The 117892-nt window shown below is 44.0% G+C and overlaps 1 protein-coding gene across 5 annotated transcripts; it reads left to right on the top strand.

The window, feature by feature from the left end:
- The first annotated feature begins 13859 nt into the window (after positions 1-13859).
- Positions 13860-75300, top strand: LOC111838752 (protein NLRC3-like). Of its 5 annotated transcripts, none has more exons than XM_072711522.1 (14): positions 13860-13944; positions 23478-23607; positions 23952-24026; positions 30411-30684; positions 32383-32472; positions 34531-36238; positions 42092-42265; positions 42948-43121; positions 43562-43735; positions 45545-45718; positions 49392-49565; positions 67263-67436; positions 67551-67597; positions 74544-75300. In XM_072711522.1, exons 3-14 carry the CDS (start codon positions 24003-24005, stop codon positions 75059-75061), a joined length of 3705 nt encoding a protein of 1234 aa, XP_072567623.1. In that variant the 5' UTR covers positions 13860-13944; positions 23478-23607; positions 23952-24002; the 3' UTR covers positions 75062-75300. The 5 variants fall into 5 exon arrangements, with proteins under 5 accessions (XP_072567623.1, XP_072567627.1, XP_072567624.1 ...); XM_072711523.1 differs by having other exon boundaries at positions 13870-13944; positions 23492-23607; XM_072711524.1 differs by lacking the exon at positions 23478-23607 and having other exon boundaries at positions 13870-13944.
- The last annotated feature ends 42592 nt before the right edge of the window (positions 75301-117892 follow it).

Below are 117892 nucleotides of genomic sequence, written 5' to 3'. Positions count from 1 at the left end.
GCAGGGGGCGCCTTAGCAGGCACCACCAACTCGTGGCCAACAGGGGGCGCTGGCGAGGCAGGCAGGACGGGCGGAGCCGGCGAGACAGGCAGAACGGGCAGAGCGGTGGCAGCCGGCAGGCGGGCTGCGGGCGTAGCCGGGACCTTGGCCACAGGGGTCGGATCGTCCACCGCTGGGACAGGCAGGATGAGCGGAGCGGCGGCAGCAGGCACCGCCAACTCGTGGCCAGCAGGGGGTGCCGTAGCCGGAGGCACAGCAGGGGCCTCGCGAGCAGCCGGAGGCGCAGCCCAGACAGGCGAGCTTGGCAGGACGAGCAGGATGGGCGAGTCGGGCTGGATGGGCTGGCGGGCGTCGAGCGCAGGCGACACCGCAGGGGAGCCAGCCACAGTAGGCGGAGCACCGGGGGCCTCGTGCGTGGCAGCAGGGCGCGCCGCTGGAACTGGTGACTCTGGACCAACAGAGGGCGCTGTGGTGGCTGGAGCCTCGCTGGGCACCTCGGCGGCCGCCGGGACAGGCAAAACAAGTCGGTCAGAGATGGGAGCCAGGGTTGGCGCCTCACGTGCAGGCGGTGCCCCCTTAAGGGCCCGCGGGACATGCACGATAGCGTCCCAAACCACGCTGGCCCCTTTAAGAGCCAGCCACGTTCCCCAAAAGGGGGAAGTTGCCGGTGAAGGCACCTTCGCAGCGAGGGTGATGTCCGTGGTAATCTCGGATTTCCTCCGGTCACTGGTTGGGAGAGAAGCTGCCAAGAGAGAGCAAGTGCCCAAGGCGATCATCGGGACTTCCTCTGGTCTCTCCTTCGGCTTCTTCTTCTTCCTCCGGTGAGTGGCTGTTGGCAATGGTTGCGCCATTTCCGAGGGGACAGATGGCGGGTTTACCTTGGAGAGAGCGAGCAGCTAGAGCCGCCTCTCCATTACCCTCTGGAACAGCTGACGGAGGTTTTCGTGCACGTCCGCAATGATGTGCGCTTCCGTGAGCGGTGTCATCTCCTTTAGAAGGGTTCCGCTCTGGCTAGCTAGATCCAATATTCCGGGGTCCTCCTGAACCTCCGGCTGGTCAAGCCAATAAACCACCTCCTGCAGCAGACCGAAACGCAGATCCTCAGTCTGCTGCAGTGATTCGTTGCGGAGATCCGTCATTCTGTTGTGTTCGGCGTGCGAAGCGAGCGGGGAATAGGTGATCACAATCGGGGTAGCACACGTAGGTAATGAGGAGGCGTATTACACACGAGGATCGGACAAGCCGGGCGTGACACTTACCTGTAATTAAACCCCGTATTCCCCGATACCCTGACGTCTGTGCTTTTGTCTCCGTTCCGTCCCCGCTTGGCACGACAATATGATTATAATTAAATGTATTAATGGTTTATTATCAATATTAAAATAATTAATAAGAAATCTTTATTTTAAAATGTATTTTATTATATAATAATAATTACTGTTACTGTCTATCATTGTATAAATGTATTTTTACTGTCTAAATACACTGAACAAAAATATAAACGCAACACTCTTGTTTTTGCTACCATTTTTCATGAGCTGAACTCAAACATCGGAAAATTTTTCTACATACACAAAATACCCATTTCTCTCAAATATTGTTCACAAATCTGTCTAAATCTGTGTTAGTGAGCACTTCTCCTTTGCCAAGATAATCCATCCCACCTCACAGGTGTGGCATATCAAGGTGCTGGTTAGACAGCATCAATATTGCACAGGTGTGCCTTAGACTGCCCACAATAAAAGACCACCCTGAAATATGCAGTTTGATTAAACAGCACAATGCCACAGATGTCGCAACCTTTGAGGGAGCGTGCAATTGACATGCTGACTGCAGAAATGTCTACCAGAGCTGTTGCCCGTGAAATTAATGTTCATTTTTCTACCATAAGCTGTCTCCAAAAGCATTTCAGAGAATTTGGCAGTACATCCAACCAGCCTCACAACCGCAGACCACGTGTAACCACACCAGCCCAGGACATTCACATCCAGCATGTTCACCTCCAGGATCGCCTGAGACCAGCCACACGGACAGCTGCAGCAACAATCGGTTTGCATAACCAAAGAATTTCTGCACAAACTGTCAGAAACCGTCTCAGGGAAGCTCATCTGCATGCTCATCGTCCTCATCAGGGTCTGGACCTGACTGCAGTTCGTCGTCGTAACCGACTTGAGTGGGCAAACACTCACATTCGATGGTGTTTTGCACGTTGGAGAGGCGTTCTGTTCACAGATGAGTCCTGGTTTTCACTGTTTAGGGCAGATGGCAGACAGCGCATGTGGCGTCGTGTGGGTGAGCGGTTTGCTGATGTCAATGTTGTGGATCGAGTGGCCCATGGTGGCGGTGGGGTTCTGGTATGGGCAGGCGTATGTTATGGACAACGAACACAGATGAATTTTATTGATGGCATTTTGAATGCACAGAGGTACCGTGACGAGATCCTGAGGCCCATTGTTGTGCCATTCATCCACGACCATCACCTCATGTTGCAGCATGATAACGCACGGCCCCATATTGCAAGGATCTGTACACAATTACTGGAAGCTGAAAACATCCCAGTTCTTGCATGGCCAGCATACTCACCAGACATGTCACCCATTGAGCATGTTTGGGATGCTCTGGATCGGCGTATACGACAGCGTGTTCCAGTTCCTGCCAATATTCAGCAACTTCGCACAGCTATTAAAGAGGAGTGGACCAACATTCCACAGGCCACAATCAACAACCTGATCAACTCTATGCGACGGAGATGTGTTGCCCTGCGTGAGGCAAATGGTGGCCACAGCAGATACTGACTGGTTTTCTGCCCCACCCCATAAAGCGAAACTGTGCACATTTCAGAGTGGCCTTTTATTGTGGGCAGTCTAAGGCACACCTGTGCAATATTGATGCTGTCTAATCAGCACCTTGATATGCCACACCTGTGAGGTGGGATGGATTATCTTGGCAAAGGAGAAGTGCTCACTAACACAGATTTAGACAGATTTGTGAACAATATTTGAGAGAAATGGGTCTTTTGTGTATGTAGAAACATTTTCCGATGTTTGAGTTCAGCTCATGAAAAATGGGAGCAAAAACAAGAGTGTTGCATTTATATTTTTGTTCAGTGTATATGTATTCAGCTAGTGTAAGCATGCAATATGGTATCACAGCGAATACGAGGCTGAGACTGAAGCATTACCCTTTGTTTCTGCTGAGAGACGTGAGAGACTCATTTCCCCGTGCGTACAAGTTATCTTAGGTCGGTGTTCATGGTTTGACTTCTGAGATTCAGATCGAATTCTAGGTAATTTTTTTTCCGAACTGGTTGGTTTGACTTTTAAGAAATTCTAGTTCTAATAAGATTTTGAGAACCGAGGTACCACTATACTATATATACCAATACAAACTGCACATCAAATTGTGCATTAATAAGAATAAGGACAAGTGCTTAAAAGATTCTGACATCTTGATGTCTGCAGTGGCATGTGACTACACATTTAACTAACGTTTAACTAGCGCTACATTTATTTTGTGCATATAACGCGTATTTTGATTGGATGAGCACCAATGTCTTAATCACAACAAATTGCAAAATACATTGGTTGCATTTGAAAGGCACAAAAGGCGAAATAATAATAATGTTGCATTATCGAACATTACGTTTTGTGTCATGGATACTTTTCGCTCCAGCTCCAAATCTCCTGACCACTATGTCGATCTGAGACAGCAAGACCAAGACAGCGAGACCAAGACAAGACCGAGAGATCCGAGACCAAGACAAGACCAAAGACCATCGAGACTGTGACAAGACCAAGACCACGTAAAAGTGATCTCGAGACCGGTCTCGAGACATCCAACTCTAGGATACAGTAAGCGTCAAACTTCTCAAGTATTATATCCAACTTCATTTTGTCATCCTCTGCTTGAAACTGAAAGGTGTCATAGACTTCTAATGCTTCATCACCCACAGCATGCAAAAAACACTGACGCTTTGGTTTTAGCACTCTGCACAAGTGCCTTTTTTTGTCGATATGTCTCTTGCCTTGTTAGTTTGTCATATGTCTTGTTATCTGTCTTTTTATATGCACACCAGTGAGCGAGAAACGGCATTTCGGTTCTCATGTATGTCTTGCACATAAAATGTGAATTGACAATAAAATATCTTTGAATCTTTGAATTTTGTGTTTCGTACTCTGGCAGTAACATTAGGCGCTATCCAGTAAAATCCTTACCAGGATGGAAAAAGGATTGATTCAAAGTACATGTATAAAAGTTTATTCTCATATGGGAAGTGTGGTCTTTAAAACTTCCTCTATATAAAAAAAAAAGTAATTCAAAGAAAAAGGGAAATTGATCTAAAGACGAAATTGATCAGTTTCTTGATAGTATAAATTATCAGATAATCAAACGATGGCACTGGATTCTCTGCTGACACCAGGTGAACTCCAGGAAGCTTTGAACAGTATGCCCAATAATAAGGCTCCAGGCCCAGATGGATTTCCAGTAGAATTCTATAAAGAATTCTGGACAATTCTGTCACCAACATTCTACAGAATGTTGCAGGAAACCAAGGAAAATGGTAGACTACCACCAAATATGAATTCTGCCAACATTAGTCTCTTGCTAAAACCAGGCAAAGACCCTATATTGCCTACCAGCTATCGTCCAATATCACTTATTAATGTTGACCTTAAAATAATCTGCAAAGCTCTCTCAAAAAGAATAGAGAAGATAACCCCTCACATAATTCATCCTGACCAAACTGGTTTCATAAAAGGGAGGCACTCATCAACAAACACACGTAGATTACTCAATCTGATAGACTATTCGTGCAATAAAAACCTTCAAATCATAATATTGTCTCTAGATGCAGAAAAAGCATTCGATAGAGTTAGTTGGAGTTTTTTATTTGCAACATTACACAAATTTGGTTTTGGAACCTCTTTTATAAACTGGTTAAAAATATTATATAGTTCCCCAACAGCATGTGTTAGGACGAATGACCAAACATCCTCTAGCTTCTGTCTCAAGAGGGGCACCAGGCAGGGATGCCCTCTCTCCCCCTCACTGTTTGCAATTTTTATTGAACCACTAGCAGCAGCAATTAGACAGGCTATAGTGATTAAAGGCATCAAATGCAAGAATGTGGAACATAAGGTCAGTCTTTATGCGGATGATGTGTTACTTTTTCTCCAGCATTCACAAACCACTCTCTCTGAGGTAATTACATTAATAAACTCTTTCTCAAGAGTCTCAGATTATTCAATAAACTGGTTAAAATCTACAGTTCTTCCAATTAACTGCTCCTTTCAGAACTCTTCCTCCACTCCACTGCAATCTGGGGATATTAAATATTTAGGTATTAATGTTTCACCTAGGCTGGCAGACTTAACTAAATTAAACCACATCCCACTTTTAAAGAAGGTAGAGGATGAGCTGGTTAGATGGAAGTCCCTGCCCATATCACTCATGGGAAGGGTTGCATCAATAAAAATGATGGTGTTACCAAGAATTAATTATTTATTTGCAATGATTCCAAGTAAACCATCACCTGACTGGTTTAGATCTCTGGACTCCGCCATCTCTAAATTCCTTTGGAAAGAAACCACCGCGTATTAGCTTAAAAACGCTGCAAAGGACCAAGGACAAAGGAGGACTAGATCTGCCTAACTTTCACCACTACTTCTTAGCCAACAGGCTTCAAAACATCTCAAGATGGCTAAAACATACCCTCTTAGATGAACCTTGGCTAGACGTAGAACAGGCTCTATGCAATAACATAGACATTTCGGATCTACCATTCATTAGCTCAAACATTAAACGACATGAATGCTTCAAAAGCATCAGTATCAGCTCTTCTCTGACAGCATGGTGGGAGTTTCTTAAAATGACTGAGTCTTCATTAATCCCATCCAAACGTACTCCCATCTGGAACAACCCTGACATACTACTAAACAATAATATGATAAATTTCCCGGATTGGAGTTGTAAAGGTATTAAATACTTGGAACATATATTCGAAGAAATAGACTTTATGTCATGAAGCGTGGTCGGCGGACGGACAGAAAGGCAATGGGAGCCGGTCAGACGGGCAAACGGGGTTTAATGGGATAGACAGGGCTGACGATCACAGGCAGGGTAACACCACACTACACACGTCATTGACAGAACTGGGGACTACTGACTCAGACACGGACTAAATACAAGAGACAAGCTAGACTTAACAGGACACAGGCGATCACAATTAGGGCTGAACACGAGGTAACGAGGTGGGCGTGGCACACATCAGGAGCAGACGGAGCGGATCATGACAGAACCCCCCCCCCAAAGGCGCGCACACCGGGCGCGCCCGAGAGGAGGCGACGGACGGGACGAAACCGGGGAACAGGACCTGGAAGACAAAAGCAAAAACATCAACGAGACACTGGAAACAGGACAGAGACACAGAACAGGAACAAGGACCAACAGAAAGACAGGACCTGACAAAGAACAGGAAACGCAGACAGGCAGACAGAGAAAGGAGACACAGAGGGGACAGAAAACGGAGGAACAGGACGAGGAGTGAACACAGGAGACACTGAGGGACGAGGAGCAAAAACCGGAGGGACAAAGGGACCAGGAGGGAACGGAGGAGACACAGAGGGACGAGGAGCAAAAACAGGAGGGACGGAGGGAAAGGGAGGAGGAACCAGGGGAGCCCGAAGGAACCCAGGTGGGCGACGGGCAGCGGCCGGAGGGGCCGCAGGCGAGAGGGAGGAGGGAGCAGGAGGGGACCACCCAGGGGCCAAGGGAACGGGACGAGGGAGTGACGGAGGGGACACGGAGGGAGCAGGAGGGAACACCAGTGCAGGCAGGCAGGAGGGGGAAGCCGCGGCAGGCGGAGGCGCAGCCGGAGCCGGCGAAGGCGCCGTCCGACGCCAAGCCGGAGCAGGGGGGCCCGGAGGCGGCCGACACGGAGCCGGAGGCGGGACCGAGGACCGGCACCGAGGAACCAGGGGGGGACCCGGAGGCGACCGCCGACCCCGAGCCGGAGGACCCGCAGGCAGCCACCGAGCCACAGCCAGGGGCCGAACGGGCGAGCCAGGGGGCAGGGCGGGCGGGACCCGGGCCCGACGCCTGTGTCCCCGTCCCTTACGGGACACCGAAAGGCGGGGTCCTGGGGGGCGTCGGCTTTGCCGGGGTAAGGGTGATGGAGTCAAGGCCTCTAAAGAGGCAACAGGCGGGGCAGTCAGAGCCACGGGCGTGGCCGCAGGCGTGGCAGTCAGAGCCGCGGGCAGGACAGCCAGAGCGGCGGCCTCAGGCGGGGCCGCGGGCAGGACAGCCAGAGCGGCGGCCTCAGGCGGGGCCGCGGGCAGGACAGCCAGAGCGGCGGCCTCAGGCGGGGCCGCGGGCAGGACAGGAACGGCGGCCGGCTGGACAGGCGAGCAGGGCTGGGCTGGCTGGACAGGCGAGACGAGCAGGTCAGGCGAGACGGGCTCGGGCGTGCGGCCAGCAGGAGGTGCCGCAGGTAGAGCAGGCACCTCAGGCGTGCGGCCCGCAGGGGGCGCCTCAGCGAGTGCCGCCAGCACGCGGGCAGCAGGGGGCGCAACCGTGGCAACCTCAGGAGGGTCAGGCGCCGGCAGGACCGGCGAGACAGGCAGGACAGGAGCCGGCGATACAGGCAGTTCAGGTGCCGGCAGGACAGGCGAGACAGGCAGTTCAGGAACCGGCAGGACAGGCAAAACAGGAAGGAGCGCCTCTGCAGGCACCTTGGGCGCCTCAGTCCCTTGGCCAGCAGGGGACGCCTCGGCGGGCGCCTTGGGCGTTCGACCAGCAGGGGGTGGCGCAACGGGCGCCGCCGTCACGCGGCCAGTAGGGGGCGCCGCAGCGGGCGCGGGAGTCGCAGGGGGCGCCTCAGCGGGCGCGGGAGTCCCGGGGAGCACTGGAGTCACGGGGAGCATGGGAGTCACAGGGAACTGGGCAGGAAGTGTAGGAGCAGGAGACGACACGGGCGCCTCTGGGGGCGCTGCAGCCTCAGGAACCACAGGGGGCGCAGAAGCAGGGGCCACGGACGCGCGACCAGCAGGGGGCGCCTCGGCTGGCACCTTGGGCACGTGGCCAGCAGGGGGCGCCGCAGGCAGAACAGGCTGGACAGGCAGTGCAGCCGGCGTTGCCGCGGGCAGAGCGGCGGCGGCAGCAGCAGCAGGCGGTGCTGTGGGCAGGTCCGGAATCGGCACCAGGATGGGCGTCGGGCGAGCAGGCGTTGTCCCTTTAAGGGCTTTATGGACCCGGGGTATGGCGTCTCTGACGCCGCGTATGCCACCGTATCCCAGATACTCCGGCCGATAAAAGTATGCCTCTAATGGAGGCGGCTGCTCAGCCACTGTGACGGGGGCTTTGGGTACCTGCGGGGGCATCGCTGTGAGGGTGTCCATGGTGCTCGGGGATTCCTTCTGATCACCGACAAGGAGAGAAGCAGGGGAGAGAGAAGCGGCTCCCAGGCGGACGGTTAAGGCTTCCTCAGGTGTGTCTCCCTGTCCGCGTTTTTTCCGCTTCTTCTTTGGCCGCTTACCTGTCGTGGGCAGCGGCGTTTGGGCCACCTCCGGCAGCTCGGAAAAACGGACCAAAAGGCAGTCCGCTGGCGAGGGCTGCCCTCCGCATATTGGACTCTGCCACCCCTCGTCTCAGCTGCCGCAAGGCTTCGCGCACCTTTCCTGCAAGGTGTGCGTCTCCGGGGAGAGACGCCTCCAACATGTCCCTGCTCTGGCTGGCCGTAGCCAGGAGCAGGGGATCGTGCCGGACTTCGGGCTGACGAAGCCAGTACAGAACCTCGTCCATGAGAGCAAGGTATTCAGCTTCGTCCGGCTCCGGTCTTTCATTTGGGAGTTCTGTCATTCTGTCATGAAGCGTGGTCAGCAGACGGACAGAAAGGCAATGGGAGCCGGTCAGACGGGCAAACGGGGTTTAATGGGATAGACAGGGCTGACGATCACAGGCAGGGTAACACCACACTACACACGTCATTGACAGAACTGGGGACTACTGACTCAGACACGGACTAAATACAAGAGACAAGCTAGACTTAACAGGACACAGGCGATCACAATTAGGGCTGAACACGAGGTAACGAGGTGGGCGTGGCACACATCAGGAGCAGACGGAGCGGATCATGACACTTTATCCCCTTTGACTTATTAGTTAAAAGACATGGGATTAACAAGAATAGATTTTTAGAATATCAACAAGTTAAATCTATAGTAAAAAGGAAATTCAAGTCTAATCAAATCAAATTACAAATACCACCAAGTGTGGCAGAATTCCTTAATCTCAAAACCCCCAAATTACTGTCTAAAATATACAGGACACTTTCCAAAATGGATGATTCAATATCCCTTCCTGTTGCAAAATGGGAGGCAGATTTATCAATCAGCTGGAACCACAATTTCTGGTCTAAGACATGCTTAAAAACCTTTGAACTGATTAGAAGTCCCAATTTACAATTAATACAATACAAAATCCTGCATAGAGTGCACTATACAGGGCATCGGATGTTCAGGATGGGTTTTACATCTTCTAACAACTGCTCACACTGTCAAGGGGATACACCTGACAATTACATCCATGCTCTTTGGTTCTGTCCACCTGTTCAGATGTTTTGGCGCAGGATTTGTGAGGACTAATCAAAGTGTCTGAAATGTACCATTCCAGCCTCTCCTTCAGTCTGCTTGTTGGGTGACTTAGATGGTGTCACTACCGAGATTAACACAACCCACATGGCTTTCACCGCGTTATGCATTGCTAAGAATGTCCTCATGAACTGGAAAAATAAAAATAACCTTAATATCAACCAATATAGAGAGAGTTTGCTGGACCATATTAGTCTTGATACAGCTTCTGCCGCCACATTAGACCAATCTCTCTGGGCTCCTTTGATCAGTTCCATCACCTAGTGGCGGTGGGGGGTCGCAGGTTTGTCCCGCTTCGGTCTTTGTTGTTGGTGTGGGGGGGGCCTATGGGCTTGGGGTGTCTGGGGGTTCCCTGGGGGGCGGGGTTTCTGGGAGGGTTCGGCGCTGGGACTGCGGTCCTGGCCTGGATGGGGCTTTGGTGGCTCTTGGGTGGCGTCTTTCTGGCGGCTGCATGCAGCGCTGCTGGGGTAGCCTGTGCCGGCGGACGTAGGGTACCAGCCTGGCGGCCGTGCTGCTCCTGGGTGGGTCCGGGGCGGGCTTGGGGTTCTGGGGGCGCTCTGCCTCCGGGCTGGGGTTCCGGCTGGGCTGGGGGGGCTTGGGTCCTGGTGGGTGGGTCGCCGGGGTGTGGGCTGGAGCGTGCACTGGGGCCCGGCCCCGGCGCGGGGACCTTCGGCGCATTGGAGGGGCTGGGGGCCTCTTTAGCTGGTGGGGAGGTTGTTACCATCTGCCCGCAGGTGGTCCCTGCCTTAGGGGTATCCACTCTGCGGGGGTGGGGGGGAATCCAATAGAGTAGGAGAATGGACCCAACCTGGGTGTCTGTTGTCTTATGTAGTCTGGGAGTTGACTGAATGGTGGGGTGGGTGTAGTTTTTCCCTCTGTGGTGGGGTCTCGTTGGCTGCCCCGGGCTCTGGGGTGCCCGGTGGTGCCGCTGCTCTGGGCCCCTGGACTGGATGGGCCTCGGCTCTCCCGCCCTGGGTGGATTTCAGGGAACGGGGGTGCTTATGGGGGTCAGCGGGGGGGCTGGCTCCAGAGGGGGGGTACTTTGCCCCCCCGATCCTTTCCTCCCCATCCCTAAATGCTTCCCTCCTCCCGCTCTGTCACCCCAACACACATATAGGGCTTTGAGGTGCAGGTGCGTCGCTGGGATGCAGGGGAGGTATTCCTCCTCTGTCCCCCCGTGACCACCTGTGTCTCAATCACACATCACAACTTAGACACTCTCATTACTTACTCTCTCATGACACATACATTTAGGGCCTTGGGGGTGGGCACAAGGAATGGCGTCCAGAGGGCGGTCTGTTCATTCAGCCTTACCTCTGGTGCCAGTGCCCACTTCTCAATTTTAAGTTGCACATAGACATTGAGGTTTCTGGGGAGGGGCCGAGCTGACACCAGCTGCTGATTGGCAGAGGGTGGTTAGCACCATGCCCTTCCCCTGTTTTAAAGCACTTTAGAACAACACGCACCAACACCACATATGAGCGGGCGGAGGGAAGCATGGGGTCTTTTCACACCGCCGTTCTCTGTTCACCATCTGGGGCCGGGGGCTGGGAGGAGCTGGCCGTCCGGTCGGGGTCTGGGCTGGTGGGCTTCTCGGCTGCTGTGGGGTCCGGGGTGGTCTTCTTGTCCCCATGCCAGAGGAAAAAAGGGATCCATCTCCGAGGTCTGGTGGCGGATTGCCCCTCTGGGGGCGGTGGTGCCTAGATCTCGGAGTATAGAGTATATATGGGGAGTGTGAATGTGTGTGCGGCGTTCATTTCTGTGTCTTCATGTTGGGCGAATGGGTGAATATTTGTTTATGTGTGCATGCTGGGAACGTATGCTTGTGTATGTGTACGCCTGTTTGTCTATACGTATGTGTCAGGTTGGGTCTTAGACTCCACCTGAAATAACATCTCAGGCTCTATTCCCCCCCGCCACACTCCCTGCTGGTGGATGAGGCCCCCGGCCGCCGATGCGTTGGTGGTTCTCGATGTCCGGGGCTGGATGCTCTGGTGTGTGCTGGCTCACTCTCGGCGGTTGCCTGCCGGGGCCTGGCCCTTCTGGCTCTGTCGGGGCCCTGGCTGGGGGGTGGGGGGGCCCTTAGATCTCTGGGCACGGGGTCCGGTCTGCCCTGGTGTGGCCGGCCGCTGGCGGGGCCTGCGTGCTCGCTGCCACGGCCCCCTGGGGCTCCTGCGATGTGGCTGCCAGATGGCCCCCCTCCGGAGCACTCCTCTGCCCTTTTCTCGGTGGGGGCTGCAATTGTCCCTGCGGTGGTTCTCCTGGGGTTCCCGTGCCCTGGGGGGCCTCTGGATATCTGGGGCCCGGGTCTCCTCCGTGTCGACTTCATGTCCTGGGTGGGCGGGGCTATGGCTCCCCACACACACTACTAGACAATTACATGGAGAAACCTTAGGAACACCAGCGCGCTGACACACAGGTGCTCACGGACACATGCTCACGGACACACACTGTCTTGATCGGCTGTTGTTTCTGGGCATGGGTTGTAAGGCTGGTTGTGTGTGCTGTTCAACAACATTTAACGTTTGATGGTCGTTGTGATTAGTACAGATGTTGTATGTTGTCTTTCTCTTTTCAGCAGACATGGAAGCAGGTTATCTGTTTTGTTTTTTTCTTGTTTTTTTTTTTTTTTTTTCTCTTTTGTTTTTTTTTCTGTTTTCTTTCCATTCCTCTCTCTCCCTCTCTCTCTCTTCCCTCCTTCTTCTTTGTCCCCCCCCCCTCCCTCTCCTTCTTTTGAGGAAGTAAATAAAAATATAAAATAAAATAAAAAATAAAATAATAATAAAAATAAAATAAATAAATAAATAAATAAATAGATACAGATAAAGTAGTCCCCCGCAGAGGGGGGGTGGAGGAGGGAATATAATAAAAAAAAAAAAAAAGGGAAAGGAAAATCATACACGTCGCTGCAATTTTCCATAATCTATTAAGATAATTGATTTGCGAGACACATTTGTAGAGGTGATGGATTTGGTTCTTAAGCCATTTTAATGTAAATCCCTAATGAACCCGTATCAGTATCAGAATCAGCTTTATTTGCCAAGTGTGCTGGGGCACACAAGGAATTTGCTTCCAGCTGCTTGAGACTACCTAGTACACAGACAATAAGATAAGATAATCTTTATTGTCGTCACTTGACAACGAAATTACAAAAATGACACTATACAAGAAATAAAATTTGAAATATACACACATGGGTAACCCACTGTACAATGTATAAGGTGTGAGGTTGAGTGCAAATCAGTTTAAGGGGGGAAAATTTACAGAAGGCAAGTGACACAGCTTAGCTGTTTATGAGGGTGATGGCCTGAGAGAAGAAGCTGCTCCTGTGTCTGGTGGTTTATGTGTACAGAGTTCTGTAGCTCATGCCAGAGGAAAGGAACTGGAAAAGATTGTGTCCAGGGGTGTGATGGATCTGCAATGATTTTCTCTGCTTGTTTCCTAGTCCTTGAGTAGTAAAAGTCCTGGATGGAGGGCAGGGGGGCACCGATGATTTTTTTCCGCTGCACTCATCTGATTCTGAGTGGGTTTTTCTGGGCATCTAAATCCACAGCCCATAAAAGATACTGTCCTTTACCCCCCCCCCCCCCAAGCTCACTTTTATCGTCCACCTTGCCAGAAATATACACGGGAAAACTTTTTTGCTTTTTCAGTCTCTCTCTCTCTCTTTTTCCCCCCTTCATTTTATCCAGACAATTTCGATCTCCTTGTTGTGAATGTGGAGAGCTGGTGGGGAGGGGTTGGGGGCATGAGGGGGGGGCACTCATCTGCCACCAGCCAAGTTCCCCTTTCTCCTTTCGGACCCTGGACTCTTGGATCACGGACCTGGAGAAGAAGCTAATAACCCTCTCTAGCAGAGCCGTGCTAAAATCTCCCTGCGCTAAAATCATTCCATTTGGAATCAATGGGCTTATTCTTCTGTTGGCCGCTGTTTGCTCCACAGTTCTACACTCCATGTGAAACAGCAGACAGTCAGCAGACTTCGGGGGGCCGTATGCAGATATTGCCAATGAAAGAAAAATCAGTGGGAGATTTAGGAGTGACGACCCTCCACATCCAGACCGGATCTCCCGCGGGGGGCTCATTCAGATGCTGCGCGGAGTGGGGCTAAAATCCTACGGTGCGCCATTGAATCCACGTCCATTTCCGTTTTGACAGCTTCCGCGTTTCATACAAAGCTGATATAGCAACTTCCTGTCTGTAAATGAAAGTGAAAGCGATTTAAAACTGGAGTCGCCATTTTGTCAAGAAACACAAATTGGATTCTGGAAAAATAAAAAGATATTTTTATTGCCAGGTAAGATTATACTCGACAGATTAAACTAATAGTGAAAGATGCATGTTTAACTTGCTTAAATATTGGGTTTTAATAGTTCTCAACATAATTAGTTGTTAAATATATTGCAGTGCATTACAATAAGTAATTGTGTCACAGAATATTTTGAGCTTTCAAATGTAAAGCGATTTAACAACAATAATAATAATATTTAATTATTTACGCACAATCCTGATTTCGCCTAATATACAGCGTCGCTTAAACATGTACATGGGGCTAGATTATAATACTTTGAAGTTATATTAAGCTTGTTTTACGATGTTGGGGAATAACTGCTAGCGTGCCGAAGAACCCGGGTTAAACTCAAGGCTTAATCTTTTATGAAACAAGGCTATACCACAGCATTGCTGTATTTTTTTCCCAGTTCATAAAGTTTGATTTTTTTAAGTAAAGACCGGACGGTGCGTCATTTTGAATAAAGGCGCCTGCTAAATGAATTATTTTAAATGGTATGAAATTATATAGAGAAATGTATTTTACAGGGTGTCTATGCAGTACGGAAAAGTATAGACTTTGATTTTGGTGTTTTCCAGGTGTGGATAAGTACAGTCATGTGAAAAAATTAGGACACCCCATGGTATATTTTATTCTTTATTAAGAAATATCAAAATATCAATATTAAATCGTCTTTCTAATCTGTAGATAAAGGTGATGTAATTGCATCACCTATGCAAAAACAAAAAATAAACTGACTTATTTAACAAAGGAAATTAACTAAGATGCCAATTCCTACTGAGGAAAATGTTAGGACACCCTGTGCCCTAATAGCTAGTATTTCCCCCTTTGGCTGAAATAACCTCAGTGACACGTTTCCTATAACCATCTATCAATCTCTGACATCGACTGGCAGAAAGGCTTCCCCACTCTCCAATGCAGAATTCCTTAAACTGTGAGATGTTTGAAGGGTGTCTTGCATGTACTTCTGCTTCAAATCACCCCACAGCATCTCAATAGGATTCAGATCCAGGCTTTGACTTGACCATTCCAGAACTCTCCATGTCTTTCTTGTAAGCCATTCCTTGGCACAAGCACCCTCTGATATGATGAAGAATTCATAGTGGATCCTGTGACGGTGAGCTGGCCAGGTTCTGCTGCAGCAAAGCAGCCCCAAACCATGACATTTCTACCCCCAAGCTTCACAGCTGGTATGAGGTTCTTTTGCGCAAAAACTGTCTTTGGTTTATGCCAAACATGTCCTCTGTTACTGCACCCAAATAATTCAATTTCAGATTCATCTGTCCAAAGCACATTGTTCCAGAAGTCCCGGTCTTTGTCTAGGTGGGTCTCTGGCAAACTTCAGTGTTGCCCAGATGTTTTTTGACAGCAAGGTTTTCCTCCTTGCACAGCTCCCATGTAAATCAAACTTGTGCGTCTCTTTCTGATGATTGATGCATGTACCTTGACATCGACTGTGGCAGGAGCTTCCTGTATGACCCGTGATGACCTTTTAGGATTTTTGGAGATGTCTTTCAGCATCTTGCGGTCGACTCTCCGGCTGAACTTGCTAGGACAGTCTGTCCTGACCATGCTGGCAGTTGCTTTAAATGTGAATCATTGTGTAAATTACAGTGGAATGGCTGATTCCAAACTCCTTTGAGATCTTTTTATATCCTTCCCAGACTCATATGCATCTAAAAGCTTCTTTCTGAAGGCCTCAGAGAGCTCTTTGGATCTCACCATGGTGATATCATTCATTTCGACAATCAAAAGCAAACGAAATTAAATGTCTGTGGTTTAAATACGACAGGCTCCACCAAAAAACAATGTTCTAATCATCTTCACCTTATATGGTGCCACCTGAATCTTATTCTAGGCATTTTAAATAGTGATGAATGTGAAGGTTGTCACGTTCAGCTCCGAACGCTCCTCGTGTGTGCCACGCCCCCTCATTACCTCCTGTCGAACCTTGATTGTCGTCACCTGTTCCCTATTCCGTTTGCCTTGTCTTATGTAAGCCGATCGTGACAAGGGTGTCCTAACTTTTCCCTCAGTGGAAATTAGCATCTTAGTCAATTTCTTTTCATAAATAAGTGAATTTGTTTCTTGTTTTTGCATAGGTGATGTAATTATGTCACCTTTATCTACACGTAGCGCTCCCATGCTGTGGTAACATGCATGACTCCTAAATCCTATCCACTATCACTTCGGGGCGCCCTGAGATCTTTTATCTTATTTACAGTAATTTACAAGTGGAGGTTTCAGATGTTGTTTTCTCCCCTAATTGGTATGAGATTCTTTCGCTGTCAACTATACCAAAGGTACTCCCGGTTTAAATAATCACCGTCTTCCAGGGTAAAATGGAAACACATACCTTTACTTTTAAACTGTGATTATTACACAATAAAATAAATAACAATCGGCTAGGGAATCTTTCATTCAGGGCTTTACCAAAAATGTCATGTGGTTGAATTTCTTTTTTTTTTTAGAATTGGGTCTCTTTAGGAGAAATGATCTGGTTTATCATGACTGTCACGTTTCGCAAGCGGGCGAGCGGCGAAGCAGGCAAACGGAGCCGTAAATAAGGACAGACGGGGTTTATTACTGACGGGATGGCTGACAGGCACAAACTTCCACGAACAAACATAACAATACAATGACGGATCTGGGGAAGACTGACTGAGACTCGGACTAAATACATGAGACAAGGCAAAAGGAATAGGTAACAGGTGATGACAATCAGGAGTCGACATGAGGTAATGAGGGGGCGTGGCACACACGAGGATCATTCGGAGCTGAACGTGATAATGAAAGAATGACATTTGGGGTGTTTTCATCAAAGTTCCATTATTTTCAATTGTGGAATGCAAGTCCCCCAACAGGTGGTTGAGGTGTGGAAACAAGCATTTGAATTTTTCCTCTTGTAGTAAACTAGAGTCAAATTGGCGGCTTAGTCTGTGATATCATCAGATTCTGTTTAAATTTAGTAGCCTATACTTAAACAGAGCCACAGACCCCTTTTGGGGTATGTGGATACCAGGGCTGGACTGGGACAAAAAAAGGGCCCTGGCATTTTTGCTCAGACCGGCCCACCACAATCGGTCGGACACAACCAACAAGTACACCATCCTTGCGGTCCCTGTAGATATGCATATCTACTGTTCCATTTCCAAAAACCCCTACAAGAGCTCTCCTGCTCACTCTGTCCCTCCTTGACTTCACTGTCAGACACCTGCTCCTCTGCCTGGGTGCCGCCATGGCTAGTCACCTCTCCTCCATGTGCTATATTCACCTGTCTTTGCAAAGTGTCGTCAGGTACTGCACTCAAAAAAATATTTAGGCCTAATATTTAGGATTTATGTAATTTAATTGCATATAAAATTTCCATGCATTTGGATTACATAGTTTTAAAGAAAGCAAATTAATAAACGTAATATAATGTGTTTTCATCAGTTTAATATAAATAAAACAATTACGAATGAGATTTATGTAATTGTGTTAATATGTCCAATGTTTTTTAAATAGATAATAACTAAGCTTATGCATTTACAATATATACAATTTATTTTAAATTCATATGAACCAGATTTATGTATAAATTTTTAATAAAGATTACATAAAACTCATTAATAAATTCAAAATGTTTAAAATGCATTTATAGAATTTATTTTTAGTTCTTATTCTTATATCTGATATTCTTTTCTTTTATGTTCTTGTCCTGTGTCTATGTGTGACCGTCTGTAGTAACATGAGCAATTTCCTCCGGGATAAATAAAGTTTTTCTGATTCTGATTCTGATTCTGAAATTATATTTATGCAATTCTCCCAATGGATCAAATGTAAAAAAAGACAACTGTTTCACATTTTAACCATTTATTGATATTGAAATGCATGTAATACTACACAGCAAATGTGCCAGTGTTAAATTAGCACTGCATGGTGTCTATATGGGTCCACACCATTCAGTGTTACCTTTAACACTTTACAGTGTGCAGTGAGTGTTCTTTTTACAGTATTAATCTTTATTAACTGTAATAGTGTTCAATTTACACCATAGGGTAAATCAATGAGTCTCCACCTCCACATATCTGACCCATTTTAATATGCGCACAAGTCAGGAGGATCAGAAGAGACAGCCCAGATTCACCCACCATCATGAGAAAGACTTTGACCAACATAGCCTTTTCTCTTTTGATGCTAGTTTTATTTCAGTTCAGATTTTATACCCAAAGAACTGTGTTCATGTAAGTTAGAAGACATTAAAAAGTTGTTGTTATAAATGTATTTATTCAAGCATCAATGAGGTGTTTACAGTTATGGTAAGAAAGATAAATGGGCTGAGAAAAGGTGAGAGCATCTTAATGTGTGAAGGAGTGTATTTCTGCTAAAGCATATATAATGTGTGGTGGCCGAAATGCGTTTAGACCACAACTTGGGATAGAAGAACAAATCAAATCACTTTGCTCATTTAATATTCAGATTTTCATTAAGCTTAATTTTTAGAAACCCACCACGATTGAGGATGGTATGGCACTGATATTAGTCTTTAGCACATTTCTGTTATTAGTTCTTCTTGGTTGCCTGTGTATCTTTGTTTGTCTGAGTAGTGTATTTCTTGTTTATGTGCATCCCCACAGAAACCTCAACTGTAGAGGTACATATGTCCTTTCTAGAAAGCCTAGACTTAGAAGAGAAATAAAATAACTGGTTTTTCATAGTAACATGCCTTCTCTAGATAAGCCATAGAAGCTAAACTATATAGCCTAGTCGCACAAAAGCCATTTTTTGTTCTCTTGCCCTATTCATCACAATCACGGTGAATAATAAAAAAAAAAAACTCAAGTCAAAGACAGTACCGTATCATGTTATGCAAATACATCATCCAAGGGCAGGACCAGCCATCAAATACAACCATATTCTTACAAAACAAATGCCACTCAGGAGATGTGCCCAATACATCTACAAGAGTTCTTCTTCAGCCTTGATGTTAACATGTTACAAAAACACACATCTGGGGCAGAAAAAGCCATCAAGAGCATAGCTTGTGACTCTCCAACAACAGTCAGAAATGAGCCAGCAAAGTTTCAATACAAAATAAGAAAAAGTTGTAAGGTCCTTTTTGGTCAGAGTCTTTCTCATGATGGTGGGTAAATCTGGGATGGCTCTTCTGATCCTCATGACTTGTGCGCATATTAAAATGGGTCAGATATGTGGAGGTGGAGACTCATTGATTTACCCTATGGTGTAAATTGAACACTATTACAGTTAATAAAGATTAATATTGTAAAAAGAACACTCACTGCACACTGTAAAGTGTTAAAGGTAACTCTGAATGGTGTGGACCCATATAGACACCATGCAGTGCTAATTTAACACTGGCACATTTGCTGTGTAGTTTTACATGCATTTCAGTATCAATAAATGGTTAAAATGTGAAACAGTTGTCTTTTTTTACATTTGATCCATTGGGAGAATTGCATAAATATAATTTCAGAATCAGAATCAGAATCAGAAAAACTTTATTTATCCCGGAGGAAATTGCTCATGTTACTACAGACGGTCACACATAGACACAGGACAAGAACATAAAAGAAAAGAATATCAGATATAAGAATAAGAACTAAAAATAAATTCTATAAATGCATTTTAAACATTTTGAATTTATTAATGAGTTTTATGTAATCTTTATTAAAAATTTATACATAAATCTGGTTCATATGAATTTAAAATAAATTGTATATATTGTAAATGCATAAGCTTAGTTATTATCTATTTAAAAAACATTGGACATATTAACACAATTACATAAATCTCATTCGTAATTGTTTTATTTATATTAAACTGATGAAAACACATTATATTACGTTTATTAATTTGCTTTCTTTAAAACTATGTAATCCAAATGCATGGAAATTTTATATGCAATTAAATTACATAAATCCTAAATATTAGGCCTAAATATTTTTTTGAGTGTGTTGGCTTGGAAACTGAAGCTACAGCACTAAACATGTCGGTTATTTTTGCACATGTTGAGGCATCAACCTCTAGATTTTTTATTTTTTTGGCCCGCAACTTCTCCGCACCCCCCTTGCCCTTGCACTTTTGTTTCTCCATCCTAAATCCACTGATTTCTGGCTCTGAGCCACTGACTGCATCTGACACAAGAAACAGAGGAGGAGGGGTGGAGCCTGTTAAGAGATGATTAGGCCAGCCCAGTGTCAGTATGGAAAATGAACCAATGGGCCGCTGTCCCTGCTTTATGGGCCGGTCGTTGGCCAATTAAAAAAAAATAAAAAATCATATTATATCGACCAGCTCCCAAGTGCGTCGGCCCACCGGGCATTTGCCCGGTATGCCAGATTACCAGTCCAGCCCTGGTGGATACCCTACAGGTGGCTAGGTTCAGGTAGCGTGTTAATTACCGACAAGTTCCTTATTCATTTGTGTTCTCCGCTTTAAACAGTGCATCTAAACAGTTACAATATTGCTTGGTTTACAAAAAACACATACGATAAATATATCACATCACTTCATATAATTTTTTTCTGACAGTTTTCACCTAGAGCAGTGGTTCTCAACCGGTGGGGGGGCGCGGACACTCTCGCGGGGGGGCGCAAGTACTGTAGGCTACAGGATGGGAGGAAAAAAAACTGAGAAAAAAAATTGCAAATTTGTGATTTGTTTGGATTCATCGGATCTATTTTCGCTGCTAAAATAGACCAAAACGGTCATTATTTCATCAAAAATGTAAGTGACTTAATATTATTAACTTGTTTGTTGAACTGTTATATGAAATCAGTGTCACATTTTCAATCGTGAGGTGATGGTAAATTAAGTGATGGTCAATTGTCAGCTCTCTTGGTCGTCAGGTCGTGTGATGTATGTTGCTGAACTGTATTCAAATGTTATAAATATAAAAACACCACATTTTGAAATTTAACTGCAGTATGTCAATTTAGTTTATTTGTGTGTGCTGCGCTCATAGACTTTAGAAAACGGCGCTCATTTGTTTGATTTCTCCTCGAGAAGCTGCGCAAGCCTCAAAAGTTTAAGGTCCTTGCACTCTGACTGAGTCCGAAACTGTCGTATTCGTTTTTCATATTCGTCATTTGGTGGCTCTCAATTGTCAAAAACACCCCTCAAAATATTCGCTACGGATATGAAAATTGCAGAAAATCGAACCATCCGAATTAATTTTTATGACGCACGGAAGTTGCAGAGGCTGCAAACGTATAAAACGTGAGGTCGTATTTAGTTTTATATGTGTGTGTGTGTGTATATATAAAAAAAACGAATAAACTAGTCAGAATATAGGCTACAGTTAAAGCTTTCCTTTAGTTTTTGTGAAATACCCGCACGCACGCAGCCACGCACACACAAACATGTTTAAATACATTTATGTTAATAAATGAACAACAATAAATTGTTGTAACAGCAATATCTCCAAGTTTTGTTTTTCACTGTAAAAATGTAATGATTTGCCAATGCAAAGTGAGTACCGCCACCTTTTTCCCCCACTTCAAGCACTGATTATAGCACAAACAAATCGTCCTCCTGACCACTTTTTTTTTTTTGTCAAAAGCGACAAATCCAGTGACTTTTACTGGTGTTTTTGGAGACTTTTGTGGTGAAAACAATTTGCGACGTACTTTAAAGAGGATTATCGCTCTTTTGCGTGGGTTCGAGATCCGTTTGTGTGCACAGCAAACGAGCTATCAATTGATATGCAGGAACAGCTTATTGAGCTGAAGAGTGACAGTAGACTGAAGGAACTCTTTAGCTGCTGCCCTCTTTCGTCATTCTGGGCAGCATTGATGCAGGAATATCCTGAACTCTGTGACGTCGCCTTTAAGATTCTCCTTCCTTTCGCGTCGACATATTTGTGTGAGGCAGGATTCTCAAAAATGACTGCACTCAAAACTAAATACCGCAATCGTGCACAAATCGAGGATGATTTGAGGCTATGTTTATCAAACATTGAGCCAAGAATTGAGGATCTTTGCAAGGCAAAGCAGGCTCAGGTCTCACATTAACATCACCTACCTGCAAGCTTCTGTAAAAAATGCAGATGATGCCTACTATTAGGCCTAGTAATAATAACAATAATAAAGCATAAATTAATATCAGAGGTCTGGTGTCAATTCCCAATTATAGCAATAGCCTAGTAATGATAATAGGCCTATACTGATGATAATAATAATAATAATAATAATAATAACAACAACAATAAAGCATGTAACCTCATTATTATATAGCAATAGCCTAGTAATGATGATAGGCCTACTACTACTCATAATAATAATAATGTCTGCAAGCTCACGTTAGAAGTCTGGTGCTACTGCCAATTATAACAATAGCCTAGTAATGATAATAGGCCTACCTACCACTACTGATGATGATAATAATAAATAATAATAATAATAATGTGGGCCTAAAAATAATAGCCTAGGGCTATCTATCTTTCTATCTATCTATGCAAGGTGGTGTTTGGGGGGGGGGGCACTGGGGCCCCAACTGCAATGAGCCAGCTTTGGGGGGGACCAGCTTGCAAAAGGCTGAGAACCACTGACCTAGAGAACCCCTGCCCTATGCCTAACCTAGGCCACTGACAAGCTTCGGTTCAAACACACAAACTCTGTATCAAAGACAGTAAATACATATCTAGATAGTTCAACACCCACACAATTCAGTAACTTAACCGTCCCTGTAACATTGCTGGGCTTCAAGATGTCCCAGACATACTTCTGTAGTGTTAGCTTGGTTAATTAAAGTTATATCGGGGCATCTTCCCATAACATTAATGTCATTATAAGATAAATATAACGTTAGCAGAATTAACAAACCTCCTCATATTAAACATCTAGCTAATGTTATCAAAACCTAAACATATTGTGGCAAATTATAACATTTACGCAAATCATAACATTAACCTCAGGGTAAATGTAAAGTTAATGCATTAATAACTATTTTAGAATTTACAAGTCTCTACAGAGCCAGCTGGCTAACGTTATCAAAACAACATGTGACGGCAGATTATATCTTACTAAAGTAACACTGGGGAGTGGATCCATGACACTATAGGTAACATTATTGATTTCTCAAGTTTACTTGCTGATTATGTACCTAAATTTCTTACTTAATGCTGTCTTTCACTGCTGATTGTTCCTCCTTTAGTCTTCTTTTTACGTGCACTTTCTACACCACATCAAAGACAAACTCACAAGTGTCACACAGGATTCTGTCATGCTTGCATATTATTGATCGCACACATCTTAAGGTGGGTGTGGTGAATCGGTCTGAAATCTTTGCACACAGTTCTGTTGCCGGGCAGAATTTTGCAGGGCACCAAGGCACTGTGGCCTCAGAACATGGATTTTCAAAGGGGCATCAAAGCCAGAAAGAGGGACAATGACATCCATGACCGTCTGCGAAGTTCCTGCCCTGTCACCTGTGATCTATTAGGTTGTTTACGGTACAGGTTTATATTTGACACTGCGCACCATCACATGCCGGGTCTTCTGTTGGTTTTATCATGAACAATAACTTCCATGTCTCAGTTCCTGTTGTGCAGTGTGACAGTGACAGACAGAAGTGGCCAGGATCTGCAAAAGTTCCCGGTTCAGACAGCCCAAGAACCTGTAAACAAGGACCAGGTTCGGGAACTTCGGTGTGAAAGCGCCTAATAAGGTGAGTAATGAAACCAACAGGTGCAAACAATTCAAAGAAGGAGGTTATTCCAAACTGAGAACAGCTATGGGCCGCTGGGCTCTGGTCTGTGACAAATGCAGCCCTCCAGAGTACAGTATGTAGATGGAAAAGTGCTTTAAAGTCCTCAATTCAATGGCTACATGCTTTTTTCTTTTTTACTTAAGCACACAGTAGAATACAGCTCACAGTTGTTAGTCCAAATGATTAGTGCACATCTCTACCTGTAATTAAAAACTGACTGGTTTCCTTTGGTTGAAAGATATTATAGCCTGTAAACTGAATTTTGAATATAAAGCTAACATTACTTCTGCTTTTGATTACAGAGTCGGACTATACATGGGAACTGGTTCTTTACAACCATAATCATCTATGCGATGGCTGACCATTCCAATGAGGAGGTATGGATGTAACATCTTGGCATAAGATGCATGCCATTAGGGCTGTAAATACCAGACACTGAGAGACAAGAAAGCCTGATAACATGAATAACTATTTTCAGAAAGCTCACTCTGCAGTGCTCTTCCTCAAGCTACTTTCTTACTATATTGTGCTACATGAAATGTTATTGACATATTGTAACAGAACAGCAGAGACATTATGTGGTACCTTGGGAGGAGCCTAATGGGGGCTCCGTTTATGACGCCATAAGCGGGAGGGGGCGAATCCCTTATTCTGATTGGTCGAGGGGTTATGTCCATATATGGTATCATACATGCTTATGCTACGTGATAAGGGGTCATATGGTTTGGGTTGCCAATAAACCTTAATAAAATGAAAATACATTAAATATATTTATTAATGTGTTCTTTTTAATTACGTTTTAAGGAATAAAAAACATATAGCAGGATGACGTAATCTAGCGTATACTGTTAGACGCGTGCCGGTACTTTCCATATTTTTAAACACAAAAAGTGCCAAACTTTGCTTAACTTTTTAAAAGAAAGAAAAGCCAGAGCAGGCGGAATTTAACCAAATACAAACATGCCTGAACGAAACACTGTCAGAAGAGCAAATGCTGAGTTTAAACAAGCACAAGTCCAGGGCGAAACCAATTAACATACAGCACGTCGTTTTACAAGAAAGAAAGCACTTAAATATTTTAACACATTTTAAAAACGATGCAAAAGCCATGATCAGTTTAACAGTTTATTTCAATGGCCGTTCTGGGTTCCTACGACGCCGCACAAACAGCGGGGTCAAGGCAGCCATTATCCCGCAACGGCGCGAACCCGACACGCATCCTCCCAGTTCAAAATTTGCGCGTCAAATGATTTTCGGGGCTGACAATAATAGCGCATGCGCACTGTTAAATAGGCAAACAAAAATGTGTTATTTTAAATTAGTATAAAATATAACCTTAACTTTAGATGCAAGATGTACACCCTACACACACACACACACACACACACACACACACAGCAAAGCTCTATACATCTTGATATGTTACGAATTTAACAAATACATCTAAAGTTTTTATCTCGTGACATAATCATGTTGCGAGAATATGTTACCCCGTCTGCAGGCCTGAGTCACCATGAAATTACTATGTTCCGCGGCGCGTGTGGGGCAATATGCTTAAATTCTTTATTAATTCTCTGTGCTGTAAAACATTGCTTGACCATATAATTTTGCACCTAAAACATGATGGCAGGGCTTTTGCCGTTAGAAAATAACGCATTTGCTTAAAATAACACATTGGTAAACACGACAAATGTTTTATCGCTTAAATTATTAAAATAACTAAGGTATTATTCTACCAAAGTTTTAAAAATGTTTTTGAAGTACAGTATGTAGCTAAATACCGCTCACTATAGTTCCTATCTGAGACTACGGTGCCAGCTCTGGATCGAACGCCCTCCTTGCGGTGTCTTGTTTTATGAAATCTGCCTAACTTTGTCGGTTACCTTCCATATTGGAATCTTGAAGATGTTTTGATGTATGTTGCTAAATACCGCTCACTAGCTCCTACGGCTATTAAATGTAATTAAGTAAACCGGGACATCTTATTTAAAATAAAACTAACAAAATACACCTAAATTGTTTTATTCCTTAAATCTTATTGGTTTAAAAATTTATACTAATGTGTCATACAGCTTAAGTTATGGCACTTTGTTCCGCTGATTAAATAATTGTAGTTAGATACTTTATCAAACCCCGCAGCGGGGCGTCCGGTCCTATGCCACAGTCCTAGAGCTGTGGTGTTAGAGATTGACTTTTATTTAAATTAGAATTATATTATTTTATAATATTTACAAATAAGACAGATTAATAAATAGAGGTAATGTGCTTTCTGTCAGGATGGGGCTGCAGGCTGTGTGCTTCTCACACTCATGAGCCATCGCCCATCGGTTAAAACGGGGTGTTAGCCTCACGACAACAATCTGACCGCTGGTAGCCATCTTGTTTCCAATTTGACAGCCACGAGTCGGCTCTTTAAAGAAAATACAGTGGTACCTCAGAACTCGAATTTAATCCGTTCAGAACTCCAGATCGAATCCTAAAAAGTTCGAGTTGTGACCAAATTTTCCCCATAAGAAATAATGGAAAACCAATTAATTGGTTCCCAGCCCCAAAAAAATACACCTAAATATTTTTTTTTTAGCATTTAAACACAAAATGAACCGGATAAAACAAGAAAAGCATATACTGTACTAAACACATCTAAGCACATTTATCAAAACAGTAATTTGTAAAGTAAGAAAATAAATGTATCCAAACAATGTGTCCTGCTCCGATCGTCCGCTCCTTCCGTGTGCAACACCCCCTCGTTAACACCGTGTGGAATCCTTGTGTGATCAGCTGTTTCTAGTTGTTTTCATTAGCCCTCTGTATTTCGTCCGCGTTTCAGTTTGTTTCCCCAGTCTGGTCATTGTATTGTCCGTCTGCGTTTTGCCTGCCTTACCTGTTATTAAACCCCGTATTCCCCGATACCCTGACGTCTGTGCCTTTGTCTCCGTTCTGTCCCCGCTGGGCACAACAATATTTTTATAATTAAACGTATTTATGGTTTATTATTATTACTAATATAATTAATAATAAATCTTTATTTTAAATGTATTTTATTATATAATAATTATTGTTACTGTCTATCATTGTCTAAATGTATTTTTACTGTCTAAATATATGTATTCATTGTATTAGTGTAAACGTGCACGGTGCTATCACAACTAATGCAAGGCTGAGACTGAAGCGTTACCCTTTGTTTCCGCTGAGAGACGTGCCGCGTGACTCATTTCCCCGTGTGCACAAGTTATCTTAGGTCTGCATTCACGGTTTGACTTCTGAGATTCAGATCGAGCTCTAGGTAATTTTTTTTCGAACTGGTTGGTTTGACTTTTAAGAAATTCGAGTTTTATTGAGTTCGAGAACTGAAGTACCACTGTACTGTCTCTAGGCGCATGCGTTATAGGAGCGAGAGAGAGAGAGCGCATGCGCTCATTTTAATAAGGATTACCCGCGTTATTCCTTGATTCTTGTTGTCGAAATGCTTGGGGTGCTTTATTCACATTGGCAGAAAAGTGTTTCATTACTTAAAAACGTCATGGTTAAAGGGGTTTATTTGAAATAACAGGTGCACCGTTGGTGTCGCCATTTTGAAATGTGTGCCTGCGTGAGTGGGCGTGTTCTCAGTGCACATGTGCTATTGTTGTCGCCACCGAAAATCATTTGAGTGCGCAACTTTATAAGGGATGTCTTTAGACGTTCAAATTGACCGTGTTAACACATAGATTTAAGACGTGTTAAGACGTCCAAACGGCTTAACACGAAAATAATGTACGTGTTAAGACGTAATTTGTTTGACGTATTGACATGGACATCAAAGTAGACGTTAAGTCCCAAATGGCCTTCCATAGGTTTGCGCCGTTGCGGGGTAATGGCTGCCTTGACCCCACTGTTTGTGCGGCATCATGGGAACCCAGAATAGCAATTGCTGGATCTTTGCGTTTGGTGAAATACTTTTTCTATTTACATTGAAATAAACTGTTAAACTGATCATGGCTTTTGCATCGTTTTTTAAAACTTGTGTTAAAATATTTAAGTGCTTTGTTTCTTGTAAAACGACATGCTGTATGTTAATTGGTTTCGCCCGGGACTGGTGCTTGTTTAAACTCAGTGTAGTGGAGTGGCCAAATCATAAAGAATACGACCAAACACAGAAAAGATTAACTCTCTCGTGGGTTTTTATTCCCCGACTGCACTTGTTAGAGAACAGCATTAACTTTTGGAATTTTCAGGCCTTAAAACACTGGCCATACAAAGGAAAAGACAATTTCACAAAAAAAGGAAAACTTTACTCAGGACCTCCTACTGACAATACAAAATACAGACGACGATATATGACAAAACCCATAGACAATACACGCTATAGGGACTATAGACAACAGTAGTGGCCAGTTCCTAATAAAGAAAATAAAATACAACACAAAATAAGGCAACACTTTATAATAAATACACAATCCATACACTCAAACCCAGGTTTTGCAGCCCCATTACAATGTGTCGCCCTCAGTAATCTCACAAAACTTCTCTTACATGATTACCCCAACAGAAAGTGATTTACCTGGTAATACAGTTCTACCAACAGAACATTTTTACAACCATTTCACAAGAACTCCAAAAGAAAGCATTTTGTTAAAAAAAGGAAATCTGTTAACTCACAATCGGACCTTGTCGCGTAGCTTGTGTGCTAGGGAACGCGAAACCTGGAGTCCGAGCAGTCACCTATCTCCCCTCTTAACCGAACAAAAGCATTTGCTTTAAGTGCCAACACTCACGCAATAGGGAAGAAAGCCACATGGTAAAACATACCATGTCAAGACACCCGAACTGCTTAAAGGCGCACACTGTTTACCCGGCTACATCAGCATTTGTCCTTCGGATATTGTTTCGTTCAGGCATGTTAGTACTTGTCTAAATTCCGCCTGCTCTGGCTTTTCTTTCTTTTATGAAGTTAAACAAAGTTTGGGACTTCTTGTGTTTAAAAATACGGAAAGTACCGGCACGCGTCTAATAGTATACGCTAGTTTACGTCATCCTGCTATATGTTTTATTATTCCTTAAAACGTAATTAAAAAGAACACATTAATAAATACATGTATTTTTATTTTATTAAAGTTTAAGTGCAACCTAAACCATATGACCCCTTATGTAGCAGAAGCATGTATGATACCATATATAGACATAATCCCCATATCCTCAACCCGCGGCATACGCCCCTCAACCAATCAGAATAAGGGATATGCCCCCTCCCGCTTATGACATCATAAACGGAGTCCCATTAGGCTCCTCCCACGGTACCATATAATATCTCTAACAGCAGTGGCGTGCACAGACATTTTGGGGGGCAAGTGCTCCAGGGGGAAAAAAGGGCACTTTTTGCATATGTGGAAAACCTTTTCTTTTTATAATAAAAAAAACGCACAGGTTAAATGCAATTTGACTTTTATTTCAAAACATTCTCTAAAAATCAAAAATCACACCTACTAAACACAGTCAAAGACATTAATTTCAATCTTACCAAAGTAGGACAGTAGTTGACGTTAGTTATGGAAAGGCTAATCCACAAAAACGGAGAAACGTCCATAATTCTATTATTCATAATCATGTCAAGGTTTTAGGTTTTTCTGCAGTTCCATCTCTAAAAAGTGTGATGTCTTCCCGTCACTGACTTCAGTTTGAAAACTTTGTATTTATTCACAGATTTCCGTGAGATCATCCTAAAATTTGTAACGAAAAATGGGCTCAAAAGAGCCCTCTGCCTAACGGCATGTAGCCTATAGCATAACGTGATATTTTCAATAGTGTATGCAAAAAGGTCGGAATTGATGGAGAGTGGGGTTGCCTAAATGGTTTAGGTTACATTTTAAATGTGTCGTTTTTTTGTTTATCCATATGGATGGATGGAGGGGGCAAGCTGGCAAAGTTTGTCATGTGCAGTTTCTGACAGGCTACTTCACAACAAAACAATTGCAGGTTGGTCTTAGAGGGCAAACAGAATAATTTCACTCGATTCATGGGTTACCTGACTGGTTGGGAAGGGAAAGAGCTGCCGTGTTGTCCGCCGTGGCTCCCAGTCGCTATAGTTAGCCTACTATGCCTACTCCAAGTAGTCCTATGTCATGCCGCTGCTACACGCCTCACAACAAATGAACTGCAAGCGTGTTCACGTGACACGGTGACAGTGAAAAAGCGACAGGGTTCGGGTGTCTTTGAAGAAGGGGCACAAATCAAGCCATGATTTTCACACCTTTTTAAATCGCGCAGCTTTAAAAAAAAATAAAAAATCGCGTCTTTCAAAAGGGCACTTTTTTGGACTGAGGGCAAAAGGGCAAGTGCTTCAGCACCACCTCGTCTCTATCTGTGCACGCCAGTGTCTAACAGCATAACTTAACTTAATATAAAATATGTATGATTATATTGGATGCTGTCTTACCATGATGTTTTTAGTGTATTTTGTTTTTGACCTTATTATTTCAATGTGCTTTGTTGGAACTATTTTTATTGCTTTTTAAATTGGACGCATCTCTCTTTTAAAATAGATTTTTAACATCAGTGGACTAATCTGGTTAAATACAGTAGAGGTATAATAATAATGCAGAAAATAAACACACGTGTGCTTCTTATAGTAATGAAAGAATCACAGCAGGTGTCTCCAGCAGACATACAGTATAAGACTGTGAGTAGGAATACTGCCTTCTGTTAACGGAAAGTACAGTGCATGTGTGTGAATGACCATGTATGGGTTTGTGAGGTCTCATGGACTCATCTCCGACATTCTGCAGGCCCAGACCTCGCTCGCCGACCTCTTGGAGGATTACCTGGAGAACCTTGATGATGAACAGTTAAAGAAGTTTAAATCAAAACTGAGTCACACGGAGTATAATGAGTTAGACACACTTTCCTGGGGTCAGGTGAAGGGCTTGGATAGAATAGACCTCGCCAACAAAATGAGAGATTACTACGGTGAAGCTGATGCTCTCAATGTCGTGCTTATAATCCTGAAGAATATGAACCTGAATGATCTTGCTCAGAGACTGAATAAAGACCTGCAGGAGGGTAATCATATTTTTAACCTTTCTTGTTTTTGTCTAAATTGTAACCTTTATAATCTCTTGAAAATTAACATATTGTACAGGATTATATGGGAAATGATGAACAGTTTGTTAGATACTGATGCTGAACACTGAAATGAATTTGAAATTTTTCCTTTTTTTCCTTGGGTCCCCTGCCCACTCTTCCTTTTTCTATACTTTTAGTATGCGCGGGGGGCGGGGGGTGTTTGGGCAGCCAGTTGACCTTGGATTTTTTTCCTCTCTACTTGGGAGTTTTTGGTTTCTCTCCTCCGTTGTCATCTGGCTTTCTTTCTTTTATTTCTTTGTCTTCTCTTTTCCGTGTTTTTGAATTATTCTGCATATGATGCAGGAATGTATCCCAACATGCTCATGTAAAGCACCTTGGACTCGGTAGTGAAATGCGCTATATAAAAATACATTGACTTGAATCCTGTATATCAGGGCGACCCGTAGCATAGGCAGTACAGGAAAATGCCAGGGGCGCCGTCCATTCCAAAGGGGTAGAAAGGGAAGGGGGAAAATAAAAATTTTGACTTTTACTATGTGTCATGCCCAGCTCCAGGTCCTCCGGCTCGGGGTCGGCGGGCTCCGCTGGGTCCCCCCCTAGTTCCTCGGTGCCGGTCCTCGGCCTCACCTCCAGCTCCGTGTTGCCCGCCTCCGGGCCCCCCTACTTTGGCGGGGCGTCGGATGGCGCCTTCGCCGGCTCCGGCTTCCCCTCTGCCTGCTCCGGCTTCCCCCTTCTGCCTGCCTCCGCCGGGGTTCCCTCCTGCTCCCTCCGTGTCCCCTTCGTCTCTCCCTCGTACCGTTCCCTTGGCCCCTGTGTGGTCCCCTCCTGCTCCCTCCACCCTCTCACCTGTGGCCCCTCCGGCCGCTGCCCGTCGCCCGCCTGGGCTCCCTCGGGCTCCCCTTTGTCCCCCTTCCATTCCGGTCTCTTCGTCCCGCCTGTTTCTGCTCCTCGTCCCTCTGTTCCTTCTCCGTTCACTCCTGGCCCCTTCGTGTCGCCTGTGGGTGTTCCCTCCGTGTCGCCCTTTTCCATCTGCCTGTCTGCATCCCCCATCCTTTTTCAGGTCTTGTCTTTCTTCTGGTCCCTGTTCCTGTTCAGTGTTTCTGTCTTGTTCCCGGTTCCCCGTTGATGTCTTGCTTTTGTTTTTCAGCTCCTGCCCCGCGTCTCGTCCGTCGCCTCCTCTCGGGCGTGCCTTTGGGGGGGGGTTATGTCACGCCCAGCTCTGTACGATCCTTGTGTGTGCCACGCCCACCTCGTTACCTCGTGTTTATGCCTGATTGTTCTCAACTGTTGCTCGTTAAACTCAGTTTGTCTTGTGTATTTAGTCCTCGTCTGAGTCAGTCTTCCCCAGACTTGTCATTGATGTTTGTAGTTGTGCTTCCCCCGGTCCTTTTGCTAATAAACCCCGTGTTACCCGACTTCCTGGCTCCTTTTTCCTGCTTCCCGGATCGCCTGCAAGCCGTTGCGTGACACTATGTTGATTTATTACTATTTTACACTATTATTTCAAAATAATAAAAAGCTTATTAAATTAGCAAACCTTATTAAATAAGGGATATTTTTTTGCTTTGCTCAGCGCCCCCCCTCCCCTCTGTATCACACACTGTAGGCGTCTTTATGGAACATTGATACGATTGATAAGTGTGTGATATGATTAATGGTATCTAATTCAAACAGACACTATCATGTCAGAAAGACCAAAGCCCTCTGGTGCCCGAGGAAGAAAAAGAAGAAGAGAAGAGGAGGAAAAACAGGAAAAAGACAGAGGTAATAATCACTAATCAGAGTAACTGTTGTGTTTCGTGGAGCAGAGTGTTACTAGCTTACCTTGGATAATTCGGCATTTGGTAAGTTAATAAATAGCTAGAATTAATGTCAGTTCCTCCCAGCGTAAATTCATTAGGGAAAGTTGGAAATACTTTTCAGGTGTTTGTGATTGGCAATAACCTACAGCATCATTTTCAGAAATTCACTTTATCTTTAAAGTGTCCTGCTGCACCTGCATGAACCGTCCACTGTGTCTGTCTCAGGATAGTAAACTGCAATAGTCAAATAAAATGCTTTTCTGTTCCCATCCCCCTTATTAACTAATAGTTTAAAACCTTTGCATTTTTATTATTGATTAGTCTTATATGCATAGCAAACAGCATTATCATGTGAGCGACGTGCTCATTGAATGAGGTTTTGTGCATGAATGCCAGCCAGCTGTAATTTCTCTTGCTGTTTACTATGTGTTTAGAAAGTTATAATCTGGCTTAGGTGCTGTTATTGGCCGGGTTTAATGCCACCCCAGCCAGAGCCAGTCAGACCTATAGGTGACATAGGCAACCGCCAGAGTCCTGCACGGGTCCACTTTTGGAGACCCGCACAGTACAGCACCACACCCGCCCGTGCACCCGTGATTATTTCAAAGTTAAATCTGCACCCGCCCGAGCCCGTTAACATTCCGCCCGTTACCCACCCGTACCCGTTATAAATTACACACACTTATATTTTCTATGCACCTCTCAACGTGACAAGCGCTAGGCCTACATGAATTTTGAATTGAAACGAAAAAGTCCATTTAACACAAAATCAAATCAGATACAGTAAATCTAAGCTATCCATACTGTGAAGAGCGTGAAAGAGAGAAAACGATGACACGCTTCAGCAAGGATTCAGACTTGTATGTGAATGTTTGTCGAGGCGGTTATCTAATGGTGCATTCGTTTTTCTCTCGGAACTCGGAAATTCCGAGTTGAGTGACATCACGTCCGACAATCTCCCGTTCGAGCTACCCACATCTCGGAACAAACATGGCTGCCTCCATGAACACGCTGCTGTGTGTTGTTGCTCTATATTTTAGATTTGGAGTGAGATTATTTTTTCCGAGAGACAAACAAACAAGAAACACGAACTAGTCAAATCACTTTAAATCTTTATAAAATATTTTAGCACATTCATAGCAATATTCTTTTTTTGAGAGGCAAACAAACTACAAACAAACCAAAGACACTAAAAAGTCTGGTAAAAATCTGATATTGCATGATAGGATACGGTTTACGGTCATGATATGGTATTTTCTAAATCGAACACGTGCAGTTACATTGATAACTATTAATACATTTAACAAAATAAACATTTTTAAAGATTTATAAAATAGAATTACTGTTGAGTGTGTAAGCCGCCATGTTGAAATCACGTCACAGGGGCAACTCGGACAACAAAATCTTGTGCCACATCAACGTCATAAAAGAGGCGTGTTTCCGATGGGAAGTGGCGTTTTTCATGACGTTTCGTGACATTTTCATCCCAACCGGTACCCGTGGGTACCTGACCCAGTGCAGGAGTCTGGCGGCTGCCTAGGACAACACCTTCTGAGGGAGTGCTGACTTGCCAGCCAGTTTCACTTTGCCTCAAGCAGCGGGCGCTGGTGGTGATGCTCTCCTAGGGCTCCACATCAGCTGGGACCGGAACTGCTGTACAGATATCTGGGGCTTCAGGAAAAATATGTAGGATGTGAAATTTAAAGCTTAATTTTAACACAATGAAATAGTAAAAAGTGTTTGTGTGTGTCGGGGGGGATTAGGTATCCCAACAAAAATGCCCTGTTATTATTACAGTGCGGGGACCTTTTCTCAGGTCCCCACAAACATCTGTGAATGCAATCAAAAAACTGAACATGCCAAAAATCTCGTATTTTGTTTGGTAATTCATGGTAAAGGTTAGGGCTGGGTAGGGGTTAAGGTCGTTATGTTGGGATTAATGTTGTGTGTTTTAATCCTCTTACCACACTGGTCAGGATCAAATTGAGAATTAGTGAATTTTCCTCTCATTTTTCTTCAGGGGAGCTCATGTTGAAAACGATGAAATGTAACCTGAAGCAGAAATGTGAGTGTGTATTTGAAGGGAAAGCTAAGGGAGGACAGCCAACACTTCTCAGTGAGATTTACACAGAACTCTACATAACTGAAGGTGGAACTGGAGGAGTCAATGATGAACATGAAGTGAGACAGATTGAAACAGCATCAAAGAAAAGGCGAACAGAAGATACTACAGTCAAGTGCAATGATATATTTAAACCCTTATGTGGGTGTAAGACACCTATCAGAACTGTACTCACTAAAGGGGTGGCAGGTATCGGGAAAACAGTCTCTGTGCAAAAATTTATTCTCGACTGGGCAGAAGGAAAAGCAAACCAGGATGTTCACTTCATATTTTCTCTTCCTTTCCGGGATCTTAATTTGATTAAGGATGAATACAGTCTGATTGAACTGCTTCACCGCTTTGTCCCAGATCTGAAATCACTTGAATCCACTGAGCTGTTTAGGTACAAAGTCTTGTTCATCTTTGATGGTCTGGATGAGTGTCGCCTTCCTCTCAATTTTCAGAACAATGAGAGTTGGTTTGATGTAACAACGAGAATGTCACTGGATGTGCTGTTGACTAACCTCATTAAGGGGAATCTGCTTCCATCCGCTCTCCTCTGGATAACCTCCCGGCCAGCAGCATCCAATCAGATACCTCCTAACTGCATCCACCGGGTGACAGAGATACGAGGGTTCAGTGATGCCCAGAAGGAGGAGTATTTCAGGAGGAGATTCAGTGATCAGAGCCTGGTCAGCAGGATTATCACACATGTGAAATCATCAAGGAGCCTCTTCATCATGTGTCACATACCTGTCTTCTGCTGGATTTCAGCCACTGTTCTTGAGAGGCTTTTTAGTGAGACTGACAGGGGAGAAATTCCAAGGACTCTGACTGAAATGTACACACACTTCCTGATCTTTCAGACTAGATTAAAAAATGACAAGTATATGAAAAACTTTGAAATGCAGCTTAAGGAATACAGCAAGGAATTCCTTTTAAAACTTGGTAAACTGGCTTTTGACAACCTTGAGAGAGGCTATCTCATATTTTATGAGCATGATCTGACAGAGAATGACATTGATGTTACTGAAGCTTCAGTTTACTCTGGAGTGTGCACAGAAGTCTTTAAAGAGGAGTATGGGTTGTATGAGGAGAAGGTGTACTGCTTTGTGCATCTGAGCATCCAGGAGTATCTCGCTGCTTTATATGTGTTTCTGTCAAACTCATCAGCTGACCTGCTGAAGACTGCAGTGAAAGAGGCATTAAAGAGCAAGAATGGACACTTGGACCTCTACCTCCGCTTCCTCCTTGGCCTCTCAACAGACTCCAGTAAGACTCTTTTACAGAAACTACTGGGACAGACAAGAATTAGCTCACATGCCATTGAGGAAACAGCCCAATACATCAAGGACAAAATAGAGGAGAATTTATCTCCAGAAAGGACCATCAACCTGTTCCACTGTCTTATTGAGCTGGGTGACAATTCTCTAGTAGAGGAAGTACAAGGATACCTGAATTCAGGAAGCCTTTCAGCAGAAGAACTCTCACCTGCACATTACTCAGCTCTGGCCTTTGTGATACTGATGTCAGATGAGGAGCTGGATGTGTTGGATCCGAAGAAATATATCGGATTATATGAGCATTGGAGGCTGCTGCCTGTGGTCAAGAACTCCAGGACAGCTCTGTAAGTGACGTGTGAATGGGAAATCATGTCTGGTCTGGCAGTAATACATGAATATTGTTTGAAATATCTGATGAATATTATTATTTTTATCATCTCGACTACAACTGTTTCTATGGTAATAGCTAATCTGGACCACAGATTTTATAATGACTGAAGGTAGTGATGTAGTAACAAACAAAAAAGTGACGTTTCCGTTCCCATCCAGTCTGCCTTCTGATCATAGGCACAGCATCCTAACCTGCTATAGAAACAGTGAGGGCTCTTTATCCACAGGGTGTATAAGTGGCATGTGAGTCATATTGTCAGCAGGCGTGTTCATGTGATGGAGGCCAGAGCTGGGAGCTTCCGTATGACTGCTGTCTCTGGCTGCTCACTGGCGGCCTCTGCTGGCCGCAGCTGCTCCTGGCTGAGGATGTGATGACACATCTGGTCTGGCAGCAATAGATTAACATTATTTACCATATAAAATGATAATGTATATATGTAATTTATTTACCCTCTTGTATCAATAATTAGGATTTTTAGGAACCTAGATTTTATATTAACTGAAGCTAGTGATGTAGTAAAAACAAAAAAGACAAGATTTCCAAACTTCCTCTCACCTGTATATGTGTCGGTGTGTCTTGGAGAGCAAGATGGGAGAGAAGAAAAGACAATTTCTCCATGGGGATGAATGAAGCATCATTATTCATAAATCATTGTTAAGAGTTGAGCGATAAATAAAAGTCCCCCCCCAAACAAAGAATGCAATTTCAATTCAATTCAGTTTTATTTGTATAGCGTGTTTTCACAACATTACATTGTCTCAAAGCGCTTTACAGCATCCCTGCCCAAAGCCCCCAGTGAGCAGCCAGAGGGGACAGTGGCATGGAAAAGCTCCCTAGAAGGAAGAAACCTTGCGAGGAACCAGACTCAAAGGGGGAGCCCATCCTCCAGGGGGCAGCAGAGGAAGTCAAATGATCAAGATAGCAAAGTCCCAATTCACACTGTCCCAATCTTAACATTTGAATCACAAAGTGGGGGCAGGGAGGTGATGACAGGCTAGTGCTGGAGCTGCTTCAGATTGCAGGGCGAACAGTAGTACGACAGGAGGACATACAGGGAAGATGTCACAGGCAGAAGGGTGAGCAGGCCGGAAGGGCGTCACAGGTAGTGGAGGCAGCAGGGTGTGCAGGATATCTTGATAATCTGGGGTCTCCAGGCAGCACAGCCCAGGAGGAGTAGGGGAAATAAAATGTGCAATTAGCAAAAGCAGGGGAGACTAGAGGCAGAGCAAACAGTTAGGTGAGTGCAGTATGTAAGATCCGGCAGATAAGGCTATGGCAGGATAAGTAGGAGGGAGAGGCAGGTGGGAACGCAGGCATGGGGGGGTCCCTTAAATGTCAAGTCAAGTGTCAAGTCAAGTGGCTTTTTATTGTCATTTCAACCATATATAGTAATACAGTACATAGTGAAATGAGACAGCGTTCCTCCAGGACCACGGTGCTACATATAACACTACGTCCACACAGGACTACATAAAGTGCAGTGTGCAAAAAGTGCAGACACTGCAAAAACAGTGCGACACAAGACAATAGAAGCAATAGAAGAGATGACAGTAAGATGTGTCTTAAGAGTAAGACAGACTAAGTGTAAAGTACAACAGTGCAATAGGTTGTGCAAAAAGTTATTGAGGTAGTGGACTGTGTAAAGGTGTGTGTGTGTATCAGTCCGGTCTCTGATTGTTCAGAAGTCTGATGGCTTGGGGGAAGAAGCTGTTGGACAGTCTGGCAATGAGGGCCCAAATGATCCGGTACCGCTTGCCAGAAGGCAGGAGGGTGAAGAGTGTGTGTGAGGGGTATGTGGGGTCCTCCACAATGCTGGAGAGTGTGTGTGAGGGGTATGTGGGGTCCTCCACAATGCTGGAGAGTGTGTGCGAGGGGTGTGTGGGGTCCTCCACAATGCTGGAGAGTGTGTGTGAGGGGTATGTGGGGTCCTCCACAATGCTGGAGAGTGTGTGTGATGGGTATGTGGGGTCCTCCACAATGCTGGAGAGTGTGTGGTGGGGTCCTCCACAATGCTGGAGAGTGTGTGTGAAGGGTGTGTGGGGTCCATAATGCTGGTGGCTTTGTGGATGCAGCGGGTGCGATAGGTGTCTGTGATAGAGAGAAGAGATACTCCAATGATCTTCTCAGCTGTTCTCACTATCCGCTGTAGGGCCTTGCGATCCGATATGGTGCAGTTTCCATACCAGACAGTGATGCAGCTGTTCAGGATGCTCTCGATAGTCCCTCTGTAGAAGGTGGTGAGAATAGGTGGTGGGAGATGGGCTTTCCTCAGTTTTCGCCGAAAGTAGAGACGCTGCTGGGCTTTCCTGGTTATGGAGCTGGTGTTGAGAGACCAACAGAGGTTCTCCACTGGGTGAATACCAAGGAATTTAGTGATCTTGATGACCTCTACAGAGGATCCATTGATATTCAGTGGACAGTGATTGCTCCGTGCTCTCCTGAAGTCGACAATCATCTCTTTTGTTTTGTCCACATTCAGAGACAGATTGTTGACTTTACACCAGTCCGTTAGCTGTTGCACCTCCTCTCTGTATGCTGACTCATCGTTCTTGCTGATGAGACCCACCACAGTAGTGTCATCAGCGAACTTGATGACATGGTTCGAGCTGTGCATTGCTGCACAGTCGTGAGTCAGCAGAGTGAACAGCAGTGGGCTGAGCACACAGCCCTGGGGGGCTCCAGTGCTCAGTGTGGTGGTGTTGGAGACGCGGTTTCCGATCCGGACTGACTGACGTCTCTCAGTCAAAAATTCCAAGATCCAGTTGCGGAGGGAAATGTTCAGGCCCAGCAGACTCAGCTTTCCAATCAGGTGCTGAGGAATGATTGTGTTGAATGCTGAACCGAAGTCTATGAACAGCATTCGTACATATGTGTCCTTATTTTCCAAGTAAATTCCACAAGGGGGTGTGAAGCTAGAGTGACTGACTGACAGTTCAGTTCATGAAAAGCCAATGGCACCGATCCCCACACAGCTCTACACCTCACACTATAGATCTAACTGGGAGTGAGCAGTTAGCTAGAGCTAGAACTAGAGTCCCTATAGGCTAAACTAAACAGGTGTGATTTTAGTCTAGACTTGAATATTGAGAGTGAGCCTGAATCCTGCACATCCGGTGGAACACCATTCCACAGCTGAGGAGCTCTACAGGAGAAAGCTCTGCAGCCTGCCGTAGCTCTTTCTACCCTGGGTACTAACAGATTTCCTGCTCCTTGAGATCAAAGAAAGTGAGAAGGGTTGTATAAGGTCAGCAGATTACTAAGGTATTCTGGTGCAAGGCCATTCAGTGCTTTATAAGTTAATAGCAGTATTTTGTAGTCAATCCGATACTTAACTGGAAGCCAATGAAGGGAGCATAGAGCAGGGCTAATATGATAAATTTTTTTAGTGTTTGTAAGGACTCTGGCTGCTGCAGTTTGTACCAGCTGAAGTTTATGTGAGGATCCAGATGGGCAACCAGAATGGAGGGCATTACAGTCCAGTCTGGAAGTTATAAAGGCATGTATTAGTGTTTCCACATCGTGAAAGGAGAGCATCTTCCGAAGCTTGGCTGTGTTCCGTAGATGACACAACGCAGTTCGTAAATCTGAATCAACCAGAACACCAAGATCTCTGACCACTGTGTTAGGTTGGGTAGGAAGACCACCGAGGTTGAGGTTGTCAAACTTATTTCAAGCAGCTTTGGGACCAGTTAACAGTACTTCTGTTTTTATGTATTTCACATAAGGAAATTACACTGCACAACAAAGTTTTTGCTTCTTGAACAGTGTTGGGTGTTCCTTATAGTTTTTTGGCTGTTGATCACTAAAATCGCATCCAAATTTGCCCATCACTTACCGTTTCATCGAAATCTTCAGTTTTGTCATGTTTTTTTTCTTATATTTGTGTCCAAAAAACGACCGGCTTCTGCGGAGTTCTTACTAGTCTCTGCTGTTCCAGCTGCACTTTCTGGTGGACTTTTTGTGTCTCCTTCACCTCCTGCCTGGTTGCCCAGCCAGATCTGTCAGCTTCAGAGTCGATGGAACCAACGACCAAGAGACGGGCTTCGCCAAATCACTGTTCACATACTCATTTAGATTTTTTCAACAAATAAACACTGGGTTAGTAGACCGTCTTCTAACCCAGAGAGCTGTGATGCATCATCCGGCTTAACAGATAAGCTCAAAAGTTCTGATTGTTTTATAGGAAGAAAAGATTCAAGGTCACATTATCAGTATGCATAGGACTAGCAGGAGGCTGGCAGCTGTATGTAGCGACAGACGTGCACTGGATGGTCTAATTTTAGTTATTTTACCTTTAAAAATTTATTAAAGTCATTAAGAGCTTGTGAGTTTAACGTTGAAGAATGTTAACCTAGACACAGATTCAAATAGGAATTTAGGATTATTTTTGTTCTCTTAAATGAGTCTGGAGAGGTACACAGACCTCGCAGTCACTAGTGCTTGTCTGTACTTAGAGAGGCTCTTTCCAGGCAGATCTGAAAACTTCTAGTTTAGTTGAGCGCCATTTGCACTCTAGCTTGCGTGAAGCCTGTTTAAGTTCACGCGTATGATCAGAGCACCAAGGGGCAGGTGTCTTATCTCTATGCTTTATCTTCTTAAGTGGAGCTACAAGAGCTAGGTGCTGCGAAGCGATTTCTCCATGTGCATAGTTACCCGTTCAAGTTCATTTTCACACGGGGCTTCAGATGTAAGGTTGGAGAACTGTGGAAGTTGGTTGAGAAACGTCGTTGTAGTTATTGAGGCAATGGAACGTCTGATACTGTACTTAGGAGCTGGGACCAAAGGGAGGCTTTACTGTATATCAAACATTAACAAGTAATGATCTGAAAGCAGAGGATTCTGAGGTATAATTGATATGTGTTCCAGCAGGACCCCATGGCTAAGAATCAAATCAAGGGTATGGTTACAGACATGAGTAGGTTGACTACATTCTCAAAAGCTGCACTTGAATGGCTGACATTCTGGTTGCTGACTCAAACATAGAGGTTGGTGATGTGAATACTGAACTTACAAGAATGGCAAACGCACGTTTACTGCAAGAGACAATGCTTGTGAAATTCTGTGCTATAATAGCAATGTTTATTTTTTACTGCTTCAGAATCTTAGGCTAGAAGGCTGAACTGAAAGCAAATCATGAATCCTTCTGGTATCTTGCTTTGTATGTAGCCTAAGCGCATTTCCCCAGCAAAGGCTATAATCGCCGGTTAGTCACTGTCAGATATCGACACTGCGATACTTGTCTGATTACTCTGATTACGCTGATTACCGATAAAATCATCATATCACCCAGACCTAATTGGTGATTTGACATGTTCCCAGGTATAACAATACAGGGAAGATGGATTTTACTCAAGGGATCAGGAATTCAAGTGTCAGTTGCTGCTGCATTAGCTGCTGGGGATGTTCACATCTCCTCCTTTCAGTGATACGTGTCCAGTGTAGGGACACCTGGCAGAAAGGTGGCTAAGGACTGCACTGGAAGCACTGGTCTGACTGTTATGGGAGGTTCACATCCATCTTGCTGTTGATGTGTTCCTATATATTCTGTGATTTTTGGCTGTACTGTAGCTTGTACTTAATGTTTTTACCTGCAGTTTTGAGCTAAGATGCACTGACTCATAATTAGTGACCATATGACTGCAGCAAATTGCCAGGATGCACAGAACACTCTGCAGACTATAATTCATTTTGAAGTGTAAGCTGTGATGTTAATTATATTGAAAACAAATGCTTATTGTAATGTTTTGTATTTAGTTAATGTGTAGGATGTGTATATGTCTGTGTCTTAAAGTGTTTTCTGTTTCAGGCTGAATAGCTGTGATCTCATAGATAAACACTGTGAAGTGCTGATTTCAGCTCTAAGATCAAACTCTTCCCCTCTGAGAGAGCTGGACCTGAGTGACAATGACCTGCAGGATTCAGGAGTGAAGCTGCTCTCTGCTGGATTGGGGGATTCACACTGTAAACTGGAGATACTGAGGTCAGTATTAAATTGCTGCCTGACCTCGGATCTGGGCTCACATACCATGAAACCATCAATTTATTTGTAATTTCACTGTAATTTATGTTTCAAAACACAATTCCAGTTGTTTCAGGCAGTGGGCAGTTTTACTGTAGTGTGGTATGAGTTTAAGGACATACAGGCAGCGATGGGTAACTGGACTGAAGCCTCAGTGAGGCAGACTTTATTAAAAAATAAAAATGACGACAGGAAGAGGGGAGTTTGGGGTGGCTGTTGGCAGTCAGCAGCGTCCTCATTCCGAGTCTCTGGGTGTGAGAGACGGGAGACGTGAGGGAGACACTGCTGTCTGTTCCCAGGCGAGGTGGGACGAGAGAAAACGGAACAAAAAGAGAGGAAGGCAGGGTAACACTGAGCAGCCAGTGTCTGGGGGTCACAGGTGCACCATCCTCACGATGCTTTGGTTTGGAAATGAAATGCTCATTTATGGCCGTTAATTCACAGTGACTTCAGGATGTCAGATTAAAAGGTGAGCTTCAGTGAGTCGTGTAGGATCACTGTGTTACAGTTATATCTTTGCAGACAAGCAGCCGCTAAACCCCTGAGAGCCGACCATTGCTGCTGGTCTCTCCCTCACATTATACAGCTAATTACATGCAAATAGACGGCTGTAGAAAACAATGTTTTCATTTCCTTTCTGCAGGCTGTCAGGCTGTAGAGTCACAGAAGAAGGCTGTTCTTCCCTGGTTTCAGCTCTGAGGTCAAACCCCTCACACCTGAGAGAGCTGGACCTGAGCTACAATCACCCAGGAGACTCAGGAGTGAAGCTGCTCTCTGCCATACTGCCATACTCCAGCTGTAAACTGGAGAAGCTGCAGTGAGTACAGAATATGCTTTTTTACAAAAAAGAAACTAGACACCAAGAAAACCCACAATGCATTTCAGCAGTTACATGATAAACAAACAGCTTCTGTTTTCTTCTACTTCCTTATATCCCACAATCTTATCAGCCCTCGATCCATGTTAGAAATAATTAAGCAGTGAAGCAGGAAACATCCATTCAGCCATATAATCCATGTAATACATTTGTGTAGCTTAGCAAAGTTAATGGTACCATTACAGATAAACATGCTGATTTCAACATGCTATGGATAAAAATATAATGGACACCAATCAGAATCGGGATGATTGTTAAAATTATTTTTAGTAAATAAATTGCTTTATATAAATCTTTTATGTCATGGCCCCTATTCTCCTCATTTGAATACAGTGCTGTTGTGTAAAAAATGAATTTAAAAGTGTTTATTTTTTTTTAAGGGTGAGCCGGTGTGAACTCACAGAGAAATGCTGTGAGGAACTGGCTTCAGCTTTAAGATTGAACTCCTCACCTCTCAGAGAGCTGGACCTGACTGACAATGACCTGCAGGATTCAGGAGTGAAGCTGCTCTCTGCTGGGCTGGGGGATTCACACTGTAAACTGGAGACACTGAGGTCAGTATTAGTGGGTATTTCACACTGTAAATCGGGGATACTCAGGTCAGTATTACTGGGTATTCCACACTGTACGCTGCTTATGCTGAGGTCAGTGTTACTGGGTATTTCACACGATAAGGAGGAGATACTGAGGTCAGTATTACTGGGTATTCCACACTGTAAACTGTAGATACTTAGGTCAGTATTACTGGGTATAAAATAGAGTAGAATAGCCACTTTTATTGTCATTCAGAAATTCGGTTAGTGCACATCAGAACGAAATTTCATTGCATTTTTGCTCACCATCGGCCTGGCAGAGTGTGTTAATAAATAAAAAATTATAAATAACAAATAGAATATAGGGGCAGCGTGGTGGTGCAGTGGTAAGCACTATTGCCTCACCCCTCTGGGACCCAGGTTTGAGTCTCCGCCTGAGTTACATCTGTGTGGAGTTTGCATGTTCTCCCCATGTCATCGTGGGGTTTCCTCTGGGTACTCCGCTTTCCCCCCACAGTCCAAAGACATGCTGAGGCTGATTGGCATTGCTAAATTGCCCATAGGTGTGCATATGTGAGTGAATGGTGTGTGAGTGTGCCCTGCGATGTGCTGGCCACCCCGTCCTGGGTTGTCCCCCGCCTTGTGCCTGTAGCTTCTGGGATAAGCTCTGGACCCCCCCCCCCCCCCCCGCGGCCCAAAAAAGGATAAGCGGGTTGGAAAATGGATGGATGGAAATAGAATATAAGTGGAACTAACATAAAAATATATTAACTGCAGTATAGCAGCAAAAAAAAACAGTATACATCACCATATCAGTTATAGTGCAAGACATATAGTGCATAAAGTTCTTTAAAAAGTGACACTTGCTTGGATGGACAGAGGCAGAGTTTGGGGAGGGGCTGTCATGAGTTCAGGAGTCTAATGGCTTGAGGAATGAAACTATTACAGAATCCGGCTGTCCTGGTCTTGATGCTGCAAAGCCTCTTCCCAGAAGGCAGCAGGGAGAACATTCTGTGGTGGGGGTGGGTGGAGTCCCTGATGATGTCACAGGCTCTGCTGAGTGTTTGAGTGCAATGTCCTGGATGAATGGAAGAGAAGTCCCGATGATCCTCTCTGCAGTCCTCACCACTCTCTGCAGCAATTTCTAGTCTGAGGCTTTCGAGCTGCCAAATCAGATGGAGATACAGCTGGTCAGCACACTCTCTATGGTGCCTCGGTAAAAAGTGGTGAGGATGGGAGAGGAAAGCTCTCTTCATCCTGTGCAGGAAATGCAACCACTGCTGAGCCCATTTTACCAGTGATGTTGTGTTTGGTGACCAGTCCAGATTGTCAGTTATCTGCACCCCCTGGAATCTGATGCTGCTGACCACTTCCACAGCACTGTTGTCAGTGACGAGTGATGAATGACTGGGCTGTTTTCTCCTGAAGTCGATGATCATCTCCTTGGTCTTCTCCACATTCAGGATCAGGCTGTTGTCACTGCACCATCCCACCAGTCGCTTCACCTCCTCTCTATAGGGCAGGTCATTGTGGTTCCTAATGAGACCCACCACTGTTGTGTCATCCGCGTATTTTACGATGTGATTTGAGGCAGATGCAGCACAGCAGTCGTGAGTCAGCAACGTGACACAGCCCTGAGGGGAACCGATGGAGAGAGAGATGTATTCCACACTATACAGAGGAGATTACCTAAGGGAAAGGGAGGAGGGGGCCTGCCTACTCTTAGATACTAAACTGTAATTCTTGAAATATATATTAGAGCAGTCACATTTATTTAATACTTGTAATGGTGAGGTGATATGATTTATTGGAGAGTTTCTGTCTCTGCAGGCTGGCAGGCTGTAGAGTCACAGAAGAAGGCTGTTCTTCCATGGCTTCAGCTCTGAGGTCAAACCCCTCACACCTGAGAGAGCTGGACCTGAGCTACAATCACCCAGGAGACTCAGGAGTGAAGCTGCTCTCTGCTGTACTGGAGGATCCCAGCTTTAAACTGGAGAAGCTGAGGTGAGTACAGAATATGCATTTTTACAAAAAAGGAACTGGACACCAAGAAAACCCACAACGCATTTCAGCAGTTACATAATAAACAAACACAAACAGCTTCTGTTTTCTTCTCCTGCTTCCTTATTGTTATATGCCGCGGTGCTCGGACTGGGGAAGCAGGCAAAAGGTAAAAATGCTGGGGCAAAAAGGGATTTAATGGGGAGATGGAGAGGCATACAGGACAAAATCACCAAAACACAACAAAACGTTAATGACGGATCTGGGGATACAAACTCTGACGTGGACTTAAATACACAAGACTAATGGACGGAAATGCAGAACAGCTGAGAACAATCAGGAATTCACATGAGGTAACGAGGGCGGTGTGGCACACGGAAGGATCGTACAAGCAGGTCATGACAGAACCCCCCCCCAAAGGCGCGCACTCGAGGTGCGTCTCAGGGAAGGCGAAGGATGAGACGAAACCGGGAAGACAGGACATGGAAAACAATACCAAGAACATCAATGAGGAACAGGGAACAGAACAGATACACAGAACAGGGACAGGATGTAAGACAGGACCTGACACAAAACAGGGAACGCAGACAGGCAGACCAGGAAAGGAGACATAGAGGGCACAGAGAATGGAGGAACAGATCCTGAGGGATCCCATTCCAGCTCCTCCTCACCCAAGGGGGAAGGAGCAGTGTTCTGACAATCTGGGACCTCCTCAAGGACGGGTGGTGCAGGAGTTGGGACTGGAAACAGGACAGGCGGAGCCGGAACATCGGGCTCGAGCAGAGCCAGGACCGGGACATTGGGTGCGGGCGGAGCCTGGGGCACAACAGCGGGCGGCACAGTAGCAGGGACCTTGGGCGTAGCAGCAGACAGCACCGGCACAGGAACCGCAGGGGGCACTGCAGAGGTCTGTGCCTCAGCAGCAGACATAGCCCCTTTAAGGACCTTCGGTACCAGCAGGTCAGGCTCGGACAGAACAGGCTGGTTAGACAGCACAAGAACAGGCGGGTCGGGAACATCAGGTGCCGGCGGGTCGGGAAAATCAGGTGTAGCCATCAGGGTTGGTGCCTCATGAGCAAGCGCTGTCCCTTTAAGGGACCGTGGGACACACGGGATGGCATCTCAAATTACCCTGGCCCCTTTAAGAGCCAGGCGCGATTCCCGGAAGGGGTGAGCTGCCAGCGTTGGCCGCGTGACGGCTGCGTCAGACACACGCTCGTGTGTCAACCCGGTAGCGGTGGCGTCTGGAGCGAGAAGGATCTGGCTACAGATCTCCACCAGGAGGATCTCCACCAGGAGGATCTCCACTAGAGGGACGGAAACACGTGACCTCCACAAGCGAATCCGAACATGACGTTATGCAAACATGCATGGAGGTGGTACCAGATATCACATAATCGTCACACACAGTAATTTATATTATTAACATTGGAAACGGACGTTAATAATGTATTTTAATTCTACAAGAAGGGATGTTAATTGCATGTGTTATTTTTATTATTTCGGTACGTGTGAAATTCTCACTTTAATACGGAGCCCCCGAAGTCCCATAGGGTGATTTATTTTTTTTTAATCGTGTGGCACAAGTTATTTTCTTGTGCTCACAAGTTATTGCGCACAAGATAATTTACTCTGTGTTTGAGGCCGAGAGTAATATGAGAACTATGTCTACCAAAACTATGTCTCGACGTCTAAACAAATCAAACTGGAGAGACATTTATTTACAGTCAACAAGTAACACCATGAACTCATTTTCCATTTTTTTTATGCTGCAAACTGTTTCTTTGGCATTAAGGGTGAATTATACAGTCCGTGTTTATGGTCGCGACAGAGGTGAAGCGACATGAATTCATGCCACATGACAATATTTTTCCTTCGGTCATTTTCGTTAATCATAATAATACACTATGATAAACAGGTACAGTAAATACAATAAATAGGTGTCAGTAATATCAAAAAATGTTACTTGAACTCAGTGAGGTGAATAAATCAGCAAACCAATTAAAGTAGAAAACATAATCTGTCTTAACGCAACCGAACAAAACATCAGTGTCAATATTAGTAGGCATAACCCTATATTCCGTCAATTTGCGAATCATATTCAAATAATCAAAAGTACTACATTTATAATAACTTATATAACTTGGTCACAATTTATTGCACGCAGGCTGTATTTTGTGCATCTTTAATATTGTTGACACTGATGTTCGGTTCAGTTGCGTCAAGAAATAGCCTACTATTTTTACCACTTTACTCGGTTTGTTGATTTGTTCGCCTCACCAAGTTCCCCTAACATTTCTTGTCATTACTGACACAATTTATTGTATTTATTTTACCTGTTTTATTATTGACTACCGTTAATGAAAGAAAAAAATATTGTTCATATCGCTTCACCTCTGTCACGACCATTCATACGGACTGTATATACCTCAGCCTTAATGTCAAAGTAGTACGCGGCAGCGTTGTATTTACTCCTTCCAGTAATATTAATTACAAGGCTGTTGTATCTTACTGTACCCTAATGCCAGGTCTAGCAAACGTAGTACGGCGTCCTGAAATAAACCTCTTATAACATGACAGCTATACGCAGCTAATTCATTCCTTCCAAATAATAACTTGTGCGCAGAAGACAAATATTTATACATTTATTTATAATTTTATAAATATTTTTTCTTTTTCAGTAGACAGTCAGTCTTAGCTTAAGTAATCAATTTAAAGCTAAATTTGGAGAAAAAAAAATCACCAGTCGAATGCTACCGTTGTTGCTTGTTCTACCCACTTTTTTCTTTCGACAAAGCTAAACACCCTCCCACTGACAAATCCAGGCTGTGCTTGGAGATCATGTGATATCTGGTACTGCCTCCATGGCGTAAGTTTGCATAACGTCATGTCCGGACTCACTTGTGGAGGTCACGTGTTTCCGTCCCTGTAGTGGAGATCCTCCTGGTGGAGGTCTGCAGCCAGATGCTTGTTTCTCCGCTTCTTCTTACGGCTTATGGTCGGGGTCACGTCGGGCAGATCAGCCAGCGGGTCAATAGGCAGACCGCAGTCTAGGGTGATCTGCTGTCTGTTTATCTCTGCCACCTGACTCCGGAGCTGCCGTAAATTTAGCCTCACCTCTTCGGCCAGGAACGCATCTTTTTACGGGGAAATCCCTCGCAGGACGTCCCCCCGTATGAATAGCCAAGGCGCGAGCCGCGGGGTCTTCCTGAATGTCTGGCTGCTGCATCCATTATACAGCCTTGCTGATTAGAGCGATATATTCCGTCTCCGTCAATGGAGGCGTCTTCTTTCGGAGATCCGTCATTCTGTTATGTGCTGTGGAAGGATCGTACGAGCAGGTCATGACACTTATATCCCACAACTTATCAGCCCTCGATCCATGTTAGAAATAATTAAGTAGTGAAGCAGCAAACATCCATTCAACCATATAATCCTGGCAAAACATTTGTGTAGCTTAGCAAAGTTAACAGTACTGTTACAGTTAAACATGCTGATTTTAACATGTTATTGAAAAATATAATGGACACCAAACAGAATCGGGATGATTGGTAAAATGATTTTTAGTGAATTAATTGTTTTCCGAAAATCCATTATGTCATGGCACCTATTCTCCTCATTTGAATACACTGCTGCAGTGTAAAAAGTGGATTTAAAAGTGTTTAATTTTTTTAAGGGTGGGCTGGTGTGAACTCACAGAGAAATGCTGTGAGGTGCTGGCTACAGCTCTCAGATCAAATTCCTTACCCCTGAGAGAGCTGGACCTGAGTGACAATGACCTGCAGGATTCAGGAGTGAAGCTGCTCTCTGCTGGACTGGGGGACTTACACTGTAAACTGGAGATACTGAGGTCAGTCTTACTGGGTATTCCACACTATAACCTGGGGATAGTAAGGTGAGTATTACTGGGTTTTTCACATTGTATGCTGGAGATACTAAGGTGGAAAATAACTAATGATTTCTAAATAAAGCAAGAGTATCTAAGTGTACAAAATGAGTTCAAAAATGAAATTAGACTCCCTAAGAGGAATGTTGAAAGGAAGCTTGCATTGGAGGCTACGGATGAGTTTCTTCCAATATTTTAACTCCATAAGAGCTCTAAAAGCTGAAATCACTAATCTGCAGTATAGTAATGGCCTTATAATTGAAAATGATATTGATATAGTGAATGAGTTTAATGATTATTTTACACGGGTGTTCACTGTAGAGGACATGAGTAACTTACCACTATTTAGTACAAATACAGCATCATCTATAACTAATATATAGCACCCTCCACAATTATTGGCACCCCTTTGTAAAAGGGGTAAGAAAAAAATCCACCTTTTGGTGAAGTTGCTTCATCTCACACTGAAAAAAATGATTAAGTTAAACTGATTGGCCTATGAAATTGGCCAATGAAATTGATCACAAAAAGGCCTACGATGTGATCTACTTAGATTTCCAGAAGGCCTTTGATGTTGTCCCCCACAAATGGCTCTCGCTTAAGCTTAAAGCTGCAGGGATTTTAAGAACTGTGGTAGCTTGGATCGAAAACTGGTTAACAGACAGGAAGCAGCGGGTAGTTATTAGAGGCACAATGTCACAGTGGACCTGCATTCATAGTGGGGTACCGCAGGGTTCAATTTTAGGAACATTATTGTTACTAATTTACATGAACGATATTGACATCAATACATACAGTAAACTGGTTAAATTTGCAGATGACACCAAGGTGGGTGGTGTAGCAGATACTGACCTAGCAGCACAGAGGCTACAATGGGATCTTGATTTAATTAGGAACTGGGCTGATACCTGGCAGATGGAATTTAGCGTAGATTAATGTAAGGTAATTCATGCAGGGAGCAGAAATATAAAGTAGAGATATTTTATGGCAGGGGTATTCAACTAAAATTTAAAGAGGTCCAGTTAGAGAAAAATTCTTGAAACAAAGGTCCGGAATATCATAATGTCTAACTATTTAGTGTGATATATATTTAAGTAGCCTATTAGTTGCGTCAACATTGCATTTAATCAGGACCTGACTGTCAAATCAAATTAATTCAGTACAATTCAAAAACATTTTGACAATATTTATTGTCACGTGACAGAACTTCGGCCAGCTGGCTGGAGTGAGATGGTCAATTCGAGATGTCTGCACACACATGTAGCAGTTCTTACCTTGTAAATAGTCTGCTTTTGTATTTAACCGTGTAAATACACCTTTGACGTAACTAATTTTAGGTTTTATAATGGAATAATATAGATTTACCGTAAGATTTCCAGTGTGAGTCTGAAAGCGTGAGTGTCATGCCAGATGCTTGAGATTTGGCAGCCATGAAAACGTACATTTTTTTGTTTCACCTGAGTTTGTTTATATAACAGATAACATTATTTTATACATATGTTAAAAAGCAGAAACTTCAACGAACATGAAATCAACAATAAACTACGTCTATTTATCCAACATGTTATATAATACATACTGTATTTAAAAACTTTTCAGCTGTATGATTTCAGGACAGACGAGTCACTCTGTTAGGAACATTACGAATTTTTGGTTGCGGGTTTTAGCTTCGCTGCTGCTACTGTATTAACACTAATGGCACATCAGCGCAGACAAAGGGCTGCATGACCCGAACTACGTCTAGCTTGGTGGTTAGAGGTGTTTGACATTCATTGGCATGGGAAACGGCGGTTCTACTGCTAAACCACTACCAAAAAGACCACAAAAGCTGCGCCGGATAAAATAGAAGCGTCAGGTTTTAAATATTAACTTAATGTTTTGGCTATCGGTCCGGGTCCGTATAGGACAGCTTCTGGGTCCGGACCCGGACCGCGGTCCGCCTGTTAGTGACCTCTGTTTTATGGGTTCCACTGAAATAAAGGTAGCTGATTATGAGAATAACCTCAGTTTGTATGTTGATGCTTCCATGTCCCACTCTCGCCAGTGTGGGGAAGCAATTAAAAAGACCAACATGATGTTGGGTTACATCTCTAGGTGTGTGGAGTGTAATTCAAAGGAGGTGATGCTAAGATTATACAATTCCTTGGTCAGACCCCACCTAGAATATTGTTTTAATGTGAGAGGGGGATATAGGGCTTTCGAAGGAACAAACAGGTTCGCTTTGGTCCGTTTAGAGATCTTTATTAAAATTTACACACAATTATGATATATTTCATAAGCATTGATAGGTAATCCCATTGATTAATAAAATACATAAGCACCTGCAAGCCATCTACACTCGGACATGCCATCATCACCCGCCTTCACACACGGACCGGGGAGCCCTTTTCAGTCCTGGCAGAAGATGAACACGTGATTCCCGAAAAGTGCTGGGCGATTCACGCTCTATCCCAGGGCTGGGCTCCAGTCTTTCTGAGTTCTTCTCCTTCCTTTATACTAAATCGGAAGCGGTACGTGTGCGGGCAGGGGCGAGCTGGCCAGGCTCACCGCTCCCCTCAGGCAATAATAATAATAATAATAAATTTTATTTATAATGCACTTTTCATTAAAACAAATGTGCTCTTCGTTCTCCAATTTCTGTCCAGGTTGGGTTGCTTGCTCTTACAAAGCATTTTGAGTGAATCATGATGGACGACGTATTCAAACCTCGGGATGATTAGTCCATACATTATCAGAATCAATTCATACCTCAGTCACTTCATAGGTATGTCTGCTAGGTGGAGTTGGAGGTACTCCGCCAAACCGGGAGTAGTGGAGCCGAACAATCATAACTTTCCAAATCATTACAGTAACAGGAGGACAGTGAAATTTTTTTTTAATTCTATGCTACGTGGTCGACGTGGCAAATTACGTGGCCATTGTGAGTTCGTCATAATACAAATATTGTGTGCAGGTTTGGTCACCATACCTTAAAAAGGACATTGCTGCCTTAGAAAAGGTGCAACGTAGGACTACAAGAGTGATTCCTGGTCTTAGAGGAATGTCTTATGAGGAGAGGTTAGCTGAGCTGAATTTGTTCTGCACCACACACACACAGAAAAATCCACTTTTAGGCTAATAAAATAAGTCACCTTCTGCACCATTAATCTCATCTAATTGGGTAAGTCTGTCTTTCACTAATCTCATCTAATTGGGTAAGTCTGTCTTTCAGTTTCTAATTGTAGGTGCTGTAGTGACAATTTGGTAATTTAATCAGTCTCATGTTACACCAAATCTTACAACTACCAAAATCTATCTGAAGGCTTTGGGAGTTCTTTGGATAGATTTTATAAAGACATTTATTTGCACAAAACAACACTAAACTACAACACATAATGGACTGACTTAATGAGGCTGTGAAGCTGGTAGGAAAATGGTGAGTGTGATATATGAGTGTGTGACATAGGCGATGTGTGTGTCTGTGGCAGAGTACGCGTGTACAAGAGTGTCTGCGGCAGGGTATGTGTGTACGAGAGTGTCTACAGACTCCGCCAGGAGGATCTCTACTGTGAGGCTGGAAACTCAACTCCTGTCTGGACACGACGCTACTAAAGAGAACTCAGCATGCTGGATTATTAAAGCTAGTTCCCGATGTTGCATTGACGTCACTCCACGTTATTGTGGAGGTCATGTGATTCCGCACCCCCTAGTAGTGGTATATCCTACATTACACAGAGTGATGATATAATCCTAGTGGAGATAATAATATAGGATTGGATATTATAATTATTATTATACATTATTATGATTTATTATCAGTAATAATAATACTTATATAATGCTATAATTATATATAAAATGCTGTAATAATATTTAACATTACACAGACACATATATACATGTGCCTATATAACTGTACAAATTATTATTATAATACTATAATAATTATTAATAATAATAATAATAATATCTGGGGCGGCATGGTGGTATGATGGTTAGCACTGATGCTTTACTCCTCTGAGACCTGGGTTCGAGTCTCCACCTGGGTTACATGTGTGTGAAGTTTGCATGTTCTCCCCGTGTCATCGTGGGGTTTCCTCTGGGTACTCTAGTTTCCCCCCACAGTCCAAAAACATGCTGAGGCTAATTGGACTTACTAAATTGCCCATAGGTGTGAGTGAATGGTGTGTGAGTGTACCCTGCGATGGGCTGGCCTCCCATCCAGGGTTGTTCCCTGGCTCATGCCTGTAGCTTTGGGGATAGGCTCCGGACCCCCCGTGACCCAGAAGGATAAGCGGTTTGGAAAATGGATGGATGGATAATATCTCTATCCTATACTTTGCATAACATCATGTCCGTCCCAGGATTGGAGATCATGTAATTTCTGTGAAGCATACTGAAGCAGCACAGAGACAAAAAATGACCCCCCTCCCCCTTTTTAATGGGTTGCTTCTAGGCATGTAACAATGAATCACGAATCTTTTAAAAATCGATGTAAATGTATGACGATTTAAACCGGCTGATATGGAAAATGAATCGCTTCATCTGTACTTTACTTAACAGAAAAACTGGTGCAATATTACATTTTGTTTCACAACGTCAGTTCAACGTCAGATGTCACTGCGTATTCAACGTCACGTTTGGTTTTGACCGAACGCGAGATGGTGAGCGAATTTGAAATTGAGGACACCCCCCAAATCTGAAATTGACGGTGTGGCAGCATTTTAGTTTTCCAGTAATCACAAACGAAAATGGCGAGAAAGGCACAGACAAGACAAAAACTGCATGGAAACATTGTAAAACATACACAAATAGCACAACGAACATGCTTCAGCATGTCCACCGGCACCACAGTGAGCTCAATTCACCACCGCCAGAGCAAAGATTATTAAAAGGGCAAACCATGCTAAAAAGCTGCACATGCAAGCCTTAGTTTATTTGGTAACGCTTTATATTAAGTGCATCTTCATAATGCATTAATTATGCATTTATAGAACATTCAGTGCACCTTCATAATGCATTCATAGAACATTCATAAGCAGCATGCAAGTACACCATAACATCTTAAAATCTAATGTTTGTTATTATTATATAATGTTTATTATTAATGTACTGTATATTATAGCTGTTAAGGGATGCTAGGATGTAAAGGTATACATGCATGTTGTTTATGAATGATTTCTGAATACAGTGGTACCTCAGAACTCAAACTTAATCCGTTCAGAACTCAGGTTTGAATCCTAAAAAGTTCGAGTTCTGATCGAATTTTCCCCATAAGAAATAATGGAAAACCAATTAATATGTTTTTTTTTATACTGAACTAAACACTTCTAAGCACATTTAACAAAACAGTAATTTGTAAAGTAAGAAAATAAATGTATCCAAATCATGTGTAAAATAAAAAAAAAAAAACAGTGTCCTGCCTCGATCGTCTGCTCCTTCCGTGTGCCACGCCCCCTCGTTAACCCCCTGTGGAATCCCCATGTGATCAGCTGTTTCAGGTTGTTGTAATTAGTCCTCTGTATTTCGTCCACGTTTCAGTTTGTTTCCCCAGTCCGGCCATTGTATTGTCCGTGTGCGTTTTGCCTGCCTTACCTGTAATTACACCCCGTATTCCCCGATACCCTGATGTCTGCACCTTTGTCTCCCTTCCGTCCCCGCTCAGCACAACAATATTATTTTAATTAAATGTATTAATGGTTTGTTATTAATGATATTAAAATAATTAATAAATCTTTATTTTTAAATGTATTTTATTATATAATAATTACTGTTATTGTCATTGTCTAAATGTATTTTTACTGTCTAAATATATGTATTCAGCTAGTGTAAACATGCACGAAGCTATCACAGCGAATGCGAGGCTGAGACTGAAGCGTTACCCTTTGTTTCCGCTGAGAGTCGTGCCTCGTGACTCATTTCCCAGCGTGGACAAGTTATCTTAGGTCGGTGTTCACGGTTCGACTTCTGCGATTCAGATTGAGTTCTAGGTCTTTTTTTTTTTAACTGGTTGGTTCGACTTTTAAGAAATTTGAGTTCTAATGAGTTCGAGAACTGAGGTACCACTGTACTTAATGAATACATTATGAAGGTGTACTGAACGTTTTATGAATGCAATACAAAAGCATTATGAAGGTGCGCTTAATGTAAAGCGTTACTGTTTTTATTTGATTTATTTTTATTTATTTTGATTTGGGATTTTTTTTTTTTAGACAGAATTTTATTCAATTTCAATTGCACTGTTAAGAAGAGGACAAGTTTTGCACAGTTTAGAAAGATAAAAAAGGAATATTTTTTAATAAATTTATCTGCAGCTCATTCTGTTCAAAAATCGTGGAAAAATTGTATCGTTAACTCAGAATCGTGAATCGTATTGAATTGTGAGTTTAGTGTATCGTTACATCCCTAGTTGCTTCCTACCTCAAATAAAGGCATTTTTTTGGTCAATACTGTAAACAATATACCTTTATCTCTCCATAAAATGTCATGTTGATTAAACTATTCACAACATGGCAGAGACTGTTACATTGAGATATGGTGTTACAAAAGCACATCATCCTTTTAATTGATTGTCTTTGCACCACTTGTGACCTTCATTTTTGTTTATTTATTATTTGTCTCTGTGTGTGTGTGTGTGTGTGTATGTGTCCCTTTGTGCATTGGGGAAAGTGAAAGTGATACTTTGGGCGGCAGAGATGAAAGTGATGAGAAGGAGGAGCAAAGGGAAGATTGATTGATTATTTGGCCAGAATATCTCTGTATCCAGCCAAGGACTGGCAGGCTGGCCCACTGCACACCGTGAGCGGACCAGAGGGAGGGGCACAGCAACCTCCAGGACAGCGCCCCACCCATGACCCCCACCCCAGGCAGACCACACCCTGCATGTCATGCCAGCCCTTTTCTAGGGTGTTTTTGTGCGTGTGTCTGTATGAGTGAGAGACTATGGTTGGGAATCATTAAGAAATTATTGATGTTGGTGCCATCATCGATTCTTCTTATCGATCCGGTACTTTATTGATTCCCTTATCAATTCCTAATCACTGTAAAATAATCAAATATTAATTTATCACTGATTATAATTTTGTGGACATGGTAATTGGACCTGGTTAGCCACATATTTATTAATAAAACAGTCCTATGCAGTTTTCAGCACCAAAACCAGCTGTTTTTTTAGCTGTAGTGTGACATGAACAATAAACAATAAATTAAAAATATTTGTTATAACATTGTAGTAACAAGCACACAGGCACATTACCACAAAACCAGGCCATCTTCTTAACATTCGAACATGTTAAACTCAATAATGCTCCTAAAGTGGACGACACCCTAGTTTAATATTACACATCTGCTTTACAATGTACCGACATACAAAACTAATGAAAGCATTTCACTACCAGTACCTACCTAAAAGCTTTTTGCTCTACTGTGGTGAAAGGATGCAGACCTTTCACAACGAACTTTGTCACAGCCAAGTACGTGGCACTCATTCACCCTCTCCTCATTACATTTTGCTGCCTAGAAAGCTAGCGTCAACGGGTTTTGTTTTTCCGGGCATGATAAATATCTGTGACCCTCATGGTGCCCTGTGAGCAGGTATACAGGCCCACATAGCATGCAGATAATTATCCGTGACACCCATGGTGCGCTGTGAGCAGGTATACAGGCCCACATAGCATGCAGATAATTATCCGTGACACCCATGGTGCGCTGTGAGCAGGTATACAGGCCCACATAGCATGCAGATAATTATCCGTGACACCCATGGTGCGCTGTGAGCAGGTATACAGGCCCACATAGCATGCAGATAATTATCTGTGACACCCATGGTGCGCTGTGAGCAGGTATACAGGCCCACATAGCATACAGATAATTATCCGTGACACCCATGGTGCACTGTGAGCAGGTATACAAGCCCACAGAGCATGCAGATAATCATCTCTGACACCCATGGTGCACTGTGAGCAGGTATACAGGCCCACATAACATGCAGATAATCATCTGTGACACCCATGGTGCACTGTGAGCAGGTATACAGGCCCACATAGCATGCAGATAATCATCTGTGACACCCATGGTGCACTGTGAGCAGGTATACAGGCCCACATAACATGCAGATAATTATCTGTGACACTGTGTACAAATTTCAGTGCCGACTACTTTTTATACTGAGTGACATGTTTTCTGTGAATTACTTTGTACTGAGCTGAAGGCCGGTATTTGTTGTCATTGTGAATATGTTCTTGCAGACTTCCATCCAGAAATCAGAGCTGTGGGAACAGTTAAGGTCCTTATTGCAATTAATTTTTGGTACAAATATCAAAGTGTCTGTCGCAGATAAAAGTTTCTATATTTTAGAAGTTAGTTTCTTTTTATTTTTAAGTTGGAGAATATTTGTCGCCTATCGTAGGAGGATTAAGTGTATTATTTCTAAGGCTTATTTTGGTTTTCATGCTGGATTCAATATGTAAATATTAGAAAATTGCCTATTCTCAACACGTATTTATGGATTAAGTCTTCGAATGTCATGAAATGACTGTTATTGAAAAGGAGGCGGAGATGTGTAATCCCTTTCTGTTCCCATGATTGATAGTTAACAGTGGGATTGTGAAGTAGGAATTCCAGATTATTCCATATTGGGGTGTATTTACAGGATCTGAGAGTGCAGTTAGTGATTTTAATGACTTTCCACTGGGCTGTCAGTGTTGTGGAAATGGCAGTATTGTTAAAGCAGTTATGTTTCTTTAATGAAATATTGAGAAAGGGTAAGTCTGCACGTCTGAGATTTTTACAGTACAGCTGCTGTTGCTGCTGCTGTTACTACTGTAGTGTGAACATTTAGTTAAGTGTTGCAGTTGGTTTGCCAAGTAATAATGAAGAAAATCTGAGCTTGTAATTCACCTTGAGATTAATTTTTATATGTGGAATGTTTGATTTTTGCGTTTTTGTTTTTCCAGTAAAAATGTGACATTAATCAGTTCAGAGTTTGAAAGAATTTTTCTGAAGGCATTGGGAAATAGTAATTAATCTGGAGGAGAATTTTTATTTTGTTTGTTGAAATACATCCTATTAGTGAGAGTTGGAGATTCATCTATTGTTTTGAGTAAGGGGGTGTAGTTTAGGGTAAACAAGTCTGGCAGCCTGGGGAGATGTTGATACCCAAGTACCGGATATTTCCGGTGTGAAATGGACCATCTTGATCAGCTGAATCCCAGGCATCTTCAGACAGTGAGAATATTATGGATTTATTCCAGTTTATTGTGTAGGTTGATGGTTTTGAAAAGGTATTAATAAAATTAAAATTTCATGTAGTGAGGGTTGAGGGTTTTGTACAAACAGCAAGATATTATCTGCATAGAAAGTAATTTTGTCTTGAGTTATTGGTATGAATTCCATTTATTTCACTGTTCTGTCGTATTGCTGCCACAAGTGGTTCTATGAAGATGGCAAACAATGAAGGAGAGAGTGGGCAGGCAGGCCGTCTTCCCCGTCGGAGTGTGAATGCAGGTGATGTGATCCCATCTGTGACACTGTAGCTTTGGGTGAGGTGTACAGCATTTTAACCCAGTGGGTGAACGACTCTCCAAAGCCAAATCTATGTAATTTATTAAAGAGAAATGTCCAACTGCATGACTGTCAGATGCCTTTTCTACATCTAATGATATAATTATGGTTTTAGTATGGGTATGATGAGCAATAATTTTCTTGTAATTCAACTTTTTAGTGAATTTTCATTGACGTCTCATGTAAACAAAAAAAGAAAGAAAAAAACAGAACAGAATAGACAGCATTGGTATTATAGAATTATACCGTTATGCCCCCATTTCAAGTATCCAACCAGCACAGAAAAAGAAAACGAAAATCTAAATGTTTTACCAACCACAGCAGCACATATATACCTCATCGCAGCACATCTGCACTACCATAAGCGAAAAAGTGGTCCCATGACTTCTTAAAGTTCTCATTTTCATTATTGATTCTGTCTAACATATGTTCATAAGACACTGCCTCTGACATAAGTTTCAACCATTGCTTAAGTTCTGGGGGGGATGTACTTTTCCAAAGTCTAAGAATCACTCTGGCGGCTGTTATCACCCCCACCTTTATAATGGCCAGGTCGTATTTCGATGCCCTCGGCAGCTCTACAGTATATGGTCCCTAACAGGCACAGTCTTGGTGACTTAGGTATTGTCACACCCAACCCTTTCCCCATATATTCCAGAACTTTTTCCCAAAATGGATGTATCAGTTTACATTCCCAGAGCGCATGTACAAATGTTCCTGCGTCTGTGTTACATTTCCAACATAGCTTGCTGGCCAAAATGCCCATCCTATGGAGTTTAGAAGACGTAACATAAAACCTGTGTATTCATTTATATTGAATAAACTTACCCCTAACCTCCCGCATGTGCTTTCCCATATTTTCCAGTGTTTTTAACTGTTCCTCCTCCCTGAATTCACATTGTAAATCTCCTTGCCAGATAACCTTCAGATTGTTGCACAAATCTTTTGATAGCCCAGTGAAGAATTTATAGAACCCGTATGCCCTGTGCGCTGTACTTGGTAAGTCCAAAAAGTCCAACACTGGGTTCTTACCCTGAATGAATTTACCCTCAGTGATACAGTCTCTGATTTGTAAGTACTTCCAGAAATTCCCTTTGTGCTCCAAACCATATTTTTGCATGAGTTCAGGAAAATACATAAAGTTTCCATCTAAATACAAGTAATTTATCTTGTGAATCCCTTTTTTAAGCCAGTGATCCCAATAAGCAGTCCTTTTCCCAATCCGTATGTCCGGGTTGTGCCATAGAGAAGCATAGGATTGTCTTAAGTGTGATACTTTACATATCCTACTGTATGTACCTCTTTCCAGGTTGACTTTGAATGAGCCAATACTGGGTTTGAGGAGTCTTTGATCCATGTGAGAGAACGTCCAAAAATGTGAAGGGTGTGACCAACTCTTGTTCCATTTTGATCCAGGTTTGCACCTCTCCAATGCTCACTCAATCTGGCCATTTCAAATGCGAGGTTATACAGCCTAACATTAGGGAGGCCTAAGCCTCCTATGTCCCTGGATGACCATGTTTTTTTGGTATTAATTCTTGGTCTTTTCTTTTCCCAAAGCAAAGTCTTAATGGTATTGTCAAAATTCTAAAGCAATATTGGTGATATATCAACAGGTAGCATCACAGAAACATAATTGAATTGTGGGGCAACCACCATTTTTATCACGTTAACTTTCCGCCATTAAGTGAGTGTTGTGGTTTTTCCTTCCCTGCCAAATCAGAAGTCAGAAACCGCTGGTGTAGATCCAAATTCAGTCTTTATTGCAACAATGAAGTTACAACCAAGGCCAGACACAAAGTGTGTCCATTACTGTTTTACACCAATTTTTATACATTTTCTCATTGTGTAACAATACCTCTTAAGCATCATCATTCCCTCAACCAATCACCATCGTTGTTTTCTCCCTTAATCCACACCCCTATATGATAAGTTTTGTCAATCATCTCTTTTACTGTTTGGTGCCTCAGCTGAACATAAGGGTGACGTGACCGTCTCTACTCAGTTTTTTTTAAATGCCCAGCCATGAACTCTTTGGTGAACTCAGGCGAATCCCTTCCTTCAGTAGCAAACCTTGGCAGCTTCTGCTTGTTGCAGATTGTCTGGCCAGGTGGTTGTCCTTCTACATAGTGATAGCACTAATAAAGTACATATTCATACACTAGAGGCTAACAAAATGGCTAACAGATACAGAAACTTCTAAGCCAACATAAGGTGCTCATTCATACTTGTTTTTTTGTCACATTGTGCACAGCAGTAATTGGTCTGCATTCTGTGAAGGTTACAAAGTCACTCTCTACACAGTTTGCATCAGCTTCATAAAAGAGTCCTAATGATTACATTCTCTATGCATTATGAAATGCTAAATAATATTCCATATATTTATGAAGTGCTAAATAATATTCCATATGAGCTTTAATCTTCCCCACTTTTCCAGATTTATTTTTATCTTATGTAGAATTGGTTCTATGTTCAAGAGCATAATTTCCGCCAAGTTTGGAGTTAATCGAATCCCCAGATATTTCATGTTTGATGGAACCAATTTGAAATTCAATAAAGTAATATCACTCAAGTGACACATATTTGATACTGACATGCCTTCTGACTTATTGCAGTTTATTTTGTAGCCTGATAGATTAGAATATGAGTTAATACATTCCAGTAATACTGGTAATGAGTTTACTGGGTCTGCTACTAGGGCTAAGATAGCATCCATATACATAAATAACTTATGTTCTCTACCACCTGCATGTACACCTTTAATTCTCATCTCTGTTCTTATTGTTAAAGCTAATGGTTCTAGGGCTATCGTGAACAATAGGCGAGAGAGGGAGTATCCCTGTCTTGTTCCCCTTGACAGGCCAAAAACAATAGATATCACCCCATTTGTCAGAACAGCTACTCTTGGGTTGGAATAGAGCACTTTTACCCAGTGGCAAAAACCAGGTCCAAATGCAAATTTAGAAAGGGCTGCCATGAATAAACCCCAATGTACACAGTCAAAGGCCTTCTCAGCATCCAACGAGAGGGCCGCAACCGGTATAGGATCTGTGCTATTTGTATGTATAAGATGTATAAGTCTTTGCATATTGTCAACTGATGACCTATGTTTGATAAAACCCACTTGGTCACCATTTATGATGTCTGGTAGCACCTTCTCCAATCGCGATGCCAGTGTCTTTGTCAGCATTTTATTGATTTTTTTTGATGTTGTAAACACCCCACTTCCCATCTTAATCATTGGAATTTTGTTAGAGATATCCTGATTTTTCAGTTGCCTGGCTAATAATCTGCCACTTTTTTCCCCGCTTTCATAAAAGTTTAATTTCAGTCTAAATAAGCCATATTCCGCTTTTTTGTTATATATCTCATGTAATATTTACGATCACAGATAGTTTGGTATAGCTTATTAGTGTTATGTGTTGCAAAATCTTTTTCCAAATCACATATCTCCTTTTCTCACTTTGTCACTTTCATGGCATTCACCTTCTTAATTTGAGGATTGAGCTATAATTTTATAATTTCAATTATAATTGTACGCTTTTGATGCTTCCCAAAAAGAGGATATTTTTGGTGTGGATCCATGCGCAGTATTGATTTCAAAAAAGGATTTGAGTTCCTGTTTTCGCCGGAACCTCCGGTTTCCTCCCACAGTCCAAAGTCATGCAGGGTAGGCTGATTGGCGAGTCTAAATTGCCCCTGTAATTGTGTGAGTTTGTGTGCCCTGCGGTGTGTTGGTGCCCGCTCTGGGTTCCCGTCTGCGTCCGTTGTTCCCGGGTTAGGCTCCGGGCCCCCTGCAACCCCAGTGGGGATTAAGTGGTTATGATAATGGATGGATGGATGGATGGATTTGAATTCCTCTAATAATGTGCTGCTAAACACCTCATCTTGCAATAGCCTAGTATTCTGCCTCCACCTGCTCTTTCTCTCTTTGTCCATCTGTAAGTCTGTGTGTAGCTCCACTGCATCATGATCAATAAGAGCAATGGCTCCTATCTTACAGTCCACCACTGAATCTATTGGGGTGTTTGATATTTGGAAAAAATCAGACCTTGAGTGTGACTTGTGACAATGAGAGTAGAATTTGATTTCTCTCTCACATGGATTTACTAACCACCATACATCCACCAGACTCAGGTCCTCTGCTATCACATGTATTGCGGTCCTATCCCTAGGTATATGTTTACAACTAGACCTACTCTTATCAATCATCCCAACCATCACTTGATTAAAATCTAATGCCAAAATAACCTGACCTTCCACATCTCCCACCAGTGTATTGATCTCATGGAAAAACCAGGGTCTCCCTTATTGGGAGCACATAGATTGCATAATATCGTTCTAACTTCGTTAATTAATGCTTCAATACAAATAACTCTGCCTTCTTTGTCCTTTCTTTGCTTTAACATAACAAAGCTTTGATTCTTGTTTATTAGTATCATCACACCATTTTGTTTACTTGTAGTAGGAACTCCAGTCTACATGTGCTTTGTGGACTTGGAGAAGGCATTTGACCGTGTCCTTCGGGGAGTCCTGTGGGGGGTGCTCCAGGAGTATGGGGTGCCGGGCTTCCTTATAACGGCTGTTCCGCATGGGCGGCAATAAGTCGGACTAGTTTCCGGTGAGGGTTGGACTCCGGCAGGGCTGCCCTTTATCACCGATTCTGTTCATAGCTCTTATGGACATAATTTCTAGGCGCAGCCAGGGCATTGAGGGTGTCCGGATTAGGCTTAGGATTAGGTCTCTGCTTTTTGCAGATGATGTGGTTCTGTTGGCCTCATCAGACCGTGACCTTCAACTCTGACTGGAGCAGTTCGCAGCCGAGTGTGAAGCGGCTGGGATGAAAATCAGCACCTCCAAATCCGAGACCATGGTCCTCAGCCGGGAAAGGGTGGAGTGCTCTCTCCGGGTCGGGAAGGAGGTCCTTCCCCAAGTGGAGGAGTTTAAGTATCTTGGGGTCGTGTTCACGAGTGAGGGAAGGATGGAGCGGGAGATCGACAGGCAGATCGATGCGGCGTCAGCATCGGTCTGTCATGGTGTAGAAGGAGCTGAGCCAAAAGGCAAAGCTCTCGATTTACCAGTCGATCTATGTTCCTACCCTCACCTATGGTCATGAGCTATGGGTATTGACCGAAAGAACAAGGTCGCGAATACAAGCGGCCGAAATGGGTTTCCTATGCAGGGTGGCTGGGCTCTCCCTTAGAGATAGGGTGAGAAGCTCGATCCTTCGGGAGAGACTCAAAGTAGAGCCGCTGCTCCTCCGCATTGAGAGGAGCCAGATGCAGTGGCTCGAGCATCTGATTAGGATGCCTCCTGTACGCCTCACTGGTGAGGTGTTCCGAGCATGTCCCACTGGGAGCAGACCCCAGGGAAGACCCAGGACACGCTGGAGAGACTATGTCTCCCGGCTGGCCTGGGAACGCCTCGGGATTCCCCCTGAGGAGCTGGACGAAGTGGCCGGGGAGAGGGAAGTCTGGGTTTCCTTGCTTAGACTGCTGCCCCGTGACCCAACCCGGAAAAGCGGTAGAGGATGGATGGATGAGTAGGAACTATGAAAAACATTCCCTACCTAATCCTTTTGAAATTTCTCTGCCTCCTCATCCTGCATTATGTGTGATTCTTAGATAAATGCTATGTCTGTGTTTTTGGATTTCAGATATGCTAAGACATTCCCCCTTTTAATTTGGTTGCCACATCCATTTATGTTCCATGACACTAAATTGATGTACCTGCTAGCCACCATCCACAATCAAGTACTCTGTGGTTTCAGTTGTAAGTCAACTTTCATAGTTTTAACTAAAGAAAAGTGGGATAGTAAATTACAACAATCCTTACAACATTTATTATATCTAGTCAATGCTATCATAAAACAACAATCAAACCACAACGAATAAAACAGAAAGAACCTCCCCTCCTTCGGAGCAGCATCGAACATTCTGCTGCTCAGTAAAGTTACTCCTCCCCTTACTATCTGATTTCACCCTCGACTGTTTTACCCGGTCTGTGAGGCGCATTGCTATTGGCAACCCAGCTTCAGGCCCGACAGCACCCATCATAAAAGTTACCTTATTTTCATAGTTTCACACACACTTCAAAAGTCCATTGCGGAATCCATGGTGTTCTGTTTATCACTCTGAATGAAATCCTCTGCTTCCTTACAATCTTTGAATGATTTCTTTCCTCCCAGTTTGTTTTCACGTTTCTCCTTGGACACCTGTAACACTCTCAGGCTGTTAAGTGCAGGAAGCGAATCAAAATGGTCCTTGGTGGCTTGTCTGGTCTGGGCACCGGAGCCATAGCGCGGCGTGCACGTTCAGTCTCAAATTCCTGGCCTGTGAGGCCAAGACCCTCCGATATGATTCTTTCCACATACTGTACTACATCACTTTGTCCGTCTGCTCTTTGTTTTCTTTCAGTCCCACCAGCCTTATGTTATTTCTCCTGCTCTGGTTTTCAAGGTTTTCCACTCGTGTCCATAAAGTTGTAACTTCTTGTCGTGTTTCTGTACATCTTTCTCCATTGGAGCGTTTATGTCCTCCATATCCGTTATCCATTGTTCTCCAAGCTTTACTTGCATGTTGTCCACTGCATCTTTCAGCTCTTTTGTTGTCTCTTTAATTGTGACAACGTCCACCTCCACTACCTGCAGCGTTGCATTCATTTTCCTTATCTCCTTTGTTATCGCTCGTACTTTCAGTAGGCTCGACGCTGTCAGCCATGTTGTTTCTCGTTAAGGGCTTGCTTCACTTGCTCGTGCTTTGAAAAAAGTTTGCTTTGGCACTGCTCAACATTTCACCGCTAATTAATGCTATCGGTAGTAAAGTATTTAACTGCTATATAATGCACCGAGTTTACCCTAAAAATGAAGTCTGTGTTACCAAATAATGAGATTAATCGATGGTCTGTCAATGTGCTGATGTCCTTCTCGGCGGCCCCACGTGACTCCATGCTGAGCAATATTGACTAAATGAAATAATCTATGGATGTTGTCTGAGGCATGTCTTGTCTTGATGAAGTCTGTCTGATCAGGATGGATTATAGTAGGAATGACAGTCTCTAACCGAGTGGCGAGAAGTTTTGTAATGATTTTCAAGTCTGTATTCATTAGTGAGAGTGGCCTTTATCAGGTTTCAATAACACTGTAATGGCCGGCAACTGGAGGGTTGTGTTGGGTCTTTATCAGGTTTCAATAACTCTGTAATGGCCGGCAGCTGGAGGGCTGTGTTGGGTCTTTATCAGGTTTCAATAACACTGTAATGGCCGGCAACTGGTGGGCTGTGTTGAGTCTTTATCAGGTTTCAATAACACTGTAATGGCCGGCAACTGGAGGGTTTTGTTGGGTCCTTATCAGGTTTCAATAACACTGTAATGCCCGGCAACTGGAGGGCTGTGTTGGGTCTTTATCAGGTTTCAATAACACTGTAATGGCTGGCAACTGGTGGGCTGTGTTGGGTCTTTATCAGGTTTCAATAACACTGTAATGGCCGGCAACTGGTGGGCTGTGTTGGGTCTTTATCAGGTTTCAATAACACTGTAATGGCCGGCAACTGGTGGGCTGTGTTGGGTCTTTATCAGGTTTCAATAACACTGTAATGGCCGGCAACTGGTGGGCTGTGTTGGGTCTTTATCAGGTTTCAATAACACTGTAATGGCCGGTAACTGGAAGGTTGTGTTGGGACTTTATCAGGTTTCAATAACACTGTAATGGTTGCTGTGCTCATATGTGATGATATTTTTGATGTATGTTTAATTTCTCTGTCTATTGAAGAGTGGAGATAATACATCCCAAAAATGTTAATAGATTTCTGCAGGGAAACCATCCGGTCTGGGTGATTTGTTGTTAGGCATTTGGTTGAGGACCTTATGGAGTCCTTCTGATGTTAATGGTGCATCAAGGGCATCTACTATTTAATTGGTTAATATGAATAAGTCTAGATTATTTAAAAATGATTCTATATCAACTGCATCTGGTTCTTGTTCTGAGGAGTGTAGGTCCTTATAAAATGTTGTTAATTTCGCGTGATTATTGAAATATTTATTAGAGCAGTCACTTTTACTTAAAAGTAATGCTTGTAATGGCGAGGTGATCTTTTTTATTGGGGAGTCTATGTCTCTCTGCAGGCTGTCAGGCTGTAGAGTCACAGAAGAAGGCTGTTCTTCCCTGGCTTCAGCTCTGAGGTCAAACCCTTCATACCTGAGAGAGCTGGATCTGAACTACAATCACCCAGGAGACTCAGGAGTGAAGCTGCTCTCTGCTGTACTGGAGGATTCCAGCTGTAAACTGGAGAAGCTGAAGTGAGTACAGAGTGTGAGTCTGACACGCTACAGATACTTATGCATGTATGTGAAGAAGAGGCACCAATAAATAAATGGATACAGCAGCACTATGTCATTTTGCTTCTCCTATAGTGTGGCTCATGGTGGAGAGTGCAGGACCAGACCAGGCTTACAGAAATGTAAGTGTGTTTGCATGTTTTTATTAACAATACCATTAATACTATGTTATGGTTGTATTCACACAATTGTTGTGATGAGTGTGGCTTTTTGCATTGTGTGTAGATGGATTTCCATGTTTGTGCTTAGGTGAATTTCTGTGTGTCATTTTAGACAACATCCAAATGAGAAAAACAAAATATCAAAATCATCAGCAAAAACACTATCAATTAATTTAATAATTAAAAAAAAAAAAATTTACAAATAAATTTATAGCTGCTCATATCGTCTTTGTGTTTTTGTGGGAGTGTAAGACGGTTAAAATATATTCTGATATAGTTGTACATCTTTAGTTTCACAAAAAAAGAATCCTTTGCATTTGTTCTTTTTGCGCATGCCGTGACTGTATGTGTTTTCTGTGTGAGATTCGTTAGTATTGTCCTAAGACGGCACCCGTAGGCAGTGATACCTCCAGTGTGAGATGTGAATTAGCATTTTTACAGGGTGTTTCTGGAACAGTCATTAATATTCATAAGAGAATATTTCTGATTGGCCACTGAATGCCTTAGACCAGGGGTGCCCAAATCCAGTCCTGGAGGGCCAGAGCCCTGCACATTTTTGGGTTTCCCCTCATTTAACACACCTGATTTAACTCCTTGTGCTAATTACCACACAGCTCTTGAGCTGAATCATTTATGGTTGAACAGGGAAAGAACTAAGCTACACTGGGCTCCGGCCCCCCAGTACTGGATTTGGACACCCCTGCCTTAGGCAGAAAAAACAGGCAGCGCATGTCGATGTTCACTGGCTAATCAGGTAGTACCCCTCTCATAAATATTAATGAGCCAGCCAGTCATGTAGGGCTAAGCTTATGAATATTAATAAGATTTCCCGAACCACGGTGCTGAAAGAAATTTGCACCCAGGACACACTGGATGTGCGGTGGAAAATATCGAATTTCATTTCGGCGCCCATATTAACAGATTAGAGCGGCCATGTGTCTGTGCGAGATGTGGGGCTCACGCCTTGCGGCAGCGGAGCCACATCTAAAGTCACGTGCGCGGTAAGCAGTTCTCTATGGAAGCGTATTTCATTCATCTGAAAAAAAAAATCAATTCTGTTTTTCCATCCATCCATCCATCATCATCCACTTTTCCGGGTCGGGTCACGGGGGCAGCAGTCTAAGCAAGGAAACCCAGACTTCCCTCTCCCCGGCCACTTCTTCCAGCTCCTCAGGGGGAATCCCGAGGCGTTCCCAGGCCAGCCGAGAGACATAGTCCCTCCAGCGTGTCCTGGGTCTTCCCCGGGGCCCCCTCCCAGTGGAACATGCCCAGAACACCTCACCAGGGAGACATCCAGGAGGCATCCTAAGCAGATGCCCGAGCCACCTCATCTGGCTCCTCTCAATGTGGAGGAGCAGCGGCTCTACTCAGAATCTCTCCCGAATGACCGAGCTCCTCACCGAGCCCAGCCACCCTCCGGAGAAAACTAATTTCGGCGCTTGTACTTGCGATCTCGTTCTTTCGGTCACTATCCATAGCTCATGACCATAGGTGAGGGTAGGAACGTATATCGACTGGTAAATCGAGAGCTTTGCCTTTTGGCTCAGCTCCTTCTACACCATGACAGACCGATGCTGACGCCGCATCGATCTGCCTGTCGATCTCCCGCTCCATCCTTCCCTCACTCATGAACAAGACCCCGAGATACTTAAACTCCTCCACTTGGGGAAGGACCTCCTTTCCGACCCGGAGAGAGCACTTCACCCTTTTCTGGCTGAGGACCATGGTCTCGGATTTGGAGGTGCTGATTTTCATCCCAGCCGCTTCACACTCGGCTGCGAACTGCTCCAGTGAGAGCGGAAGGTCACGGTCTGATGAGGCCAATCAGAACCACATCATCTGCAAGAAGCAGAGACCTAATCCTGAGGTCACCAAACCGGACACCCTCAACGCCCTGGCTGCGCCTAGAAATTCTGTCCATAAAAGCTATGAACAGAATCGGTGACAAAGGGCAGCCCTGACCGGAAATGAGTCCAACTTATTGCCGACAATACAGACCAAGCTCTGACACCGGTCATACGGGGACCGAACAGCCTTTATAAGGAAGCCCGGCACCCCATACTCCGTGAGCACCCCCCACAGGACTTGGTGGAATGCCTTCTCCAAGTCCACAAAACACATGTAGACTGGTTGGGCAAACTCCCATGCACCCTCCAGGACCCTGCCAAGAGTATAGAGCTGGTTCACTGTTCCACGGCCAGGGTGAAAACCACACTGCTCCTCCTGAATCCGAGGTTTGACAAAACGATGGACCAGCCTCTCCAGGACCCCCGAATAGACCTTACCAGGGAGGCTGAGGAGTGAGATCCCCCTATAGTTGGAGCTATGGCTGCACGATTTGGGAGAAAATATCGAATCGCGATTTTTCTGACAGAAATTGCGATTACGATTTGATTTGCGATTACATTTTTTTATGTCAAGCTTCAGTTCAATATTCAGTGTGTAGTCATTTTAAAACATATGACCCAGCATGAGATACCATCAGTATTAACTGGTCTATATTCTAATGCAAGGATGAGAATTTATAGATGTCGTGTCAAGTTATATAAAGTAATAATGAAAACATCCATCAATCCATCCATTATTTCCCGCTTATCTGAGGTCGGGTCGCGGGGGCAGCAGTCTCAGCAGGGAAACCCAGACTTCCCTCTCCCTGGCCACTTCATCCAGCTCCTCTGAGGGAATCCCGAGGCGTTCCCAGGCCAGCCAAGAGACATAGTCCCTCCAGCGTGTCCAGGGTCTTCCCCGGGGCCTCCTCCCAGTGGGACATGCCTGGAACACCTCACCAGGGAGGCGTCCAGGAGGCATCCTAATCAGATGCCCGAGCCACCTCATCTGACTCCTCTCAATGCGGAGGAGCAGCGGCTCTACTCTGAGTCCCTCCCGAATGACCGAGCTCCTTACCCTATCTCTAAGGGAGAGCCCAGCCACCCTGCGGAGGAAACTCATTTCGGCCGCTTGCACTCGCGATCTCGTTCTTTCGGTCACGACCCACAGCTCGTGACCATAGGTGAGGGTAGGAACGTAGATTGACTGGTAAATCGAGAGCTTCGCCTTTTGGCTCAGCTCCTTCTTTACCATGACAGACCGATGCAACGCCCGCATCACTGCGGATGCTGCACCGATCCGCCTGTTGATCTCCCACTCCCTCGTCCCCCCACTCATGAACAAGACCCCGAGAAACTTAAACTGCTCCACTTGGGGAAGGACCCCATCCCCGACCCGGAGAGAGCATTATACCCTTTTCCGGCTGTGGACCATTGTCTCTGTTTGGAGGTGCTGATTCTCATCCCAGCCGCTAAACACTCAGCTGCGAACTGTCCCTGCGAGAGCTGAGGTTCACGGTCCGATGAGGCCAACAGGACCACATCATCTGCAAAAAGCGGAGACCTAATCCTTAGGTCACCAAACCGGACACCCTCAACGCCCTGGCTGCGCCAAGAAATTCTGTCCATAAAAGTTATGAACAGAATCGGTGACAAAGGGCAGCCCTGACGGAGTCCAACCCTCACCGGAAACAAGTCCGACTCCCATGCGGACCAGACTCTGGCACCGGTCATACAGGGACCGAACAGCCCTTAAGAGGAAGCCCGGCACCCAATACTCCTGGAGCACCCCCCACAGGACTCCCCGAGGGACACGGTCGAATGCCTTCTCCAAGTCCACAATACACATGTAGACTGGTTGGGCAAACTCCCATGAACCCTGCGGAGAGTATAGAGCTGGTCCACTGTTCCACGCCGAGGCAAAAACCACACTGCTCCTTCTGAATCCGAGATTCGACAATCCGGCAGACCCTCCTCTCCAGAACCCCCGAATAGACCTTACCAGGGAGACTGAGGAGTATGATCCCCCTATAGTTGGAGCACACCCTCTGGTCCCCCTTCTTAAAGAGGGGGACCACCACCCCGGTCTGCCAGTCCAGAGGCACTGCCCCCGATGTCCACGCGATGCTGCAGATGCGTGTCAACCAGGACAGCCCCACAGCATCCAGAACCTAAAGGAACTCCGGGCGGATCTCATCCACCCCCGGGGCTTGGCCACCGAGGAGCTTTTTAACCACCTCAGTGACCTCCGCCCCCAAGATAGGGGAGTCCACACCCAAGTCCCCATACTTTGCTTCCACATTGGATGGCATATCGGTAGGATTGAGGTCTTCGAAGTACTCCTTCCACTGACCCAAAACGTCCCGGGTTGAGGTCAGCAGCACTCCATCCCCACCATAAACAATGTTGATGTAGCACCGCTTTCCCGCCCGGAGCCGCCAGATGGTGGACCAGAATCGCCTCGAAACCGTCCGGAAGTCTTTTTCCATGGCCTCACCAAACTCCTCCCAAACCAGAGTTTTTGCCTCAGCGACCGCCGAAGCTGCATCCCACTTGGCCTGCCAGTACCTGTCAGCTGCCTCTGGAGTCCCACAGGCTAAAAAGGCCTGATAGGACTCCTTCTTCAGCTTGACGGTATCCCATTCGGACTCAATGTCCCCCGCCTCCCCCAGGACATGGGAAAAGCTCTGCCGGAGGTAGGAGTTCAAGCTCCTCCTGACAGGAGATTCCGCCAGATGTTCCCAGCAGACCCTCACTATACGTTTGGGCCTGCCAGGCCTGGCCGGCTTCTTCCCCCACCAGTAGAGCCAACCCACCACCAGGTAGTGATCAGTTGACAGTTCCGCCCCTCTCTTCACCCGAGTGTCCAAGACATGCGGCCGCAAATCCGATGACACGACTACAAAGTCGATCATTGAACTGTGTCCTAGGTTGTCCTGGTGCCAGGTGCACATATGGACACCCTTATGCCTGAACATGGTGTTCATTATGGACAATCCGTGACGAGCACAGAAGTCCTATAACAAAACACCACTTGGGTTCAGATCGGGGGGGCCATTCCTCCCAATAACGCCATTCCAGGTCTCACTGTCATTGCACACATGAACATTGAAGTCCCCTAGTACAACAAGAGAGTCCCCAGGAGGAGTGCTCTCTAACACCCCTTCCTAGGACTCCAGAAAGGGTGGGTATTCTGAACTGCTGCTTGGCGCATAATCACAAACAACAGTCAGGACCCGTTCCCCCACCCGAAGGTGAAAGGAGGCTACCCTCTCGTCCACTGTGGCAAACCTCAATGTACAGGCACCCAGCCAGGGGGCAATAAGGGGTCCAACCCCCTTCAAGGAGACTGGTTCCAGAGCCCAAGCCGTGTGTCAAGGTGAGCCCGACTACATCTAGTTGGAACCTCACAACCTCGCGCACCAGCTCAGGCTTCTTCCCCACCAGAGAAGTGACATTCCATGTCCCTAGAGCTAGCTTCTGCAGCCGAGGATCGGACCACCAAGGTCTCCTCCTTTAGCCACTGCCCAACTCACATCACACCCAACCCCTTTGGCCCGTCCTACAGGTGGTGAGCCCATTGAAGGGGGGGCCCACGTGCCTTCTTCAGGTTGTGCAAAACCAGGCCCCATCGGTACGGGCCTGGCCACCAGGTGCTTGCCATCGAGCCCCATCCCCAGGCCTGGCTCCGGGGTGGGCGGTGACCCGCATCCGGGCAAGGGAAATCGTGGATCCAATGTTCCAGTGAACCGCACTTCATCTGGTTCCTCACCCAGGACATGTTTGCCTTGGGTGACCCTACCAGGGGCTTAAAGCCCCTGGCAACTTCGCTCCTTGGATAATCCCATTTCTGTGAGCAATATTTTTCTGTTTTTCTGAACTAATGAGATAGCCTTTCTGTTTTTCATGATGCACGATCTGTGTAGTTTAATCCGCTCTTGTTGATGGTTTGTAGACGGTATTATCATTAGTTTGCCGACTTAGCGCAGCACCTATTCCGCCCCGCTTGACACCGCAGTGTTTCTCCCGGATCAGTAGATACAGTATGATACTCTTCACGGAAATGCATTCAGAGCAGCTTTGCTGTCACTAAAGACCATGTCAGACAATCGCTGCAAATACTGGATCCTCATGGAGCGTAACTCCGGCGCCGGATTTTCCTTCAAAGGTGTTTGTATCGGGATCCAGGTCCAAGCTTTCATTACATATCACTTTAAATGTTTAATAATATAACTTAATTATTCTGTTATTGATGGGCATTTTCAAAGTTAAACTCCCTGTAGAAAGACGGAGAGCAGCAAGGCGCCGCATGCGCCGGATTTAGTGGTTAGAAGGAAAGACATTGACTTTTAGTATTGATCTCTGGTGCCGTTTTGTGGTAAATATGCTTGTGATTAATATGTCTGTTGAATGCCGCTGCTTTGTAATTTTATTTACCCGTTGTAGCGTCCAAATCCAAAAATGGAGCCTAAGGTTGACACTTTGCTCTCTCTCATTTAAAAACGTAAGACAAAAGAAAAGAAGCGGCGACAAAAGAAATACGCAAATCCCTTAGTTTAACTTAAAACTGTTTACTAAATCAAATAACACTACAATACACAAAGTTTTCCGTATACCAAAAGGCAGAATTCCTTCCAAATCAAGAGAGATAGAGGTCAAAAAACCATGCGGCTCCGTCCTTCCCTAACTTCTTAATGATTTCTACTCTCACGTGACGCTCTTAAAGGTACAAAACTTAACTGAACAAACTGATATTATTGAAAATAATAATCACAAAATAATCTCCATCAGTAACATAAAAACCATTATATTTTCAATCCATAAACACAAATTAATATCCAACTCAAATTATCAGAAATATAGTTTTAGGCTCCTACACCCATGATTAAGCTGTTAGTTTAGCTTGCGCAGCATTTTGGCGGCTCTTCCCGCCGGCGTCGCGCGCCGTCCGACATTTCCTGAGCTATTTCATAAACTTCAGTTCCCGCTTCGTTCTGGGAAGCTGTGCTGTTTTTATATTGTATAGAAACATAAAGTACAGGCTGCCTGATGGTATTAATAATTCTTCCTCCTGCCTACAGACTCCTGCCAGCTGACGCTGGACCCCAACACAGCAAACAAACGCCTGTCTCTGTCAGGGGAGAACAGGAAGGTGACAGAGGGGGCAGAGCAGCCATATCCTGATCATCCAGAGAGATTTGACTGGTGTCCCCAAGTTCTGTGCAGAGAGAGTCTGACTGGCCGCTGTTACTGGGAGGCTGAGTGGGATGGAGATGGAGCTGATATGGGAGTGACTTATAAAGGAATCTGGAGGAAAGGAGAGTGGGACTGTGTGCTTGGATACACTGACAAGTCATGGAGTCTGTGCTGTAATCCGGACAGTTATTCTGTCTGTCACAATGAGAAATGGACGCTCATACCCATAGAGCCCTCAGGCTCCCGCAGAATAGGAATGTATCTGGACTGGGGGGCTGGTGCTCTGTCCTTCTACAGAGTCTCCTCTGATGGACTGACCCTCCTGCACAGATTCACCTCCTCATTCACTGAGCCCCTCTATCCAGGGTTTCGGGTTTATGGAGACTCCTCAGTGTCACTGTGATGTGTTGCTGGTTCTCCTGGCAAAAAGGTAAAATCTCTGCTTTTTAACCTTTATAATCCTTTTTACTCTGAAATGTATGTTTGACAATAAGTTTTTCTCTCTGACTAAAATGTAACTAAATGTAATCCTGATGAGTGGGGGGGCTTTCCCCCTCCCCCGTATATGTACATGTTATATATTTATGCCTATTCACTGTATTTCCTCCCTGTACAATGACAATAAAGGCTTTCTATTCTGTCCTATTAATGTCCTGCTTCAGCGTCACCCAAAGCATAACTGAGTAACATAATGAAACCACAGTCTGGTGACCCAGCATATTTACACCCATCAGCCGTGACATTAATGCCACTGACAGGTGAAGTGAATGACACTGATTATCTCCCTATGTGTAAAACGCTGACAGATTTAAACCAGTCAGATTTCATTTAATCGTTTTTTGAATATCTGATACTGACAGACTTGATATGAAATGAAGCTGCTCTGATAGAGGTGTGTCCTGATGACAGTGTCCTCGGGTTCAAGAATGAAATGGAAAATGAGAGTCCAGAGTCTGTATTCAAGCTGTTTTAGGTGTGTGACACATTATCTAAGGAAAACCAAAGAGAGACATTCATGTACTTTTTTTTCTTTTTGTTGGCTTGAGGGGCCATAAAAGACTTTTAATTGTGTTACGCATTTTATGATATTTGCCATTTTCAGCATATTGTCAGTTTCTTTGGATGCTGGGTTTCTGTTTTACCCCACTGGGTCTAGTCTGCCCCCCCCCCCGCCCATTGTAAAAGGTCTGGCTACGCCCCCATCAGACAGAAGGACGCACCTACATATGGGGTTTAATTACAGGTAAGGCAGGAAAAACACAGACGGACAATACAATGACCGGACTGGGGAAACAAAATGAAACGCAGACGAAATTCAGAAGACTAAAGACAACAACCAGAAACAGCTGATCACACGGGGATTCCACACGAAGTTAACCAGGGGGTGTGGCACACAGAAGGAGCGGACGATCGGGGCAGGACACATTGTTTGGATACATTTATTTTCTTACTTTACAAATTACTGTTTTGATAAATGTTAAAATGCTAAAAAAACATTTTTATAGGTGTAATTTTTTTATTAATTGGTTTTCCATTATTTATTATGGGAGAAATTTGATCACAACTCGAACTTTTTAGGATTCGATCCGGAGTTCTGAACGGATTAAATTCGAGTTCTGAGGTACCACTGTATTTCAGAGGTTCACAGGGCTGCCACCTTTTCTCAGCTGGCTGGGGTGACATTTTCAATTTGAGACAAATCTGTACACACATTTACATGTATGTAACAGTTTTATTACCTTGTGAATAGTTTGTAGGGTTTGGAAGCTACTCCAACGCTTTTGATGTAGCTAATTATAAGTTTATAATAGAATGATATAGATTTCCTACGTCAGCTTGACAGTCAGGAAGTGTGAGAGTCACGCCAGATGCGTGAGAGTCGGTAACCCTGGGTTCAAAGCCGAGTAAATGGGCCTTAAACTGGTTTATTGCTTCTTTCATTCCACAAAAACATGAGCATCAGACATTAAATGCTGCTGAAAAAGCCCCAGAGACTTGGACAGATATGTGAGGTGTGTTTTAATGGGTCCAACACACAAATGGGAGATTTACCCCAAGGCTGATGCTGCCAACATGCCCCCCCACCCGCAGTGTAACCTCCACAATCTGCATAAATAACGCAGCACCAGACCACACCTAGAGGTGGCCGTAAATGATGAGGGCTCGGCCTATTAGCCGCAGCGTAACCTCCACAGTCTGCATAAATAATGCAGCACCAGACCACACCTAGAGGTGGCCGTAAATGACGAGGGCTCGGCCTATTAGCCTAATATTAGCCTATTAGGCTAGCACTTTGCTGGGCGTTGTGCCAACATGGGGTGCGACGTGAATTACACTGAAGGAAATGGTGAGGATAAGAGTTAGGGTTAGGGTTAGGTTTTTGAAAGGGGTTACAAACCCCCAATCCTGAGTCCCAGCGAACTGGAAACACAGTGCATCCTCCCGCTTACGTACCAATTCCCTTATTAAAGTTTATTATGTAGGAATTATTAGCTCAGGTAAATTTCAATATCTCCACCAATATGTTTGAATTAATTAAAGTTTAATTAATTATTATTTAATGCTGATTATTAATCAATTGTTATGCCGAATGGTCGGCTCCTCCAAACTCGATTGCGGTATTCCTGTGAGTCTGTGAGACTTAAATGAGATTCACTAATTACCAGTATCACTTAGTAACCTGGGTTAGAAGGCTCGTCCACCGAACTGCGTCACCAGGTAATGTAAACGATTGGTAGCGAAGCTCCCGTCACGGCCGATGAGAGAGAGTCTCGCGATGTTTCAGGCGAGTTTGAGGTTCAGAGCGTGTAGCAAGATCGCACAGAGGCAGGGACTTATTGTGGAACACTCAATGACGGAGGCTAAAGTTGTGTAAAAGACATGCATTTATTCCTAGCTAACACTACAACTAACATAAGACAGACATTACACCTAACACAAACAACAAACACGACATAACGGAATAAAACAAACGATGTAATTATGAAAATGCAATGACCGGATTTAAATGAGTAACCTTAAATGGGAAATACTGTTCTGCAAAGCAAGCACAGTTTGTGGAAACACGACCCTAAAGTCTTATAGCAGGTTAACAGAACAGCTTAAGTTGTTAGAATGAAAGGAAGTTGGTTTACTTGGTTGAAGAATGGGGGGGGGGGGGGTCTTGGCAGTTGATGGCAGAGCTGCTGAGCTGATGGCACTCAGGAAGGCGCGGCGTTTGAAGCAGTGGAGTGGAGCCCCTTTGGATTCTCTCTCCTGGTGAAGCTTTGTCTTGGGTGCTGTTCTCTGTTCAGCTGGGCCTTCACTGGAGGACTTCTTGTGGGCTTCTCTTCTCCCGGGCTGATGGTCTTTTCTGCACTGCTGCTGGTTGTTCTCTGCGCACCATTGTTCTGAGGTCCAAGTTTTTATGGTCTAAAGTTCATGAATAGGGATGACCAGGAATTCGACTCCTGGCCCAATGGCTGGCCATCCATTTGGCGGGCTTTCAGAAGGGGGTCTGTATCAGTCCTTTTGGGATTTATGGCCCGACTGACTCTCCTTTTACTGATGATTTTCATTAAGCTGTTATAACTTTTGATACATCCACTTTTATGGTAATCACTGACCAGATTTGGAATCAGGGGTGATTAACAATCAGTTTGACACCAAACATGTCATACCAGCTTCACAGGTACATACCTCATACCATCTGCATTAATTGATTAAACAATTAATTATTTTATCTATGTGACTGATTCACATCAGTATAGGATACGGGTGTTTTGGGTTGCACCTCAACAGATGTTACACTTTGTGCGGATATTACATCAAATATTCCTATTACAAACAGCACATCTTATCCATAGATAGGCGTGGCTGTTAGTTTGTGGTAATATCAATATAAGTTGCACATCTGGAAACAACATATTTTGTTTGGTGTGGCTTATGCCAATTCATCTTCTCCAGAATGGATAAAATACACCTTAATTCAGTTCTTTTAACATAGCATGGTAGAAACAAAGAAACTTGGTGAGGTCCACCATGATCAGATAAGGACCACAAAGGAATGTTTGCACTTGAACACATATAAATTTAAATAAATAGATAGGTATAGCTACCATTGTATATATGTTCTCATGGTATACCAGAAGAATCTGGAAAATTACACAATTCCCCCTTTTGATCTCTGCAAGGAGATCACCCTGATTATGCTGATTATTAATATTTTGCCTTATTTATGAAATTTTGCATTCCCCCTTTTGATCTCCGCAAGGAGATCACCCTAGGGGGGGGGGGTTTAACACAGAAGACTCTCTAAAAGTTAGGACACATTGGTTACACTAATTTTCCAGATTCTTCTGGTATACCATGAGAACATACACTCACCTAAAGGATTATTAGGAACACCATACTAATACGGTGTTTGACCCCCTTTCGCCTTCAGAACTGCCTTAATTCTATGTGGCATTGATTCAACAAGGTGCTGAAAGCATTCTTTAGAATTGTTGGCCCATATTGATAGGATAGCATCTTGCAGTTGATGGAGATTTGTGGGATGCACATCCAGGGCACGAAGCTCCTGTTCCAGCACATCCCAAAGATGCTCTATTGGGTTGAGATCTGGTGACTGTGGGGGCCATTTTAGTACAGTGAACTCATTGTCATGTTCAAGAAACCAATTTGAAATGATTCGAGCTTTGTGACATGGTGCATTATCCTGCTGGAAGTAGCCATCAGAGGATGGGTACATGGTGGTCATATAGGGATGGACATGGTCAGAAACAATGCTCAGGTAGGCCGTGGCATTTAAACGATGCCCAATTGGCACTAAGGGGCCTAAAGTGTGCCAAGAAAACATCCCCCACACCATTACACCACCACCACCAGCCTGCACAGTGGTAACAAGGCATGATGGATCCATGTTCTCATTCTGTTTACGCCAAATTCTGACTCTACCATTTGAATGTCTCAACAGAAATCGAGACTCATCAGACCAGGCAACATTTTTCCAGTCTTCAACTGTCCAATTTTGGTGAGCTCGTGCAAATTGTAGCCTCTTTTTCTTATTTGTAGTGGAGATGAGTGGTACCCGGTGGGGTCTTCTGCTGTTGTAGCCCATCCGCCTCAAGGTTGTGCGTGTTGTGGCTTCACAAATGCTTTGCTGCATACCTCGGTTGTAACGAGTGGTTATTTCAGTCAAAGTTGCTCTTCTATCAGCTTGAATCAGTCGGCCCATTCTCCTCTGACCTCTAGCATCAACAAGGCATTTTCGCCCACAGGACTGCCGCATACTGGATGTTTTTCCCTTTGCACACCATTCTTTGTAAACCCTAGAAATGGTTGTGCGTGAAAATCCCAGTAACTGAGCAGATTGTGAAATACTCAGACCGGCCCGTCTGGCACCAAGAACCATGCCACACTCAAAATTGCTTAAATCACCTTTCTTTCCCATTCTGACATTCAGTTTGGAGTTCAGGAGATTGTCTTGACCAGGACCATACCCCTAAATGCATTGAAGCAACTGCCATGTGATTGGTTGATTAGATAATTGCATTAATGAGAAATTGAACAGGTGTTCCTAATAATCCTTTAGGTGAGTGTATATACAATGGTAGCTATACCTATCTATTTATTTAAATTTATATGTGTTCAAGTGCAAAGGGGTAAAATAGGTGATACTCTGTGAACATGGTTATAAGGGTGGCACACAAAACACTAAGATTGTCTAAGGACACATACAAACATAACCTATCTGTATATTGAGACTAGTAGTCGTGAGTAAATCAATATACAGGGTATACAAAAGCCAAACTTAAATTAAACTTCCTTTAGGGTGTTCGTCTGTTGGGTGAGTGATATGTAAGGCAGAGTGTATGGGGAGGGGGTTGTGTGCCAAGTCGAGGGACCCCTGTCCGTGAAGTCCACTCTGCTTGTCTGTAGGTCCCTAAATCTTTGGGCAATAAAAGTTGGAGTGCTGGCCTCCCTTGTTATCTGTGTGTGTGTGTTTATGTGTGTAACCCCCCTTTGGTGCCTCTCGTACCAGGCTCGGCCTTGTCTCAGGCCACCTGGAATTTAGGCCCTGTGATATGTGCATTTGTGATCCTACAATTAATTTCCCCTTTTATTTTTTAATCCTTTTATTTTGCAGGGAACTGTGGCGGTGAAGACCTGAAGGACCCAGAGGAGTTCCAGACACCAAGCAGCCAACCTGGGGGAAATGCACGAGGAGCAGCGACGGCACCCACAGGTAAGTATGTGCCCTTAAATAGATTTGTAGGTAGGAAAAACTTCCTTTGTAAATCTGTTTTGCACAAAGTCCAATTGTTGGAAGTATTCACTTGGACGTTGAGGACTTGTGTACTGGGTTGGTTTAAGTTTTGCTCTAATCAAGTGGTGTTGTAGACTTTTGTTTTTTCTGAAGGCTGCAATTATTACATGATTGGACAAAATCTGCGTGGGTCCCAGTATGTGTTGGAAATTGGGCCTCACCATTCTGGTCCATCCCCCAGCGGCTGAGGAGTATGTCGTGATGAATGGAACCATGGTGCCCACCACTTGGGCCTTTTGTACCAGGTAGGTTTTGTATATTTTCCTTAGGAAGGACCTGTTATATCCCCTAGGTCTGAGGGCTTTGAAGAGGATATTTGTCGCCTCCTTGAAGTCCTGTTCCTTGGTGCAGATGTGATGGAACCTAAGGAGTTGTGACTTGACTAAGCTGGAAAATGTGTGTTTTGGATGGAAGCTTTTTCTGTGGAGTAGGGCATGAGTGTCTGTTTCCTTGAAAAAGACTTTTATGTCTAATTGGAGGGAACTGAAGTTAGGGCCCTTATAGGTCATAATGTCCAAAATATCTACATACTGCAGATTAGTGGTGGACTTTAGGTTAATGGATGGATTGTGGTTGTTTAGAGTTGCCACAAATTCCTTAAACTCATCCTGGGAGTGGGTCCACACTCCCCAGATATCATCCAGATATCGGTAATAATGAAGGGGCTGCTTTTGGCAGTGGGATAGAGCCGATATCGACCATTCTGTCATAAATATTTTGGCATAAGCAGGGGAAACTTCTTGCCCATCACTGTGCTTTTAGGAAGGAAGGAAGAATTCCTCATTAAATTCAAAGTCGTTTCTAGTCAGATTAATTTCTAGCAGTTGCAACAATTCCTTATCTGGTCTCTTTTTGTGCGGGTGTCTTAGTAATATGTTCCTGATGGCGCATAGGCCCTCCTGGATGTCTGTGTTTGTATACAGGCTATCTATATCCAGGGGGCATTTTCCGTACGTCGCTTAAATCATCCGAGATCAGATGCCTCATCTTGGATGAGTTAATGCCGGTGAAACTCATCCAGGATAAGTCAGTTTTTCAAACGCAGCTGTGTAGTAGATTAGTCTAGCTGGATCCATTCATCCGAGATGACTGTGCACGCCTGCACTGCTTGAAAAGCCCATATATATCGAGTCTAGAAAACTTTATCGGAAGTCTCTCATTTGGCAAATGTCAAAAAAGAATCAGAGCAGGACCTTTTATTAGAGGGGTATGATGAATTCAAAGATTTAATATGTACTAAAGGAAACACATTAAAATCTGCCCAAACCAGAAAAGATGGCTGGCAAAAAGTGTCTGTCAAGTTAAATGTGTAAGTAGTTTTTAGTTATTGCATTTATCACTTGAATGTATTATTACGTTCATTGTTTCATTATTATTTTATTGTCATAATTACAGATCAAATACAAGCACAATCATGCAGGACATAGGAACAAGTTAAAGTGAAGTACAAAAATATACTTCAAACTGGTAAACATGACATTTCATTCATATACATATCTGTTTGTATGTGTATGTTTGTTAATTTTATGTATACGAAATGTAGGAAATCTTTAACATTTATAAAACATTCCTTTTGAAGTTAATAAGAAGGCGGCAGACAAAACCTTTGGATATTCTGGGTAATGAGAAAATTAGTGTGATTTTTTAATTCTGTATAGAACTGTAATTTTATTGCGTATACATTACCTGCAATGGCATAAAACGGCTCTTTAATTGCCTGCATTCACAGGTGTCCAGGAAAAACAATTGTGAATTGCCTGGCAAACTGTACCCTTTGATATATTTTCCGCATTATACAAAAAGTGCCGCTTGTAAATATCTCAAGGCGATGCACATTGTCTGTGTGGCTGTGAGCCTGACTTCGCCTAGCTGGACTTCTACTATACGGAGCTAATAAACCTGTAACATATAATATTCCATCTTGGCTGAAGCGATATCTTTCCAACAGAATATCATCTGGCAACAATAACAGGATTTTGTTGATTGCACAAAACCCTCTCAATTTGAGATTCCCTTCTTATTTTTTGTGCACCGATTGCAACTGGTCGCTCATCCATGAATGGTGAGGCCATGACTGAATGGATTTCCATGCACAGACACTGAGTAAGTGTGTGAGCTAATCATTGTTTACATAGAACAAAACTGCTCCGAGCAGATTTGAGGATTTTCATGTGCTGCTATGACAACATATCAAGTAAGAGTTTCGAAAAACCAACAGATCCAGGATCATGCCAAACCGTCAACAATTACATCCGGCTAAACGAGTAATCCACATACTAAGAATAACCGCCACTCCCCCCCCCCCCAAAAAGTGAATAATATAGCCTGTTGGGGAATTTCCAATGTTTGAACCTTTTGGACAAAATCACAAGTGTCTTTTATGTAACTGGGGTGGCCAATTGAAAGGGGATTCAAATAATAATCTAAAAATTCGGCTGTATAATACGTCTCACTGCTGCAGTCTGACACTATGGGCTCCCTGGGGGGGTTTCATAAGGTTTGCTCCATTTCGCCGGGTCCTTATGTATTTGGGGAGCATGTAAAATATTCTGGCCCTGGGTTCTGTGCTACCTATCAGATAGGACTTCTGTTCAGCATTGATGATTTTTTTGTTATACAAGGACTGGATTATCTCTTTGATTGTGGGGATTATGTGTGAATAGATGGGCTTATATAGTTTTCTGTAGTAGTTTGTGACATTTAATTGTCTGTATCCCTCCCAAAGGTACTGTGTCCTATCCAGGATGACACTTGCACTGCCCTTGTCTGCCTTTTTAATGGCTATATCATTGTTGTTTTTCAGATTTTCTAGAGCTTCCATCTCCTTCAAGGTAAGATTGAATGCCTCCTGAACAGGCCTGAATTGTGCTGTGAAATGTCTCAAGTCACCTTCAATCAATGTGAGAATTTCCCTGAGTAATTTGCACTGGTGCCTCTTTAGGTTCTTCTAGTGTTGCAGTAGTTGTCCTGTCGGTTTGTGAGGTTGCGGTCCAGCTCCATGCAGTGTGGGTCTGTGTTGATCCCGCTGTCATCCTGTCTTTCATTGTATCATTCGGCTGCAACTTGGTGTTTGACTTCTTCCAGTGTTGTTTGTGGAATCAGGTTATTCATAATGATTGTCCATCATTGATCTGCAGTTCTTTGTTCTGTGATCTTAACGTTGGGGTCTTGGTATATGAATGCTGTGTGCAGTTTTTGCCTGCATTGTGTTTTGTCTGTTTCTAGTTCCGTTGCAGTATAATAAGTTCACATGATGTGGTGCCGTTTTTTTTTCCGTGTCAGTGTCACGTGCTGAAACTGCTGATGAGCCCCTGAAACACCCTCAGGCGGTTGGGTCTGATGTCCTGACCCACTGCTCAGTTCAGCAGCCACTGCAGTAGCCACACTTGGGTGTGATAGACATGCTTCTGCTCCAGTGTGATTCCTACCTTAATCTGATGTGATGGTAGATATTTATTTTACCTCCTACTGCTTGGCAACACAATTGTTATGGGAGTAAAGGGTCACCATAGCTTGTACAAAATCAACCAGAGTCTAAAACCAAAGACAAACAGGTTTCTGATGAAAACCCTGCAGGTGAGTTTATATCCTGTGTGATAAACATGCTCTGTTTCCTGTTTCGGGTCGGTGCCCCCGAAACACCCTCAGACGGTTAGGTCTGATGTCCTGACCCACTGCTCAGTTCAGCAGCCATTGCAGTAGCCACACTCAGGTCGGTGGTGATTCTTCCACCATTGGCCACACGGGACACTGCAGCCCATTTATCACACATAGACCTCGATCTGCCTGATTTACCGATGCGGACCTTTTTTTCCTGGGAGACGTCAGTCAGTATGGCTTTCATTTTGATTTTTAACCATGTTTTTATTTCTTTGTTAAAAAAAAAATGTTTTGATATTTTGGATTTTATTGATTTGGATTATTGTTTCAAGGAATTATTGTTATGTAGAACATACCACAAAGCTAAACGAAAAAACTTTTGAGTCATTTTACAACAGCAAATGATTTGTGTACAACAATTAGTGTTCAAAATTTAATCTGAACAATTTTTAACAGTAACAAAATTCTAGTGTGATTTTAGCACCAGTTAGTGAGAGGTGGGTGTTAAATCTTGATTCATCTCAGATGTTTAGTTAATATTTTTTTGTATTCAATATAATTTAATAATATTTTATTTTAATATTGAATATTTTTTTCACCAGTGTAACTTTTACTTTTACACTGTTTAGTGTGGTATTTTATTTCCTGGTATTTCTGTTTACTTTACATAACACTTTGCAAGCTGGAATGATAGACTTCAGCTCCATGCATCAGATCTTCCTCAAATAGCACGTTGCCGGTTTTTTGTTCCTAGAGGTGATGTTTCCTGTTTCCTGTTTTGAAACACAGATAAAATGAAAGGTTTTGCTTCCCCTCTGCTGTGAGTCAGAGCTCTTCTGAAACAGTCCAGAGTGACGTCATGCACAGGCTGCTCTACCAGCCCTGCTGATGACGTCATGCACAGAGCGCACAGACTGCTCTACCAGCCCTGCTGATGACGGCTGCTGCTCTGACATACTTTTCTTGCTGCTTTCATGTTCTCACAGGCCATAGTTTGCTCCTAAATCAGAAATCAAATGATTTAAAAGATCCTGCTTAGTCCCTCCCCAGCTCCCTGGGACAGACTCACAGTGACTGGGCACCTTTTGTCCCCCCCCTGTAAATACAGGCAGTCCCTGGGTTAAGGACGCCTGACTTACAGACACTCGTACTTACAAACAGGCTGCTATAGAGCTCAGGAAAGCATTGTCAGGCTTTGGTGGTTTGTTGTCTTGAGGTTCAGTACCGTACCATGTGTACTTACAATTATTATTACTGTATTATTATGGACTCTGTTATCATTTTTCCAGCTTATCTACACATTTGCCATGATGACAGACTTAGGGATCAGATCTCATTTGTAACCTGGGGACTGTCTGTACTTCAGAACTTAGGCCCTGCTCAGAGAGCTTTACTGGTGTCCTGCTGGCAGAAATCAGCTCCTCTCTGGGATTCCTGTGAAGATCCTGCGAGTTTTATTACAGCTACAAACATGAGAGCAGACATTTTAGTGTAGCTTAGACCCAGAGGCCTGTGGCCCCATCGTCACCATGGAAACAAGACCCCCAACCGCAGCCTGCAGACGTTCAGAGAGAAGCTGCTGAAACAGCCCCTTCAGCCACTTCCCTTCAGCCGTCATTAAAAGGCCCTGGTTAGTTTCTGAGGAGCTCCAGAGGTGGGGGCTCCTTATTTAGAGAAGCCTGTGATTGTCTGGGTATCAGAGATTTTACATCAGAGGCCATAGCAGGTGTGGCTCTTACCCAAACGTGCAGAGGAGCCCCACATTATGCTGTCTGTAGAATGAGCAGAGCTGTAATCTGCATTATACTCTTTCATCTCATCTAAACAGACCGGAACTTTCTCAGGCACAAACCTCCCTCTATCCACAGCCCCCTGGACCAGCCCAACCCCGTACCCCATAAACGCAGGTATGAGAGAGTCCAATGGACCCACAGAGATTGTGTTCGGAGAGTCTAAGTCAGCAGCTCTTGTGTTTCGCTGAACTGTCAGTGCTGTGCTGTGTTCACTCGCTTCCTCTGTGAGCTGCTGTTTATTTCTGTATTTAGTGTGAATCTCTGTGCTGATCAGAGTCCAGCATTAAAGGAGCAGCAGGCAGTTCAGTGTAAACCACTCCTGCTTTAATGTCCAGTTCATACCAGAGCAGAGCAGTAAGTGAGAGACGTTGTTTAGTTCAGACTTTTAACTCACAGGCTTCAGTATCAGCATTTTCTATTGCCATCATTAAGCATCAGGCTGTACTATTTCCCAAATTCATTGCTCAATTTTTTTCTTGACATATCTGAAAAAAGACGATTTCCTAAAACTTAAAAATCTGTAACAACAAAATGTTTTTCAGGCTCCCTGACGTATGTGAGCAGCATGCAAACGCATGGCTTGTGTTCAGAGATCATGGCTGTATCACAGGGTTTGGTAGCAACAGGAATAAAGAGTCAGAATTCACACAGGATCTGCTGATTAGTTTCTCTTTTCCCTCCCGCATCACATCCGGTTTGCAGGCCATACAGAGAGAGAGACGATCCTCCAGCTGAGTTTATACCCTGTGTGATAGACATGCTTCTGCTCCAGTGTGATTCCTACGTTAATCTGATGTGATGGTAGATATTTATGTTACCTCCTACTGCTTGGCAACACAATTGTTATGGGAGTAAATGGTAACCACAGCTTGTACAAAACCAACCAGAGTCCAAAACCAAAGACAAACTAGTTTCTGATGGAAACCCTGCAGGTGAGTTTATACCCTGTGTGATAAACATGCTTCTGCCCCAGGGTATAAGCTGCTATCTGTCTCCAATTTATGTGCTTCCTGTCTCTGTATGAAGAGCTATTGATTGAACCTAGTTCTTGCCATGAGACAGACGCTAACATGACATTAAACTCACACACCTACCTACAGTACCTACCTACCTCTAATGGTGGATTCATAACGTTTATTTACATGTTAGAGCTTAGTAATGATAAGCGTTACCAAGTCATCACCGTAATTTGTACAAAATCACGTCTCGCTCTCACGTCTGAATTGATTGTTTTTGCTGGAATCAAATGGTCCCATTAGTCAAACCAGTGACGACGTAGGTTCTAACCCATCAGCAGGGGGGTGAAGCTGTCAGAGGGTCACGCTGGCAATGCAGCACCCCCCAGTGCCCGCAGCTCACAGCAAATGCACACTCCTCACAGCCTGGCCTTCCTGCGCTATTAGCATTTAATGAGTGATACTGTGTCAGACTAGCTGTTCACGGCCCAGTGGGCAGGATGCATATGGGTGTGGATCTGACTTCCACAGGGGCCTGCTGTTGTACCCCTGAGAAGGGTCCGTAACAGCTGCAGAAAGGGGTCAGACGGGAAGCTGCTCCGGGTCGGGCTGTCAGCTCGGTGATGCGCCTCTACTGGCTGCTTCAGTGAGATTTTACACTGACTGAGGATCGAGTGTCTGTGTGAAAATGTGTCGGGACACTTACTGATCTCTCTGATTTCTGTGGGGGCGTCTTCAGGAAGAGAATGGGGGTTTGTGGTGAGCGTGTGGATTCTGGTGATTGCTCTGGCCATACTGTCGGCTGCAATGTTAATCATAAGATGGAAGAACCAGCCAAGAACTAGAAGGCCAGCTGATCCGATACAGTCTACTGAATATTCCCTGATTGATATGAATAATGGTGAGCGTGTTAATCAGAGGACAGAGGAACAAGTCAATGAAAGACTGGCTCATCCGACACAGTCTGCTGCAGGTGGCCTACATGGGTATAATGTTACATGGGTATTGATAAGGCCCATGAAATCGATAAGTAACAGCTATGACTGTCAATAGGTAACAGGCATAAGCTCCTGTCCCGGTTTAACCTTATAGACGCCCACATTGTGAGCACCGGTGGTGTAAGTGCGTACCGACCATAACACAGTGTTTCCGTAAGTTGGGGACCAGAAAACAAGCTGGTTAGCTGCAGCATCAGAAGAGTTTTCCCTTTCCAAGCAAATTGCCATCGGTACATTTCAGTCTGAGAAGCAAAGCCGAACCCACAGGGTCAGCGGCGTCTGGGGAAAAGGTCAGCCCACTTCGGGCTAAAGACCGTGCTGCTGCAGTGGATGGTAATAAAGTAACACAGACTGTCAGCCACTCTGTGTAAAGACAGTATCAGAAATACTGAGTGAAAGGGCATTTTTCCACCGCACCAGGTACCGTACTTTCGGTACTTCCATAAAGTGCCGAAAGTATGGTACTTCTTTCGTGTCGGTTTTCCACTGGCGTAAAAAATGGTACCGGCGCCAAATGACATCATCAGTGATCGCCCCTGACTGACATCGTCACAACGCGCAGCTTAAATCATAATTTAAAAAAAAAAAAAAACAGCCCAAAATTAAAACTAACAGTTTAGGCTGGAAAATGCGGTTTATTGTTATGTCAGCTTCTATCACAATATAAAATTCAGTTGTTACGTTCGCCCAGCGGGCAGGAAGGCAGCGAAGCCGTGAAGTCAGGAATAGGGGTTTATTGACATGGACAGGGCAGACAGCGACAAACATCAATGACCGATCTGGGGAACACTAACTCAGACGAGGACTAAATACACAAGACATGCAGAAAATAACAGGTAACAGGTGATCACAATCGTGGTAGTACACGTAGGTAATGAGGGGATGTGGCACACACGAGGATCGGACAAGCAGGTCATGACATCAGTAATATCCAGATTGCATGAATGCTGCCATCATTTACGTTTACGTAGGTCCACTTACTTTGGCTAAGCTGATCAAAGCAGTAAGAATTATCTTACTGCTAATTCAGTCTTTTGAAAGCAAACAAATTATTTAATTATGTTTTTTGATTTTCAAGCGGCATTGTTTGGTGTTTCGCGTATGCCCCATTTCTTCCAAGCGGCTTGGTATTACGGTGTTCCGGGCAATTTACAGTAGTTTCCCTATGTTTCTCCTGTCTATCAGGAAATAATGTTTCCCCTAATATTAAAGCAGAGGTATATGTGAAATGTCTGAAAATCACTCAGGTACATTATTACATGTGAATACAGTAGATCGTCACGCATAATATAGTCTTATAAGCAATATTATACCGTTTTCATCAAGAAATATCTCTCTCTTTAGGTTAGAGATAGACAGTGTTTGATCTGAATGCCAGTTGGCAAACTAGACTGTTTTTGTTCTTTGTATATTAGTTTTTTGTTACCTAGTACTCGGCTCATCTGTCACTTTAACAGGGTTTTACTTTTGGGCTCAATAGCAACTTCAGACATAACTTATTTTTTTGACTTGAGATGTCTTTGTCTTTGTTGAAGCTATGTACCTGGAATGTTAATGGTATCCATACACCTGTTAAGTGACGAAAGGTCTTGACCTATCTTAAACAGGAGGGTTGCATTGTTGCAAGAGACCCATCTGAACGATATTGAACATTTAAAATTGCAGCAAGGAGGGTTTGATTTAATTTTCTTTTCCTCATTTACAACAAGAAGCAGGGGAGTTGCTATTCTGTTTAGGAACAATGTACCCTTTAAAATGTCTCATTGCATTAAGGATAAGGGAGGAAGATACTTAATTATTAAAGGTGAACTACAGTATATGGAGAAACTATTGCTATCATGAATGTATATTACCCTCCTGGCCATCCTAGTAACTTTCTAGCCACAGCTTTCTCTGAGTTATCTGATCTCAATGTTAAGAATACAATAATTGGAGGTGACTTTAATTGTCATTAAACCCCTGTATAGATAGTTCCCCATAGGCAAGGTATCCATTTCTCACCAATCTAGATTTGTTAATGCTCTTTGTGAGGACTTGGATTATGTGGATGTGTGGAGAGCTCAGCATCCAGAAAATAAGGAATACAACTTCTTTTCAAAAGTTCATGACTGCTACACACGGATAGATTACTTCTTTATACCAAAAATACTGCTACATGCAATCACCAATAGTTCTATTGGCAGCATGACTATGCCTGATCATGCTCCTGTCTTTATCCAATACAACCTTAGAGATCCAGTTCCTCAAACTAGGTGCTGGAGGTTTAGCCCTTCCATTCTTTCGGATTGCAAATTCATGTCTTACTTTAAAGAGGAATTTCAGCTGTTCTTATCTATTAACTCAGTCTCTACAGAGGATCCATCATTGCTCTGGGAAACATCTTTTCTAGAGGCCTTGTTATATCATACATGTCCAGTAAGAGACATAGGCAGGGTGAACAAAGGGAAATTTTAAAATCTAAACTTAAAATGGCAGAAAAAAACTATATTAAATGTTCCTCTCCAGGGAGGCTTAAAGAAATATTTGCAATTCGTTCCGCACCAGATTCTCTATTAACAAAGCATGCAGAAGGGAAAATCAGATTTGCCAAACAGAAGATATATGAACAGGGCGACAAAGCAGGGAGATATTTGGCTTACTTAACAAAGAAAAAATCAGATTCCAGGATTATCCCCTCTATAGACAGTCATGGGAAGCAGTCCTTTGATAATGTAGTAATTAATAATACATTTAAAAGTTTCTATGAAAAACTGTACAACTCAGCTATAGGGTTGTAACGATATACCGGTATGGCGGTTTATCGTGATATTGACATGTACGATTATCATATCATGCACATTTGCTTATCCGCGGTTTTGAAAAAAAAAAAGAAACCAGATCTCACAAGCGCTGCCCCGTATATGCAACTTCTTTCCGCTTGACTGCTTAGACTCCACCCATACCTGCACAGCGGCGAAAATGTCCGATACAGAGGCTGCAAATTGTAATCTCTATCTCCCGCCGGAAAAAAAATTAAAATCTGCAGTATGGGAATATTTTGGGTATCCGAAAAATGATCGTGGGGTTGTCCTTGAAGATGGATATCCAGTTTGCAAGAAATGTGGACGAAGAGTGGCCGCAAAAGGAGGAAATACATCGAACATGTTCTCCCATATTCGCGAACACCATCCCTCCATGAAGATAAAGGTAAGTTCCATTTATAACTTAAAGCCGTATTATTTCTGTGATGCAGAGGGAATCCCGGAATCCAGTCATGTAATTGGAGTCAATTACAGTATAATTCAGATGCCATGTAAAATGTGCGATTTCATAGATAGATAGATGGATGAATAAATCAAAATATAGCTGTGCAGTAAATCAAATCGCGATGTGCGTCTGTGAATATACAGCGCAAAAAGGCTGCCGCTCGCTCATTAACCAACTACCCCCCCGCACAGCGGCACAGATGATTATTTTGTCCTCCAGGTTCGTGTGCCGCCCCCCATAGAATCCCTCCCGGCGCCCTCCCAACTTCATCCCTTATCGTTTCCGCTCGCTCATCCTCTAGAAAACCGCTTTATTTAGATTATTTTTGTTTTCTCCAAGTTCGTGTGCCGACCCCCACGTGACATGAAAAAGTGCCGCCCCGGGCGGCTGCCCCGTTCGCCCATGCCTAAAACCGCCACTGCATGATGGTCATGGTTTTTAAAGCGTCTGCTGTCTCACTCACTATGTGAAGACGTGAACATATCCAGAGCTACTCTCAGAGAACACTTAATGATCATTTTATAATTTTATTTAAAAGAATAATCATCAAATACACTAACTGAAAACTCATAGGTGTTTAGTACAACCTGTCAAAAAAAAAAAGTTTGGTTTAGCCTGAAGAAGTAATGACTGAAATATATTACTGTTGTGTATAGCTTTTTTGCCCATGTTTTAATTTAGTAAACCTCTCGTGTAGAGAAACAAAAGTTGTTACATTTCATCTGATTGCATTTTCAATGATATATTTTGTATTGAATTATAGAATCCAGACCAATTATATCAGACAACCCATCCAAGTTATAGCCACATTTCAGTTCCTTTTACATGCATGTTGTTGGTTCACTATGTGGTTATATGTAGTAACATGCTAATTTTTTACATGCTAATCATGTTTATAATTCTGTTCATTCTTTAGGGTCAAACTACCATTGCAAAGACGCTTCCTGATCCAGCTCAACCAACTGTCACACAGTCATTTGCAAAAGGAATTAAGTTAGATCCTACATCCAAACAAGCGAAAGAACTGAATCAGGCTGTAGCTTATTTCATTGCTAAAGACATGATGCCCTTTAGAGTAGTGGAAAAACCTGGCTTTCTCCACCTGATGAACAAGGCAGTCCCAATGTACAAGGTACCATCAAAAACATACTTCTCCACCAATGAAATCCCTCGCATGTACAAAGAGGTAAGAGCCAGTGTTGAAGAACAGCTCAAGGAAGCTGTGTGGATTTCAGCCACCACAGACCTGTGGACCAGCAGTAGTGGAGGTGCGGAGCCATTCATAAGTTTTACAGTCCACTACATCTCCTCAGATTGGCAGCTTAAGTGCCACTGTTTGGAGTCTCATTTTTTTCCTGAAGACCACACCTCAGAAAACATCTCCGAGATGTTTGAAAATATGCTCCAGGAATGGAAGATTTCAAAAGAAAGTCTGTGCGGAATTACCACAGACAATGCAACGAATATGAAGAAGGCCTTTGCAGAGTTCCCTTGTGTTTGGCTCACTTGTTTTGGTCACAATTTAAATCTGGCCATTAGCAAAGCCTTGAAGATCCAAAGGGTTGAATCTGCTGTCAGGGCATGCAGACACTTGATTCAAGGATTTTCTCGGAGTTGGAAAAGGAAGAGGCAGACCTGGAACTCCCTGAGCATACCCTCATCCATGACGTGGTAACAAGGTGGGGATCAACTTATGAGATGATCTCCAGGTTCCTGGAGCAACAGCAGGCTGTCTGTGCAGTCCTGGCTAGTGACAGGAGTACATGGCATTTCATGCCAAAAGATAATGACATTGCCACTCTTGAGAATGTCAATCAGCTCCTTCGGCCACTCTATGACCTCACTGATGCCCTGGCATCGGAGAAACGGGTCACACTGTCCTCACTCACACCGGTACTGGAGCACATTGGCAGCGAAATCCTCTCTGAGCAAGCTGAAGACAATCTACTCATCAGACAGATGAAGCAAGTAATGAGAGAAGACTTGCAAGGGAGATACACAGAGCAGGTGGAATGAGTGCTACAAATCTCCAGCTTTGTGGATGCCCGATTTAAGGGAAGCTTCTGTAAAAACCTGGATGACACAGTTGAGGCATGTGTGGAAGAAGCTGTGAATCTTGCAACAGCAGTTCCTTTGGATAGAGAACATCCTCAAGCACAAAGAGGAGAAAATTGGGCAGAACCAGGAAGCAGCAGTACTACCACCACTAAAAAGAAAGAAAAAAGTCTATCTGGTTTGCTACAGCGAATCACTTCATCTAGGCTGAACAAGGCAACCTCAGGAAATGAGAATGTCAGTGATAAGGTGCTGTCTGAAATGATGATGTACAAGTCTCTTCCAACCATCAGCGCGGACACTGACCCACTGGCATGGTGGAAAATGCATGCTGACGAAATGCCTCTTCTGGCAAATGTGGCCAGAAAGTATCTTTGTGTCCCTGCCATGAGTGTACCTTCAGAGAGGATGTTTAGTACAAGTGGACACATTCTCTCACCTCAGCGGTCAAGATTGAGCCCTGAAAATCTCAACATACTTACATTTCTTCATCATAACCTGACCTGAAAAAAAGCAAAGAAATGCATGCTGCTATCTCCCATATATGCTGTTAAAGAGGAAGGACAGTTTGATTTATTGTTGTGTAATATCCTTATTTTTTTCAAATGGGAGATGCGCAGCTTTATTTTATTTATTTTTCCCCCAAAAGTTAGACTCATACTTCCATAAGTTTTTTTTTATTTTCATTAAAAAAAAGTTTGTTACAATAAACCAGGGCTGTAGTACTCGAGTCCGGTCTTGGACTCGAGTCCGGTCTCGAGACCGTTTTTTTATGGTCTCGGACTTGTCTCGGACTCGCTGGTATTCGGACTCGGACTTGTCTCGGTCTCGGCCACTGGTCTTGCCAAATATGGCTTTTGGTCTCAACCGAGTCCAGGTGTCTTTATTATGTTCCCAGTAAGCACACATTTTAAACTTTTTTTCATTTTAATTTTTTCATTTCACCCGCCCGAATTTAATTAAAATATTATTTTTCGTCACGTCATCTGCCCGAACGACCCATCACTACCAATAACCAATCAAAAAAACAAAACAAAAAAAGTAATAACCAATCACACACTAGATTATATTTGCGCGGCACGCTCTGCATCTGCGTGCCCTGCTAACGTTAATTTAGTACACTCTAAAAGTCGATAATTTACTCAGATTTGTTTTTCTTGTTATAGTTCATGTTAAAAAAGCTTTTGAAGAATACACCGTTGTACAAATGCTTGTACTGTTAAGTTTACTGTGAAAAAATTATTCTTATGAATTTCTTAAACACCTGATGAATTTATTTTAAAATTCTGCAGTTTGTCCTCAAATAAAAAGAACATATGTTAAATTACACTGTGTTCATTGTTGTTTAACCAAACTTGAATGTCTTTTCTAACCCAGGTCCAAATAACAATATAATACAATACAATATTTTTTTCAGGGAAGGCATAAACCAACCATATATATACCAACCACAATATAGCTTCACTGCAGATGTACAGTAGTGTAGAAAAGAAGTGACCAGTATTACAGAGTGTACCCCCTCTGTAATACTGGTCACTTCTTTTCTACACTACTGTACATCTGCAGTGAAGCTATATTGTAATTTAGTTGCTTAAATGCTCAGTACTAGTACCTAGCATTGGTAATAGTAGTGGGTTGGTGTTTGTATATCAGTTCTAACACTGCTATTATGAGGTATCACCATATGTCATCATTCTGTTTTCTTTAGATTAATAGATTATATGATATAAAGGGGAATGTCTATACTTAAAAATCATGGGTGTTGTGACACTGTTTTTGCTTTTAGATCAACAAATAATAACCCAAAATGATTGTCTTGATGATATCATGCATAAGACTTTTTTTTCCTGTCCTGGACTCGGTCTTGACTCGGACTCAAACTTTTTTGGACTCGGTCTTGTCTTGGACTCGAACCTCTTTGGACTCGGTCTTGACTTGGACTCGACTAGTCCTGGTCTTGGACTTGTCTTGGACTCGACAAAGGTGGTCTTGACTACAGCCCTACAATAAACCATGTTCAACCAAAAACCATATCTCTTTTTATTAATTTAAGGGTCATAGTAGCTGATGATTATAATAATAATAATGATAGTTTAATACCGTATACCACGAAACCGCGAAACCGTGATATTTTCTGAGACGATTATCATACCGTGAAAATCTCATACCGTTACAACCCTACTCAGCTATTACAAGATTCTTCAGGCTTAATGGATACCTTTTTTCTTCCCTTAATCTTCCCTTGCTTTCAGAGGAACACAAACTCATTCTTAATGCTCCCTTATCTAAAGAAGATGTTCTGAAGGCCATTAGAGGGTTGCAAACGGGAATGGCACCTGGGCCAGATTGGTTAAGTAGTGAGTTTTACAAAGCGTTTCAGGACATCTTAGTTGACCCTTTGTTAAACATGTTAAATGATTCATTTGAAAGAGGCATTTTACCAGTGTCTTTGAGAGAGGCTAATATTTCATTGATTGTAAAAAACGGAAAGGACCCAGAGGACTGCACCTCATACAGACCAATTTCCTTACTTAAAATTCTCTCCAAAATACTGGCTATACGGTTGGAGAAGTTGCTTCCCTTACTTATTAGAGGACCAAACTGGTTTTATTAAAGGTCGTAACTCAAGCAATAATGTGCGTAGATTGTTGAATGCAATTCAGGTCTTTCATCAGCAATCAATAGATGGCCTGGTTGTTTCTTTAGATGCCGAGAAGGCTTTCGACCATGTTGAATGGTCTTATTTATTTTACAGCTTGACAAGGTTTGGATTAGGGGAACATTTCATTAGATGGGTTAAATTACTTTATAATAATCCTCTCTCTGCAGTGTTCACCAATGGTTTAAGATCTTCTAGTTTCCGTATTCAGAGAGGCACAAGGCAGGGCTGTCCCCTTTCCCCTCTTCTATTTGCGTTAGCTATAGAGCCATTAGCTGGGGCTGTCAGAATGAATCCTAATATTCATGGCTTAGTTATTGCACACAGAGAAAACAAGATAACACTCTATGCAGATGATGTTCTGATCTTTATGACTGACCCTGAGATATCTACCTGTAACCTCATTGACACTATTAGCAAGTTCAGTGCCTTCTCAGGGTATAAAATAAATTTTAAAAAGTCCGAGGCTATGCCCCTGGGCGGATTAAAACATCAGCCTAAAACTCTCTGTTCATTTCCCTTCAGATGGTCCCCAAAAGGCTTTGTGTATCTAGGAATATATATTACCCCTGAGTTTGACAAAATGTACAAAATGAACTTTGTTTCGCTGCTTGAATGTATTAGACTTGATTTGGAGAGGTGGAATACACCTCCTATTTCCTGGCTAGGTCGTGTGGCTCTTTTAAAAATGAATGTTCTCCCTAGAGGAACCAGACAAAGTGCGGCTCACAAGACCCCTAATGATGAGTATAAACATTGATCCACAATTTCCCTTGCCCGGACGCGGGTCACCGGGGCCCCCTCCTGGAGCCAGGCCTGGGGGTGGGGCTCGATGGCAAGTGCCTGGTGACCAGGCCTACACCCATGGGGCCTGGTTGGGCACAGCCCGAACAAGGCACATGGGTCCCCCCTCCAATGGGCTCACCACCTGTAGGAGGGGCCATAGGGGTCGGGTGCAGTGTGAGTTGGGCAGTGGCCGAAGACGGGAACCTTGGCGGTCCGATCCTCGGCTGCAGAAGCTAGTTCTAGGGACATGGAATGTCACCTCTCTGGTGGGGAAGGAGCCTGAGCTGGTGCGCGAGGCTGTGAGGTTCCGACTAAATATAGTCGGGTTCGCCTCGACGCACAGCTTGGGCTCTGGAACCAGTCTCCTCGAAGGGGGTTGGACCCTCTTCCACTCTGGAGTTGCTCACGGGGAGAGGCGCCGAGCTGGGGTGGGCAATACTTATTGCTCCCTGGCTGGGCGCCTGTACATTGGGGTTTACCGCAGTAGACGAAAGGGAAGCCTCCCTTCGCCTTTGAGTGGGGGGATGGGTCCTGACTGTTGTTTGCGCTTATGCGCCAAACAGCAGTTCAGAATACCCACCCTTTTTGGAGTCTTTGGAAGGGGTGTTGGAGAGCGCTCCCACCGGAGACTCTCTTGTTGGAGAGAGGGAGTTTCAACTACTACCTCCGGCAGAACTTCTCCCATGTCCCGGGGGAGGTGGGGGACATGTTCCGCGTCTCCATTGTGGAGGCAGCTGACCGGAGCTGTGGCCGTAAGGTGGTCGGTGCTTGTCGCGGCGGCAATCCCCAAACCCGCTGGTGGACACCGGTGGTGAGGGATGCCATCAAGCTGAAGAAGGAGTCCTATCAGGCCTTTTTGGCCTGTGGGACTTCGGAAGCAGCTGATGAGTACCGGCAGGCTAAGCAGAACGCGGCTTCGGCGGTCGCTGAGGCAAAAATTCGGGTATGGGAGGAGTTTGGCGAGGCCATGGAGAATGACTTCCGGACAGCTTCGAGGAGATTCTGGTCCACCATCCGGCGTCTCAGGGTGGGAAAGCGGTGCAGCATCAACACTGGTAATGGTGGGGATAATGCGCTGCTGACCTCAGCTCGGGACGTTGTGGGTCGGTGGAAGGAATACTTCAAAGACCTCCTCAATCCCACCGACACGCCTTCCAATGAGGAACTTGGGGGTGGGGACTTGGGGGTGGACTTACCTATCTCTGGGGCAGAGGTTGCTGAGGTGATTAAAAAGCTCCTCGGTGGCCGGGCCCCGGGGGTGGATGAGATCCGCCTGGAGTTCCTCAAGGCTCTGGATGTTGCGGGGTTGTCTTGGTTGACACGCATCTGCGGCATAGCGTGGACATCGGGGGCGGTGCCTCTGGATTGGCAGACCGGGGTGGTGGTCCCTATCTTTAAGAAGGGAGACCGGAGGGTGTGTTCCAACCATAGGGGGATCACACTCCTCAGCCTCCCTGGTAAGGTCTATTCGGGGGTGCTGGAGAGGAGGGTCCGTCGGATAGTCGAACCTCGGATTCAGGAGGAGCAGTGTGGTTTTCACCCTGGACGTGGAACAGTGGACCAGCTCTATACTCTCGGCAGGGTCCTGGAGGGTGCGTGGGAGTTTGCCCAACCAGTCTACATGTGCTTTGTGGACTTGGAGAAGGCATTTGACCGTGTCCCTCGTGGAGTCCTGTGGGGAGTGCTCCGGGAGTACGGGTGCCGGACTGCCTTATAAGGGCTGTTCGGTCCCTGTACGACCACTGTCAGAGCTTGGTCCGCATTGCCGGCAGTAAGTCGGACTCGTTCCCGGTGAGGGTTGGACTCCGCCAGGGCTGCCCTTTATCACCGATTCTGTTCATAAACTTTATGGACAGAATTTCTAGGCGCAGTCAGGGTGTTGAGGGTGTCCGGTTTGGTGACCTCAGGATTAGGTCTCTGCTTTTTGCAGATGATGTGGTTCTGTTGGCCTCATCAGACCGTGACCTTCGGCTATCACTGGAACAGTTCGCAGCCGAGTGTGAAGCGGCTGGACTGAAAATCAGCACCTCCAAATCCGAGACCATGGTCCTCAGCCGGAAAAGGGTGGAGTGATCTCTCCAGGTTGGGGAGGAGGTCCTTCCCCAAGTGGAGGAGTTTAAGTATCTCGGGGTCTTGTTCACGAGTGAGGGAAGGATGGAGCGGGAGATCGACAGGCGGATTGGTGCGGCGTCAGCAGTGATACGGGCGCTGCATCGGTCTGTCGTGGTGAAGAAGGAGCTGAACCAAAAGGCAAAGCTCTCGATTTACCAGTCGATCTACGTTCCTACCCTCACCTATGGTCACGAGCTGTGGGTAGTGACCGAAAGAACGAGATCGTGAGTGCAAGTGGCCGAAATGAGTTTTCTCCGCAGGGTGGCTAGGCTCTCCCTTAGAGATAGGGTGAGGAGCTGCTCCTCCGCATTGAGAGGAGCCAGATGAGGTGGCTCGGGCATCTGCTTAGGATGTCTCCTGGACGCCTCTCTGGTGAGGTGTTCCGGGCATGTCCCACTGGGAGGAGGCCCCGGGGAAGACCCAGGACACGCTGGAGGGACTATGTCTCTCGGCTGGCCTGGGAACGCCTCGGGATCCCCCCAGAGGAGCTGGAGGAAGTGACCGGGGAGAGGGAAGTCTGCTGAGACTGCTACCCCCGCGACCCGACCTCGGATAAGTCGAAGTAAATGGATGGATGGATGTTCTCCCTAGATTGCTTTATCCAATTCGGATGATCCCAGTCATTTTCCCGCATAAAACTGTTAAAAGTCTGAATAGCTGGTTCAGTTCGGGGCTAAGAAGAAACCCCGCCTTAGGCTAGCAACATTATGCCTCTCATCCTCAAAGGGAGGTCTAGACCTTCCCGATATTAACTCTTTCATTGTCGCCGCCTAGTGGTTCGGACGCATACGTCCAAATTTTCAATAACAAAAAAAAATGACGTTCAATAAAAGAAACAAATGTATCAAATCAACCAAAAACGGCTTGTTACACTACAAAAAACCTTTCAGATAATATCTGTAGAAAGTTGCGCAATTTTTGTGCCATGGTTTTTTTGTAACAAGTAAAAATAAAATGACCATGGTAGCCATCTTTAAACGGGTCGAGTGTCGGGAAATAAAATATAAGTGTTAATAAAATGAAAACTAAGCACTTCAAACTATTTCTTTCACGGCCAATACTTCATAAACCGTCACAGTATTAAGACAAAACACGCATTTTTCCATAAATATGACTGTAATGCTCTCAAATAGCTTGCTCACTCATCGCGGAAAAATGTCAGTCGGCATTCTGTACATTCGTGCAATGTTTTTTATCTTCGGAGTTTTAGAAGAAAACCAATGAATAAAATGACAAAGTTACCCTCGTTTGAAAGCTTGATCTCTTATGTACATAAATCAATCACTGTAATCCTTCATTGTCAAGTATTTTTTCAGATATATGCTCTGCTTCCCTGCTAGCACATTATTTTTTACGCACTGAACCTTTGCCCATGGTTATGTTTCACCATAATAAACTTTTTACATGAACATCAAATTACAGTGTCATTTGCTTCATCCAATAGAGGTGTGTCTAAGGTTTGCAAAATGGTATGGGATGTGCTGATTGGGCATTGTTTTTCGCGCTGGGGACATGAATGCGCAACTTATTATCTGCAGGTGCAGTATTTGTGGGAGTGTCTCGATTACGCATTGCGCACGTAGTCTCCGTGAGTTTACCCAGTTATTTTCGGACAACAACTTTTTTGACTGAAGAAAAATGGCTCGGATGACTTTCACTGTTGAGAAAGCACAGAAGATGATTTTGAAGAGTGGTTCGGGGGAAGAAAGTGTCGCTTTTATCCATTGATTCGATGGAGGAGGACGCTTTTTTGCGCGGAGAGGATGCAACGCTCGACATAAGTACATTTATTTACAGTTTACTCTTTTATTCTAGAGATTTTTATAATTCCGTGATTCAGTAAATTACAATTAACATTTGCTTTGGTAACACTTGTATTGTGGTACATTGGGAAAAGTTCCGCATCGCCTTTGTCAAGCTTTGAAGTGTGCAAAGTAATGCAGCGCTTTTGGCTTTCACTTGGGCAAAGTTACGCGGGGCTTTGTTTGGGCAAAGTTATGCGGGGCACTTGTCGGCCTTGTTTGAGCAAAGTTATGTACAGTACTTGTCGGCTTTGTTTGGGCAACATTATGTACGGTACTTGTCGGCTTTGTTTGGGCAAAGTTATGCGGGGCACTTGTCGGCTTTGTTTGGGCAAAGTTATGCGGGGCACTTGTCGGGCTTTGTTTGGGCAAAGTTATGCGGGGCACTTGTCGGGCTTTGTTTGGGCACAGTTATGCGGGGCACTTGTCGGGCTTTGTTTGGGCACAGTTATGCAGGGTTAGGGTTAGAAACAAAATGTTTCTTATGAACTAGTGGTAATGCATTTAGAAAGAAAGACGCTATCCCAAAACACTGCTAGTTACACTGCGGCCATTTTGGATAGGTTTTGGATAGGTTTGGCACAAGTCGTGTGAATAAAATATAGATTTTCCTACAAATGTGTGGTGATTTTGTGTGACAAAATGTTACTTATGACCCATAAGTGGTAATGCATTTAGAAAGAAAGACGCTACCCCAAAAAACACTGCTAGTTACACTGTGGCCAGTTTGGATAGGTTTTGGATAGGTTTTGGATAAGTTTGGCACAAGTCGTGTGAATAAAATATAGATTTTCCTACAAATGTGTGGTGATGATGTGTGACAAATTGTTACTTATGACCTATAAGTGGTAATGCATTTAGAAAGAAAGTTGCTACCCCAAAAAACACTGCTAGTTACACTATTGCCATTTTGGATAAGTTTCAGATTAGTTTAGGTTAGGTTTTGGATAGGAAAAGCTCCCAGTTGCACCATTTGCTCTTTCCTCCGTAAAACCTGTTGGGCTGCATCAAATGATATGAAATTGGGCACACATGTAGAAAATAAGTTTGGGAACCAGATTTTTAAAATTGGACCTATTCCATCATGTAGTTTTTGAAATATTTACAAAAATCCAAGACACAAAGACAGGTTTTTGTATTTTTCCAGCTGTTTTTGTTATATTCGCATGTCCATAAATTATACACAGGTTATTCATTTCGTTATTGAACTTCCTACAATCAATTGTAAAGGGGTCAACTTTGATTTTAGGTATCAGGCATGTGTCTGTGACTTTTATATCTGAAGTTATAAGGTAATTATTCCAAAGAGGGAAGAAATGCCCCCCCATGCAAGGGGCCCCTGGTGCCCTCCATAGAGTTAAAAAATATCAGCTTTCTGCGCATCTCCACTTCATTACTGAATGGGTACAAAAAAATAACCCTGCCTCCCTGTGGTTAGATATAGAATGTTTCATGTCCAAAATACCTCTTAAACACTTACTTTTCATAAGAAAACCCAAGTCTTTAAGGAATATGTGCCCTAACCCTATGACAGCAAGCACTGTCAGGGCGTGGAAGATTGTTAGAAGATTAGAGGGGAAAAGTCAACTCACACCAATATGCGGCAACCCTGACTTCCTGCCGGGGATAACATCCTGGATTTCAGATCTGGGCTAGTAAAGGGCTTTCCCGGCTATGTGACTTAGTGGACGGATCTACCCTGCTGTCATTTAATCAGTTAGTTGAGAGATATAATGTTCAAAAACTGGAGTTTTTTCGTTACTTACAATTAAGGGATTTCATTAAAAGAGATACTACAGGTCTGTCTGATCAGAGCATTTCATGCATAGAGCGACAATTTTTTCTATCACAAACAGGACATTCCATAGGTTTTTTTCTACGGATTCCTTAAAGTGTATAGTACTGCAGGCACTTCGCATTTGAGAGAGTTATGGGAAAGGGAACTTAAATTAGTGATTTCAGATGACGATTGGGAGGAAGCATGGGAAAATGCAAGAACTTTAAATATCTGTAACAGAGTTAAGGCAATGCAGTTAAAAATTCTACATAGAATTCATATATCTCCTTCTCAGCGTCATAAGTTTAATGCTGAATTGTCCCCTAAGTGCCTCAAATGTAAAATAGAGACCGGCAGCCTGACTCACTGCCTGTGGTCTTGCAGGAAATACAGAAATTCTGACATGTGGTGGGACAGGAAATTAATAAGATTTTATCTACGAATTTGCAATGTGAGCCACGGTGTATGTTGCTTGGAATTTCGAACTGTGCCATTACTGATACATATAAGAAGCAATTGTACAAAATGTTAACTTTCTGTGCCAGAAAATTCATTCTCCTGAACTGGACAAAAGACAAGGCTCCCTCTAGAACAGAGTGGCATTATGTTGCTATACAATATGTGTATCTGGACTATTTGACATGTATATTACATAAAAAAGAGGATATCTTTCACAGAACATGGAGGTCCTTTATGCTGTACATTGGACTGGACTTGGCATCCATATTTACTAGTGCTGTAGTTCTCGAGACCGGTCTTGGTATCGAGACCAATTTTTTGTGGTCTCGGTCTTTTCTTGGTTTCAACCCTATTTGGTCTCGGTCTTGTCTTGGTCTCAGACATAGTGGTCTTGATGGGATGGGGAAAAAAAGAAAAAACAGCACATCCTCACAGAACAGTATCATTATTCATTACGCGCCTCAATTCAAATGCAACCAGTCAGATGCATCTACTTTAAAAACGTTACATTGTATACATTTTCTCAATGGACACAGTGCTTCACAGTCCACACACTTCATACACATCGCATGATAGTGAAGTCGGCAAAGAAATGTTCCAAAACGTCACCACGCGTCACCATGTCACATGGTACAAAATCCTCGCGAGAGCAAGACGACTTGAGACAGACCGTGCTGGAACCGCCTCCGCGACGACACAACTTTGCCCTTATTGGCTGAAGATTTTAGTCACACGCATGACGTTTGTATCGCAGGAAGTTCCAGTGTCCTATTTCTCCCGAAAAGCACATAAAGCAGTGAGAACTGGTAATCAGACATACCTATCAGAAAGACATACCTGTACTGATCGGACATATCAATCAGACATACCTATCAGAAAGACATACCTGTACTGATCAGACATATCCATCAGACATACCTATCAGAAAGACATACCTGTACTCATGGGCGACATTAGGGGGGGGCAAGGGGGGGCATGTGCCCCCCCTATATCCCGATCATGGAATTTTAGAATTCACTGTTAAAATACTGTTTCAGAATATGTATTTTATGTGTTGTAGGTCTCCGTGTTGATAGGGGGCGACACAGCAAATTAAGCAATAGGTTGCGTCTTTATTTTTTAAGTTAGTTTGTTGTTGGTATGAAAATTAGAGAAAACTAGACAATCGATCGGGCAAAATGGCTAAGTGCCAAAATGGCGAGTGCAGAACTTTCACTTTTCAACGCTATGTCAACAGGACAAGCGAGTTTTGATGAACGATTGTCACTGTTCAAAGAGTCAAAGCTAGTCCACAGTCTTGTCAACGTTGGCAATCTCTTTAAGCTCTTCTTAACTGTGCCGATGAACAGCGCATCGTGCGAAAGAAATTTTTCTTGCTTGCGCCGACTGAAAACTTATATGAGAAACACAATGTGCCAGGAAAGACTCTCGGACATTGCAGTACTTAACATTGAACGGACCATTCACGTAGATTTGGATAAGACCGTTAATCGCTTTGATGCCGCGCCTGGTGGACGACGTTTAGCCCTTCACTATGGTAGGATGTTGTTTTGATGCCTACTCGTTAAAATGTTTTTCTTGCCCCCCCTGACTCAAGAGTCAAATGTCGCCCATGCCTGTACTGATCAGACATATCCATCAGACATACCAATCAGAAAGACATACCTATCAGACAGACATATGAGACATGCCCATCAGAAAGACATACCGATCAGACATGCCCATCAGAAAGACATACCTATCAGACAGACATACCCATCAGAAAGACATACCGATCAGACATACCCATCAGAAAGACATACCTATCAGAAAGACATACCGATCAGACATACCCATCAGAAAGACATACCTATCAGACATACCCATCAGAAAGACATGCCGATCAGAAAGACATACCGATCAGACATACCCATCAGAAAGACATACCTATCAGACATACCCATCAGAAAGACATACCCATGAGACATGCCCATCAGAAAGACATGCCCATCAGAAAGACATACCCATGAGACATGCCCATCAGATAGACATACCGATCAGACATATCCATCAGACATACCGATCAGAAAGACATACCTATCAGAAAGTCGTACCTATCAGAAAGACATACCCATGAGACATGCCCATCAGAAAGACATACCCATCAGACATACCCATCAGAAAGACATACCTATGAGACATGCCCATCAGAAAGACATACCGATCAGACATATCCATCAGACATACCAATCAGACATACCCATGAGACATGCCCATCAGAAAGACATACCCATCAGACATACCCATCAGACATACCAATCAGACATACCCATGAGACATGCACATCAGAAAGACATACCGATCAGACATACCCATCAGACATACCAATCAGACATACCCAAGAGACATGCCCATCAGAAAGACATACCGATCAGACATATCCATCAGACATACCCATCAGAAAGACATACCTATCAGAAAGACATAACAATCAGAAAGACATACCTATCAGACATACCTATCAGAAAGACATACCGATCGTCCAATCTGTGAAGAAGGCATGCAGGTGATATTTGTATAGATTTATCTACACCCTTCTGGCAGTGCTGCCATTGCAGTCAGGTCTCACAGACTACGAGGAGTAGAAGTTGTTCGACTTGGCTGCAGTCAGTTTATACTCCACCCCTGCAGCCGCCGGCAGATCGCGCTCCACGTTGCGTCAGCTGCAGTCGAACGCACCCATTGCTTCTTTAAGGGAGGATGGGCGAAATTACAACGTCGTAGGTGATTGGCTGTTGTGCTGGCATTCAGTAAACCTCTGCTTGATAGGCCATCGAGTTGTCTGTCTCAGCGCATTCTCTAAAACGGAGCAAATTTGGTTGATCGAGTTTTATAGGCTGTGTGTATCATTGTGATCGTCCTTATTTTTTATCGATAAAAAATCGACATTGTTTTATCGCCCAGCACTAATAGCATAGTTATAATTCAATTAAATTAGGTATTTTACATTAATTAGAAAGAACGGTCTTGGAGGTACGTGCAAGTCAATCTGGAGGTTCATTCTCTTCAATTCAAAGCAGAGGATCATTACATAGCCGTATTCATAGCTTACCCGAGGCCTCTCTCCCTGGTATAAGAGACTTAATATGAACATCTTTCTGGTATATCCCATCTCTTTCCCTTGACGAGGTATGAAAAAATGGTTAACTCTTATTTATACACCAATAAATAGAGGGGTCTGGTCTACATGTGTCACGACGGACCGGTTAAGCGCCTGCAAAACTGTAGACGCCGCTCCGATTCGTCTATCCAGCTCCCGATCTCGCCTACCCTCACTCGTGAACAAGACCCCGAGATACTTAAACTCCTCCACTTGAGGCAGTACGTCTTCCCCGACCCGAAGAGGGCAAACCACCTGTTTCCGGCTGAGAACCATGGTCTCGGACTTGGAGGTGCTAATCCTCATCCCTGCCGCTTCGCACTCGGCTGCGAACCGCCCCAGTGCATGCTGGAGATCCCCAGCAGATGAAGCCAACAGGACGACATCGTCTGCAAAAAGCAGCGAGGCAATCCTGAGGCCACCAAACTGGACACCCTCAACACCCTGGCTGCGCCTAGAAATCCTGTCCATAAATATTATAAACAGGACCGATGACAAAGGGCAGCCCTGGCGGAGCCCAACCCGCACCGGGAACACGTCCGACTTATTACCGGCAATGCGGACCAAGCTTCTGCTCCGTTCATACAGGGAACGAATCGCCCACAATAGCGGACCCCGGACCCCATACTCCCGAAGCACCCCCCACAGAGCACCTCGGGGAACCCGGTCGTAAGCCTTTTCCAAATCCACAAAACACATGTAGACCAGATAGGCAAACTCCCAGGCCCCCTCCAGTACCCTTGCAAGGGTATAAAGCTGGTCCAGTGTTCCACGGCCAGGACGAAAACCGCATTGTTCCTCCTGAATCCGAGATTCGACTATCGATCTCACCCTCCTCTCTAGTACCTCGGAATAGACTTTTCCCCCTGTAGTTGGAACACACCTTCCGGTCCCCTTTCTTAAATAAGGGGACCACCACCCCGGTCTGCCAATCCAGCGGCACCGTCCCTGACCCCCACGCACTGTTGAGAAGGCGTGTCAGCCACGACAGCCCCACAACATCCAGAGCCTTCAGGTACTCCGGGCGGATCTCGTCCACCCCCGGGGCCCGGCCGCCACGGAGCTCTTTAACCACCCTGGCCACCTCAGCCCCAGTGATGGGCAAGCCCCCCCCAGCACCCTCGGGCTCTGTGCCCTCAGATGTCTCAAAGGCAGTGTGCGTAGATGTATCTGAGGCAGGGTTGAGGAGGTCCTCAAAGTATTCTTTCCACCTCCGGATGATGTCCCCAGTTGAGGTCAACAGCCCCCCCCCCCCCCCCCACTATAAATAGTAGGAACCAGGAGCTGCTTCCCCTTCCTGATACTCCGGATGGTTTGCCAGAACCTTTTTGAGGCCGACCGAAAGTCACTTTCCATGGCCTCACTGAACTCCTCCCACGCCCGGGTTTTTGCTTCTGCGACCGCCCAAGCTGCGTTCCGCCTGGCCCGCCGGTACCCGTCAGCTGCCTCCGGAGACCCCCGGGCTAATAATTCCCGGTAAGCCTCCTTCTTCAGCTTCACGGCCCCCCTCACCTCTGGTGTCCACCATCGGGTACGGGGGTTACCGCCACGACTGGCACCGACCACCCTGCAGCCACAGCTCCGTACGGCCGCTTCCACAATGGAGGTCCGGAACAGTGTCCATTCAGACTCAATGTCCCCGACCTCCCCCGGCATGCAGTCGGAATTCTGCCGGAGGCACGAGTTAAAGCTCGAGCGAACCACTGCCAGACGTTCCCAGCAGACCCTCACTATGCGCTTGGGCCTACCAGGTCTGACCGGCTTCCTCCCCCGCCACCTGAGGCAACTCATCACCAGGTGGTGATCAGTTGACAGCTCTGCCCCTCTCTTTACCCGAGTGTCCAAGACGGAAGGCCGCAGATCAGATGATAAGATTATAAAATCGATCATCGACCTGTAGCCTCGGGCATGTTCGTACCATGTCCACTTATGGACACCCTTATGCTCGAACATGGTGTTCGTTATGGACAAACCATGCATTGCACAGAAGTCCAATAACAGAACACCACTCGGATTCAGATCAGGGAGGCCGTTCCTCCCAATCACCCCCTTCCAGGTCACACTGTCATTGCCCACGTGAGCGTTGAAGTCCCCCAGCAAAACGATGGAATCCCCCCGCGGCACGCCAAATAGCATACCGCTAAGGGAATCCAAGAAGGCCGGGTACTCCGAACTGACATTCGGCACATAAGTGCAGATGACAGTCAGAGACCTATCCCCGACCCGAAGGCGCAGGGAAACAGCCCTCTCGTTCACTGGGGTAAACTCCGGTGTTAATGCACCGAGATGCATTAACCAATAGCCCCACCAATAGCCCCACCCCAGCCCGGCGTCGCTCACCCGCCGCAACTCCAGAGTAAAAGAGCGTCCAGCCCCTCTCCAGGAGATTGGTTCCAGAAACCAAGCTATGTGTTGAGGTGAGCCCGACTATATCTAGTCGATACCTCTCAACCTCACGCAAAAGCTCAGGCTCCTTCCCCACCAGAGAGGTGACATTCCATGTCCCGAAAGCCAGTTTTGTCAGCCGGGGATCGGACCGCCAGGGCCTCCCTTGGCAGCCACCCGATCCACAATGCACCGAACCCCTGACATTCCCCTTGCGGGTGGTGGGCCCACCTGGGGACAGTCCCGCGTGCCTCTTTCGGGCTGTGCCCGGCCGGGCCCCACGGGCCAAGGCCCGGCCACCAGGCGCTCGCCAACGGGCCCCTCCCCCAGGCCTGGCTCCAGGGTGGGGCCCCGGTGACCCTAGTCCGGGCGAGGGAAACGGGACTTTGATTTTATAATTTTTCATGAGGTTCTTTTGGATTGCTACAGACATGATCAGCATGTGCAAGGTGGAATTCCATCGGGTTGGCACAGCCTGAATGATGGAATGTGTAGGTAGGAAAAGGTCCTGCTGGATCACTGCTAAATGCTGTTTGGCTAGCAGTGAATGATTGAAATGGGTAGCACAGCTTCTCAGCACTGATAGAATATTCTGGACAGCTCTTTTGTGAGTTGAGGCCATCATTGACAACAAGCTGTAATATGTGGCCACTGCAGCTCATGCCAGGCAGTTCAGCAATTCTCATACCTTTGACAACGTTAGCACCACTGTCCCTTAGAACAAGAACCACTCTGTCTTTGTCAATTTCCCATTCTTCCAACATTCCCAGGAACACTAATGTACTGCCCAGTGTGTGATCCAGTCATTGTTTTTGTGTTCAGAATAACTTGTCTGCGAATCCATTGATCATCAATAAAATGGCATGTGAGACTCATTAGGGATTCAGTTGTACTGGACCAGCAGTCTGTGGTGAAAGCCAAGTTATAACCTGCTTTATCAGGTTTAAGCAGTGCTTTAACGTTCTCAACGATACTGTTGTGAATACTGGGGAATACCTCTGTTCGGTAGAACTTCTCACTCTTTAGAGTATGTCTTGGTTCTGCAGTAGCCATGAGTCTCTGGAAACCTTTATTTTCAACAAAGCTGAACGGCTGATTGTCTGTAGCAATCATTTCAGTAATCATCCTGTCCAGCATTTTTGAGCGGACATCAGATGTCTTCCACTTTGTTGTTTCCCCTTAGACGCCGTGCTGCAATGGCGATCATGCGTGTAATTCTCAAAACACCCGATATTACAAAACCGATAACCGATTATGGTACAGTAAAATGCTTAAATATCAGGAAAAATATCGGTAAATCGATATATCAGTTGATCTCTAGTCATTAGAGCCAATAGCTAGTTGATCACTTGTGTTGAACCAAAAGACTTGCAGGCTTCATTTTTAGGGCCTATTCATGTTTAAACTTTTAAAGATCTTGCTGAGTGTAGAGCTGAAATTGTGCTTGTCTCAGAGGCTTGAGAGTACAGCAAGGGAAGATGAAGTGTCTCCAGGACGACCACAGGCAACCTGGCACTGCCCGGGCAGATGAAAGAAGAAGGGCACAGAGCCAGGTTGGGCACCACAGCGCTATCCAGCCCATGGTTAACGATGGTCACATTCCACCAGAACCCCCCAGCACTAACTCCCCGGGGAACTTCCAAGCAGCAGAGCAGATCCCAACAACAGAGGATCAAAGGAAAGGAAAGATCCTGGCAGGAAGAAGAAGATCTTGTGGCCAAAGGTTAAAAATTTAGAAGTTTGGAGAACAAATGTGTTACAAATGAAATAGCACATTAAGCCTGGGTTATTTCACCATTTTCATTACAGGGATATTTGTGAAACTCATATTTGAAATAAAAGTATGTGCTACAGCTTAATCATTTTTTCATACATTATTTTGTATTTTCAAAATGTCTTTATTGTAAACTGCACAGCATGTGCCGCTGTGAGCACTATCCCCCATACAGGAATTGTGAATAAGAAGCCTTTAACCTGGGCAGAAAATAAATTGTTTGTAAGTCGGTCTTAATGAAAGAGTACCAATATCAGAGGGCATTAAGTAGTGAAAAATACACAGTGAAATATCTAATAATAATATCTGAACATTCAAACACAGTATACAACTCAGTTTGCAAATTTAAATTTAATTTTAAAGAACTGTTTAATTTCAGAGCCAAATGCCATGTGCCCACAAATATTTGAATTATTATTGTTTATTGTGATAAATGCCGAATACATTCCTGGAGCCTTCGATTTAGCATACACAGTGCCCTCTACAGGATTCTGTCGAAACAGCATCTTCTTCAACCTCGTTCACGAAATGTGCGTTTTTTTCACAAAAACTTTTTCTTTATAAAACCCAAAATCCTTCCTTCCTATAAATTTATTTATGAATGCTTCTCATCCATGTAAACGTAGCCACCTAACAAAAGGTAACTTGATGACTTAGCAAACTGCATGTTCCCCATCTCCTCTGTGTCACGCCCAGCTCAGTATGATCCTCGTGTATGCCACGCCCACCTCGTTACCTCATGATATTACCTAATTGTTATCACCTGTTTTCTATTCGATTTTGACTTGTCTTGTGTATTTAGTCCACGTCTGTGTTAGTATCCCCAGTCCGGTCATTGATGTTGTATTGTTGCGTGTTGTTACGCCTCACGGCGCACGGAGCGTTGACAGATGCTCAGGAAACCAGAAGTCGGGGCGAACTCGGGGTTTTAATAGGATCAACAACAAGAGGGACAGGCAAAACACTGGGTAACATTACATCAATGACCGGACTGGGGAAACAAACAGAAACGCGGACTAAATACAATGAACTAATGACAACAATCACAAACAGCTGTAAAACACTGGGATTCCACATGAGGTTAACGAGGGGGCGTGGCACATGAGAGGAGCGGACAATCGGGGCATGACACGTGTATTGTCTTTCTGCTATTACCTGCGATTAAACCCCGTGTTCCTGATCCCTGGCTTCCTGCCTATTTGTCTGCGCTCCGTTCGCTTACGCAGTGTGACACTCTGTATGGACCATAGAGCTGTGTATCGGAGAGTCTGGCAACAGGCTACGTTTCAAGATACAGGGATTACAATTCAATGCCCTGCTCTATTTTGCCATTAAAAAAATCTGCTTTTAGGAAAACTTGGCATAGTATAAAGACCACATCACCAAATGCATGAAATCTGAGTAAAAACGTTTAATTTTTAACGCAATCAGAATAGAGGGGTCTGTATTTGCATTTATCACAGTCCCTGTAACAATCCAGCATTGTAGCACTACAACTATTTCGGATTCAGCCAACGGGTAACGTTACTAGACAGCAGCGTTGTGCAAATTACTGAAAATTACTAGTTACCAATTACTGCATGTAGAAGTTATTATATTAAGGGTGGGACTGGAGTGTGTGTCTGCCTGGGGGGTCGCCGGCCGGGATCGCGAGCAGTTCCGACGTGTGGTGGGTGCGGCACCGAGCTGCATCAGCGCCTGCTCCCCCGGCCTGTATAATAACCTAATAAAGGAAAATAACAGTGGGCTTAAGGCTGCATATTGATCACATTAACATCGTTTCGCTGTAGAAATACATGACGCAAACATCGGGGGAATATGGAGTCAAATATTTGGTAGCGATGTTTCTGCAACACAGAAATGTTTGCCGATGGATTTTCAATCATTGCGGAGACATACAGTCATACCAATTCATGTGTGCTCTCTGGGTAGTTATATTATTTTAGTGTTGCAGCTATGACAGCGCCAGACAACAGAACTGTCTAATTGTGTCTATCACTGTACCTATAATATCAGCCATTCATTGCGCCACGGTGAGGTCGGATGGCGTAATTACATCGTAAACAGGAAATTAGGGGAACAAGGTAGTGGAATTATACTAACGCGTTACTACAGTACCAACACTGCTAGGCAGCTAGGTTTGCTAATGCTAACATTAGCAGCGCACCCTTATGCTACTTCCTCTCGCAAGATAAGACAGCATTACTGTCACTGTGCAAATACAATGAGATGTCTTTGGAGCAAGCCTGTCGACGCCATGTTAAGGATAAAACCACAAGTAAAATGCAATATAAAATACAAGAAATATACACCAAAAGTTAAGAAGAACAAAGATGAATAAAATACTTGTGCTGGAAGAACAGAACCAAGTAAAACATAGTCAGAGGGATGTTGGAGTGCTGGAAGCAGCTTTGCGTTGTTGCAGTGGAAGAGTCAATTGGCAGTCCGGGATTAAACAGCACAAAATAAAGCGCTGCAGGGACCACGAGGCTGAAGTTGGCTCCTTATTCGGATTTTCCGGTCCACCTTAAATACTGCGCAGCCGAATGCAATGACGCGATTGTGCCTTTGAGGCTTACCTTGGTGAGAATGCTGCAGTACACAAACCCAACCGAACTGAGGTCAGAGGAAAATGGCCAGACGTGTTAACTACAGCTAACAGGAGGCCACAAATACAATGATAACAGTGAATTAAAACCGTGGTTTGCAGAATGACCTCTCTGAACACATATCTAATCTACACATGAAGTGGTTCTGGAGAAGTGGGTCCTACTGGGTACTAGCTGGCTGTACCTAATAAAGTGGCAACTAATTGTATAAATTATATACAGTACAGTATGTGAACTTCAGGTTGACCATGAGAACTCTTTTCACATCCTTCACTGGGAATATAAGTCAAAGGGTTTATGTCCAGTTTATCCTACTTACAGTCAATAAATCATTTAAGAATATCCATCCATCCATCTCCTAACTGGTAATCCAGGTCAGGCTCAGGGGGAGTTCATTTTGAACGTATTCCTCTGCTTGTATTTTTAGCTTGCTTTCTGCACTTTTGCACTTTATAACTTTAGCAACTTGCACAGTCTACAAAAGAGCGGTTCAGGATGCATTTCACTACGTGCTGTACTTTGTATAACTATGTACGTGACAATTAAAGAATCTTGAATCTTGAAGCTGAATTTGGACCCAGAATCTCCGTCAGTCCACGCTGTTCGTTTGAGAATGTGAAGAAGGTCGTTTCTGAACTGAAGGATCAACTGGAGGATGTTTGCGAAAAGAAAATGACAGAGATCCATCACATAGGTTAATAAATAAATACATTTTTCACTCTGTTCATGTCCGGTACAGACATGCAGAGAGAGTATACAGTACAGTCAGCCTCATGTTTTTGTGACCGAGTCAGTGTCTGTTGCTGATAAAATTAAATCTTTCAGAAAACATTTGAATTGTGTTTCTGCAAAATGATACAATTGAAAAATATTGAGAAATTTGTATTGTGTTTCACTCAGAATGATTATCACATTTTTAAAATGTCCTATAATAATAAGGTTAAAACTGTTATCTCCACAGTGAGTGAAGTCCATCTCCCACAAGTAAATTCCTTTTACTCACATCCCTGTTTCTCTCTGTCTCCTTCTAGTTACCAAAGACACTGTCGTACCGGTATCAGTGCCCAGGACCAGAGCAGAATTCTTACACTGTGAGTCTGTTCACACACACACTTCTCTCTCCCTGAATGAGGTGGAGTGTGTTTTATTGTGTTTCATTTTCTACTGCTAGGGGAGCATCTCTTTCTCTCGCCTCCTGGTCTTTCACATTTACATGAGCTGTTCATGTCAGGAGCCTTTGAATGTGTTGGCAATGCAGCTCTGAATGTTTAATTAGTTATTTTTTTGCTTGTCATGTTTTTTTTCTGAGGCATCTATGTTGTGAATAAGACCATATAAACTTGACAGCATAAATATGTATTTATTTTTGTTATTCAAAATACTTTTCAGAGCATTAAAACAAACCACAAAATACACAAAAATTGATGATTTTCATATTTATGTGTAAGTGTATTGTGTTGTGTATTTGTGATTAAATGCTAATGTTTGAGAGCACACATTCTTTATTGAAATGCACATTTTGACAGTGTTTTTGACCATGCTTAAAAAACACAATTTTACTTTTAAATCTTAGCAGGGGTGATGATGATATTAAATATGCTAAATGAAAACCACGGTCTTGAAAATGGTCTTGATGTTTTCTGGTCTTGGTCTCGACTTGGCCTTGCCTCCCTAAAAGTTCTGGTCTTGGCTCAGTCTTGACCTCCCCAAAGTCTCCATGTCTTGCTGACATCAGAGCACAGATAAACCATCATCACCTCTAATTAAATCTCTTAAAGCTTCTTTTCTTCCACACTAGTCGTATCGTCCACCATGACATCACTGTTCAGCTTGGATCATCCACACTATCTCCATCATGGTCACCAAGGATACTGGGGGTAATGATAAATGACCAGCTGTCGTTTACTGAGCATATAGCAGCACTCTCTCTGTCTTGAAGATTCACCCTGTATAAGATTAAGAAGTACACTACATAGTCAAAAGTATGTGGACACCCCATTAATTAGAGGAATTGGCTAATTAAGCTATACCCATTGCTGACACAGGTGTATAATTAAACACACAGCCATGGAAATCCAGGAGCACAACAGTAGTAGAATGAGTAGCTGTACAAAAGAAGTTAGTGACTTTCCACTTGGGGCCATCATACGACACCGTCTTGCCGACAATTCAGTTTGCTAAGTTTGCTAAGAGCTGCCCTGATCAACTACAAGTGATGTGGAAACATCTGAAAGTTCAGCTGTGAAGTGGAAGGATACAAAAGGTCCCAGAAAGGCATCTGATCAACAGACATCAATTCCCAACCTGAAATGCAACAAATCCCACCTGCAATGATCCAGTATCTAATGGAAACTCTTCCCAGAACATTAGATGCTATTACAGCAACAACTGTTGGACCAACTATACATTGAAACCTTTGGTTTGGGAATGAGATCTTAGACAAGCTGTTGTCCACATACTTTTGGCCATATAGTGTATTTGTATGACTATGTATCTCCAGGCATCTTACCTGTATGTGTACGTTGTGTGATTTCAAAAATTAAAATAAAGCGCAGCAGGAAGAGAGTAACCATGTTAAAATATTGATATGCTCTTTCACTACTCAGGGATTCATCTTGGGAGAGATGGCCACAGTGTCACAATTCCCACCTTGAAGTGAAAGTGGATGTCAAAGAAACATAAACATATTCTCATAATGCGTATGGGTATAGCCCATTCAAGTGTCATGTAGCCTAACTTTTTATACAATTTAGACAGCACAGAATCATTAACCTACTTTAACGAATTTATTTATACAACCACATATTTCCCGCATTTTGACATCAGTGATGCAGTGAAGATAGTCTCTATTTCTTGACGCCAACCCTTCCCATTAATCCGGGCTTGGGTCCGGCAGCTAGTTGAGCTGGTTTGCTCCCTTAAGTGGCTGGGTTAGACTAAACTATATACATATTTTCAAAGACTACAATACAACATCCCGAAATATGTAGTCTAACAAAACGCAGTTTAAAGAAGGTAGCCTACCTGGCGAAATTGCAAACAGAAATTAAAAGGTCCACGACATATAATCGGGCCATATCCAACAAAAACCAGTTTTTAAGAACGTAGCCTACATGGCGAAATTGAACTACTTTCTGGACCAACATACGCAACAGTCGTCAGAGGGATGAGGACGTTAGGCACTAGGCAGCCTTTAGACCCCGGTATGCCAGATTACCAGTCCAGCCCTGGCCGTCACTCTGAAAAACACTTCAGTGTCAAAGACAATAATCTATCACCAAGCATCCACTGAACCTCATGTATACACAGGACCCAGCATCTTGCACTATGCACCTTTGCACTAAGTCCTTCTAGCTGAAGTCTCATCTGTACATACTGTATTTAATTGTTTGTTTTTTGTAGTTCTTTTTTTTTTGTATGTCTTTAAGTACACTGAGAGCAACGACAAACTACTTATCTACTATGCCTAAAATATGTGCCAATTACATGTTTATATTAATGTTACCATACTTTTTATAAACATCTAAAACTAAACAAACAGACGAAGAGCTGGGGGCTGGATATCGAAACCACAAACCTGGGGGTGTGAGGCCCCCATGTTGCCCCCAGTCTCTACCAGCTAGAGCAGGGCTCTTCAAATCTGGACCTCAATTCCAAATCCAGGCCTTGTTTTCAGTTCTCCCAGGTAGTTAGTTTAATAATTACTGATTCTGATTGGTCAGAGGCTTCACACCTGGCTCACAGGTAAAGGAAGGCTGGAAAACCAGCAGTGCTCGGACCTCGAGGACCTTTATTTGAATAGCCCTGAGCTAGAGGTTAACTAGCTCTCCAAACCTTTTGCAGAGTGAAAGACAACTAGGTCTAGTGTCAACCCCTGAGGCTGATCTTGACCCCCTTACCTTCTCACTGTGGATCTACAATTCCATAACACCCACCCCCCTCCCCCCAAGTCTCAACAGGTACTTCCGGCAAAAAAAAAGGCTTTTGGAAACTTACAGTGAAATTTCTACAACAGCATGGCATGGTTTACAAATCACTTATGACCTCAGTTTTTGCCTCAGTTGCCATCTTTCAATGATCGCACTACAATGCTAATTCCATGTCACATAAGGCTGAGCAAGCCTCTGATTGGTCAATAAGTAGGATATCCTGTCTGGGTGTGTCTGTCAAGAGAGAATAGCGCTCAGTCTGACAGGACTGCTGATAAGATCCAGGTGAAGTGAATCAATGGGACGCCCTCACCCCTGACTTACAGAGACATAATAGGCCTCTTGTCTCCTACTGATTTACAGAGATTAAAAGGACCAACTGCAGTGGTGCTTAGAAAACTGTATAAAACATAATAAAGACTGAAAAAAGGCTTGAGGTCAGACCCTCTGTATGCAGCACACAGTGTTTCTGCACAGTCTCACCCTCACATCCTGTATGACGATGTTTCTGCTTTTCAGATTGTCTGTCTGAGAATAACTTCTGCATCATCCTAATGATTTAGCTGCTTTATGTTCATGCAACAACAAAGTGGACCATCACACCAAGTAAGTACAAAACAGCCTTTATCAATAGGGTTAAAACATCATATGAGATGTACCTGGTCTGTCAGTATATCAGCATGAGAGCAAAGGTGGCCCTGGAAGTGGTGTGCATGTATGCAACAGCAGAGCAAAGTTAGAGACACCCGCTAAAAACTTTGCCTGCAATCTAACAATAAAACAGACGCCTGGAACAAGAAACGGGGCAGAGGGAACAAGGGGGCCGACCGCGGGCTGCAGTCTGCAAG

Source organism: Paramormyrops kingsleyae, chromosome 4, assembly GCF_048594095.1.
Source record: "Paramormyrops kingsleyae isolate MSU_618 chromosome 4, PKINGS_0.4, whole genome shotgun sequence".
NCBI classification, from domain to species: Eukaryota; Metazoa; Chordata; class Actinopteri; order Osteoglossiformes; family Mormyridae; genus Paramormyrops; species Paramormyrops kingsleyae.
The sequence above is the reverse complement of the archived record's forward strand: the minus strand, read 5'-3'. Positions and strand labels throughout refer to the sequence as shown.

What these genes read in the sequence shown, in the direction of transcription:
- LOC111838752 (XM_072711522.1), top strand. Translation starts at nt 24,003, where the DNA reads ATGGCTGACCATTCCAATGAGGAG. An exon ending in TGTAAACTGGAGATACTGAG is followed by an intron (nt 49,566 to 67,262) that starts GTCAGTCTTACT and finishes GTCTCTCTGCAG; the next exon opens with GCTGTCAGGCTGTAGAGTCA. An exon ending in CAGACCAGGCTTACAGAAAT is followed by an intron (nt 67,598 to 74,543) that starts GTAAGTGTGTTT and finishes TCCTGCCTACAG; the next exon opens with ACTCCTGCCAGCTGACGCTG.